The sequence below is a fragment of the Panthera uncia genome, assembly GCF_023721935.1.
Source record: "Panthera uncia isolate 11264 chromosome B3 unlocalized genomic scaffold, Puncia_PCG_1.0 HiC_scaffold_1, whole genome shotgun sequence".
In the NCBI taxonomy this organism is placed as follows: Eukaryota; Metazoa; Chordata; class Mammalia; order Carnivora; family Felidae; genus Panthera; species Panthera uncia.
The window spans coordinates 64,057,414-64,201,592 of NW_026057582.1; the positions used below are offsets into that span (position 1 = coordinate 64,057,414).

At 36.1% G+C, this 144,179-nt stretch overlaps 1 protein-coding gene and 1 pseudogene across 6 annotated transcripts; both read right to left on the minus strand.

The window, feature by feature from the left end:
- Positions 1–24,173: 24,173 nt before the first annotated feature.
- Positions 24,174–24,290, minus strand: LOC125910642 (uncharacterized; annotated as a pseudogene).
- A 10,980-nt stretch (positions 24,291–35,270) lies between these two features.
- ARHGAP5 (Rho GTPase activating protein 5) lies at positions 35,271–113,016 on the minus strand. Of its 6 annotated transcripts, none has more exons than XM_049612922.1 (7): positions 112,997–113,016; positions 95,777–99,664; positions 72,851–72,998; positions 46,621–46,698; positions 43,762–43,893; positions 42,935–43,040; positions 35,271–38,868 (listed from the first exon to the last, which is right to left on the minus strand). In XM_049612922.1, the coding sequence occupies exons 2-7, from the start codon at positions 99,494–99,496 to the stop codon at positions 38,541–38,543; spliced, it is 4,512 nt and encodes a 1,503-aa protein (XP_049468879.1). In that variant the 5' UTR covers positions 99,497–99,664; positions 112,997–113,016; the 3' UTR covers positions 35,271–38,540. The 6 variants fall into 6 exon arrangements, with proteins under 6 accessions (XP_049468879.1, XP_049468876.1, XP_049468880.1 ...); XM_049612919.1 differs by lacking the exon at positions 112,997–113,016 and adding an exon at positions 112,620–112,704; XM_049612923.1 differs by lacking the exon at positions 112,997–113,016 and adding an exon at positions 112,238–112,326 and having other exon boundaries at positions 72,851–72,995.
- Between the last annotated feature and the right edge of the window lie 31,163 nt (positions 113,017–144,179).

Genomic DNA, 144,179 nt, shown 5'->3' on the forward strand with positions numbered 1-144,179 from the left:
TTTCTATAGGTCACATGGTTCTTAACCTGTGAGGCTGTGAGGAATATGCTTCCAGGCAGGCCTATCTGGATTTGAATTTCAGCTATGCCACTTACTAGTGTAATCCTGGGTTAGTTCTTTGAACTTAACCAGTTCCTTGAACTAGGCATAATACCAACCTCTTCATGTTATTTTAAGATTAAAAAATGATATATGGGGGCACCTGGGTGGCTCAGTCGGTTAAGCATCCGACTCTTGATTTTGGCTCAGGTCATGATCTCATCATGGTTTGTGAGTTTGAGCCCCACGTTGGGCTCAGCACTGAAAGCGTGGAGCCTGTTTGGGATTCTCTGTCTCCCTCTCCCTCTGCCTCTCTCTCTCTCTGCCTCTCTCTCAAAAATAAATAAATAAACATTAAAATATATATATATATATATATATATATATATATATATGCCTGGCTAATGAAAGGTACACGATTACTGGTTCATTTGTCTTCTGCTTCTTTCCCTAGACCTTATAACACATGGTTCATATAATCAGTTATCTGTGTATCTCTTATAGTTTACCGTTCCTTAGACTATAACCTCCTTATTAGGGAGGATGGCAGATCATTCATCTTTGTCTCCCTTAGAGCCCACCATACAATGCCTTAAACAGAGTATGCACTTGAAACTATATATTCAATTTTACTTCTTGTAACTCATATATACTCAGCAATTTAATTAAATAAATCCATACTAAAAATGCCCAGTGATGTTTCTTTTCTTGAATAGGCAGGCTGCTTTTATTTTTAGACATGTCTTTCTGTAGCATTCACTTAAACTGATGGCCTCTTCCTTCAGGTGGACAGAGTCTTTGTAGGTTAGATGGGCTATTTGTTTTCACGATTCAGCTGAGGCTTTGCTTTTGTCCTGAATTAGTTTGTGACATATATGGTTAGATGAACTTCCCAGTGAAACAAGAGGAGCCCAAGGAATAAATCTGCCAAACTATTCCAGTTTTTGCCAACTGAACACCCAATAGTTGCAATTTACAGCACAGTTGACCATATACATAGATAATACATACAATATATAATATGTATTACATTTTTAATAACACTAACAAGAATTTTAGTGAGCACTAAATGTGTTCAAAATGCTTTGATCCAAGGAAATTTATTTTTTCAAATTCTCCACAAAGTACATGCCAAGTATATAAAATTTTTTAAAAGGCAAATCCAATTAGTCAGTTGAATCCATGCCTTGTACATTTTACCTTGGAAAAAGTGTACGTAAATTAATAGTCTGGAATATTTATGAATTAAGGGCAACTTTCCTTTATCTTTCTCTTTGGCCCTTTGACTTTAGAGAACATCAGTTTTCTCATCTCAAGTGGCTGTTTTGAGGCTTAAATGAGGTAAGCATACACAATGCGCAGTGTAGTGCCTGCTGTACAGCACGGGCTGAAGTGAGGACAGTTGGGTAGCTGGTATTGACATTCAAGGCACAGCATAACCCTGGGCTTCCCTTTCAGGAAGATGGGACAATCCGGCAAGGAATTTCCCAGTCCCCTTTTCTCTGAATCCACAGGCATTCCAAAGATCTCTGACTCAAATACTGTTTTCACAGTAAATTTCATCAAAAACATTAATTTGAGGGATGGCTCAGTTAGTAAAGCATCCTACTCTTGGTTTTGGCTCATGTCATGATCTCCTGGTTTTGTGAGTTCAAGCCCCACATAGGGCTCTGCGCTGACAGTGCAGAGTCTGCTTGGGATTCTTTGTCTCCCTTTCTCTCTTCCCCTCTCCCACTGTGTTGTCTCTGTCTCTCTCAAAATAAATAAATAAACTTAAAAAATATTACCTTGAAAAAAAAAGCAAGGAAGTGACCACCATATTTGGAAAAGAGAGAGCACTGGGGGGTTTTCTGGGAGCTGGCAGTGTTCTGGATCAAAGTAGTGGCTACCTGGTGTGACTTTAGGATAATTAAGCTACACATCAAGGTTTTATGCACTTTTCTACATGTGTGTCATATTTCAATGGAAAAAAGGTTTAAAATGTGTATGTGTATGTGTCTCAAGAAAACAAACAGAAAATAATACCTGCTTGGATTTTTAGAGTGTTGTTTGTTTTTTTTTCAGATTGCTAACAGGTGACACACTGTGAATCCAAAGGACTCCTTCCATTTGATCCAAACATATTTAAAAGTTTGTCTGAAACTGGTGCAGCTGCTCTGGAAAACAGTGTGGAACTTCCTCAAAAAATTAAAAATAGATCTACCCTATGACCCAGCAATAGCACTGCTAGGAATTTACCCAAGGGATACAGGGGTGCTGATGCACAGGGACACTTGTACCCTAATGTTTATAGCAGCACTTTCAACAATAGCCAAATTATGGAAAGAGCCTAAATTTCCATCAACTGACGAATGGATAAAGAAGATGTGGTTTATATATACAATGGAATACTACTTGGCAATGAGAAAGAATGAAATCTGACCATTCGTAGCAACGTGCATGGAACTGCAGGGTATTACGCTAAGTGAAGTAAGTCAGGCAGAGAAAGACAGATTCCATATGTCTTCACTCATATGTGGATCCTGAGAAACTTAACAGAAGCCCGTGGGGGAGGGGAAGGGGGGAAAAAAGGTTACAGAGAGGGAAGGAGGCAAACCATAAGAGACTCTTAAATACTGAGAACAGAGGGTTGATGAGGGGTGGGGGAGAGGGGAAAGTGGGTGATGGGCAATGAGGAGGGCACCTGTTGGGATGAGCACTGGGTGTTGCATGGAAACCAATCTGACAACAAATTATATTTAAAAAAAAAAAAGTTTGTCTGAGGTTTCATTCCTGTCTTTTTACTTCCCCAAACTTTTTTTCCAAAGCAGGATGTGCAATTTACACCATGTTGATATCAATATGCAAACTAATTAAATCTTAACTTTTAAAATTATAAAATATTTCAAATATATAAGTATTGAGAAGAAGAAAAACCTATATATAGAATCTTAATTTGCCCAATTTGCTTCAAACTTTGCAAAAATAGTAAAAATTACAGATATACCTTAGGCCCATTATGTGCCTTTCTCAGCTGTCATTCTTCTTCCTCTCTTCCCAAATACCAATTTCCATGAATTTTAAAATTAATTCTGTATATACACACACACACATATATACATCCATAATCAATATATAGTGTTCTTTTGTGGGTTTAAAAACTTGGTTTAAACTGAATCATATCGGGGCACCTGGGTGGCTCAGTTGGTTAAGTGTGTTTTGGTCTCAGCTCAGGTCATGATCTCACAGTTCTTGGGTTCAAGCCCCACGTGACGCTCCATGCTGACAGTGCAAGCCTTCTTCAGATTCTCATTCTCTCCCCCTCTCTCTGCCCCTCCCCCACTTGTGCTTCTCTCTCTCTCGAAATAAATAAATAAACTTAAAAAAATGTATCATGTTATGCTTCTGCAACTTTTTATTTTGGCTTAAAATTATATTTTTGATGTTCACTCATGCTAATACATGTAGTTCCTGGCCAGTATTCTTGCCTGAATATACCACTAATTTTTTTATTTATTTACTCTCCCATAAAAAACACTTTGATTTCATCAATTATTTTGCTACTGAAAACATTCTTATGAAAAAGGAATTGGCAAACTACCACCATGGGCTAAAACTAGCATGCATCTCTTTTTCTTTTCTTTTCTTTTCTTCTTCTTCTTCTTCTTCTTCTTCTTCTTCTTTTTTTAACGTAATCTCTATGCCTAACGTGGGGCTTGAACTTACAACTTCAAGATCAAGGGTTGTCTATATACCAACTGAGCCAGCCAGGCATCCCATTACTACCTATTTTTGTATGGCCCATGAGCTAAGAATGCTTTTTACAATTTTTAATAATTGAAAATATCAAAGAATACTAATATTTTGTGACACATGAAAATTACATGAAATTCAAATCACAGTGTCCATAAATAAAGTTTAATTGAAACATAACAATGGCGATTTATTTATGTATTTTCTAAAGCACATACAGCAAAATTGCATAGTTGTGACAGAGACCATCATATACTCCATAAAGCCTAAAATATTTACTATTTGTCCCTTTACCAAAACAATTTGATGACCTATTACAAAGGTCTCTTCATGTACATATGTGAAATTTTCTCTAGGATTTATTTCCAGGAGCTCATATAGTTCATAGAGTGCTAAGTTCTTCAGTCTTACCAGATTTGGACCACGAACTGTGAGATCATGACCTGAGCCGAAGTCGGACGCTTAACCGACTGAGCTACCCAAGTGCCCCTATATTTTCTTATGTTATTATTATCTAAAAACTTTATTATCTTACTTTTCATATTTGGATATAGATTCTATGGAAGACGATTTTTTAATGTAAGGTGGGAGGCAGAAATCAAGACTTGTTTTCCATATAGATACACTAGCAAACCAATGCTATTTATTAAACAAGTCATCCTTCCTACTGACCTTCAACGCTACCTTTGTGTATAGCTTTGACCTTTAAAGCATGGGTCTCTCTTTTGGCTCTTTTGATCTATTGGTCTATCCTTTGTGCCAATACCAAGTGGTCTTAATTAAAAATGTATAGTTTTTAAAGGCAGAGGAGAGCAGGAGAGGTATCCCCAGCAGGAAAGGTGTGTAAGATATGGATATAATTTGTTCATGTACAGAATCCAGAGGCAACAGCAAAATAATTTCTTTTAAATTTCAGCATGTTGAATTCACCTTCCAATGCCCTACCGAGGAGCCATAGTTTCATGTTCACTAGAATAAACACCCTTTATCCTTCATTTCAAAAAATGTTTCTATCCATATAGGAGCTGTGAGACATCTGCTCTAAGATCTTTTTCTCTAGTAAGGCTGAAAGTTTGATGGATCCGTTTACTCCCTCTTGCCTAGGCCCTTGGTTGTCACGAGGTACGTGCATTTACAGGCAATCTGATCAGGGCTAGGATAAGTTAAGAAGCTTCTGTGGCAAAGAATTTATCTTTTTGGTCTCAAAAACAACTTATCCCAATCAATTGATCAAATCAAATCTTGTTAACCATGGAGCAATTTTTTTTTTTGCACCAACCTGGTGTTCTAGGAGTCATCCCATTTTACTGGGTTAGGTGACCTTTCCTGAGCCTTCGCATTCCCTGGGGATATTGTCTTCAAAGCTCTTGTAACACTGAGCTGTAATTGTTTCTTTACTGATCTGTCTTCCCCTGTAGATCATGAAAACCTTGGGGTTAATATCTCAGTTCTTTTTCTTTTCTTTTTTTATCTCTATTCCTAGAAGAGCACCAGGAACAAAACTGACATATAACAAATATAACAGAATTACATATTTAAATGAAAGAATTAATTTCAGGCTCAATCAGTCATACACATTACTGACTTAAATAAGGCTCCATCGTTAAAATTTAGCCATGTCTAGAGGTTAACTATTAACTCATAAATCTGAATTTGTGGTGAGGAGTTTGCTAGTACAATTAAACTGAATATCCTGGAAGCAAAACATCAGAGAGTATTGACTATTAATTGTATAATATGATTTCTGGTAATATGAAAACCAGATACCCTGAAGAATTGTCTCAGTGAATCACACATATTCACACGTACGCATGCACACACGAGGGGAGAAAGAGGGAGGGAGATATGGATAAGTCTTATTTAAAAGTCTCCACAAATGCAGAGCTGGGCTGGCAAGAAAGTTACCTCCAGATAATGAGCACTGGGGCTGAGAGCTGCCTGAAGCATCTGACAGGCCCCAGTGGTATACAGCTTTTGGTTTTAACTGATTGCATGCAAGAGGCAGGAGACAAAACTGAGGGCTTATGTAAAGTGGCAAATCAAAATAAGATAGTGGCATTTAGCTAACACTCTGAGAAGTGTCATTCTAATGGAAGGATGAACTTGGGGCAAAACCCATCTACATAAAGGGAGATAATTAAGAAACATGCCAGTCTCAGCTTTATTTCTGAGCAGAGTGGGGAAAAATGTTCTCTTGAGATTTCCTAATCACAAATCCACCATCCTCTGGGTACAGGCCAGAATTGACATTAGATAAACTATAGTTTTAGTTTCAAGTGATGCCAGATTGTAGTGACTTGTTTAAAAAAGTATCAAGAGTTCTGCCCAAAGAATGAGAGACTATAAAAAATGATCAAGTTGATCTGGTACAAAAAAAAAGAAAAAAAAATCAAAGGCAACATCTAAAGATGAAAAGTGTAGCTGAGATAAGAAATTCAATAACTGGGTTTAAATATCAAATTGTCCATAATTAAAGAGTGAATTACTAACATGGAAGATGGAATTAAAAATCACACAGAATATAGGGGCAACTGAGTGGCTCAGTAGGTTGAGCGTCCAACTCTTGATTTTGGCTCAGGTCATGATCTTGTAGATCGTGGGAATGAGCCCCACGGGAGTGAGTGACAGGGTGAGGTCTGCTTGGGTTTCTTTTTTCACCCCCTCCCATTTCAAAATAAATAAACATTTTTAAAAATTACATAGAATATAATTGTGCTGGTTAATTTTGTGTATCAACCTGACTGGGCTACAGAATGTCCAGATTAAACATTATGTTCAGGTGTGCCTATGAGGGTGTTTGGGATGAGCTTAGCATTTGAATCTATGGACTCAGTAAAGTAGATTGCCCTCCCCATGTGAGTGGCATCATTCAAGCAGGCAAGAACTTGAATAGAACAAAAATCTGAAGAAGGTAGGATTTGTCCCCTTCTTGCCTGCCTCTGCACTGGGACATTGATCTTCTCCTGCCTTTAAACTGGGATTTACACCACTGACTCCCCTGGTTCTTAACCTTTGGACTCAAATTAGAATTACCACCAACTTCTTGGATCTCCAACTTACAGATGGCAGATTGCAGGATTCTCAGTCTCCATAGTCATGTGAGCCAGTTCTTCATAATACATCTCTCCTTTTCTTTCATTGTCTCTCTTGATAAATATAGATATGGACATAAGTATATCTTATTGGTTATATAGTAGGGAAAGATAGATACATCTTATTGATTCTGTTTCTCTGGAGACTACTGATGAATACAGATATTAAAACATGTAAAGTTTTGGAGGCTAGAAGTCCAAGATAAAGGTTTGGTTTCTGGTGGGGTCTATCTTCCTGGCTTGTATATAGCTGTCTTCGTTTTGTGTATCTATAGCAAGAGAGACCATCAGTCCCAGTCTCTTTCTCTTATAAGGACAAGAGTCCTATTGGATTAGAGCCTCACCCTTTTGACCCTATTTAACCTTAATTACATCTATAACAGCCCTATCTCCAAATACAACCATACTGGGGGCTTGGGCTTTAATGTACGAATGTTGGTGGGACACAGTTCAGTCCATAACAGTAGTCCATAAAAGTAGGCAAGACTAGGGATGCCTGGGTGGCTCAGTTGAACATCCACCTCTTGATTTTGGCTCAGTTCATGATCTCATGGTTCATGGGTTCAAGCCACATATCTATGCTGTTAATGCAGAGCCTACTTGGGATTCAGTCTCTCCTCCTCTCTCTACCCCTCCCTCATGCTCGCTCTCTCTCTCTCTCTCTCAAAAATAAATAAACAAACATTTTTTTTAAAAAGTAGGCAAGACTAGATAGAAGGAGGAAGAGACTATTCAAAGACATAATAATTGAGAACTTTTAGAACTGATGCTCAGTAAACTTAAAAAATCCAAAGCAGAGGGGTGCCTGGGTAGCTCAGTGGGTTAAGCATCCGACCTTGGTTCAGGTCATGATCTCATGGTTTGTGGGTTTGTAATTTTGAGCCCCACATCGGGCTCTGTGCTAACAGCTTGGAGCCTGGAGCCTGCTTCAGATTCTGTGTCTCCCTCTTTCTCTGCCCCTCCCCTGTTTGTACTCTGTCTCTCTCCCTCTCAAAAATAAATAAGCATGAAAAAAAATTTTTTTTAATCCAAAACAGTATAAATGACAATACATACATACTCAGACATATCATACTAAAATTTCAGAATACCAAAGACAACAATAATGTTAAAGGCAGATAGAGAAGACAGATTATCTACAAAGGAACCTCTATTATACTGAAAGCTAATTTCTCAGCTTCAATGACAGAAAAAGATAATGGAATGATGTCTTTAAAATCAACTATGGGGGTGCCTGGGTGGTAAGCGTCCGACTTCAGCTCAGGTCATGATCTCACAGTTTGTGAGTTCGAGCCCCACGTCAGGTTCTGTGCTGACAGCTTGGAGCCTGGAGCCTGCTTCAGATTCTGTGTCTCCTTCTCTCTCTGCCCCTCCCCAACTTGTGCTCTGTCTCTCTATGTTTCTCAAAAAATAAATAAATGTAAAAAAAGTTTTTTTAAATCAACTATGAACCTAGAAACATTTATTTAGTGAAACTTTTTTTAAATAATAAATTCAAAATAAAGATGTTTTCTGAAAAATTTAGACTGAGAATTCTCACTAAAAAAATTCATACAGAATGTATTCCAGAAGAAAGAAAACAAACCCAGCAAGATCTAAGATGAAGGAAGGAACCATGAGCAAAGGAAATAGTAATAATGTGGATAAGTAAAACCAAATGTTTACTGTATAAAATAATAATACTGGGAATTAATTTATTGGGCTATAAATTAAATTACTGGAAAACAATAACACATAGGTAGGGTGGTGGATAATCAGAGTTATAAAACAAACATTCAAGCTCCTGTGACAATCTAGAAAAGGATAACTGTATTGGCTAATTTTAGGATTTGTTAAAATGCATGTGAAATTTTTGAGAATAACACTGAAAGAATAGAAATAGACTACAATTTCCAATTAGTAGAGGAGGAGAAATAAAATAAAAAACTCAGTTAAAGCCAAAAAACAGTCAAGAAACAAAGACAAATAGGGAGAGAGGAGGTGGATCAAATGGAACACACAAAATAAGATGGTAAAAAGAAATCCAAAGATCTATATGATTACAAAGGGCCACCCGGGTGGCTCAGTCAGTTAAGCTTCTGACTTTGACTCAGGTCATGATCCCATGGTTTGTTGGTTTGAGTCCCATGTCAGGCCCTGTGCTGATAGCTCAGAGCCTGGAGCCTGCTTTGGATTCTGTGTCTCCCTCTTTCTCTGCTCCTTCCCTGCTTACGCTCTGTCTCTTCTATAAATGTTTGTTTCAATAAACAAACATTGAAAAAAATTAAGAAATATGGTAGAACTTTCCAACTGAAATGCAAAACCTGCTCTCAGATAAAAAGAAATCCATCTCTATGCCATTTACACAAGAAGTATCTATAGTTTGAGATAAAGAGTATGTGAGCCTTGATCTCAGGGTTGTAAATGCAAGCCTCATTTTGAGTGTAGAGATTATTTAAAAATAAAATCTAAAAAAATAAATAAAGGATTAAAAAAGAGAGACATCCAGGAAATGCTAACCAAAAGAAAGCAGCAGACGTGAATTCATGATAAATAAAATAGATGTTAAGGCAAAAAGCATAAACAGAGATGAAAGACATTCTAAGATGATAACATTATCCACCAAGAAAGTTTAATAATTATGAAGTTTTATGTACCTAATAAAAGGACTTTAAATTATGTAAAACTAAAACAGACAGGACTTAAGGAGAAACTGCCAAATTTAACATCATATGGAAGTTTTTTTTTTAATGTTTATTTTTGAGAGAGAGAGAAAGAGAGAGCAAGTGCATGAGTGAGGGAGGGGCAGAGAGAGAGAGGGACAGAGGATTTGCAGTGGGCTCTACCCTGAGAGTAGACAGCCTGATGAGGGGCTGGGATTCACGAACCATGAGATCATGACCTAAGCCAAAGTCAGATGCTTAACCAACTGAACCACCCAGGCTCCCCATATGGAAGATTGTAACACACTTATCTTAGTAACAGAGCAAAAGATCCCTGAAAAATCAGTAAAAGTATTAAAGATTCAGGCACCACAATTTAAAAAGCTTAGTATAATGGACACATACAGAATATGAGTTGTACCCAAGAATTAGAGACTGTGCAGTCTTTCTAAACACCTATGGAAAGAAAACTCATACTGTCCACAAAATAGATCTCAACTAATTTCAAATTAGTGTTATTAGAAAGACTATGATCTCTAATAAATTCAATTAAATTGGAAATAATACAAAAACATAACTATACATATTCTGTATACAAAATATTAAAAATACTTCTAATAACACATAGATTAGAAAATATTTCAAAACAATGATTAAAAACACTGTACATCAGAATGGGCAAATTTCCCCACACAGAGAAACTTATAGCTTTAAATACATATTTAAAAAAGAGGAAAACTAAAAATGAATGATTTAAGCAACCAAGGGGAGAAATTAGAAAAATAACACAACAAACCCAAAGAAAGTAGAAGGATATAAGAGATTAAAAGTAGAAAATGAGGGGCACCTGGGTGGCTCAGTCGATTGAACCTCCAACTCTTGATTTCAGCTCGGGTCATGATTTCACGGTTCATGAGTTCGAGTCCCACATCAGGTGCTATGCTGAGTGTGTAGCCTACTTAAAATTCTCTCTCTCTTTCCTTCTCTACCTCTGCCCTTCTCCCCTGCTCACACACTCTCTCTCTGCAAAATAAAAAAAATAAAAGTAGCAAATGAAACAGAAGACAAACACATAATAAAAGAACCAATAAAGCAAGAAGTTTTCTTTGAAAATACTAGCACAACTGATAAACTTTGGACAAGAATAATCAAGACAAAAAGAGAAGAGGTATAAACAAGCCATGTTTGGAGTGGAGTGGGGGGCACATTACAGATAAAGCAGGAAATAAAATGACAAAAAAATGTGAATAACTGTGTCAAAAGATTTGAAAGTTTAGATGAAAGGAAAAACCCAGGAAAACATTAAATTATATCAGACTGATACTTTCACAGAATGGTATAAATTGGAAATTCACTAAGAATTCTCAGCCTCACATGAAACAGGGATGATATTTTTGATGATCTTTCAAAGATTGTTTGGATATTTCCTGACTAGAAAAAGGAGGACTGCCTGAATTCTCAAATTACATGCTAAATCTGTGATGGTAGAGTAAAAGACAAATTAAGTATTATTTAAGGGTGGGAATGGGGTGCAAAAAGGCTTAAATACCAGAACCCTATAGACCACGGAAAGCAATATCAAGTATCAAGTGTGGAATTAAATGAGTTCCTATTAAAAAAATGCCTCTACAACTCATTTTCTGTTCATTATTTTGTGCAATCTCACAAATTCAAGTTTTAGGCGATAGAGCATTAACTTTGGAGTTGGATGTTTTTCAGTTTGCACCATCTTCGCTCAATTAACTAATCAAATGACTGAGAAACAGATGAGACTGTGCAAAAACATGGGCTCTGAAGTTACAACAACCAGGGTTCAAATCCACCATGGAGTTTGCATGATCTTAAGAAAATTACATTAATATCTGTGCATCTCATTTTCCTCACCTGCCAAATAAATATGAGATTGTTCATAGATGGATTTAGTACAGGAAGTGTTTTTATGCAAAGTGTTTATTGTGGAGTTGATAGGTGCTCTATAATGTAGTTCTCATCCCTGACCCTTTCTCAGTATTGGTGGGCAAAACCTATTTCTAACTAGGTATAACTTATGTACAATGAAAATGCTTCCCCCTAGGATGTGGCTTAGGGAGTTGTATGCATCACGTGTTTAATAATCCTACTTTTTGGACCAAAATGTTCAATTTTGAGAAATTTTGCATTTTGGGTTTTATCATACTTTCTAGGGGGCTGATTAGCGTTTTAAAGTCTGGATTAGCACTATAACAGAGAATGTCCTGCTTTGAAATGGCTGTGGGAGGAGACAAGAGAAGTCATAAGGCTATCCGTGAAGTGGCTGGCTGTCCACACCAATATGCTGCCGTACTAGTGTCTTGTTCGTGTGTGTAAATATATGAAAAGAAACTTTTGTGAACTGGCTTGCTTGGAACTTTTAAAGATATGTTCCCCTGGTGGGAAGTCTATTTTCTGTCCAAACAACTGACTTCCACTAAGTTGTTCATATTTGACAAATTCATCTTTGAGTATATATTGCTATCAAGCTATATTTCAAGTCTAGAATTCCTAGGAAAGTATCTCTCAACATTGATGTTTTGGGTTTCTTTGCTTTTTCAATTTTTTCAATTTTTTAAATGCTTGATTTATTTTTGAGAGAGAGACAGAGAGGCAGAGCTTGAGCAGAGAGGGGCAGAGAGAGGAAGACACAGAATCTGAAGCAGACTCCAGGCTCCGAGCTGTCAGCACAGAGCCCGACGCAGAGTTCAAACCCGCAAATCATGAGATCATGAGCTGAGCCAATGTCAGATGCTTAACTGACTGAGCCACCAAGGCACCTCTGGTTTCTTTTAAAGTTGGGGACCTAACCTATTACTGGATTGTGAAATCACCTGCTCTGAAGGACGGCAGTGATGGTTAGCTGGTTATGATCAATATTGAAAACATATATAGAGGGATATTTAGGAAACTTTCTGTGTTAAATGTTTGAGTGTGGATGTGTGGATGTACATACACACAGTGGGTCATGATGTCAAAAGTATTTCTTACCCTGGGTCATGGTCAAAATGAGAATGAAAGCTGCTGTTCCATGTGAACTGGCAGAAAGGTATGAGGCAGGGGTGGAGGGTAAGATTCTTTCCTGGTTCTAAAATCTGAGACCTCGCAGCTCACCTCATACACATACCCACACACACAACAGACAGTTCCTGGTGTTCAAGTTTGCTTTGGAAGCCAGTTTTTGAGGACTCAGAAGGCATCATGTAAGAGAAAGATTTATCAAACCAGCCTAGAAAATCTTTCACCTGCAATGTACTATACTCAGAGTACTAAATACCCCCAAAATTGAGGGTAGCAATGTTCCATAGGGAAAATGCAATCATTTTCATTTTATGAAGTGAGATACTTACTAACCTGGAGTAAAAGAGACCTAACTTGGTTGCCATAAACCTGATGATGACTTGAGTAAAGTAGTCACATCTCTGGATTCAGCTGCCTCAGGGATAAAACATCGAGGATCTTTAAGGTGTCTTCTTGTTCTGTAATATGAAGTTCCAATATCTTCCTTAGCATCCCACCTTCGTCTGTGCAGCAGAATAGTAGTGGGTCGAGGGAATAGCACAAAATTTACAGTAAGAATAACCTGCCTAGTCTCTGGCTCTATGACATCAAGCATGTCACCAAATCCCTCTTGGCCTCCATTTTTTTATCTATAAAATATAAATAATAGCTTTCACCTATAAAAGATGAAATGTAAAAGCACGTAATAAAATATTCAATGATTTCTTCGTTACTTCTCGAATGCCTCCTCTTTTCCACCTGCTAGCTTGTGGAGGTTGACTTTTGCTCTCCAATATGCCACCTGTACTTAAGCAGTGAATCTGTAGTGAGAGAAGGGGCTTGGTGGATGGGGAAGAGCAAAAAGAAAGGAGGAGGGTGAGGGCGGGGTCCTGTCCCAGCAGAACTGAGGGGAGCTGGGGAATCCTGGTTGTCATGGAATCCCTTCAGGGCCTGGCCCTGCTGCCTCCCCAGGCTCTTTCCTCCTTCAGGACTACCCACCACCCCAACCCCACCCCCTGCCTCTGAAGGGCCTCAACAACCCTGAGTAGGAGAAGGAGGACTTGGTGGAAACAGGAAAGTGAAGGAAGGCTCTAAGCTGCAGTGTTGGGGAGGGTGTCTACAGCAGCCTCTGTTTTTAAAGGACGGAGTATTTATTGTCTCCATCCTACAGTCTCAGACAAAACAAAACAAAACAAAACAGCCTCTCCACCAACACCAGTGAGCAAATGAGATTTTTATCGGTCTCATTGAGGGAGATATGTAAGGAGGCTTACCTCACAGTGTACATATTACTTGGATGACAAAAGTCGCCAGCAGACTTCTAGGTTCTTGTCTGAAAGCTTACGGAGGCCACCAACCACTTAGTCTCCTTCTCCCTCACCCCCCAGCCCCCCACCACCACCCGCATTGTCCATTGAGGCTACTTTTACCTCTCCAGGGTCTCTGTTCACCACTCTCCTTTCCTGAGACAAAGCATTTTAGTTCCTCCCATTTTGTCTTCTCAAACCTATCACTTGACAGCATCCTCAGTGAAAAAGTAAATAAACTGCTCCTGTCGTCCTGAATCATTCTCCTCAGAAATTATAAATAATAAACCAGTTTTTTTCCTTATCACAATTGTATACATGTCTGCAAAAATCATTTGTGGGTGGCATTGTTGTTGATATTGCACATCAAAGATATATGCTGGATGAGAAAAGGGGTATGGTATGAGAAGAAGCTCCAAGTACCTGAAAAGCTGATAACAGGTCCCAGATGGATGCAGTATGGCTGGTGGGCTATTAGTATGGAAATGACGGAGGGCACATCCTTTGTAATGGTCTCAACCTAGATGATCCCCATGCCCAGACTACCACCTAAAGTTATAGTGAAGTTCCATTACCCAATTCATCTTCTTACAACATTTATTTCATCAAGTCTTCATCTGCTAAAAATGAATGGTGAATCTCAATTCCCTTTAAAGGGATGAAGAATCAGGCTTGAGGCTTAATTTCACCTGTTGTCTATTTTATAATAAGGTCTTGAAGGACAGGGGCTATGTGGTACTCATTTAAGAACATATCCCATAGGTTTATCATGGTGCCCTCCAAATAAAAGGCAGCCAAACACTCTGTGTTGAAATGGATAGACTTTGATATCATAAAAATACATAAAAATGCTTTTATAAATAGACTTCTATAAAAACCTAATTTTAATCAAATATTTTCTTTGCCATTTTCTACCAAGCTGTAATTCAGCTTCTAATCTAACTCATTATATGATTAAAGAATGCTGTCATTTAACACTTGTGGGACTAGAGATTAATACAGAGAATGTTGTTTAAAGGGCTTTCTCTTGAAACATGGCCCAGATTAAAAATGAAGCACATTTATATAGCTATCAATGGCATTGACCATGAGCCTCTTCCTATATTCACTCTCACTAGTTAGTACTCTTCCCTCTTTGCTCTTCCACAAAAATCCTGAGTTTTCTTTTTACCAATATAAAATATATTTCTGACTCAAGAGACTATTGCTTAATATGGAGAATAACCAATTTCGCCATATTATAAAAAACTTTTGGAAAGCGATACTTTAAAATTTTCCTTGTATTTGACTAAAGTTACCATTCTGGACCGGGAAAATACAAATTAAACAGTCAGGTATCAAGACTGGAAATGTTCTGTTAGCCAGGAGCTGGGAAGACGAAGATGAGAACAAAGAAGATGAAAGAAAAATTTGCCCACCTTCTAGGCTGGTTGGTGTTTCCTGTTCGAAGATGGTTGTAAAGAGATTACAGACATACCTCCTGGATTTGTTACAAGACAGAGACATCATTCTGATTTGGTCATGGCCTCACTGTCATAGATGACAGACTTGGATTTTTGATATGAACTGTGTTCCTTACAAACTTGAGTCCTGGGCTCCAGACAGGGTCTGGACCTCAGACACTGTGTCACCCTCACTCTCGTGGACTAGGTACACTTAGTGCTGAGGACACTGAAAAAAAAAAAATACTCAGTGTTAGCACTTACCCAAATAAAGCCCTCTAAAGCCTATAGCCAGGGTCATTTAGTTTGCTCCTACAGGTGCAGCTTTGCCCCAGGCTCAAAGATGAATTAAAGAACCCCATCACTAACTTACAGCAACTGTGAGTTAATCAAGTTTTATAGATTTTACTACCCCCAATTCTCCACACCTTGTAGAAATGAGGCCCATACTTGGTTCTCTGTGATTATGCTGTGAATTCGAGTGGTATCTCAACACAGGTGTGTACCGTGTTTTGAAAGTTAGAGTTAGGCCACTTCACTTTTATCAAAGACCCACCTTACCCCCTATTTTTCTAACTGAAAGAAATGCAAAGAGGACTTTTGCTTTTATGAAAAAGTCTGAAAGTAAAAATATTGCATTCTGCATTTGTTTTGCAGTGATCCATTGTACAGGCACCATGCACCCCAGCAGCAAGAGTGGTCCTGCCAAGCTCCTTCCCCTGAAACTACACTCAGCCTGTCAGCATCGGACCACCATAGCTTTGAAGGGTGTCTGTGAGCATGTGTGCTTTGTCTCAATGTATTTTGTGCATCGCTTAGCAAGATGTTTCTTAAGGGATCAGAAAAGCCTAAGAGAGGTGATTTTTGGGGGGTCTGAGAACGCTCCAATAATTTTTCTAATAAATTCATGGTAACTGCTCACTTTACACCATCTATTTTCAGACAGCAGGGGAATCGCTGCATTGTGTCCTTTCCTTCACGTTCTGCTCTCTCCTCCCTGTCTTACCTTCACTAATGCTCTGGGGTACTAGAATCCTGCCCTCAAATCCCAGACCCATGACTGCATCCTTGTTTTAGAAGCCTACGGCCTGCTTGATCAGACCACCATCAACAACCATCCCTGCAATCCCCAAAAGTAATCCCCAAGTAATGTGCTTACTGCTGGCTCCGCACTAAAACACCTGCCCTAACCACCAAATCGGCCCAATACCTTAAGCTTAGCCTTTTCTGCTCTAGATTACCTACTTGTTTACTAGGTAACCAGCCATTTTGGTATGCCTGGGACTGAAATGTTTCCTGAGACATGAGACTCTTCATGCCAAAACCAGGGAAGGCGCTGGGAAACCAGGACAAGTTGATCACCCTATTTTCTACCAAGTACTGATTAGAATTCGTGCCTTGACTCAAGTACTTCTTGTGCTTCGTTTCTATGTACTAGGTTATAGAAATAAATTAAAGATCTATCACTACCTGATAGATCTACACCTTTCAAGTCAGATTCCCTGGAAAGCAGACACAGACACAGATTCATACGTAGGAAATTTAAAAGGGAACGCTCTGATCACACCTGTGGGTAGTGTTGTACTGGTAAATACTAACTTGTTTCCCTGGGGTGGCATTGGTGGGAAGCCCTGATTTGTAGAGTTTGCTGATGTCTATGGTATAAATACTCCCACCATGACTGATTTTAAGCTGACAATCTGACATCAATAATCTTGCAAGATCTCTGCAAATTTATTTATCGGCTCCCATAATCCAGTACAAACTCACTCCAAGACACCACTGCCAATGGTGGACGAGAAGAAAGCAGAATTGAAGAAAGGGAAGTGGTGGGCTAAGATATACTCACAACAAAGACCTCACTGGACTGCACTGTGAGCTCTGAAACTGACATGGCCCTTCAGAGTTATCCCAAATTGAGGTAAAAAGGCTGGGTATTTATACCCGCATATTTACCAATAATTGGATGCTGACTACTCCCAGGAAAGGGATTGCAACATTAGGCAAAGTAGTCCTCTTTAGCCAAGGACAATTCCTGGAGAGGACTGACGGCTGAAGCCTGTCATCCTGCATTACTCTCAGAAGTTGAGTCTTTCGCTGCTATAAGGAGGGGTGGGCAGTGTGGCAGAGCATCCACTGTAGTCTACACTTTTCACAGCTCAGAACCACTCCTTATAAATTCTAGAACCATTTTTCCTTTTCAGTAGATCTCTTTCTCTGGGAAAAACTTACAAGAAGAACATTAGTGGGACAAACTATAGGCCCACTGCTGTAGTTGTTACCGAGGCCACAAGTGATACTCATAGATTCCCTCTTTTACACTCCATTCAGGATTTCCCTTGCCCTGAGCTAGCACGTCTGCTCATTTCGGTACTTACAAATGGCATGACTCAGATCCTTAACTTTGAGCCTCTGGTCACCATGCGCTTCTCATGTCATTGTTGCTGTGCTTGCTTGTTTATTGTCAAATTTAAGCAAGAGTACCAAAACACACCCAAATGGATCACATGAGTGTCCTACCTATTCCTTCCTGGTCCCAGTGTGTAACAGAAGCTCCTCTTCCCTCTGAGGATTAAGGTTAATTACTCTTATCAAAGTAGTGAGATTATTCTTCTGGTCTGCTGGATCCCTTGACATGGAAATATAAAGTAATTGGGTGGTAGCCATAGCTTAAATTTCAATAGTGCCTTTATTGTGTAAGCATCCCCACTTTGAGAAACATAACCTCTAAATCCACAGAACCCAGGACTGTGGGAACACGAAGAATAAATTCCCCAAAGGCCTATTAAGAACAATCCTATGGTTCCTAGACTCATGTATTCTACCTATTGTTGATGGTTCACATACTCTTTAGCATTCATGTAGTGAATCCATATCAGAAAATGTATCTTTTCCAATTAAAATAAGTGACTTCCCCTCCCAGAGTAAAAGGGGCTGCAAAATAGTCAACATGTCACCAAGTCATTGATTGGTCTCCTTGAAAGATGGTACTGGGGACTCACTTTTGATCTGTGTTGCTGGAAATTTGGACAGGTTGGACATTTGGAAGTGGCATAGTTAGTTCAGGCTCAGGATGTGGAAGCTGGCATTGTTAGGTCAGTGCATAGCCTCCAGCCCTGCCATCTTGGTAATTCTGTGCACTCATTGTGCCAGCATTGGGTAGTTGATGATAGAACTTGGCTGATGTTAACCAGTCAAGTCATTCTGGCTAATTGGTTGTTTAGTGTCTTTTCCATGGCATATGCACACTGGTGAGCATTAACATCCAATACAAAGATCTTCACATATTGTGCCCACTCCAATAAGTCCATCCAAATGTCTCTCCCCCAGACATCCTTTTTCCTAAAATTCCAATGTTTATCCTCTCTTCTTTCCCTTCTGATCACTTGCCACTGCCCATGTGTCTGTATATATGCTAACCTGAGTCCATTCTCTCTATGAAGGTGGATGATCAGGTATGCCACTTGAATCTCTCTGCTCACCAGGAGGATTTCTTCTCATTGCTGTCTGTTAAGGCCATGCCTAAGTGAAGCTGAGGTGAAGCTATAGTCAATTTTTGGTTTGTACCCACATTCTAAGACTATCCAGTTATGAAAAAAACCTAGATTTTTTTTTTTCTCTTCCATCATCTGATCATAGCCTGTGTTAGTTTGGGTTCTCAAGGAAGCAGACAGCAAGACAGAGTTGAAAATGCAAGATATTTTTGAAGGTAAACCCTGTAAAAGATAATGAGAAGAGGGAGCAAGAATAAGCAGAGAAAGCCTGTCAGGCCAGTAGCTTCTGGATTGTGTGAAACAAGATAGAACCAGTGTATTCCATGGTCATGGGCCCACTCCTGCACCTCTTTTGCTGTGAAGTAAATCTCTGCATTGGATGCTACATTATGTGGGATTTCATGACTCTCAACCAAGTACTCTGAGTCCCCAGATAGTGAGACGGCTGAGGTTCTGGGGATAGGGAAAGGCAAACCCATACCTGGAATTGCTGTCTGTTCTTGTGAGAATGAACTGTTGGGCCCTTCCAGAGGACCATATATATAATCAATATGCTACCAATTGATTACCAATGTAATCAATATGCTACCAAGTTACTGATTTGTCTCCTCAAGAAACAGTGCCGGGGCGCCTAGGTGGCTCAGTCGGTTGAGCTTCCGACTTCAGCTTAGGTCATGATCTCATGGCTCGTGAGTTCGAGCCCTGTGTCGGGCTCTGTGCTGACAGCTCAGAGCCTGGAGCCTGCTTCACATTCAGGGTCTCCCTCTCTCTCTCTCTGCCCTCTCCCACTCATGCTCTCTCTGTCTCTCAAAAATAAATGAGCATTTTAAAAAAATTAAAAAAAAAAAGAAATAGTGCCATATTGGAGGCTCAGCCTTGCTGTCTCTTGCCAGCAAATTGGATATTCAGACTAGCTTAGTCAGCTGAATCAGTAGCCAGGTGAGCTTTAAGTGGGAGTTATGTTATTGTGCCCACATCTCTCTACAGTGACCACTTTGCTTATGAATTCACTCTGCCACTGGGGTAACTGATGACAAAGGGTGGCTAATGTCAACTGGCCAAGTCATTTCATATATTTAGTTGTTCGGTGCCTCTTCCATGGTTAATGCTTTCTGATGGGCATTATTATGTAATACAAAAAATGTTCATACTTCATATCCACTCCCATATTCCCAGCTCTATGCTTCAACACCAGACCTCCTTATCTCTGATTTTCTAGTCCTTCCTCTTTCAGGCCCCTTGGCAAGATTGCCAGGCTATTCACCACTGTGCGCGTCCACAGATTTTCTCACCTCAGGTTACTTCTACAAAAAGTGAATGATCAGGAGTACCACTCATAGATCCACCCATTTGGAACCAATGTCTTTCAAGATCACTCCAGATGTAGCCACATATATTTTCAATTTGTACCCACTTAGTGAAAGGAAATATCCCATTTATAAACTGTGCATGTGTTCTTTTCTTCCCTTCAGCTGGTCATAGGAGGCCTCTTATAAGGTGGTGGGTGATGCAAGAATCTGAACTACTTGCTTACTTAGCTTACTTGTGCAATCTAGAGTCCTGCTCAGGTATGATCCCACATATACTATTTCTGTCTTACAATGGATTGCTTCTGGGCCTGCCCATCTTTATGAATTGAGGGTTGATAGAACTCATTCATTATGGGCAGCTCCAGATGTATGATCACTTGGTGTCCATGTTCAATTGTTCCTTTAATGGCATGGCCTTACTCCAGAACTCCAGAGACCTGAATTCTAATTGTCCCTTTAAGACTTTCCATAAATTCTACATTATTATATCTTTCCCACTATTTATACCTCCAACACCATAGAGTCTTCCGGATAGCATGGCTCAAGCAGCAGAATTACATATACCAAACCCTGTATCTTCTATGGGATTCTTTGCTATTCTGGACAACCCTGAAATCTGGCAGCCTTCCCTCTCAGTTGTTATGTGGGTTCAAGCGGAATTCCTAGGTATATAATAATGATTCTAAACCAGAAATGATTTTGCTCCCCAGGGGACATTTGGCAGTCTGGAGCCTTTTTTTTTTTTTTAATTTTTATGACTAGAGTAAGAGGAGTACTATTGGCATCAATTTAGGTAGAGGCCAGGAATACTGTTAAACATTCTACAATGCACAAGACAACACCCAAGAATTATCAGTTCCAACATTCCAATATAGTGCCAAAGTTGAGAAAATCTGGTGTAGAATATGTTGCCTTCAGAGCATGATGCCTACCAGGTGATGGGCTTCCTTATCTGTAGGATGGATACAAGATGTTGCAAATTTCTCTTATTTTGGAGGGAATATCCAGCCTGACAACTGGACCCCTAAAAACCCTACTGAAGTGAGAGTACCCTGATCCTTGTATGATTTATCTCTTTCCTCTGGAGTATATTGTCTTATTAGGGACCCCAGAATACTAGCTATCTTCCAGTCACACTGTCTGATCTTTTTTTTTTTTTTTTCAACGTTTTTTATTTATTTTTGGGACAGAGAGAGACAGAGCATGAACGGGGGAGGGGCAGAGAGAGAGGGAGACACAGAATCGGAAACAGGCTCCAGGCTCCGAGCCATCAGCCCAGAGCCTGACGCGGGGCTCGAACTCACAGACCGCGAGATCGTGACCTGGCTGAAGTCGGACGCTTAACCGACTGCGCCACCCAGGCGCCCCCACCCTGTCTGATCAATATGACATCAATGTAATGAATCAAAGTGATATTCCAGACAATCAATTCTCTTCAAAATGTATAACAGATATTAAGAGAACTGGCATAGTTCTGAAGTAAAACTGTAAATGAATATTGTCAGATGTACCTGAATGAAAAATGTTTCTGATTCTCTTCCCTAATTGGAGACATTCTTATTCTTGCCAAATCAATGGCCATGTAACATGTACCTGGGGACTTACTAATCTGCTCTATAAATGGTATCATGTCTAACATAACAGCTGTTATTAGGGCTACTACTTGGTTGAACTTACAGTAAGTCTACATTCTCCAGGATCCACCTGCTTTCTTCAGGGACCAGACTAGTAAATTAGAGATTTGATAGAGACTATCACGCTTTGCTTTTTTAAGGGTGGCACTAATCTCTGCTACTCCCATTTCTGGGATGAGATAATGTATTTTCTTTACTATCTTGTGTAAAGGTTGAAGATACCATCACATCTTGTCTTTTCCACTATAGTAAATCTTATTCCACAGGCCAAGAACCACATGATGGTTAGTCCAACCACCAAGTATGTCTATCCCATCGCGTTAGGACTGGTCAGATAACCACTGTAGGGGTCTGATGAAATAATGGACCCATTATAAGCTGGACTTTCGACAGGGTTCTTCTTGTTACTTGGCCCCTATGTACCCCCTATCCTAACAAAGAGTATAACGATGCTTTGGGATCATTAGATAACAAACATCAACTCAGACCTTGTGTCTAATATTCCTCAAAATGTAAGATCCTCCTTTCCCCCAATGTACAATCAATCATCTACTTAAATAGCCTAGGTCATTTTGGGAAATTACGGGGAAAACCTTATATACTTGCTGGGGTATTGTAGGGCCTTTCCTCCTGGAGATTTGTTCACCTTTTTAGTCAGTTGGTTTGGTTTTGTCACTGGCTCAGGTCAGGGAATCGAACAGGGATTTTAATTTTTATTGTAAGGTTGCCCTTGGCCTCTTCCTTCTCCATATTTGCAAAATTTAAAAAAAAAAAATTTTTTTTAACGTTTATTTATTTTTGAGACAGGGAGAGACAGAGCATGAATGGGGGAGGGTCAGAGAGAGAGGGAGACACAGAATCTGAAACAGGCTCCAGGCTCTGAGCTGTCAGCACAGAGCCTGACGCGGGGCTCGAACTCACGGACCGCGAGATCATGGCCTGAGCTGAAGTCAGACGCTTAACTGACTGAGCCACCCAGGTGCCCCCATATTTGCTCTTTAAGAATATTTTAGATGTTGAGTAGCACCATCATTGAATGTTCACCCCTTTTTCCCAGAGGGTTAAACTTTCACGGCTCTCTCTCCAACTTTGCAGATCATTATGGGAAGTATGGCTCTGTGGCTTCTAGAAGTTTAGTGTACCACCTGCTTTGAGATAGTATTATCCCTATTGCTGTTAATGAGCTCAGTTCTGTGACCACCTTTCCTACCACCAACCCCAGCCTACACATGACAGAAGCCACCAATAAACTCCCTTTGATACTGGTGTCCCTCTCATAAAAACATTCCTGATGGTCTTGTGAAATGCAGGGTCAGGGAGTCTTTCTTGGTGAATACAGAAATGTCCAGTTCCTAATGTCTGTCCACACCCACCCACTAGTTGATCATCGGCTACAGGTGCCCAGGAACAGTGTGTCTTGAGTTTAAATGTTGTAGTGAATTCTGAAAGTGCAGCAACTGAAAACTAACAGCTGATAGGGCAACAGTAGTTGATGAGATAGGGATCAGGAATACTTGCTCATGCAACTTAATGGAGTCCTCTGGCACTAATGCCCAATCACAGACGTACCACTTCCATCTTATGATAGATTGCTGTTGGGTCCATCTGACTTATGACCTGATAGATCTGATGGAACCTACCTTATTGTAGTTCTGGCCACATGGCCACTTGATAGCCATGGTCATGGTGTCTTTTCCAGGGTGTAGAAGCATACCAAGAACTTCTTGAAAGGTATATAATTCTCTGTAGGAATGGTGTGGATTGCTCCAAAACCCTAAGAGTCTATGTTGTAATTCTCCCATTGGGGAATTCCATAAACTCCTTGTTGTCTTTTCCCATCATAGATTCCTCCAATACCATTGAATGTGCTGTCATAAGGGCCTTTCTAAAAATATAGCCAACTACTTATTTGTATTATCAAAGATAGGAGTTATGGTTTTTCTCTGTACATTTTTTTCTACTTCATTAATTTTTACTTTTTTCTCCCTGATGACAATTTAGGCTTCCTAATGGATGATTCAAAGCTATGAAATTCTGTTTATAATATTTGTATGCAAAGCCATAAATCTCCAAGCATGGTTACCTCCCACAATTCAGCATCCCTCAAGATTTATTTTATCTTTTAGTTCAAAATATTTCCATTCTTTACTTTTTTTTTCACCCATGAACTTTTTTACAAGTATACACTTTATTTCCAAACATTTGGAGATTTTCTTATCTTGCTATTAACTTTTATCTTAACTTTTACTATAACCGGAGAACAAATTCTCTGTGATTTTAATCCTTTGGAATTTGAGATTTCCTTTGTGGTTCAGCTTATATTCAATTTTGTAATAGTTTCATTTAATTATCTACAGTTATCAGGTGTGGCTTCTAAAATAGGTTCCTTATGTCATGTTTGCTTATGTTGAAATCTTCAATACTTTTACTGATATTTTTTATTTGCTTGTTCCATGTGTTAATCTCCTACTTGGATAGTGGACTTTTCTATCTCTCCTTGTATTTCCAACATTTGTTTTGGTTTTATTTATTTTAAACTGATAAGAACAGATACTACACTTGATCTTAGCCAAAAGGCCGAGAAGCGGTTTTTTTTTTTAATGCTATGCTACTCGGTGCTTACAAATTTAGAATTGTTCTCTTCTTGCTGAATTAAACCTTTATCATTATTAAATGTTCTCAATCTCCAGTAATGCTTTTTCCCTTACATTTTACTGTCTTATAATAGTATGGCAACATCAGCTCTTAGTATTTGCATTATGTATCTTTTTTATAAAGTGCTTTATACTTATCTATTGATATAGCAGCAATATATTTTTCTTATTCTATAAATGAACATTACAGTGACTAATTTTTGAAAGTTAAACCAAATATGTATGTTCCTTTAAACATTTTGTGAAACGTACTTAAGATATTTAATTTATATTCATGACACAGCCCTATAATTATGTCCTTGTTGAATTTATCAAGATTATGTTAGCCTTCTAAAATCAAGTGTTTTCTCTTTTTCAATCCTACTGAAGACTTTATCAAAAATATGTGCTATTTCTTATTTAGTAAAATTCACCAGCAAAGTCGTATATGGGCCTATGAATGCATGTAAGCTTTGAAGTTATAGATTCGTTTTAATACATATCAAGCTAATGTTAGTATTTTCTACTCTTTTCATATAAGTTTTAATATGTTGTACTTTGGAGGAATTTTTCTATTTCACTCAAAGTTTCAAATATATTGGCATTCAGCTGTTTATAATACCATCTTTATCCTTTTAATCTTTCTGTATCCTTATGACTTTTGATGGCCCTTGTAAATGTGATTTTGTCAGTTTTTGAATCCAGTCGGACTTCCTGTATCATTTACTTAGAACATTAATTTTTTTTTAATTCAATGTACTTGTTAATATGTTTGGATCTAAATGTACTGTAATACATTTTTGTCCTATGTGTCTCTGTTCTTTTTTTCTTTTTAAACATTTATTATTATTCCATTTTTTCCTTTCTTTCTTCAATGTTACACTCTTTTTACTTATCATTAACATTAGATTTACCCACATATTTACCATTGCTATTGCCTTTCATCCTTTCCTACATATCAACATTTCATCTGGAGATAGTTTTATTGTCTGAAAAAGTATTCAGTACTTCATTTTACAATCGTTTTCTACTTTGTCTGAAAATATCTTTGATTTTACCTTTATTTTATAAGACTATTTTTTTTTCTATTGAATGCTAGGGAAATATTTCACTGCTGCTTGGCTTCTAATATTTTGACTGAGAAAGCAGCTTTAAGTGGTACTCTTTTGTAGGGAATCCTTTTTCTATTGTTGCTTTCAATTTTTTGTTTATTTTTCAGTTTTATTATGGTATGTTTCAGTATGTGTTGTTTTTTTTTTTTTCCTTGCTTGTCATTGATTCACAGCTCTTGAAAGAGTTGTTTGTAGTCTTGATAGCTGTGGAAAGATCTCAGCCATTATCTAGTCATGTATTGCTTCTTTCTCTCTCTGCTCTTCCTGGGAAATTCAATTAAATTTATGACAAGACTTTCTCTTCACTACATTTTAATTTTTTCAGTTTTTGTTCTTTTATTGTATTTTCTATTAACCACTTTCAATTCATGAATTCTATTTTCAGCTGTGTCTAATCTGCTATAAGTCAATCCTTTGAGTCCTTAAATTCAGCTAATATATTTTTGGGTTCTTTAACTTCCATTTGGTACCTTTATGTATTTGTGTAGTCATCTGCTGAAATCCTCTATCTTGACTTTTATTTCCTTGGGCTTAGCATATACAGTCTGTGTTGTTTGTTAGTTTTAATTCAGGTTGTCTGCACACATGCCTTGTTATTTTGGGTAGGACATCAAATTTGCAAAACTGTAGAAATACTTTGAGGTCTTCAAATCCAATACCTGTCCACCTACACCTATGGCAGGCCATCAGAAGTATTGTTCAGCCTCTCAGTTACCCCTTAAAGAATTGTGGTCCCAAAGGAGAGTTTATCTATCTGGGCCTTTTTTCTCCCCCTCATGCTGGCTGTAATCCTTCACTATCCTGTTAGCTTTTTTTTTTTTTTCTTTAAAGGTTTGTTTTTTTTGTTTTTTTTTTTTTTGTTTTTTTTTGTTTTTTTTTTTTTGTAATCTCTACACCCAACATGGGGCTTGAACACAAAACTATGAGATCAAGAGTCACACGCTCTACCAACTGAGCCATCCAGGCATCCCAATCTTGTTAGTTTTTTGATAGCCTTCAAACTGATGTTTGGAAGCAATTTTATCCATCTTTTTTCTAGGTTTCCTAAGCTGGAGGATTGGTCCAAATGATGTTACCTGGAAATACTAAAAATGGAAATCCTTTCTTGTTGCTTTAAGCCATCTACATTCTAACTAAATAGGATTCTGACTTCCTATAAACGTAGCATAAGAAAGGTGAAGATATGTGGGAACTGTGGTAAAAAAAAAAAATAACGAAAAAAAAACTCGTATACTAAATTTGGCTCCTTTCAAATTTCATCTTATGTTCATATAAAATTCTTATCTTTCTTTTGTGGAGAGATGGCCCTTGGAGCTATCTACTGTGCCAATTTCACTGAAGTAATTTATAACTCATTTTTGAATGTGAAACTAACTCTGCATCTTTGTTCATAGCATATTATCCTTTTTGTATATTATTATAGTTTCAGTTTCCTAAATTGCTGGTAAGACTTTTTTTAAATCTATATTCAGGAGATATATTAGTCTATAGTTTTCTTCTAATATAGTTTTGGTATCAGGGTAATGCTGGCATTATAGAATTAGATGACACAATGCTCCTCTTCAATTTTCTCGAAGAGACTATAAAGTTAACATCTGGTGAGTTAATGAAATCATGTTTACAGCAGCCTAGGAAATGTTTCCAGATGAAAATTGTTGAAGGCTAATAGCTTTTTGGTGAGAATAATTGCTTAGTTTAGAGCACTAGGTGACATCAATTTAAATACAATGCAAATTATTTCAAGTGGTTTTCCTTGAGTTTTGGGTTTGACAATATTACCAAGACTGCTCAGTTGCTGTCTACTCAGTCAATGCTGAGTTTGAATTGACTGAATAACCTCAATGGATGTATTGTGGAACAACTAAAGAGAGTTGAGAAAATATTCAGTACAACCTTAAATGGAATCTAATCTTACAATTGATGGTGGCAAAATATAGGTGTAGAACAGAAAGAAGCTTTGTACAACAAATTTATCAAGATTTTCAATATTAAGGCTTCAAATATGTGGTTACTCATTGTATTATTTATCAGCAGGTCCTTTATGGAAAGTATTTGAACTATCATGTGTTAGTAGTATCAATGGTAGACTTCATCAATTTTTATAGACTTATCAATTGTAAATTCCATGACTTTATCAGAAGCCAAATGTCCTGATTTGCCCTTCCACACAGCAATTCAATTTCTTAGCAATGATAAAGTTTGCACATTTTTGAGCTCAGGGCCAGGACTGAAACTTTTCTGAATGAGAGGACCCACCCCAACCACCATTATTGAACACTGAATGTTTCTCAAAATTAGCTTATTGTTACTGACTTGATGTTTTGTAATGAATTCAACCTAATATTACAAGGCAAAGTAGATAACATGCAAAGTCTATGCTGCAGGGAATGCATTTCATGATAACATTGTTTGAATCACAAGCAAATGTTCAGTTGCTCTATACATTTTCTGTACTATCAGAAATTAAAACAAAAAAAATAATTTCATTTCCAAATTTGTATTAGATGTACTTTCCAAGCTCATCCTATACTTCCAGCAGCAGTTTTTGTACCTTGATAAACTTACAAAAGGAAATTTCTATATTTCAAAATATATTTTAACCATATGAATGTGAAATTTCCACACAACCTTCAATTGGAAATGATTAATTTGCAATGTAATAACACTTTAAATTTTTGCCAATAAAAATTTTATGGATTTCCCCCCCCCAAGTATCTATAGAATATCCTTGCTTTTGGCCTCTCGGGCTGCAAAGCTTAAAATATTTACCACCTCCTAATGTAACACTGTCAGCTATATTTCAATTAAAAATATAATAAATATTTATCATCTGGCCCTTTATAAAGTTTGCCAGTCCACATCCTAATATTTCAAACTGGCAAGTTTTTCCTGTGAATTACTTAAGATGCCTTTTCCTCAACACATTCTTAGATGTTCTCTTCAGAATTTTTCTCACAAATATATCCATATAATTTCTGAGCTACATAAAATCTATGTGTAATTGCACTGATCCTGTGAGAAGCTTTCTTACTTTGAATAAATAATTTTCTTTCATTTATGAACTCTTGATATATACTGGAAACTACTGCCAAGGTCTCTGCCACAGTAAATAGTGGCTCAGGTACCCTGGTCATATCAAACAATCTGTTGGGGAAAGCTTTACACACACACAAACACATAGTTTTTTCTCCTTTGTCAATCTGCTGATGCTACTGTGGCATTTTCTAGAGAACTTACTACAATATGTTCTCTGACATGTATTTAAAACAAGATTTTTCCATGAAGGCACTCTTATTTAGTAGAAGCATAGTTTTTCCTCCAGTGTGTTTTCTGATACATTTAATCTAGCACTGTTTTCCAACTCACTACATATATGATTTCACTGTGTGCAGTTTCTGATACACTTGGCATTGTGACTTGGAAATTTAGAAACACATAGTAGCCCCCAGTATGAACTGCAATGTGCAACCATATTAGTTATCTTTTGCTGTGTAAATTACCCCCAAACTCAGCAGCTTAAAACATTTACTACATTTACCAGGGACGAGAATTGGGAGAAGTCTAGTTGCACAGGTCTAGTTCTGATTATCTTGTGATGTTTCATTCAAGGTGTCAGCTGGAGGCTTCCAAGCTCATTCCCAATTGCTGGTAGACTTCAGTTCCTCACCATGTGCACCCCACAATATGACAATTTGCCTCCCTCAGAGCAGGAGATCATTTAGAGTGGGTGCCCAAGAGAGGAAATCACAGTCCTTTATAGTCTAGCCTTGGATCTAACATACCATCACTTCTGCTGTTTGCTACTGGTCACACAAGACCAATCTTGGTAGAAGGTACAGGACCATACAAAAACATGAACAGAAGCCAGGGCCATGAGGGCCATTTCGATGGCTGGCTATCACTCAGTAAGCCAGTTTGATTTGTTGATGGACTTTTCAAACTCAGTATGTATTAGTCTGTCTCCAGTATGAAACTCTGATGTACATGGAGTTGTGACTTCTGGGTGAATGCTTTTCCACAGTTACTGCATTCACATGGCTTCTTTGCCAGTGTAAATTTTCTGAAGTGCAACCAAGACTGACTTAACAGGTGAAGGCCTTTTCAAATTTCAATACATTCACAGGTTTCTTGCTAGTGTGAGCATTACAGTATGCAAAGATGTGTGACCTTTTGGTAAATGTCTCTACGTATTTAATGCATGTATAATATTTTTGTTCTGAATGGTTGCAGATATTAAGACTTGAATTTCCCAGTTACCATGTTTCTCTCCAGTATGAATTGTCTGATGTTCAAACAGCTTCTGATTAAAGACCTGCTCCTATTCCATATACATATAATTTTTGTATAAGAATTCTTCAAAAGAACCTGAGTACTGATTGGTGGGCAAGATCTTTCCTACTTTATTTCATCTTGGCCTATATTCTTAACTCTGTTTTCCACAGGAGATGGAAGAAGGTTAGGTTATCTTTAAGTTCCGATCAGAGTTGCTAGAAGAGGGGTTCTAGTCTCCGACTGATCTCTTCAGGCTCAACTTAAGTGCTTTTATCCAAGACACCAAAACCTCCAAAGTTTGTGGGTTTTAGAGGGAACTTGATTCAAAAGTCAGTCTCCCAAGAACAGTTGGAAATCTCAATGACAATACTAAATTGCCTAAGGACCACTTCTGCTTTCCTTGATTTTTATTTATTGCAGTCCTACTGGTGATGAAGTATCTTTGCTTTTGTTTGTATGGATCCATCTTTATTCCACAAGGCCTTTTCCTTGGCAGATACTGTATCTGCCCCATGTCTGCATTTTGAAGATGTCATTCCATTGTCTTCTGTCCTATCATTTCTACTGAGACATCAACTGTCAGTCTTATTGGTGTTATACTGAATATCTTTTCTCAAGCTGCTTAAAAAACATGGCCCATTTTGGATTTTCAATAATTGTATCATGGGTAGCTAGGCATAGTTTCAAACAGTTCTCTTGGACTGGGATTGTCTGAACTTGAGTCTGCTTTTTATCAGTTTTAGAAAACTGCTGACCATAACCTCTACAAGCATTGTTTCTACCCTAATTGTGCTCTCCTTTTGTGACTCCAAAATACAGGCCAGACACTTTGAACATATCCTGAGATTATCCAGTGATAGTCTTCTGGGTCATGGGGAGTTAATTTTTGAGTTCTAGATGTCCTTTCACACAAAACATGAATCATTCCTTGACATATTTCATATATCAATCCTCTCCATTTTCTTCCTCATTAAATCACAATCGTTTAAAATAGCCTTACTCCACAATCTAGATCATTTAGATTCAATTGTACATTTTTTTCCCTCTTGGTTGTCATGATTTTGCTTCACATACCTAGTAATCATTAAACAGTATGCTGGATACTGTATATAAAAGAACTGTAGAATCTCAAAAATTATCTCCAAGACAATTTCTTCCTCTGAAAATGGTTCCCCTTTGCTGTTAGGCAGTTTTGGTAAGATTTAGTCCAAAGTCCAAATTTTATCCATTTCTAGGGTGTGGACCTAGAAAGTTTTCAATTGAGAAACTGGAGGGACCTTTGTATCCTCTTCAGCTTTGCCTTTCAGAAATTTTCAGCTTAGATTTTTAGCCTAAGCTTCAACATTTAACAAATATCTTGACAGAAATAAACTGGCTATTCTTTTAAGGCTTTCAAAACCTCGTTTTGCCACTCCAGCCCTGCGTAATCAGTAAAAGCACAGCTGGTTTCTCTTAATGTGGCCCTCTGCCTAGGCCAAATCCAGACCCCCAGACTGAGCCCAGCTTCTACAAAGGAAACTGGAGGGTAAAAGTTTCTGATCTACTAACCTCTGAACAGTTCTTCCCCTAATGGGAGTCTAGTGTAAGCATTTCCGTATCACACCGGTGCTTTTAAAAATACGGCTTTTGAAAATTATCCTGCTTTAATAGGTTAGATTGTGTGTTGACCTGCTGTGGGCAGTAACATCTCATGTAAAACATTGAACCTGTACAGTGTTTATAATGCAAATATTTACAAGTGGTAGAAAACAAAAATGGTGACTTTGGTAATTTGTGAGATGTATAAATTTAGAATACTAAAAACATTCTTCAATGCAACTCACTCCTCCAATTCTTTTTATTATCAGTTTCTTCTTTGACAGAACCCGTTTGTTCACAAAGTTATGACATAATAAATAGCTGAATTTTTCTAAGAAATAACACTATAACTTTCCTTAGTAAGATGGCTAGATCTTTGCCAATAAATTACTTTTGACTGGTTTATTACAACTTATGATTATAAAATTGCTCAGTAACTATCGAGTCTGTATATTAAGTCTAAATTTGTTTCTTAATTTTTTTAATGTTTAGAGAAACAGAGCACAAGTGGGGGAGGGGCAGAGAGAGAAGCCATGAAGCAGGCTCCAGGCTCTGAGCTGTCACCAAAGAGCTCAACGCAGGGCCTGAACCCACGAACTTCCAAAATCATGACCTGAGCCGAAGTCAGATGCTTAAACCAACTAAGTCACCCAGGTGCCCAAAGTTTAAATTTGAATATCAAGGTTTTTTCTATGTAATGAACCATTCTCATGTGAACTTTTTCTTCCAGAAACTCCCATTCTGTCCTCCCCATATGGAATATATAAGCACATAACTGGGAATAAATATCTCATTTTTGTACCTCAAAGATTTGTATAGTTGGATGCCTTCTGGATAGTTTTGAGTCTTAATTTCCACTAGTGATTCTGAGATTTGGGAACCATGGCTTATAAACAGAAAAATACTCAAAACCCGGCACATTCTTAAAACTTCTAAGATTATTTTTACTTGAAGGACCTTGCTTGAATTTCAGACTGAATTAAGATTTGCTGCCTGTATGCCTCATATGGCACTTACGTAGACTAAAAACAGCCAAAAAAAGGTTTCAGAAGCAGAAACCTACTATTAATAGTGGTCACATACTTTTAGATCCATTATAGACATGATTTTGGTATTTAAGGGTATTTCAAAAATAATCACTTCATTAATGTCACAATTTACTGAAATATTTAACATTTGCTCATTAATGTACAGTGTGTGGAGATGCAATTACCACCCTCAAAAATACTAAGTCATCTTTAAGAATAGAAGGCTGTGAAAGCAAATCAATTCTTACATATATAAACAATTACTATTTTTTCAGGTTTTATTAAGTAACCTCTACACCCAATGTGGGGCTCAAACTCAGGACCCCAAGATCAAGAGTCACATACTCTTTCAAACTGTGCCAGCCAGGTGTTCCTGATATATACAATTGTATCACCAATCCTACCTACTGGATACAATGTTTTAATAATTTACTACGATCTTTTAAAGAACTATTCCACATAGCTCACTTATTAAAACTAAGAAAGATGATTCCTTTTGGGGAAAAAAGGGTGGTAAAACAGGACAATTATCATCACCCTCTGCAAATTATTTCTTTGACCTGTATTATTTGGAATTAATCTATCATAAATTATTCCACCTAGTTGGAAACTTGAACTTTACTAACCATCTTTGCCAGGGATCATCTGGTCTGTGAGCCAATTCTAGTCTGCTGCTTCTTTTTTGTAAACACAGTTTTACTGTAACACAGTCATGTTCATTTATTTCTATACTGGTTATGGCTATTTTTGCACTGCAACAGAATTGTGTCATAGATCATATGGCCTGCTAAGATATCTACCATCTGCCCTTACACAGAAAACGTCTGCTCACCTTAATCTACATGAAAATATTTAAATACATTTTTAAGTAACTTATAACTGCCATTTAAAAAAAAAGATTTTATTAAATAATCTCTACAACCCAATGCGGGGCTCGAACTCACAACTCGGAGATTAAGAGTCACAGGCTCCAAAGACTGAGCCAGCCAGGCAGCCCTCTACCATCATTTTGAAACTAAAGAATTGGATACATTTTAGTTTGTATTTGAAAAATGCATCACTGGTAATGGTTTCTCTCTATAAACCAAAAACATTTGGCAACTAAACGTCTGAACACCAACAAAAATGAAAAATCTGAAAATGAAATTTCTAAGAGATCAATTTAACAGAGGATCGAATGGCTCTGTTCTCATAGCTTCGGTTTTTGTTTTGTTTTTAAAATCTTTTCACCTACACATTTAAAATAACTCAAGTCCTACACAAATAATAACAGAAGGGATAGTGTGGATTGCTTCTAATTTTACTTGTAATTTTAGGGTATTACATATAAAGTGGCTTCACTAACCCCTACAAAGACAATTATTTAGATAAAATGAAATACCAGAATCTGAAGAGAAGGGAAAGAAAATAAGAGCTCCACGTTTAAAATGGTAAGATCTTTTAAGAACTACAAGTACCTAAAACATATTAAATGATTAGGACAAAACACTTAGTTTATTAAGGTCACAAGAAAATGATCTGGTGAGTGGAGACACATAATTACAACTAACTTGTATGAACTAGTGAAGCAATGAGTAAACAGGTCAATTGTTAAAGCCCACATCACTTGTATTGGAATAAAATATAATACAAAATAATTTTGAAAAAATAGGTCACAACACTAAGAGAATCTTAACTAAAAATGAGGCAAACTTTTAGAACAGGAGAGCCATTATTAAAATGTTCATAATTTTTACACGAGGCAAATAAAATTGAATAGAAAATCAGCACTGTGGGAATTAAACAAGTGTTTCTAAACTATAAATTCTGTGACAACTACTCAGTGTGTTTACTGTAGATCTTAGCACTACTTGTAAAATGACAACCAAAATTGCTAGCACTGTATTAATTTTAGGGTTTATAAATTTTATATATTAAACAGTAATGATTGAAATCTTAAAACTTTGACTACCATTAGCCTTCCAAAATCATTTCTATTGCCTGAAAAATTTCTATGAAATACTAATATTAAACACTTTAAGATTTAACTGATATGACATCTGTGGATCCCCCCACCTACCTGCTCCCACACCCACAGAGATAAAACTAATATTGGGGCTGGGGACAGAAATCATGCTTATAGGATGATGACAAGGTTCAACTTAATAGTAAATATCCCCAAAGTTTGTTAATTAGATTTTAACTAATGTAAAGAGATCACAGTACTTGGATATCTAATGATTGGATATTGGGTATGAGATATTAATGCTTGTACAGTTTTCTCAACTACACACCGATGTTACCATAAGAAATCCATTTTGAAGAGTGGTTCCTTCCCCTATTAAATCTTAGAAAATTTTATTTTCAGACATTTGAGAAACTGAAAAGGCTGCTGAGAACGTCAAGAATTCAAATACAATAAAAAAGTAAATAAAACCCATAACTGTTGAAACAAATCAGAAATTGTTCAGCCTAAGAATTAAGGTAATTAATTAAAATTATCAATTTCAAGAAAAACAAAAATTAAAGTCAGACTTCATCAGATCCACAGAATATTAGAACATACATCCATAAAGTTTGGCTTAATATTCATAAACCAATTAAGACAAAACAAAAGTATATTTTTCAATGTTAGCAGCTCTGCTAATAAACTAAAATAGGCTTCAAAATATTTCCAGTGGCTCAAAAGAACGTGTAGCCACAGCTCAACCAGGTCCAGGTAACAGTATTATCAGAAATCTGTGCAATCAATCTTTTCCTGAACATTTAAAAACTAAATTTTCACCAGTATGCGTACATCCAAAATGAATTTTGGATCTCCTCTCATGGTATAGTATAAAAGCTTAGTAATATACCTCCCTACTAAAACTTTCATCATATTGAAAAATTTATTTTTATTTTCCTATTTTACACAAAAAAGAAAATAGCTTTTACCAATGAAATGGTAAAATTAGAGGCAACTATAACTTAAAATTACACAGCTTCTTAATGTTTTATTCAGAGCATTCTTTATACAGAAGAAGCTTCACTGATATTTAATTTACTGCAGCATCCTGTGGGTGAAGCACAAAATTACATTAATTATAAACAAAGAAACAAAGCACTTTTGACTTTTTAAAATTATATATATATTTATATCCAGTTGACAAATAGCATCACAATTATTACCGTATAAAAAACTAAAAATCACCATGGAAGCTAAGGCCTAAATCTTATTCCAATTGTTCCCTTTTGTTTATATCTAAGAGATATTAGAAATTAAATTCCAGTACCTTAAAAAAAAAAAAAAAAAGGGTCTACATTATTTACACACAGTATGGAAAATAAAAGCTGCTTTTTGGCTAAGTTAGATTGTGGTTACCTACACAGTATTTACATCGTCAATGTTGGGGGGAAAAAGCACTAAACAAATACCATTTCAAATGGAAATACATTATGCCTGGAATTTTGTTCTAAAATTAATTGTATATCCTAGTGTCTGTTGAAATAAATTTGACTTCCAATAAATCTATTAAAAATTTGAAAAGGAGTACCACTATGCATCTTTATATTGCTAACCTAACCACTGTTAAGTACAATATTGTAGTAACTACAAGCACTGAAGCTTAAATGAAACAATGGCAACATGTGTGTAGATGGAATTTTATTTAAAATTGTAAAATATAATGCCTTAATGTTTACCCATAATTATGAGACTATCTAATATCCTTTTCATCCTTTAAGTCTCATATATAATATGTCCCTAAACAGTGAGACCTTCCAGTAACTTACCAAAGCAAAGTTTAATTATATTATTCTGTCCTTAGAATTATTTTTCTAATATTTAAAAACATATCTAAACCCTTGGCAAAAACAAACGCAATCAATTCAGTGTAACAGACTGAGCTTTAAACTGTACTTTAATTTTCAATTAACTGAAACCTATAGGTTAATTGAACCAAATGTAGAATTTTAAATGACCCACTATGAAGCTTTTCAAATCAATTATAGAATGCATAGAAAAGTGGAGATAAGTTTTGGGGAAGGTGTAAGGTAGTTAATGTGGAAAATGATAAATGCTAGTTTTAATAACAAAAATGGTACTTAATGTACATGAAAGTTAAATTAACAAAGTATAAAAGAGAATAGCTTAAATAAACTGGGATTCACATATTACAATAGCAAAGTCATGACCAAATGAACTGAAGACAAGAACAGTTCTGAAAATTCTCTTTTCAGCCTACTTCCAAAAGAAATAGTCAGGCTTTTTTCCTGTACATAGTTTTGAGCTTTGTCTATACCATATATAGTAGAAAAATAAATTCTTTAGCAACCTAGAAACAGTTTATAAAACTCTTAAAGTTTAATTTTCTTTGCCAGACATGCCAATGTTAAACTGACAGCTATAAATTAAAGCTATATAGACAATAGGTTATTAAGTAATATAGAACAAGTTAAGAATACTACATTTACCGGATTTTTCTTTTTAAAAATTACTGTACTTTCTTAATTCCTGTGTGCTTTGCAATAGGAATAATAGGGACTTTGTTTTCTTAGAAAAGATAATAACATGTAAGAGTATAACACAAATAAGATAATTTATAATATACATGTACTTCAACAGCAGCCTGGTTGATGTTGACATCTTGATTCTGAAGTTAAAATTAGAAGTACAATACCTAGGACATAACAGTTGGGAAAGACGGTATTTATTTTAGGGAAAAATGGAGCAAATCAAACTCTTAGGAGCCTCCAATCTCAAAATCATCTATTTACTATAATACACATAAGACAACCTTAAAATTGTATTATGAATGAGGATTACAACACGGACCAAAGAATTTCCTCTTTCCTACAGGAAAAGATAACCTAACAAGGAAAAACAAACCATTTTTTTTTCCTTTCCAGAAAAAAATGGCATGGTTTGGTAATAAACAAATTTTGACTAAAGCCTAAAAAAATTTATGCCACCAGTTCTGAAATTTTTATCCGTAATTTAGTGTTCTGGTTGGATCTTTACTAACAAAATGTTTAACCCCCAAAGCAGCAATCATTTACAGCAAATCTGGTACCAACATCAAAAAAAATTGTTTTAAAAAATGGTGCAAAAGCATTTTGGATTTTAGTACAACATATCACAGAAAAGAATATGAATACAAGTTTGCAACTTTATATGTACACACTCCAAAGAGGCTGTCAGTACCCAAAGTATTTTTATTGCTATATTAGCAATGGACTTTTGGATATGTTTTTAAGGGCCACATAAAAATAGATTCAAGGAACAGATTAAATTGAAGTCCTAGATTAAAATGTTTGGTTTAAAGAATTTTCTACAACAAATTTCATGTTTATGTACGAAAAGTTATATAACCTTATATGAAAATGTCATGAAGTATTTTCTACACTATACTAAATGTATTTCCCAAGAGGGAAAAAATTAAAATATCTAAAATATATTAGATTAAGATTACAAGACCATCATAGATCTTTTGAACATGCATCTGTTTACAGAATTAACAGTATACAAGATGTTTATTTCATTATGGACCATAAAGAAATGAGTTGGTGACAACTATCCTTTGCACAATATTATCAACTCACTTTAGCCACAAGTATATCCTTGGTATGCGTGTACAAGAAATATGTTCATTTACCCCTCATCAAATCATCCACAGGTTTATTTAGAAGTAAAGATGAAGGTGCAGAAATATGATAAGTGTATTTTTCTTTCTTTCAAACAACATCCCAAGCATGGCGTAAGTAGCCTGAAATTATAAAATACTTAACTGGGCTTTTAGTTATCTACACAGACTGCTAAAATGTAAATTAAGTTGCCCAAATCAGCACATCAAATAACAAAATCAGCCATAAAGCAGGCTGAAAAGCATTAAATGTTTCATATATGTGAGTTTTTAAATCATTTAATTTCTATAGAAAAATTTTATTCACAATATAATGTGACAGAAAATGCCACAGGAATGATATACTGATTGCAATAAGGTTGCATGCAACAGCAGCTTTGTATTTTATAGCTATTTTTGTTTATAAAAATTAAACCTCTCCAGTCATGCTTATCACATGTTAGATTTGTAATGTAAATGACTAAGGAATTATACCATATAGTTCAAAGAGAAAATGTCTCATCATTTTGACTGTGAATTACCTGTAAGAAAAATCAAGTATACTACTGAACCCTGAAACATGCATGCCTAGATTTGCTTTTTGTCCAAATTCAGGCTGTCTGCAATCAGTTCGTACTTATATAATACCAAGAGGATCTGTCTGTAACTGTGGTTGAATCAGCTGAGGTTGCAAAGGTGGTGGCAACTGAAGCGGTACCATTGGTTCCACCAACTGTCCTGGGTTTGAAGGTGGTGGAGGAGCCACAGTGTTCACAGTTTCCACAATTTCTCCATTATAAAAGAAAAACTGACACTGCTGAATGAATGTTTCAACAACAGACTGATGGATCTTAGTAGTAGACAGAAACTCTCGATTTTCAAAATCGGGTCTCATCAAGGTTGGCCAAAAACAGATGGATAAGTTGTCTGCTGTCATTAGGTTGATTTTGTTTTGCTGACTAACCCTGAAATTATGATAGGAAAAAACAATTAGAAACCAATCAAAATTCATGGCAATTTAAGTATCAGAGATCTCAGATGATTTAGTTTTAAAAATTTTTTATCTTAACTTCACATTTAAACCATCTTTCTTCTTGTGCATTCTAAGATTTTCAACTACATTCTAGTAACAGGAGACAGCAAATCCATTCCTTGTGAAAAATCAAAGATAGTCTTTAAAAAAACGTGGTACCAGGGGTTTTATAATTTATGTATAGAAACCTCCTTAATGTGTGTGGAAAAAAAACCTTTTTCTCAGAGTAAGGAGGACACGTGACAAACTTTAATGAGTTTCTGGCAACAGAGACCGAAAATTCTAACTGCATATCCAAATTCCTTGACTATTATGAGAGATGAAAAGACAAACCGTGGTATTGTCAGCTCGCTGATCCTTGGAAAAATCAAACTTTAGAAAAATTACTCTATCATATCCTCCAACCAACAGACTTTTTCAACTTTCAAAAAACTTAGTTTCTAATATTGCAAAAAAGAATCTTTTCCATCATTAAATATATTGTACCTTGCTACAAATTTAATTTGAAAGACAACAGTTCACAGAAACACATTCCACCTTAACATTCTTAGTTAGAATTTTAATAAGAATTTATCACTTAATTAAGAATTTACTTAAGAATTTATAAATGATTATACATTGTATTAACAGATTTACATATAGCTCTTTAAATATGTGAGCAAGCACTTCTACCATTGTAATAAGAAACCTAAGAGAAAAATCTTAAATTATAAATCAAAATTATTAAATTGGGGAAGAATCTTAGTATTTCTATCTGATGCTCTTCTTCCACACATAAAGAAATAATCCAGGATGGAAGGTAGTGGGAAAATCTCGTAATTAAATTTGCACATCAAAATATTTTAAATATAAACCAAAGAAACCCCTTCCCCCAACCACAGGAATTGTTCATCTGAGGTAAAGTAATATGCCCTAAAAATATGTGTTCTATGGTAAAAGTTATTACTATTTGTTAAGAGAGAAAATTAGAATATTCAGAATAAAGCTGACTAACTATAGTGGGTCCATTCAGTTGTTTCTATGCAGTAGACAAGTGTAGATTCTGAAAAAAGAAAACCAAACAAAAAACGAAAGGCAAAAAAACAAAAACACCTGTAAAGTTGAAAGACATTACAGCATGGGCATCAGGTCTATTTGCTCAGTCAAAAACTACAAAAGAAAGGTACCAAGTAAGAGATGAGGGTGCCTAGGAAAGGCTTCCTTGAAGAGGTAATGTCTGATGTTTGAGTTAAGAGTGATGGGCAATTGGTAAAATGGTAGGAAGGGAAGGTAATTCAGTCAAAACAGTGGTTCTCAACTTCAGTGTGTATCAGAACCTCCTAGAGGGCTTGTTAAAACAGAGACTGATAGTTATGTCTGGGGTGGGATCTGATAATTTGCATTCCTAACAAGTTCTGGGGTGATGCTGCTACTGCTGGTTTGAGGACTACATTTTGAGAACTGAGGCAGTCATATTAAGATGTAATGACAGGCACAAATTGATACCTCTGATTAAATGCTATTAATCCAGCTACTTGCTGTGTTGTGTGCTTAGAGGAAATGGAAAGAAGGTGTTAACTGAGTAAGTCAGAACTAGACCACTTAATGTTGAACATTTTTTTCTTTAGGATATAAGATGTTATTCAATTAAAAAACATCTTTATAGAAAGATCATTCTTAGATCAGGATCACAGGAGGATCAAGAGGAAAACTGGCATGAAGAGAGCTTAATTACAATGAAACTAGAGTTACCTAAATGAGAAATGATAATGGCTAAAGCAGTGGCACAGGAACAAACAGGAAAAATAATTAGAGGAGAAAAAAGTGATTCAACACAGGAACTCACTGAATATGGAGGCTGAAAGAGAATATAACAAAAGAGTAACTCCATGGATTCATTTCTGCAATTTGCCAATGATCTATTATATATTTATTTATCATTCATTTCTTATACTAGAACTTAATGAGTGACTGCTTTGTTCACTTTCTATGTCCCTAGCACTCTTCAGAATACTTGGCACACAGAGTTCCCATTACAAGTCTGGTTGACCAATCCTTTTAAAATTTAAGTCTGATGATATTATTTCTCTGCTTTACTCTCCAGTGGTCCCCCTACCACTCAGAGTGACAGGCATGCCATGCTATTTTCATTAAGAAAGTCTCATTCCTCACCTCCTCACAAATGTCAGTTGGAAGTCAACAGTGTGCTTAGCGACATACACTCATAAGCAATTTCCTTGTCAATAAAACATTTTAAAGATTAAAGTTAGACATATTACACTCTGAGAAGTACTGTCCTATATAATCTCACACTGTCTCTCTTCCCTTTCTGACCTCACCTCTTACTCTGTTCATCCTTCTCTCTACTGGAATCACAAAGTCCTCTGCCATTCCTCAACACATCATGTATGCTTCTGCTGCTGTATGGTTCTATTACTGAAGCCAAACATGGTACTGTCTAAAATAATATTGCTAGTGGACTAGTACTATGCTTCTCTGACCATGCTTTTCCCCTTGGTCTTTTTTCCCTATTCTTTTAAATAAAGTACAATTCTGGGGTGCCTGGGTGTCTCAGTTGGTTAAGCGTCTGACTATGGCTCAGGTCATGGTCTCAGGGTTCATGAGTTCAAGCCCCACATCAGGTTCTGTGCTGACAGCTTGGAGCCTGGAACCTGCTTTGGATTCTGTGTCTTCCTCTCTCTCTGCCCCTCCCCTGCTCACACTCTGTCTCTCAAAAATTTTTTTTAAATAAAGCACCAATTCTTACTTCAGCACTTTAATCTGGCCAAACAATAATATGTTCACAAACCATCTTTACACTCTATATTGGGTAAGGTCTCTAACAGTACCATGTACACATCTGTTATCATTTCAAGAACCATTTGTATGATAATTTTCAAAAGATGATACTCCACTAATTTTATGACAATACTAGTATGCTGGTATTTTCTCAAGGAGGGAGACTTCAGAGAATAGTTACTAGAAACCTTAATATAATTTTATACTACACTGATTGCAACAATAAAACTTTAAACATTTAAGAGATACAAAACTGAAATGTACTTGGGTTTCAACATTGATGTTATAAGTTAAAATAAAAAAAAACTTCATTAGTGTCAATAGAAATTATAAGGAGCAGACTTTTGAAAAACTTAGCACAAATACTAGTAATTCTATTTAGTCCTAAGAACAACTTTGTGAGGTGTTATATTTCTCATTTTTATAGTTGAGAAAATGAAGACTTAAGCAAGGTTAAGTAATATGCCTAAGGTCACATAACTAATAAAAATGTTTCACATCTGAGCCTCTCTGACTCAACAGTCTGAGCTTTAAGCTATGACACAATACTGCCTTTCACTTAATAAATGGTATTGTGAAGAGAGTTATCACTTTACAAAAAAGGATACGCTTGAAGTTTAACATATTTAAGATTTTAGTGCAGGATTAATGTCCTGCATTTCAGGTTAACAGGATGGACGGTAATATGAATTTAAGTTTCTGATAAAATTTCACTTTGTGGGCTATACCCGAACAAAACAAGCAAGATATACAAAAGCAACAGAGTGTGATACAAAAAATTAAGTGAAACCTCTAAGAGACTTGGGGTCTTACTCATAAGATGTGTCACTTATTAATTATGTGACACTGAGTATCTAATTTCCCTCTTTAAACCTCAATTTTTCCAACTTCAAATAGGTTCATTTGGTTAAGAGTCATTTCATACCTAAAATTCTAAGAGTCTATAGAAGAGAACTGTTGAATAATAGCAATATTCTTACTACTTATATAATATACTTACTATACTATTTATATAATCATTACATGTACTAAAAGAGTCACAATCATATACCTTTCTTTAAACAAGTTGTGAAAATCTATTTTAAAAATCCAGAGAAGACCCAAAATTCAACTATATTTAAAATTAGTTTGCCTTCTTTTCTCTATCTTATTATTAACCCAATTTAAAATTGGAAGTTTAAAATTTACAGTGCAACTGCATAAACAAAAAATAAAAATACCTGTTTAGATGTGTTATTACATATCTGAATACATCATAGTTTACAGGATGAAATTTCTTAACAATTTCTTTCAATGCATGAAGACGTTCTGTTTTATCTGGGATTTCTGTAAAATCAAAGTAGGAAGGAATTTGTTGAAACACACATTTAAAAATATCTGATAAAGCTTCCTGCTTTGCTTACTGTAAAAGACAATGAAGAATCTGTTTGAAGCATATGAGAATAAGTAAACAAAAACAAAATGTTCTAAGAAACCTGCTAAATACATTATCATCTATTACAATAGCCTTTTTGCATGTAAAGCTAATCACAAGGTCAAATTGACTCAGAGATAAAATTTGAAATGGTTATACTGAATAAGCACCTACTTTCCTACCTTACTTTTGCAAAAAATGACTTAAGATATGAGGCCAAAGTTAATTTGACTTTAAAAAACTTAAATACACATGTGTACACACCATACACAGGTTAATATTTTACTGAAATATGTTAGAGATACATTCACATGAAGAGTTCATTTAATTTTCTTACACAGCCTCTAAGTCTGAAATAAAAATACAAATCACAAATTTCTAGTACAATGATCTTCAAATTGCTAGAAGCACTGAGTCACCTGAGAGACCAGCTACAACTAAATATTTCTGGGGATCACTCCCCCGGATTCTGATTTTGTTTACTTGCAGGAAAATAACCTTTAAGAAAGAGTCTTATAAGCTGAATTTTTATTAGCTACACATTCTAGTGCATGGATGATTTTAACACAAAGCAATCAGTACATTAAACCCACCATCATCATCTCTCTCCAAAAAAGGAGGCTTACAACTTACTTGCTGCTTCCAATAGCTCTGGATGAAGAGAATATGGAATTAACGGGTCTGGCAGATCTGCAAAGAAAGCTTTAAGAGCTCCAGCTACAGCATTTACTGTTACTTCCATTGATACGAGACTGATATTATGATCTACAAGACAAAAATTTAAATTTGTAATTTATATAATAAAATTTTAATTAATTATAAGAGAGGTAAGCTAAATATAGGTACTTATAGATCCAAATGTATTAGTCTTCTCCTCAGCCGTGTTTCTTTACAGGCTGATTCACCCCTCCCCAAATGTTTTTTTTTTTTTTTAAGTTTATTTATTTTTTAGAGAGAGATAGAGAGAGAGCACATGGGGCAGGGGCAGGGGCAGGGGCAGGGGCAGGGGCAGAGAGAGAGAGAGAGAGAGAGAGAGAGAGAAAGAAGTGGGAAAGAGAATCCCAAACAGGCTCTGCACTACTAGTGCAGAGCCTGATGAGGGCTCCATCTCATGAACTGTGACATGACCTGAACCAAAATCAAGAGTCAGATGTTCAACCAACTGAGATGCTCAGGAGCCCCTCCTACTCTGTTTTAATAAGTTTGCCTACATAAGGGAAGAGAGAACCAAGCAGGAAGCATCTTCTATTACAGCAAATGTAAAAGGCTGTTAGGCTTATTAGTATGTTATAGAGCATTAGCATTCACTAATACCTACCTTTTAAAATATTTTGTTTACATAAGCTATTTTACAGGGGCACCTAGGTGGCTCAGTCAATTGGGTTACCAGATTCCCTTTCTCTCTGCCCCTTCCCCACTCTCTCTCTTTCAAAACAAACTTTAAAAAAGGCCATAAAAAAACAGAAAGACAAAAGATAGGAATTAAGCATATAAATTTTAGTTTAAACCTTCTACTTATACTTGCTGAAATCAAGTGAGTTTACACCTTCTAGCTTACACTTGATTTTTTTGTATGGAATAGTTTCATCTCAACCCTTTTCAGTGAAGTTCTGACTTAAAAAACAAGAATAGAATATACTAAAGGTGTATCACAAGGTTAATCTGCTATTAAAAGAATTATTTTTTCCTTTTATAATTTTGGTATTTATGATATCAAATTTTGGTATTTATGACAGAAAATGTAAAAACACAGATCAACAACAAGAAAAAAATTACCCCCATCACCTAGAAACAATCACTATTTACATTTTATTTATTCGGGCCTGTTTCCTTTCATCCCTTTTTATTCATTAAAAAAAAAACTAGAAAAATCATGAATACATTTTTATACTGGATTTTGTTTTTAAGGCATTATCTAAGATGATTAAAATTTCACAAGCAAACGTTTAAAACATTTTCTGTGTGTACCAAGTAACATTTAATTGTAATATAATTGAAAATTTGCAAGAATAGTACTAAGAATTCACACATCCTTAACCCATTAATAACCTTTTGCCCTAAATGGTTATAATGACCAAAAAATATTCCCCAAGATTTAACAATTTACATAATATTTTATTACTGAACATTTAGATTTTATTTAAAAACATTAAAGATGCTATGATAAACACTATTATATACTAAAGCTTATTTTCTTAGGCTACATTTTCTATAACAAGAGCTATCCAATGAATATTTGATATGGTGTGTGGCACAGAAAACTCTTCATTATCTCATTATTCATCCCAGTTCCTCTTATCACTCCTAGTCTAGATATGAAAAAGTTAGGGTTTAGAAAAATTAATTGCCCTAGGCACAGTAAGTGACAGAACGAGAAAACAAAACCATGAAGTATAATTCAAGAGGCCATAGTATTGACTATAACCTATTCCTTAATTACTGTAAGTGAAATCGCACAAATTTAAAATGAAGTCCTGTATATAGAAAATACTTCCAAAGCTTTCATACCACTCAATAACTGACATTTTACCATTTTAACACACATAAATCTACACTATTTTACACAGGAACCTAGTATTCCACTTATAAAGAACGTGGATAGGTCCCCTCCTCTTTTTAAAAAAATTTGAGACGACACTGCTATAAATGCTCTTTCAAGTATATCTTGGTAAGCTTATACAAAGACTTCTGTAACATAAATATTTATAAGTGGAATTTCTGGAGCAAAGTATCTGAATTTTAATAGTTATACATGAACTACCTCTCAAAAGGTATCCACAACCAACAGTGTACAACATACCTGCTTCTCTACACTCTATCAACAATCTTTTCACTCTGATAATAAATCAAAATCAATTCTTTTTATTTTAGTGTTTGTACTACAAATCATAGAGACAGAGCATATTTTCATATACTCTTTCGTCTCTTTCTTCTGATGTGAACTGCTTATTCCATCCAAGATTATTCCACACCTCCCTCAAGTTTATAGTTTGTCTCCCGGTTTTGTTCACGTTTTATCCACTATCTCACACAGAGATAGCAGTCCAGGTTATCATCCTGTTTAGGATTTCTACATTTCATATCAAGTTTAGGCCTTGCTACTCCAAGATTATAAAATATTCACTCATTTTTCTCCATAGTGCTTATAGTTTTTTTACATTTAAAACTTTGATTTGTTTTTTTTAATTCCTAATGGTTAGCTGGCCCTAAAGCATGGAAAAAAAATTAAACTGCACCTTTAATTAAGTATTATTTCTGACTTAGAAAGATGCTGATTTGTCATAAGTCAATTGATTGCTTTTTTAATTCTGGTAACGGATTTATAGCTCTCCTATTCTTGACTATGGTAAATATTCTATCACACGTTTAAAATCCTGCTTCAAGACTCTTTCCTCCCCAAAATCCCACTTCCTTATAAAAATCAGTCTTCCCACCATGAAATTTCAGTAAGGAAAATAATTTAAAAATGATTGTATTTTGTATATACCTCACCTTGATCAAACTGCTTTTGAATATTGTCTTGATCAGTTTTGTTCCCACTAACACGGTAGAGTCCTTCAGTACATAATCCTATAAGAATAAAGAAATATATAAGGTTTTATACATACATACATATATACATACATACATACATACATACATACATATATACAACAGAATACACTCAACCTTAAACACATCTTAGTAACTTAGAAAAATATGGTGGTAAAATACTATTAAGAATTAAAAATTTTGGGGCATTTGTTTTGAAATTCTTAATGGACCACTTTTTCTCTTAAATCATTTAGGACATCCAGTTCCATGCAAAATGAAAAAACATGTTTCTTCCTATTTCTTCCACTAAGTATAGCTAAAATTCCCGAGCACAATATATAAAAAGCAAACATCAAGATTCTGAATGGTGGAGAGAAGATAGACTGTCTAATGACACTGGAATTTGCAGAACAAAATGATAGTGAGTTCTCTGGGATTTCTTTTTGCCTCATATATACTGGACTGGACAACAGAGAAGCTTCAACCCAGAAATATCACATAGCACAGGCAAAAAAAGAGAAAGAAAAAATAACAGAAAACCAACCACAAGAAAAGCTTGCTCTCTCAAGTGGAAGGACTGTGAAAGGTGTAGCCTTAGAAAGCAAAAACAAAACATTTTTTTTTATTAGAACTGCCTTCCTCCAGCCGAAGACCATGAAACCCACTCCTCACACACAAGTGGTAACCCAGTAGGGAGATCAGAATTCCACTTCTTCTACCCAGCGGTAAAAATGGCATATACCCCCCCTTCCTCTTCCTGGGGTGTCAATAGGGGTGAATAGAGACCAGAATCTAGAGGTAAGAGGGAAATTACCCTCCCCACCATGGTAGTGTCAGTAGAGGCCCATGGAGACCAAATAGGGCATCAGGGCTTTCATCCCCAACTGCTGGTGCAGTCAGAAGAGGTTCACTAAAATAGAAGATCCAAAGTCTCATAGCATAATATCCAAAATGACCCGGATACAATAATAAAGCTAAAATTATTCATCATACCACAAACCAAGAAAATCTCCAACATGAAGGAGAAAAGATAATTAACAGATACCAATACAAAGGTGCCAGCTGTGGAATTATCTGACAAGGATTTTAAAGCAGCTATCATAAAATATTTCAATGAACAATTATAAACACACTTGAAAAAAATTGAAAGTTTCATAAAAAATCAGAAATATAGTAAGACCTAGAAACTTTAGAACTAAGGAAAAGACATAGAATGGAGACGACAGAGCAGTGAACGAGTGACCTTGAAAATAAATCAATAGAAATTACAGAGACTGAACAACATAAAGAAATTTATACTGGAAAAGGAGGGGGGAAAAAAGAATGAAAAAAGAAAGGCCTCAGGGAATTATGGACAATAACAAAAGACCTAACATTTATGTCACTGGCCAAAAGTCTATACCTATTGTCTGTGCTCAACAGGAAGTTTCTTAAAGCACTTCTAAAAGAGACTCAATTTCGTAAGGCATTATACTCTTCTGATCACAGGAGTTACAAAAAAATAAAAACAAACCAAATCAATGAAAAAGTAGACTATCTCAAACTTATTCCTTGACCAATGTCACAGCTTCCATGGGACAATGTATTTTTAATTCCTTCTAATTTCTTACCTAGTTATTAGAATTATTTTAGTCTTTACAAAGAATACATAACAATATGAAAGAAAAATGAAGTATATCTCATGCTAGGAGGAAAATGTTAATATTCAGAAATTCATGAACATATAAAAGGAAACAAAAATCCAATCTGACAAAGTTTCATGGGCTAATATTGCTATATTAAAAAATTTTTTAATGTTTATTATTTATTTTTGATAAAGAGACAGAGGGTGAGCAAGGGAGGGGCAGAGAGAGGGAGACAAAGAATCAGAAGCAGGCTCCAAGCTGTTGGCACAGCGGGTGACATGGAGCTCAAACTCCGGAACTGTTAAATCATGACCTGAGCCAAAGTCAGACACTTAAAACCGACTGTGCCACCCCAGGCGCCCCTAATGTTATTTAAATGTTACAAGGTTTTACTGACATAGCCAACATGAATTCACCTGTGATTAGTGAAAGAAACCAGACACAAAAGAATTTATTTATGTGATTCCATTTATATCAAGTTCTAAAAAAGGCAATACTTATCTATAAGTGGGGGCTGGGGGAAGTTAGACGAGTTACCTTGGGTGGTTTGGAAAAGCAATTGGAAAGAGACATAAAGGGTCGTGAAAATGTTCTGTATCTTGCTTGACAGGTGTGTGCATTAAACAGGGGAATGAATTTGTCACAAGTGAATCTAAGTGTACCCTTAAGTTTGGTGAACTTCACTCTATGTAATTGGCCCTTAAAAAATTTTGAAAAATTGTGATAAATTATTGAACTCTACTTAGCAGGTTTCAAATCTAGAGTAGTATGTGTACTTTTTGCATATTTCAGACTTGAGCAAATGAGTAAATATGTGAAGAATAAAAGGAGCATGGATTCTCACTGTTCAAGAAGGGAATTAATAACAAAAGGGGAACTAGAATTAAATGTACTGTATGGTATTAGATTAAAATTGAAGGTAACAACATAAATTCATGGTTTTTAACAAACTGCTACAGAAATAAGTATAGATACATACATACATACATTTCTTAGCTTTCTTAGCTTTTTTTGCTGAGATAGTCCAGAAGTAGCCCCAATATTGGTTTCTAAATACCATTCTCTACCAAAACAAACCAGAGCAATTTGGAGAAAAGGTGGATTCCAAGGATGAATCAGGGAAAGTATAAGCCATGCCTGGTACATCTTGTGCCAGAAAGTTGAGGAAGTACTTAAAAAATTATAGAGACGTATCTTCAAAGGACATAGAATCCATGAAAGAGTCTAAGCTAGGATGATCTGAGTAACATTAATGCATTATAACTCATTGAATACAAGAACACATGAACTCATACCAATATAAATAAAAAGTTACTAAATTAAAGTTTTAACTTCAATGAAGAAATATGGCAGACACCAACAAATAATCAAAATTATTGGGACAAACTGATACACTGTCTCAACAGGTATGACATACTTAAAAAGATACAACAACCTTGATGGTATTTCTAACAAAAATGCATAATTCAAATCTAATAATGAGGAAACATGATATTCAAATTGAGACGAGTAGTTCATTTATATACTGAAATGTCAACCAATAAACACAGGAGAAATTAGATTTAAAAAAATCAATAAAGTCTAAAACTAGTGGCTAAAAGTCTGAAGATAATCTCAAAAATTCTTTTTAATTAAAGGAGCTGAAAAAGGGTAGCCTGGGTGGCTCAGTCAATTAAGCCTCCAACTTAGGCCCAGGTCATGAACGTACCATTCACGAGTTCAAGCTCCACATTGGACTCTATGCTGACAGCTCAGAGCCTGGAGCTGCTTCAGATTCTGCGTCTTCCTCTCTGTACCTCCCCCACTCGTGCTCATGTGTTCTCTCTCTCAAAAATAAATAAAAACATCTAAAAAATTAAATAAATAAATGGGTTGAAAAAGACATGATCACTAAATGCAATACACCTAAATTAAATTATATCCTGGACTGCTCCTCTCATGAAGGATTAAATAGCTCCAAATGTCATTAACTGAGGTTGACAATTCCTGACAGAGATGAGCATTTAGTATTACTTGTTAAGTGAAAATTTTAAGGTACTTAATCATCTACACTAAAAATCTTGCCTTCCATTTACTAATAAGTAAATGATGTAAAAAAAAAAATGAAAAAACACCCCCAACTCAATTATCAAGACGTGAATTATCAAAGTTTTACTTGGACTTAAAATCACCCAAGGTATCTATCATGGGTCTCCAAGCAATAAATAAAGGCATTAGAAATATATTCCAATATTCTGAAACTAAATATAAAAATTTTAAAATTGAAAATAACTTTAAACCAAATCCTCTTTTTTTTCTTTTATTAGAAAAGTAACCCTTGTGCTGTACAAACTTATTGGTATCTGAAGTTCTAAAATGGTCCAAGCTCTATCTGAGCTGCTAATGAAGAAAATGAAATAAGAGTTTCAAAGCCTGTTTCTGTACCTTCAGGATGAAATAATACTAAGTCACAAAATAGATTACAGTGTGTAAGAGAAAAAGTAAAATGTCTAAATAAACACATAAATTAGACAAATGCATCCATGTGGAAATGGCATCAGTAACGAGATGGAAATGGGAATTTCAGGGCTTGTTTCCCTCAAAAAAGCAACTAATGAGCTGTCAAAAAGTGTATCAATTTTTGCAGAAGAATGAAATCTAGTAAAAAAAAAAAAAAAAAGAAAATCACAACCATTAGAAGGCTCGGTGAAGAAAGCAGCTTTTAATTATCCACCCACCATACCCTTATACTTCAGATTAGCACAACCATGATGATGGCAGCCTGCACTCTGGGCAAAGGTTACAAGTGCCAGAGGAAGCAATACAGATCTTATTCTTAAGGAACTATGGTGACGGGTTTTGACCAGTCTCCTAGATGGAACAACACAAGGGCTTTTTACATGTTTCACTCAACTTGAAGTGTTCCCAGGGCTGAGGTGGCTTCACTGGCATGTAAAGGCAGAAGTACTGGCTGCAGCAATGTGGAGACAGGAACAACAGGATCAGCAATGGGAGGGAAAGCCTATCATGGAAGATGTTGGCGAAAGGAGACAGTGGGGGATTACGGAGTTTAAAAGCGTCTACATATATGGGGGGAATCAAGAAGCCCACATGCATGCTGAAAGCCGGATACATCCTCAGAAAATGCCTGAAAAGATCAGAAACTTTCACCTCTGGCTAACCACAAGCTCTGCTCAAGCTGGAAGTGAAGGCTCAAGCAGAGTTATAAATGGCCCGGGTAAGTGTTAAAAGAGTAAGCGAACACAATGTGCAAAGACTTGGAAAGAATTTTTTTCCCAATGACTTCAGGCATTTAAACAAACTGTCAAAACACTAGCTAACCACTAAGCTAATGGAATACAGACTTCAGTGGCCACAAATGACAAAGAATACAGACTTTAAAATAGTAGTTTAGGAAAGTCTCCAAACAAGCAAACATAGCCAATAAACAGCAACAAAAACCCTGGTAAGGTAGGGGCATCTGATATCCAGAGATAACACAAAATTCAAAACCCCTTATTGTCAACAACATATTAAAAGGCATAGAAAGAAACAAAACTGGTATGCTCAGAAACAATATGGTATGCTCAAGGAACAAAAAGAAATGAACAGAAACTGTCTGTGAGGAAACCCAGTCTTTGTACTACACAAAGACTTTAAATCAACTCTTTAAAAAAAATGCATGAACAAAGAAGTGAAAGGAACCAGAGGGATGACAATAAAGTGAGTATCAATAAATACAAAGAAATTAGAGTAAGAACTAAAGAGATTCTGGAACTGGAAAGTAGAGTAACAAAAATGAAAACTTCACTGGCAAGGTTTAAGAGCAGATTTTAGCAAGCAGAAGAAATAACCAGTGAACTTAAAGACTGGTTAACTGAAATTATCGAGTCTGGGAGCAAAAAGAGAAAAGAATGAAGAAAAATGAACAGAGCCTAAGACATTTCTGGACACCATCAAATTTACCAACACATGTGCAAGGGCTTTCCTAAAAGGAAAGGAAAATATTTAAAGCAATAATGGCTAAAACTAAATATGGGAAAAAAAAAAAAAAAACCAACAACCCACAAATGTATACATCCAAGAATGTCAACAAATTGCAAGCAGGATGAACTCAAAAAGAGGTACACTAAAAAAACAAGAGAAACTTAACCATATCCTAGGAATCCACATTAAGATTAACGCTTATTTCTCTTCAGAAACCAGAGGCCAGAAGGCAATAAGATGATATAAAGTCCTGAAAGTAACTATCAACCAAGAATTCTGGCAAAACAAAAATGAAGAAAAAAATTAAGACATTTTTAGGTAAACAGAAGTTGACAAAGTTTATCAAGAAATGCTAGAGTCCTCCAAGCTGAAATAATCCATCAGACACTAACCTGAAGTCACACCAAAAAAAAAAAAAACTAAAATAAAAGTAGTTACAGATAATTTTTTTATAAACCAGTAGTATTGCAATTTTGATTTGTAGCATCTTTTTCTCTAGGATTAAAAAAAAATGCATGAAACAAGAATTATATAAATCTATGTTAATGGGCAGACATGTATCTTAAAATACAATAGGAACAAAATAAAAATAAATTTTATGAAAATTTACAACTTCATCAGAAACACTTACCAAATTCACAACTTGCGTCAAAAACATTATGAAAGACAACCTATAAAGTGGGATAACATATTTGCAAATCATTTGCATGATAAGGGCCTAATACCCAGAATATACAGAGAACTCTCATAACCAAACAACAGAAAGACAACCCAATGTAAAAATTGGCAAAAGATACATCTTCAAAGATATACAAATGGCCAACAAGCACATGAAAAGATTCTCAACATTATTAGCCATTAGGGATATGTAAACCAAAATCACAAAGAGGTGTAACTTCATACACAGGAATGAAGGAATTACGGCTATACTAAAAAAGAAAAAAGGAAAACAAGAGTTGGTAAGGATGTGGAGAAATGGAAACTCTCATACACTGGTGGCAGAAATATAAAATGGTACGGCCTATTCCTCAAAAAGTTAGACATACTCCTAGGCATATACTTTAAAAGAACTCAAAACAGGTATTCAAAGAAATACTTGTACACACATCTTCATAAAAATACTATTCACAAGAGACACAAAACAGAAGTAACCCAAAGAGCCATGAATGGATGAACAAAAGGTGGAATATGAGGAATAACTGCATACTTAATGGGTACAGGATTTCCTTTAGAGTGATGAAATATTTTAGAACTAATTAGAGGTGAATGGTTACACAACACTGTGGATGTACTAAATGCTACTGAATTGTACTCTTCTCAAATGGTTAAGTTACAGGTTATATGATTTTTACCTAAAAAAAAAAAAAAAACAACCCACCCTAAAAAGCTCCTGTGGGGAAAAAAATGAAGAATTGGTAGGATATAAGCTTATTCAAGCTAGATGCTACACAATAAAAAATGTATTCTTATTGCTTGATAGAAATGTAAAAACCACAGAGGGAGGTAGATGGGTCAAAAGTAGTATTAAGGCAAACTCATATTTCAAGAAAACTGCACAATGCAATATACATTTAGACAAAACAACACATATTCTACATTAATCAGTTATTTTATTTATTTATTTTTGAAGACGAGAGAGACAGAGTGTGAGTGGGGGAGGGGCCGAGAGAGAGGGAGACAGAACCTGAAGCAGGCTCCAGGCTCTGAGCTGTCAGCACAGAGCCCAATGCAGGGCTCGAACTCACAAACTGTGAGATAGTGACCTGAGCTGAAGTTGGACGCTTAACCGACTGAGCCACCCAGGTGCCCCTGGTTATTTTAAAAAATTAAATAATTTGATTATCTGGTAATGCTAAACCAACAAACTAGTCAATATAATATGCTATGTTGTACTCATAAGATTCTCTCTTCTGAGAATTTCGAATTGGAGACTCAAAGATATCTGGTTAGGTTTAAGATGTAATTAAAATTAAAACAAAAAATATAGGATGTGTAAATAGACAAGGTAAGTCTAAGAGAGAGAAAAGGACACAGAAAAACAGATGATACTATTACCTGAATTCTAGTCCACTGGGGTGGACTCTTGGCTTCCACAGATGAGTATGCTTTCAATTAAGCGTATTTTTTGCATTTAGTTTCTTGCAAGCAAAATAATTTAAGATTTTAAAAGCAATTCTTAGGCTATGGAATTCAGCTGTTTTGATTTCTCCTAAGGGCTCAATATTTTTAAGTAGAAGAGACATCTGGGGGTAGGGATTGGAAGCAATAACAGTATACATGTGATTTTTTAAAAAAGATCTTTATATGGTAGTGACACTAGAGAACAGATGTAAGAAAAATACTAAGGGCAATGCTTAGCAATTAATGGCATATGAGTGGGCACAAAGGGTGAAAGAGGACTCAGATTAGTGAAATGCCTTCGCCCATAAAACTGGGAAAAACAAACTGGCACTATCAGAAAAAAGGAAATTAAGAGAAGGAAGTGGCTTGGGGGAAAAATAACTAAATTTTAATAAAACCCAAGATATTACATCCAAATAGAAATGTTTAGTAGGCAGTCAGGAATACAGGAAAACACTGGGATGTGAGAAAAAGATCTGGGAGTTATTTTCTTAGACATGATGTCCCAAGCCTAAAACAAAATGTCTAACAGAGTATGCATAAATGAGATGAACACTAAATGGGACAGCTATATCTTCCTCAAATTAATGGTGTACTTCATAAATGCAGAAAAAAATATGAACATGTGGACACCTACTATGATATGTTTTGATTTGAAACAGAATTTAATACCCCTTAATACAATGCCTACTATGTGCTATGTATTAGAATATGCATGTAACAGAAAAAATAAAATAAGACACAGTATATAATTCAACACGTCAGTTGAGTCTTAAAACAAATGCTGAGGTAATATGTCCATTAATCTCAAGCTGATTTTTTACATGCTAAAAAACTTATAAATCCAAAGTATTTTAAGAAAATAAAACTGCAGACCAGTATCTCTCATGAAAATAGATGCAAAAATCCTCAACAAAGTATTAGCAAACTTAATCAAAAAATGTGTAAGAATTATACACTATGACCAAGTGGGATTTATCCCACATATGCAAGGCAGGTTCAATATTAAAAAAATCAATGAATCAATCCATTAAATCATTAGACTAAAAAAGAAAAATCACACAATCATACCAATATGCAGAAAAAGCATTTGATAAAAATCTAACATTCATTTATGATAAAAACTCTCAGTAAACCAAGAATAGACAACTTCCTTAATATGATAAAGACTGTAAAAAACCTACAGCTGAAATCATACTTAACAGTAAGAAACTAGAAACTTTGCCATTAAGATCAGGTACATGGCAAGGATGTCTACTCTCACCATGCCCTTCAACATTATCCTAGAAATACTTGCCAAAGCAATAAAACAAGAAAAGGAAATCAAAAGCATAAAGATTGGGAAGAAATGACATGATCATCTATGTAGTAGAAAACCAACAGGCAAAAAATCTGGAATTAATAGTGATTACAGCAAGATTGCAGGATACAAGTTTAAATAAAAGTCAATTGTTCTCTTTATATATCAATGAACAAATGGAATTTGAAATTAAAAACATTATACCATTTACATTAGCACTCCCCAAAATTATATAATAAATCAACAAACATCAGTAAGATTTATATAAGGAAAACCACAAAACTCTGATGAATTAAACTCCAAGAACTAGGTTAAGTGGACAGATATCCTACGTTCATAGATAGGAAGCCACAATACTGTCAACATGTCAGTTCTTCTCAACTTGACCTACAGATTCAATGCAATCCCAAATTCCCAGCAAATTATTTTATAAATACCAACAAACTGATTCTAAATTTTATATAAAGATTAAGTCAAAACTTAAAGCAAACACAATATTCAAGAGAAGAACAGAGTTGGAAGACTCACACTACCTGATTTTAAGACTTACTATAAAGCTACTTTAGTAAACAAGACAATGTATTATTGAGGAAAGCACATGCAAAAAGATCAAGGGAACAGAATAGAGAGCCTAGGAACAGAAATCTATTAAAAGTCAACTGATCTTCAACCAAGGAGCAAAGGCAATAAATACAACACAGCAAAGATAGTCTCTTCAACCAATGGTGCTACAAAAGTTACACATCTACATTAAAAAAACAAAAACCAAGCATCTAGACATAGACCTTACAACCTTGACAAAAATGAACTCAAAATGGATTACAAATGTAAAAAATTAAATGACTTAAATGTAAAACACAGAACTATAAAATGCCTAGAGGATAGCAGCAGAAAACCTAGATGACCTTGGTTATGGTGATGCTTTTAAAATACAATCCCTGAGGAAAATACTGATAAACTAGACTTTAATTTCTGTGCTGTGAAAGACAGTATATCTTGAGAATTAGAAGACAAGCCACAAAGTGGGAAAAAATATTTACAAAACATACATCTGATAAAGGAGTATTATCCTAAATATACAGAGAACTCTCCAAACTCAGTAATAAGAAAACTCCATTACAAAACAAACCAAAGACCTTAAGAGACACCATGAAGAAAGATATGATGATGGCAAACAATGTATGAAGATAAGTTCCACAGAGTACATTACTAGAAAACTGCAAATTAAAATGAGATACCATTACATACCTATTAGAATAACACCACTGACAACCCCAATTGCTGGCAAGGATACAGAACAACAGGAAGTCTTATTCATTGTTGGTCAGAATGCAAAATCGCAGGCACTTTGGAAGAGTTTGGCATTTCTTACAAAACATGTATCATACCATCCAACAATCACACTCCTTGTTATCTAACCCAAAGGAGTTAAAAACTTAGATCTACATGAAAATTTGCAGACAATGTTCACAGCATTTTTATTCATAACTGCTGGAAGTTGGAAGCAACTCAGATGTCCTTCAGTAGGTGTATGATAAACAAACTAGCACATTATTAAGTACCAAAAGAAATGTTATCAAGCCATGAAAAGACATGGAAGAATCTTAAAATGCATATTATTAAGTCAAAGAGGCCAATATGGAAAGCCTACTTACTGTATGATTCCAACTATATGATAGTGTAGAAAGGCAAAATGATGGAAGGCAATAAAAAGATCAGTTGTTGCGTACGGTAGAGTTAGGGATAGTGGGAGAGAGATGAAGAAGAGCACAGAGAATTTTTTTCCAAACCCATAGGATATACAAAACCAAGAGTGAACTCTAATGTACACCATGAACTTTAGGTGATTTTGATGTGTTAATGTAGATTTATCCTTGGTAAAAAAAAATGTGCTCTTCTGGTGAGTAAAGGTGGTAATGTGCGGTGGGGGTGGGGTTCACATGTGGGAGCAGGAAATATATGGGAAATTTCTGTTGTAAACCTCAAACTCCTCTTTAAAAAAAAAATCTATGCATCAAGCTTATAAAGAAGAAGTAACATCAATGGAGTAAGAATCTTCTAGCAATGGTAAGTAACATTTTAGGCACAGGCTACTACAGGAATAATAAGGCTAAAGGCAGTATTTATTATTATTTTATTATTTACTATTTAATTATTATAATTTCAATCTACTGAATTAAAACGTCACTAGATTTCCTAGCCACTAAATCTTTAATATAGGAGAAAAAAACAACAGTAGTTTCCTAATCTTTCATTTTGTTACTTTCTTTACTATAATGATTAAATGTAGGAGTGCCTGGCTGGCTGAGTCGGTAGAGCATGCAACTCTAGATCTCAGGGCCGTGAGTTTGAACCCCATGTTGGGTGTAGAGATTACTTAAATCAAAAAAAATTTTAGTTCAGGCATCATTTTCATTCCATGTTCAACATAACTGACTAGAGGCCTTAATGTCAAAGGAAACAAGCTTTGAAGAGCGAAATGACTTTCTCAAGGTCACACATTAGACAAGTTACAGTAATTAGTTTGTCACATTCAATATATTATCTCCCCATTTATTTTATGTTACATACTTTCTACCATTAGGGGTTGCACATAGAAAAATTGGGTCTTAACATTTTTTTCTGAAAAAACAACAACAACAACAGCCCAGAAATGCAAGCATATAAACATGTATATATAAAAGAATAACTGCCAATAGTGAATGTTTGTGGAGACTTAATTCAGAAATATAGGATAACTGAACAAACTATGATTATCAAGATGTTAGAATATGACAGGTCATAAAAAGTTAATTCCAGAGACAACTATCTTATTGCATGGAATGATGCTGCTTGTGTACTAAAAACATTACAGGGGTGCTTGGGGTGGCTCAGTTGGTTAAGGATCTGACTTCGGCTCAGGTCACGATCTCACGGTTTATGAGTTCCAGCCCCACGCTGGGCTCTGTGCTGACAGTTCAGAGCCTGGAGCCTGCTTCAGATTCTGTGTCTCCCTCTCCCCCTTTGCCCCTTCCCCACTCGTGCACTGTCTCTCTCTTTCTCTCAAAAATAAACATTAAAAAAATATTACAAAACCTTGTTTAATTATCCCCTTTTGAAAAAGCTACAGTATGTTTAAAAGTGTATTATATATTGTAAAAATATGTACAAAAATAAAACTTATCTCATGATCATAAAATTACAAGTGTTTTTTTCAGGTTTTTTTGGACTTATTTGTACTTTTTTTCTGGCTATAATGAAAAGAGATAATTCCTTTCCTTAACAATAAAAAAACCACTCTGATTATCAAAAGTCACTTGTAAGCAGTAATTTTAAGTGGAGCTAGAATCCAATTGTGTGACCTCATATGCATTAATTTCTCTGAGCCTGTTTCCACCTCTGTAAAACCTGTTTCCACCTCTAGATACAGTAACTATACACACAATTCATAGAGGTATGAAAATTAAATGAACAAGTTATTTTATAGAATACTAAAAATTTACTATACATATAAAGCATTTGAAATAGCTTTCACCTAAGAATAGTCTCCACAGAAAAACCAGAGAACATCTTGCACACTGTGTATCATCTTGATGTTATTATTACAATGCAAAACTCGTGTTTTCAGGATATTATAACTTAGTGGGGGGGTTCAGCATAATGCAAATTATTCAGGTGATACATATTTAAATTAAGAAATCTCACTGTAGCACAAATGCCTCCATTTTCTCATCTTTTGCACTTATCATGCATTCTTTGTATGGAAAAACAACAAACACTAATTGTAGCTTAGAAAATAAAGACTAAAATATTTTTCATGTGTAACTAATGTCACAAGGACAAATACTCAGTTATTATGAAAAAACTGTTTAAACATTAAGTAAGGACTTAATTATATGTACCACAGCCATGGGTTTTACGAGCTCAGGGTCCTTACTCACATCAAGATTATTATCTAATGGCTACGGTATAAAAACCAACAACAACAAAGCATTACTCTAAGGCCCAATGACTAGCTACTTCAAGAAGACAAAGTTCCAGCTAACAGATAAAAATATATTCCAGAGCCATAAACCATAAAAAGTAGTATTAATATACCAGAAAATCTCAAGGATAAATGCCAATATTGAATGTTTGGAGACTCAAGGAGTTTCTGCTAGATACAACATACTAAAACTAAAGAAACTCTTTAAGGGACTACTAACTTATAATTCCTCCTCGCTAGATCAAAAATAAACAGGTCACACTTGAATCATTAAATTCAGATGTCAATGATACCAACTTTTAGCATTTCTTCAACACTATTGAGGTTAATAAAAGCCTAGACTTCCATTTTTAAAAAGTTTATTTATTTTTGAGAACATGAATGCACAAATGGGGGAGGGGAAAGAATCCCAAGCAGGCTCTTTGCTGTCAGTGTGGAGCCCAACGCAGGGCTCCGTCTTCATTTCACCAACAGAATGAGCCACCCAGGTGCCCTGAAAGCCTAGAATTTCTAAAGCAACATAAAAAGTCCTTTAGGAACTGACATCATGGGTCTCCTAGAATGATGTGTTAGGAAGGATACATCAGCCCTATGTAGCCAAAAAATGTTTTAAATTAAATCTGAACAGGCATTAAAATTTAGGAACAATCTATAAAAATGGGCTTAACATCTTCAAAAAAGGTGTCATGCATGAAAACACACACACAAGTCTAGGGAACTTCCTGACTTGATCTGAACTGAAAGAACAAAAAGCTCTTAGGAGGTAATATCCTATTATACACACACACACACACACACATATATATATATACATATATATACACATATATATACATGTATATGTATATATAAATGTATATATATGTATATATATAATATATGCACACACACACACGATCAAATATAATGGGATATATATATGTATATATAATATATGGGACAACAGAGGAAATTTTATCAATGTTAAATTTCCTGAAGGTGACACTTGTGGTTATGTGGGGAAAATGTCCTAGCTCTTGGGAGATACGCACTAAAAGATTCATTAAGAGTGAAGTGTGATAATCTCTCATAACTTACTGAAATGATTTGACAAAAAAAAAAGAAAGAAAGAAATGTGACAAAAATAAGTGTGAAAGGTATATGAATGTTTAGCCATACTATCCTTGTAACATTTGTGAAGATCTGAATATGTTCCAAAGTATGAGGAAAAAAATGAAGACAAAATAGTTATTGAAGAAGAAATAATCCTTTAGGAGAACAAACTAAGGAATTGTAGGATTTCTTCAGATGTGCATTTATATACTTAAAGTGAAACACATGGTTTATGTTTATCCATAGCCATAACCCACTTGCTGGTCCAAGACAGAGTAAGCAGGGGGTTAGTTTAACCAAAGTTGAGGTTTTGACAAGTGAGTAACATGGTGGGGGGCTGAGGAAGTATGCAAGCAAATGAACTTAAAAATGGACTCAGAAATGTAGGCAAGTCAAAACAGGAGAGAAGACACAGGGTAACAATGTTTGTGAAAAAATGTTCAAGTGATGAAAAAATGGGAGTTCTTCCAAACAGCAAGTAGGAATGCTGAAGTTTAAATAAAAAGGCTTTTAGTTAATACAGTTATATTCACCTCAGCAATAAAACAAAGACTCATACACTTCAATTATTTCACACATCACTGATGTGTGCAAAACACAATTTTCAGACCAATATTTAGAGAATCTCATTGGCTAACCAAAAGCACAACTAAGGCTAAGTCTGCCATGTTTTCCTGACTCACAGCAGATTTCTAAGCATTTCCTCCTCCCCCCCACCTTTTTTTCTTTTTCATCTCCTCCTTTAAAATGGTATTTTAATGAAAATTTTCTCTGGTTTTGAAAGTGTGCTACCTTCAGAATCTGTTGAGGCATTCCTATTAGAGACTTTGTGGATTTTTCCTACATTTTATAGTTTTTGAATTTCCTGCTTTATCAGTGCACCCCCTCCTGCTGATAACCTTATTTTGCCTTTCCCATTTGCCAAGGATGTGGACAAATTTGAACTCTTGTGCATTGCTTGTGGAAATGTAAAATGGTGAATCCACTGTAGAAAATAATTTGACAGCTATGCAGAAAGATAAAGAATTACCACAGGACTCAACATTCCACTCCTTGGTATGTACCCAACATAAGTGAAACCAGGCACTCAAACAAATGTTTGTATATGGATATTTACAGCAGCGGTATTTACAAATGCTAACTGGTGGAACAAACTAAATGTCGACCAACTTATCAATGGATAAACAAAATGTGGTATATCCATACAATGAGAAATGCTACAACATAAATGAACACTATGCAAAGTAACAGAAGACAGACAAAAAGTCACATATTGGATCCCATTTGTATGAAATATTCAGAGTAAGTCAATCCAAAGAGACAGAAAACAGGTAGGTGGGATGCCAGCCTGGGCCCAATTAAGAATAGGGAAAGGAGTAACTACTTAATGGGTATAGTTTCCTTTAGGGTGATAAAAATCTTTGAAACTAGATAAGGAGGTGGTTGCACAACACTGTACATGCACTACATGTCACTGAACTGTATATTTTTACATGGTTAATTTTGTGTCATATGAATTTTACCTCAACAAAAATGTTTTAAAAAGTATCATTCTAAGTCGCCTGACTTTATATTCAATGTCAATAACGATGCTTCTTTATTAAAATTTTTCTTCTCTCTGGGGTTTTAGAGCTCCATTCTTTTGTACAGCTTATTTGTGCTGAACTTTTCTTCTTACTCTGTATGTTCACCCTGAATTTCATAGCTTACACATAACTTACATTAATATCTATACAATGACAATTGCCAAAATCTTAAGATTAAACCATTTCCAAAGATCCATAGCCACACAGCCAATGGAGTCTTGGGGCTTTTAAATGGATTATCCAGAGGCACCTGAAGATTTAACATGTACATAATATGAATCCATTATCAAAATATCATTTCTACTCTTCATCCTACAATTTCTGTTTTCATTAATGATACACCTACAGTTGCCCTACCTGCAATATGAGGGGCACTTTTGAGTTATCTTTCAACCTCATTATCTATCAGGTTATCATACTAATCCCTGAGAGAAGTCTATCATTCCCTTTCTTTTTAATCTCTCTCCTCCACATACTTTTGTCTACTTTCAACTTACACTCAAACTTCAAGGGTCATTCTCAACTAGACCTTAACACAACTTATACAGTACTATCAAAAAACTGTTATAGAAACATCTGATTCCACCATGAAGGTCTTAACTACTATGCAAACTGCTCTACTTCAGCAAAGAACTAAACTGGAAAAATTACATAAAACAAGTTTTCATACACTGAGACACAGGCAGTTCAAAACAGTGATCTGTGGGGGGAAAAAACAGCTAATAAGTTAAACTGTCTGAATAATCCAACTTAGTGCCTGCAAAAAGCTTTTAGATAACATACAGAAAGGTAGAATCACAACAGAGCACAATGGTCTACCAGAGTTGAGAAGACAGGAGACAGGAGTTCAAAAAGGATGAGAAGGCCAAAATTTAAGGGGTAGAGTACCAAAAAAGAAGCTGAGATACACAGAGAAAGACCCTCAGATACGTGCAGAAAATCTTTGGTTGAATACTCCAAATGTAGGAAAGGAAATTTCCTGGGGATGGGGCAGAGAATAGTTCAAGTTCCATTCTCAGAAGACCTTTAATATACAGGATATAGGGTCAAGTTCTCACCTTATTGTAGATCTAAATAAACAATAGAATAAAAGCTGTTCTGGATTCACCAAAACAAACTTACATATATGAGCCTAGAAATTGTCAAACTGATTCACAAATACTTAACACGTGACAAAACAATTTAAACACTCTTTAAAAAGAACATTTAGAAAACTCACCACCCAATAATGTAAGATTCAAAATATCTGTTATCAAACCAAAACTACCAAGAATAGTTACTCATAATCAAGAAAAAAACCAACAGAAAAAAAAAAAAAATAGATCCAGAAATGAAATACGGAAGAGTAGTAAAACAAGGACCTTAAAACAATTATTATAAATTAAAAACAAAAAACAAAACTTCTTTTAATGTTTATTTGAGAGACAGAGAGACAGAGTGCTAGCAGGGGAGGGGCAGAGAGAGATAAGGAAACACAGAACCCGAAGCAGGCTCCAGGCTCTGAGCTGTAAACACAGAACCTGACACAGGGCTCGAACTCACAAACTGTGAGATCATGACCTAAGCTGAAGTTGGGCACTTAACCCATTGAGACATCCAGGCATCCCTAATTTTTTTAAGTATACTCAAAGCTGTAAAAAAAACAAAAACAAAAAACAAAAAAAACCCCACCAACATGATGGGTAGAAAAATGACACACAGTAAAAACAGACTTAAATGGAACTTCTAGATTTGACTATACAGAAAAAAAATCAATAAACTAGAAGACAAAACAATAGATATACAGTCTAAATGAAACACAGAAAGAAAAAAAGGCTTAACAAACAGCTTTTAGTTAGCTGTGGGAAAATTTTAAAAGGTTTAACATACATGTAGTTGAGAGTCCAGAGCAGAAGTAGGGGGAGTAAGACAACAAAAAAAAGATATCTCAATAAACATTGGCCTAAAATTTTACAAATTCAAAATTTCAAACCAAGAGGATCCAAGGAGGTCCAGAAACCTCAAGTAGAAGTATTTTCTTTTTTAAAAAAAGCACATGTTAAGGAACATTTTAAATAAAATTGTTTTTTAAAAAAAGAGAATAACCTTAAAAGCATCTATGAGTTTTAGGAGAAAGGAGAACACATCACACACAGAGGAACACAGAAAAGAATAATAGCAAACTGTTAGAGATCATGAAAAAGACAATGAACAGTCTTTAGAAAGCTGAATGAAAAGAAAAAAAAATCCATTAGCCTATAACTGTATACTTAGAAGAACAAAGTGGGAGGACTCAATATTTCTTGATTTCAATACTTGCCTACAAAGCTACAGCAATGAAAATAGAGAGATACCAGCATATATGGATAACCATATAGATGAGTGAACTATAAGGAGAAGCCCAGAAATATTCACGTTTATGGTCAACTGATTTTCAAAAAGAATGACAAGAAAATCCAATAAATGGTGCTTGGATAATGGAGATCCGAGTGCAAAAGAATCAAGCTGGACCTTTTCTTTTACCAGACAAAAATAAACTCAAAATGAATCACAGACCTAAATGTAAGAGCACTAGCAAATAAAATTCTTAGAATATACAGGAATAAAAATCTCTGTAATCTTGGACTGAGGAAAACCTTCTTAGACATCATACCATTAACAGTGACAAAATCATAAAAAATTGGGTTTCATCATGGGGCACCTGGGTGGCTCCGTCAGTTGAACATCTGACTTCAGTTTAGGCCATGATCTTGTGGTTTGAGTTCAAGTCCCTCCTAGGGCTCACACTGTCAGCGCAGAGTCTGCTTTGGATCTTCTGTCCCTCTCTCTGCCCCTCCCCCACCTGTGCTCTATCAAAAATAAACACTTTGTTTTTATTTTTAAATTTTATTTATTTGAGAGAAGAGAGGAGCGCAAGCAGGGGAAGTACAGAGAGAGAGAGACAGAGACAGAGACAGAGACAGAGACAGAGAGAGAGAGAGAGAGAGAGAGAGAGAGAGAGGTGGACAGAGGATCCGACGCAGGCTCTGCGCTCACAGGAGAGAGCCCAATGAGGGGCTCAAACTCACAAACCACGAGATAATGGCCTCAGCTGAAGTTGGATGCTCAACCAACAGAGCCACTGCAGGAGCCCTTAAACAAACATTAAAAAAAAAAAAAAAAATTGGGCCTCATCAAAATTTTTGACTTTTGTGCTTCAAAAGATACCATCAAGGAATGTGTTTTTGGGAAAATATTTTTTGCAACTCATACTTCAATGCAACTTGTATCCAGAATATATAAAGAGCCCTTAACAGTAAGATAAACAATTCTATTTAAAAAGGGGCAAAAGATCTAAATAGATATTTCTCCAAAGAAGATATGCAAAGATATGAAAATAAACACTTGAAAATATGCATAACATCATTTGTCACCAGGGAAATGCAAATGAAAACCATATGAGATATCACTTCATATTCACTAGGGTGGTTATAATCAAAAAAGAGGAAAATAAGTATTAGCAAAGATGTGGAGAAATTGGAACTCATATATTATTGGTGTGAATGTGAAATGATACAGCTAGTTTGTATGACAGTGGTAGTTTCTCAAAAAGTTAAACACAGACTTACCATATTATCTAGCAAATCCATGTCTAGATATATACTCACGTGAAAAACATGTCCACACAAAAACTTATAGAGGAATGTTCATAGCAGCAATATTCAGAAAGAATAAACAACCCAAATGCTCACCAATGGAAAATTATTGAGCAATAAAATTTAAGTATTACTGGATGTTATGATATGGATGAGCCTTGAAAATATTATATTAAAAGAAGCCAGTCACAAAAAGACCAGTACAGTTAAATCAATAAAAGATAGAAAGTTAAGGGTGGGTGGGTATGGACAAAAGGAAGTGATGGCTAAATAGGTATGTGGCTCTTTTTTAGGGTAATGAAAATGCTCTAAAATGGGTTGCACTGATAGTTGCATAATTCTGTGTACTAAAACACCAATGAATTGTACATTTTATTTATGTAGGTATGTATGTATGTATTTAAAACGGTAAATGGCTGCATTGAAACATTGCAGATCACTTTTTTTATTAATTCTTTAAATACTTACTTTTGAGAGAGAGAGCGCAAGCACGCGTGCACTTGTGTGAGTGGGAGAGGGGCAGAAATAGGGGAGACACAGAATCTGAAGCAGGCTCCAGGCTCTGAGCTGTCAGCACAGAGCCCAATGTGGGGCTGGAACTCATGAACCGTGAGATCATGACCTGAGCAGAAGTCGGATGCTTAACCACCTGAGCCACTCAGGCACCCCTGGACTGTACGTTTTAAATGGGTGAACTATAGAATATATGAATATTTCAGTAAAGCTGTTAAATAAAAAGATTTATACTGTAATATTTTCTTTCTTTTGAAAGAAAATATCTTTTAAAAATAACAATTATTATCTCTTCAAAACAAAAATTATAAATATATATTGTGATGTTTAAAACATACTGTAGAATTATAGAGCAATGGAACAGAACAGAAAATCCAGAAATAAACCAATCATATGGTCAATTAATCTTCAACAAAGGAGGAAAGAATATCCAATAGGAAAAATAGTCTCTTCAACCAATGGAGCTGGGAAAACTGATCAGCTATATGCAGAAGAATGAAATTGGACCACTTTCTCATACCATGCACAAAAATAAACTTAAAAGGGATTAAACATCTAAATGTGAGACCTGAAGCCATAAAAATTCTGGAAGAGAGCACAGGCAATAATAACATCTCTGACATCAGCTACAGCAACACTTTTTTAGATATGTCTCCTGCGGCAAGAAAAATAAGAGCAAAAATTGGGATTTCATCAAAATAAAAAGCTTCTAGACAGCAAAGGAAACAGTCAATAAAACTAAAAGGCAACCTACAGAATGGGAGCAGAAATTTGCAAATGACATATCCAATAAAGGCTTAGTATCTAAAATATATGAAGAACTTATACAACTCAACACCCCAAAATACCAAATAATCCATTTAAAAAATGGGCAGAAGAAATGAACAGACATTTATTTCTCCAAAGACATACAGATGGCCAACACACACATGAAAAGAAGTTCATCATCGCTTACCATCAGGGAAATGCAAATCAAAACTATAATGAGGTATCACTTCACACCTGTGAGAATGGCTAAAATCAGTAACACAAGAAACAACAAGTGTTGGGGAGTATGCAGAGAAAAAGGAACCCTTTGTGCATTGTTGGTGGGAATGCAAAGTGATCCAGCCACTCTAGAAAACGGTATGGAGGCTCCTTGAAAAGTTAAAAATATAACTACCCTATAATCTAGCAATCGCACTACCAAGTACTTAACCCAAGAAATACAAAAACACAAATTCAAAGGGATATATATACTCCTATGTTTATTGCAGCATTATCTACAACAGCAAAATTATGGAAGCAGTGCAAGTCTCCAGTGACAGATGAATGGACAAAGAAGTGGTATATATATATACAATTGAATATTAAGTCATAATGAAACCTTGCCATTTGTAATGCATGAATGGAGCTAGAGTAAAATCCTAGGCAAAATAAGTCAGAGAAAGACAAATTCCATGATTTCACTCATAGGTGGAACTTAAGAAAGAAAACAAACAAGCAAAGGAAAAAAAGAAAGAGAGATAAACCAAGAAACACACTCTCTCTTTGAAGCTTGCTCATTCATTCATTCATTCATTCATTTAAAGAGAGAGAGAGAGAGCAGAAGCAGGGGAAGAGCAGAGAGAGGGAGAATCCCAAGCAGGCCCTGCACCATCAGCAGAGCCTGACCTGGGGCTCAAACTCACAAAAACTGGGAGATCAAGACCTGAGCCAAAATCAAGAGTTGGACACAACCAACAAAGCCACCCAAATGCCCCAAAACAAGCTCTTCACTATTGAAAACAAATTGATGGTTACCAGAGGGGAAGTAGGTAGGGGGATGGGTGAAATAAGTGATGGGGATTAAGTAGTGCACTTGTCATGAAGAGCATGGGGTGATTTCTGGAATGGCTCAATCACTATATTGTACACCTGAAACTAATATAACACTGTATGTTAACTACTGGAATTTAAAAAAAAAGAAGAAAAGAAAAAATATATAATTAAAATGTGTAACAAAAGAAAAAGGGATCAGAAGGTTAAATATACTGTTACAAGGTTCTTAAATTATAAATGATAGTGGTGTAATATTTGATAATGAACTGTGTTTAAAGATACATATTTCAAATACTAGTACATCACTAATATAAAGATACAAATAGGCTAAAAGGATGGAAAAGATACACTACACAAACATTACTCAAGGAAAATACCATTGGCTATATTAATATTACACAAAGTAGACTTCACAAGGAGTATTATGAAGCATAAAGAGAGTGCTTTATAATAGTAACAGCTCAGTTCATAAAGAGACATAACCCTAACTAAAAGAATTTCAAAACACATGAAGCAAAACCTAAGAGAACTGAAAGGAGAAAGACCTATATAATCACAACTACAGATTTCATTAGTATTCTTTAAGTAATTAAAAAAAACAAGTCAACAACAACAAAAACATCACTAAGGATATATAAGACTTGACCGGTACTCTCAAAGAATGTGACTTGCATCTTAACTTGCATTTACAGAACCCTTCACCTGAAATCTTAATGAACATTCTACTCAAGGTCCCACCATACACAGATTATATTCTGGGTCATAAAGCAATCTCAGTAAATTTACAGTGAAATCAAACTGCTGTTTTCCAACTGCAAGAGAATTAAACTAAAAATGAGTAACAGAAAAATACCTGGAAAATATTTAGAAATAAAATACTTATAAGATAACCAATGAGTTAAATTTAAAAAAAAAATCAAAAGGAAAACTACAAAGTATTTGAAACTGAATGCAAATGTGAACACCAAAATTTGTGGCATGCAGTTAAAACAAGCTTAGAGGAAAATGTTTAACAAAAAATATTATAGTAAATAAGATTGGTCAAAATCATTAATCTAGGCTTCTACTTCAAGACACTAAAAAGAAGTCAAATGAAAGCTGAAAAAGGGAATTAAAAGCAGAATTCACTCAATTAAAAAATAGACAAAAGGAAAAAAAAATCAATAAAACCAAAAGCTGGCTCTTTGAAAAGATCAGTAATATTGACAAATCTCTAATACGAGGGGGGAAAAAAACGCAAATTAGTAATACAAAATCAAAAGAGAAGCCATCACTACAGATGCTACAGGCATTAAAACACTGATAAGGAATGTTATAAACAATCTTCTGTCACCCTGGATGAAATGGACAAACTCCTTGAAAACCAATGCTTGCTCAAGAAGAAATAAAAAATCTGTACATCCCTGTATCTATTTAAAAAATTTAATCCAGGGGTGCCTGGGTGGCTCAGTTGATTAAGTATTCCACTTTTGATTCTAGCTCAGGTCTTGGATCTCATCGTGACCTGATTATGAGTCAAGCCCCATGTGGGCTCTGCACTGAGAGTGTAGGGCCGGCTTGAGATTCTCTCTCTCTTTGCCCCTCCCCCAACTTGCACACATGTGTGACCTCTGTCAAAATAAACATTAAAAAAAATTTTAATCCACAGTCAAAAACCTCTTCAGAAATAAAAATCCAGGTCCAAACAGTTTCACTGGTGAATTATATCAAATTTAAGAAAGAAATATTACCAATTTTGTACAAACTTTTTAGAAAATAGATTCAAGTCTGTGGTGTCCATTTTATTACTCTGATACCAAAACCAGACAAAGACACTTCAAGAAAACCATAGACCAATATCCCTCAGGAAGCAGAAATCCTTAACAACATTTTAGCAAACTAACTCCAGTGACATATAAAAAAGACAAAACATTATAACCAAGTTGCGTTTATCTCAGGGACGCAAGTTTTTAACATTTGGAGATCAATTAATATAATTTACCATTAAACAGACTTTTAAAAGAACCATATGATCACCTCAACAAATGAAGAAAAATCACAACAAAATCAACATCGATTTTGGACACAAGAAAAGGGAACTTCTGAACCTGATAAAGAGCATCTATGAAAAACCCAACAGCTAACACCATACTTAATGATAATACACTGGATGATTTTTGGGGTGATGAGAATGTTCTGTATCTTGATTGTGGTGGTGCTTAAATGACTACAGAGTTATCAAAACTCACCATTCTATTAAAATTGATGAATTTTACTGTACATAAATTATATCAATAAAATTGAATTTTAAAACTACTGTAATAGCTTCTTCAAGATTGTTTAAAAAGTTTAGTTCTTTAAACAAGACTTAATTATAACAATAAAAGTACTGCTCATTTATATTACTATGCCTAAAGATCTATAATCAAGTTCAACTTTTAAACAGTAAGTATCTGATATATATTTACATTAAGTTGAACCTTCAACAGAAGATGGTTGCGCCACAGTGCATATTGAGAATTTGATACTGAATTCAAACAACTGAGAATTTCTAAAACTGATCAGCATTAATCAGTAAAATCAATTAGAACTACCACCACCAACAACACAAAAGAAGTGGACTTGAAACTTCTATATAACTATTCTCGTGATCTTACAGTACCTCAGTATACTTTTTATTTTTTTATTGTTTGTTTACTGATTTAGGGAGAGAAAGAGCAGTGTGCAAGTGGGGGAGAGACAGAAGGAGAGGGGGAGAGAGGGGGAGAGAGGGGGGGAGAGAGGGAGAGAGGGAGAGAGAAAGAGAGAATCCTAAGCAGGCTCCACACTGTCAGCGCAGAGCCCTATGTGGGGCTTGAGCTCACAAACCTGTGAGATCGTGACCTGAGTCGAAACCAAGAGTCATATGCTCAACCAAGTGAGCCACCGAGGAGCTCCACCTCAGTATACTTCTAACAAAGCACTTAAATATATAAATTATCTGTCAGTTAAATGAAATAATTCAAATTATGCTAAAATATGGGATAGAGTTTCATTTTATCTTACACTTGGAACTCGTTCATTTTCCTCAAACCAAATCACTCAATTACCATGAAGATATTCAAGAAATGAGAATTTTTAATTATAAAAATAAATGTACAAAAGATTATTACTTTATTATTTTCTAATTACTAAAGAAAAATATTTCCTAATTTCTCAGTTATTTCCATAAAGCCTAACTATATTATTAGAGCAAATAAGAATTCTTTAAGTTCAGAGCAGAAAGCTAATATTCTAAGAATCTTTACATTTCTATTATACTAAAGATGGATACAAATATAGATAAGAAATATGGCTAAAGCTACACTTTGTTGAAGGAAAACACAAATGATTAAGAGTATATCCAAATGTATGCTCTATAAATTAACACTTATTAAAAGAAGGGAGAAGATTACAGGCTATTTCAACTCTAACACTAGTGGATAACAGTTAATGCCCCATATTCCACTTCTTTTTTACAACAGGAAGTGAGCATTTCTCACCAGACAACCCAATTAGTATAGAACTTAGCTAATAATCAGACTAAAAAGGCTAAAATATACACTGAAGTAAAAATGAGCCTGACATTTTAGATAGGTCAGACATCCTAGTTTTGTCTTTAAACAATGCTTATTAACCAAAGAAGATCATTAAGAACAAATAAAGCTAAGATGGGATTAGTTCATGTTTTCAAACCATCCAATTTTATACTCCAGTCAATTACTGAGGTTTCATGATTAACTTATGTTCACTTTAAATACAAATAAACATGGTAATATTCTACCTTTATTCCTCAACTTTAGACTACTCCAACCCTCAGCTAATAGTTTACATTGGGCAAAGTAAACGTAACACAGGCTTGTTTTTAAAATAGTGAGGATATAAAAAAAATTAAAAACAAAAACAAAAAAATAAAATAGCGAGGATATCTGCACACACCTGACTTCAGCTCAGGTCTTGATCTCTACAGTCCCTCCTGAGTTCAAGCCCTGCATCTGGCTTGCTGGGGTCAGCGCAGAACCCGCTTCAGATCTTCTGTCCCCCTCTCTCCCTGACCCTCCCCAGTCCCATTCTCTCTCTCTCTGTGTCTCTCAAAAAATATTTAAAAATACAGCATATAAACCACATAGAGCTAGTGCTGCTAACAAATAAATGGTAACATCTCAAATCAGCAGTCTTTCATACGTTTATAAATATTGCTATGAAATTTAAAATATTCATATGTAAAATGGGTGATAAAAATAGTACTAGACTTAAAAAATATTCAAAACTTTCAACTTATCTGTTTAAATTGTAACTATCATTAAATAGTAGCATAATTTAATCATCAACTTATTCTAAATTCCAGATAAGCGAAGTTTAACATTTTAGAGAGAAGTTTAACATTTATTAGAGAGAAATCCAACAAAAGCATTAATGGCTAAGAACAAAGTTTTCTGAAAATATCAGATAGTTATGTCTAGAGTGAACACTCAACACAATCAATCCTAATGAGAACTACACATCTGTTTCAAAACTTAGCTTTTATAAATCATGAACATTTGACAAACTGTTGGTATAGCAAAAGTGAAATTTTAAATTAAATCTCTGCAGTGATACTTCTATCCTACCTGTATCTTCAATAAATTCCACACATTTTTCAACAAATAGTGGTATGGGCTTCTCAGCTGTCACCAGATCCTGGAGGGGCATCCCAAAGTAATTACTCTCCCAATTTCTACGTGTTGGTGGATTGAAGTTCTTAGTTTTCTTTTTCTGCTATAAGAAAACATATTCAAGTTAAAACTGTTAAAATTAATTTCCTTCAAAATAGCATGAGTATTAAGCAATGTAAATACACATTTGATATCAAAAGATTTATTTAAAAGCCACATCCAACTTAAATGACCATCAATATGGGACTCAGTTAAATTCTGCCAGAAGCATCAACCTGAGCAATGGAAAGAGACAAAAAGTGAACAGAGGAAATATGACTAGAAAAAAATGTTCCCTCTGGAAAATAATAGGAAACTGGATAGGTAGGGAAATTAGAAAAGGTCATTTTTCAATACCAACTCAAAGGAAAAGCTCAAAGTGAGCAATGCTCAATTCAGTTTAGGTGTGGTTTACTAACTCTATTTGGTCTTTAGGGCAGGTCCAAGTCAGTTTTTTGCATATAGGTATATTTATAAAAACATAATATAACTTTAATTATTGATTATACAATGAAGCTATGTAACTTCATGACTTTTAGTCCCATCATTTATCTTTCCTCATTTTCCCATTTTCTTCCCATGTACTGACTATATCTTAAATGTTAAAATGTTTTCTTAAGTAACTGATAAAACATTTTCACAATAGTAAAAACAAAATGAAATACTGATTTTTAGAGTTTAACTTCAATACAGCACTGGGAGAAAATGGGTTCTTAACCAAGAAGTGAACATCTGAAAAACCTATCGAGGTTTAGAATTGCTGAGGAGATTCTGAGTCAGTTTTTCTGGAGTAGGATACTATAGGCATCTCCAAAGATAATTCTATTATGTATCCCCCATTGAGAATCTCTAAAATATACGAAGATAAGTAAATTTTCAGAAATTCAAAGATGTCAGAGCACTTCTATTGACAGCCCTTGTTCCCTTTTTAGTTTACCTACGAACTTTTATTTTCTGTTATAAATCATAGATCTATTCAAATTTGTCATAAGTATCATTACTGACTTATAAATAGGATAAAAACATAACATTTCTTATCAGAAAAGGGGAGAGAGAGCTTTCTATCCCTAAAGCAATACTCCTCATCTTAATTTCCCATTCCTCCTGCAGGAGTCTCTCCTTTGGATGGATCCCCCAATGTATTCTTCCAAGTCTCTGGCTATCTTAAATAATTAACTAAGTCCTTTCTTCATTTCAATTTTAGGCTGTTCCACCTAGCAAACTTCCAGAGCTCACGAAACCCAATGTCTAAATCCACATGTACTATATCACAATGGTGATAGGGATTATATACAAACCTGGTGTGTACAAATCATATACAATATAACTAGGTATCTAGGATATTGCCAAGAAAGCACTGGAGTGTTTGATCTGGGTCAAGACCTAAACCCACCAGTAGTGTAGATCCTTACTCCTTAAATAATCCTTCCACTCCCACCACCACCAAAGCAGAACATTATGCAAGGAAGTGGAAATGAAGACACTCTAATTTCAAAACTGAGATAGGATAGTGGCAGAGTCCTCTTTCTCAGGAGCATTAGGCACTTTCTAGCCTGCAAACTATCAGCTGCAAAATTTGATTAGAAAACTGAAAACTGAGGCAAAGATGAATGTATTTTCTTTAAAGAGTTAATACAACAATGAAAAAGATTATACTTAGGTAGATTAATGAAAACAGCAATGCCTAGCCTATGGTATGAGCAACAGGAATGAAGTGATACAAAGATCTTAATACATCTTTGCCACTTAAAGAACACAGTTGTAGAAAAGTAAGTTGGTTGGTCCTAAATGTTCCAGTCAATTCTTAAGAAATCCTCTTTTTAATACTGCCCTTTAGGAATCAATCTAAACTTTCAGATGACTCTAAAAATATTCCACCCCTTATCCTTGGAATCATAACAAAGGAGGAAAAAATGAAGTGTAAACTTCATCTAGTAAGCACTGAATACTTGACTGAAATTGGGAGGGTGAAGACAGGAAGCAAAGTAAGGTAGATTGATTCTGTGGCTTACGCTCAGGGAATATCCCCAAGGTCTGTAAAATTTCAAGGGCAAATTATTTAATTCTGTAGTTATACCAAGATTCAGGGATAGTACTCTAAGGTAATGAAAGGCTAAATGTCTTACAGCATGGAATTGCTGGCAAACTCTAAAGGGATAATTGACTAACACAGAACTGCCCTGACAGCTCAAGTTTTAATTCATATACATTAGGAGGAAAAAAGAGTAAAAAGTTCTGTGATTTTACTAATTTTCCTACTAACTGACATGGATATAAAAGAAAATTCTATGCAGAAAACGTTTTGGATTAGACATTCCTGTGTTAGCTTTTATGATAAATAAAAATATACACGATTCCTTTTTTCTAATAGAGATAGTTCTTAATCGTCAGAATTCAAGGATTTCTTTTAAAACGTGAATTTTGAAAAACTTTACATAATTCTGATATACACCCCTTGGTTAAGAGTTGCTGATCTATAGCGATAAATTTATACCAATTCAAAAACGAATGTTTTAAGTTAAACTAAGGTTAGATGATTACAATTGCTATAAAAAAATGCCATCAAGATTCTCTGAAATGCAAGGAAAAAAAAGAGGAGCATGGTTATTTGCTAATTTATTTCCACAGTTATTAAAGAAGCATTGTCAGAAATGGCAGCCCTAATTAAATAATTACGCCAGCAGGAAAACATCTAATTTACGATAACCCAATTTTTAATTCATACTACAGTCACACATATCCTCATTTCTGCTTAAATGCAAATGCCCACCATCTTTTTTTTCTGGCCACTTAGGCAAATCTCATGTCATGTCTGCTACAAATGAATGTCTGCAATAAAATAAATATCCCATTCACAAATAATGTAAACAATGTTATCAATTAAATGTCCAGCAGATATTAAAAACTATCATTAGTATAAGAAAACAGGACCAGGAAACGGTATATAAATAGCTTCTTCCAGGAGCTGTGCTCCCGCTTCACGAAGATCAGCAACACAACAAAGAAGGGCATCTAATAAGCAACACTGTCAAATAACTACTGTAATTAATAACACTTAAAAAACATAATGCCTCAACTGCTTCATTTGTAAACAACCAACCAAAGAAAAAAAAATAGCAAAAAGCAGTTAACTTGGCTTTCAAAGAATGAACCCAGGAAACAAGAATATCTGGTCTTCTCTACTCTCTTAAGATGGGATTCTTGGGAGGAAAACAAACAAAAAAACAAAAAAACACATCAAGAAAATGAGACAAGAGGAAGCAAAATGTAAAGAAACTGAAGAAAAAAAACCAATTAAAGAAATGAAAACCTCTTTAGTGAAGATTCAATTGAAAATATCAGAATAAAGTGAAAAACATCATCAGAGATCCCTCATCTACTGTATCTATCACTCCTACGACACACTCCAAAAACTACTCTTGCTTCCACTGTATTTTATTTTTTTTTTAATGTTTATTTATTTTTGAGAGAAAGAGAGAGGGCAGGGGAGGGACAGAGAGAAAGTCACAGAATTCAAAACAAGCTCCAGGCTCTGAGCTGTCAGCACAGAGCCCCATGCGAGGCTTGAACCCATGAACTATGACATAATGACCTGAGCTAAGTTGATGCCCAACTGAAGGAGCTACCAAGGCACCCCTTCTTTCACATTAAAAAGTCTCAATCATCTTCTCCTATTTGCCCCATAATGCCATTTTCTCTTACAAACTCTGCAGAAGTCATATAGACTAGAGGTCTCCAATTCCTCTTTCATTCCCTCTTTTATGTACTCAAATTAGTCTATCACCCTCATTACTCCATAAACCTGTTCTTATCAAGGTTTTGTTTTGCAACAGTTAGTTCCCAACTCTCACCTTCTTTGACCTTTCAGCAGTCACTCTCTTCACTGGACTTTCAGAACACCACCTGTATGACCTCACTCACTCTCCCCTTAATTGTCTCCTCTGCTGATCCCTCTTAGCCAGCCTTGTAATGCTGTGAATATCCCAGGCCTCAGTCCCTGACCATCTTTTTTTTCTCAACATCTGTCCCAGCCCTCTTCATACTGTCATCCAATTGCTGATAACCCAAATACTTCCAGCTCAGCCCTTTCTCCTGAACTCTGGACTCATCTGAAACATTCTACTGGACATCTTCACTTGAATTTCAAAGAGACAGATCATTCTTCATATGTGCACAACTAGAAGCACCAGGGTGGCTCAGTCAGTTAAACATCTGACTTCGGCTCAGGTGACCATCTCATGGTTTGTGAGTTTGAGCTCCAATTTGGAGTTCTGCTGTCAGCATGGAGCCTGCTTTGGATCCTCTGCACCCTGTTCTCTCTGCCCCTCTCCCATGTGCGCATGCTCACTCTCTCAAAAATAAACAAACATTAAAAAAATGTACAAAACTAAACTTCTGATTTCTTTAAAATGTTCCCCAAATGCAGCCTTATCCCTCAGATACTGACAATTCCAACCTTTCAGTAGCTCAGGCTATAAAAATCTTGGTCTTAGCCTTGATCCCTCTTTTTCTCTCATACTCTACTTCCAACTGTCAAGCACACGTATTAGATACAGAATCTAACTATTTCTTAGAGCTGTCACTTCGCACATCTAGATCAACTGCTTCAATCCATTCCCCCTGGTCCTATCACCATCCTCTCAGACCATTCTCAACAAAGCAGCCAGAATGATAGTGGCTACACAAACAGCAGCCTATAAAGCCATATACAAATCTGCATGCCTTGAACTTGGTCTCTTATAATCTGACTTCATTTCCCTCTACTTTCTTCATCACTTACTCCCTTCCTCCATCCACATGGCTAACTTGGTGTTTTAATAAATCAGGCATGCTCCTGACCTAGGACTCTTATACTGGCTGTTCCCTTTACCATCTCAATGAGGCCTACCTCTACCTACACTGTATTAAAAACTGTAATTTTAATGCCTGTCTTCTAGCTCCTGCCCAGTATTCCCAATACCTTATACTGCTGTTTCTACTCACAACACTACATATTTTACTCATGTATTTTTATTATATTATTATTATATCTTTTGGTGCCCCCCTGCTACAATTTCAGCTCCAAACAAGGGCAGGGGTTTTTATCTGCTCTGTTCATCAACATACTCCAAAGATCTAGTATAGTGCCTGTAAAAAAGAAAGTACAAAGGGATTTGAGATCTCTTCTGAAATAATGAACACCAATGTAGATTAAATTAAATGATCTCATCATGTAATAACAACGATAAAAAAATAGGAATGAACCATCAAGTTACAGATATATCATATTCAACTCAGTAAGCTTCAAAGAATCTTAACATCCAGACAGAAGAAATCAAGAACCAACAGTACAGGGAAAACATCAGGCTAGCTTTAAAGTTCTCAGGAAAACTAGAAGTCAGAAGATTCACCTATAGGAATGTTAACAGGAAAAAGATTGTCAAGAATTCTTTACTTAGCTAGTATGCCAAATCAGATGTGCGTAACAACCAACAATAACCTTTTTTAAAGTTCTCAAGTATGTAATAATTAGTATTTAAATTACAGCACAAACTCCTGAAAAATCTTAAAACACATGATGAATAGCACTGATAATAAAGAACTTATATGTGAAGAATTTGTGTTATGGAAAAAAGAATGAACACTGTATATAGTTAAACACACAGAACTAATTCTAAGTTACAGTGGTGTGGCTATATAATAACCAAACATTACCTACAATTCTGTGGCTAAAGCTACAAAATGTAAAAATAACTAGATAATAGGCCAGAACCAAAAGCCTCAACATACTCTAAAAGATAAGGGGAAAAGATAAGAGATCATGTAATTGTGCTAATGCATGACAAAATATTATGATAGACTATTAGGAAAGGTAAAAAAAGATAATAAAGTAAAATAGAGGTTCAATATATATTTAATGACAAAAATAAGTGGCACGCTAACAGTTCCTTCATTTTTCTTTCTTACCCTTTTTTTCCCTACTAATGTAGAATAAAAATAGGAAACAAGAAAAAAAGCAAACTGAAACTTACAAAAATAAATATAAATGGAGTAAGATTAACTATATATAACATATATATATTATGTATATATATATATATATAATATAACATATTAAGTTATGTAATTTCAGTTACTCAAACTCAGTTCTGAGCTCCCCATTCTTCTCTGACTATACTGTACCCATAGGTGAATTCATCTAATCCCTAGCTGTAAATCTCTTTACATCCTGACAATGACAACTTTTCTTCTAAGTACCAGATTCATACATGTAACCTTTATAATTTCACTGGGATCTCGACCTAGATATTTTAACATAAAACATAAAAAGCACAAAACAGACATCTTGATTCCCTTTGGTCTGAAACCTTTCACCCTAGTCTTCACTATCTCAGTAAATCTATCCACTGGTTTAGACCATAAATCTTGGAGTCAATCTTGATTTTTCCCTTTTCCCTTACTCTCCATAGCAATTGCACAAGAAGCCCTGTTGGTATTACTTCCAAAATACTATGGAGAAACTGTCCATTTTTCCCTTTTTTGGTACCTGTACTGACAAAATACAGTGATACTACATGATAAATAGATGCTCAGTAAACACTGACAGAAGCACACAAAATTACAACAGGAACCAGAGAAAGCTTTTACCATATAAGATTTGTTAATACACAAAGTACTGTTTGTTGGTGTACTTACCAGTTTATGCAAAGTTTCATTATACCTAATTCTGCAGATCTATTTATAAAAGTCACTATATGCATGTACATAAGCTATAAAATCAGGATTTGCACAGAATAATTATTACACATCATAAAATTACAAGAAGAATTAAATAGCCAACTCTGTAGGAATTCATTTGGATGTAAGGTGATGTACTTTCAATAGTGTATAAGAACTGAGCACCATGTGCATAGCATCATGCTAGGTATTGTGCAAAACAAAAATTGTTGCAAGTAAGGTTAATGCTCTCAAGAAATATGCTATAAAGAAAACAAATCTCACTACCTATCATTTAATTAACAGCACATCAAAAATAGTATGTGACTAAGTGTCAAAATAATTGGATGCAAGGCTTAAATTCAGACTTCAAAAGGCAGAACTTAAAAAGTAAGAGATGAAGTTCAGGGATATTTCAGGAATGTAGAAGTGAATCTGGTCTGTAGGTCACTTACTTTCTCATCTGAACATTTGGGTGCCTACCATATGTCAGCATAAGAAATCAGAAATCACTAGAAACTGCCAATTATTTACTGCTAACTATACACTATGTACTTGGTAATATTACATGTATAATCTTAACTGTCACAATAACTCTAAGACAGCTACTGTTTTGCATCTATTTAACACCTATTTCAGTACACCTGGAATGTGCCGGCACAAATAATGTAGATAGAAAGGAAGGTAAGGACCACACTGCAAAGGGGTTCAGGTATGTCCCTAAGAAATATGAACTTTACACAGAGGCCACAAAACATATTTTGCAGAGAGACAGATTAGGCACTTCTATTGCAGTATTATTCCTCAGAAAGCAACATAAAACAACAGTGTGAAGCAAAGGTAAACAGGAGACATAGAAACGTAAGTTACTGTACCACCTATGCTAATGAAGCTGTGGAAAAACTGGATCCATCACACACTGCTAGTGGGAATCTAAAATGGTACACCCACTCTGGCAAATAGGCTGGCAGTTTCTCCTAACACTAAATATGAAAATACCAAATGACCCAGTGTAAACTCTTGGGCATTATCCCAGAGAAATGAAAACTTGTATTTATATAAAAATTTGTACAAAATTTGTATAAAATTTTACAGTTTACAGCTACTTTGTTCATAATAGCCCAAAACTAGAAAGAACATATATCCATCAACAGGTTAAGTAACTGTGGTATATCCACACCGTGGAAATATTACTCAGGAAAATTTTTAAAAAAGGAAAAAAAAAGGAGAAACTGTAGATTTATGGCAACAACTTGACTGAATCTCAAGGGAATCATGCTAAAAAAAAAAAAAAAAGGTCAATCCCATAAAGTTGCATATGGTATGATCCTATTTATATATAATATTCTGGAACTGGCAAAATTAAGAAATGAGAAAGTGTAAAAAAAATTAGTGGTTGCCAGGGGTTATGGATGGGATTGAGGAGAGGGGAGGGCATAGCTATAAAAAGACAACAGAAGAGATCTGTTGGTGATAGACTGTTTTGCACCTTGCAGTAGTCAATATACAAACCTACCCCATGTGAATAACTGCACAGAACTAAACACACACACACACACACACACACACACACACACACACACACACAGTACAAGTAAACTCGGGGAAAACTAAGATTTGTGAATCATATTAATGTCAATACCCTGGTTGTGATATTGTATTACAATTTTTGCAAGATGTTACATTTGTGGGAAACTGGGCAAAGGGTGTATGAGATCTTTTGGCATTATTTTATAGGAGCATGTCAACCTATAATTATCTCATATTAAAATTGCTATTTTGAAAAAGATCATTAGTGGCTCATTTGGTTCAGCAACCGACTCGATTTCAGCTCAGGTCATGATCCCAGGGTCATGGGATCAAGCCCCACATTGGGATCTGTGCTAAACATGGAGCCTTTTGGGATTCTCGCTCTCTCTGCCCCTCTCCCAAGCTCATGCTCTCTTGGAAGAAAAAAAGAAAAAGAAAGAAAGAAAAGAAAAGAAGAAAGAAAAGATCACTGCAATAACCCAAGTAAGAAATTATGACAAATTTAAGACTGGGACAATGGGGGCACCTGGGTAGCTCAGTCAGTTCAGGGCCCAACTTCAGCTCAGGTCATGATCTCACGGTTTGTGGATTGGAGCCCTGTGTTGGGCTCTGTGCTGACAGCTCAGAGCCTGGGGCCTGCTTTGGATTCTGTGTCTTCCTCTCTCTCTGCCCCTCCATCTCTCTCAAAAATATATTAACATTAAAAAATTTTTTTAAAGACTAGGACAATGAAATGTAAGCAATGTATTTTATAGCAGAATAAAGATCAGCTAAGTAGGATAAATAGCAATTGCATGTAGCTTTGGCCCACAGTAGCTTCTTGCTGAAAATATATTCTCATCCAATCATGTTAAGGAGAGGGAAGTAAAATCTATGACCTATGAGGAAATTTTGCCTTTCATAAAGAGCAGGTACAAACATGCCTTGTATGACTGACTTCTAGAATCTCACAGGAATTTCCTTAAAGACCACATTCTGCTACACAGGATTTCTCAACTTCCGTATTATTGACATTTTGGGCTGTATAACTCTTTGTTGTGGGAGAGTGCCACAAACATTAAGATGTTTAGCAGAATCCCTGGCTTCAACCCAATAGCTACCAGTAGCAACTCCCTACCCCAGTTGTGACAGCCAAAAATGTTTCCAGACACTGCCAGATGTACCCTGGAGGGCAAAACTGACCCTGGTTGAGAACAATCGTGCTAGGCTAATAAAAACAAGGATGAAGGACTCAAGTTTGGGAGATAGCTACAGACAGATTTCTGGGAAGTGTGAGAATTTTAACTTTAAAAAAGCTCAATAGGTAACTCAAGATTGAGAAATAGTACTGTAAGGTACACAAAGATGAATGATAATCAGAACTTTCCTCAAAAAGTTTACAGTGTAGTAAGAAAAAAACTACAAAGTGATAAAACTACTTCAAAGTGATTACTTTAGGTGAGAGGAGTATTATATCACACACTTACGTCAGTATAAGAAAGAAGCCTTAGGGCAGCTCAGTCAGTTAAGTGTCCGCTCTTGATCTCAAGGTCATGAGTTCAAGCCCCACATTGGGCATGGAAAAGGAAAAGGGAAAGGGAAAAGGGAAAAAGAAAAAGAGAAGAAAAGCCTTAAATGGAAGCCAGGATTCCCCGAAGGCTTCTTCAATCCTTTTTCAAAAAGTCTATAAAAGCTGTAGGTGCTAGCTGAGAGTATAAACACACTTTGGAAATCAGGGATATTGTGAAGGCTCTTTCACACCCTTTAAGCTACCACTCAGCAAAAAGAAGGAAGAGACAGTAACTGAGGATAAATAAATGTGCTCTGGGTTCTTGTTACATACTAACAGACAAACTGGTTTCTAGCAATGATTCATCTCTAAGATGCCATCTTCCTATAAAGCATTTCAATATAAATTATCTACCTGGTAGTTATTTTATTAATGCCATTAACAACTTCAGCAACCAAAAAATAAACATGGAATCATCTGGGGAGGGTCCTAGCAAAACATCTAGCTATTTAAAAGAATAATGGATGGCTTTCCTCCCAGTTTCCTCAAATACATATTATTAACTGTATTCACATAAAAATATGTTTTCTATTACATCCACCACTCCATTATTTTTAAATTTTTATTTATTTTGAGAGAGAAAGCACAAGAGCAAGCGGGGAAGAGGCAGAGAGACAGGGAGAGAGAATCCCAAGCAGGCTCCACAAGATCATGAACAGAGCCGAAATCAAGAGTTGGACACTTACTGACTGAGCCCCCCAGAAGCCCCCCAGCACTTCCTTTTAAAACCAATAATTTTTCTTTTGCTTCACAACTAATCTGTTAGGTACTTTGTTACTCTAACGATTGTCAATCAGACATCAATATTTGTCAATCAGACATCAATCATTGTCAATCTATCATCAATAGATAAAATTTTCAGTGTGTCTTCTTCCTTCCTCATTATCAACAGAGGTTCTTAAGCTAGAGTCCACAGCTTTAGAAAATATATGAAACCCTTAAAATTTTGTGCATGTGCATTTTTCCAGGGCAAATACCCAAACTTTTCCTCAAATTTTCAAAGGTTAAGAACAATTCCCCTGAAGCTCAAAACAATTACTTTATAAAAAATGTTTGAAGTTTACCTTCCACATGGATAAAGTTAGATACACTCACATCACTTTTGTTACTTATATTTTGTCCTTAAAAATTGGAAACATCAAAAATTACTATTTTTAAAAAGCAGTCTTTTGGGGTTTTTCTTTTCACACTCATAAATTAAGTCATTTTTACTCGAGGACTCCTTTACAACATCAGCTGAGATGACAAAACATTACAGTTAGAAATCATAAAACTATACCTATTACAGAAATAACTCTTCTAGGATTAAAGTGGGACAATTTGTAGTATACCAAATTTTGGAGTACATAAAAGTGACAGCCCTGTAAAATTACCCGTAAGTCTTAGAACAGTAACAACTGACCACTGATAGAAAATTATAAGCTTTAATTTTCTATGTTAACAGAGTTAAGTGACTCCTTGATATATTAACATGTTCTAACAATTACAATCAGTGTGCTGTAGAATTAAGAATAATTTCAATACTGGGCTGCCTGGGCGGCTCAGTCAGACAAGTGTCTGTCTGACTTCAGCTCAGGTCATGATCTCGCAGTTTGCTGGTGTGAACCACGCATTGGGCTCTGTGCTGATGGCTCAGAGCCTGGAGCCTGTTTCAGATTCTGCGTCCCCCCTCTTTCTCTATCCCTCCTTTGCTCACACTCTCTCTCTCAAAAATAAACATTAAAAAAAATTAAAAAACAAAATTTCAGAATTTGTGGTATGCCAGTTTTTGCTAAACATTCAAAATATGCTGTTATGAAAGCGAAGAAAAAAAGTTTGAAAAGAATGCCACACTGGAGAAATTTATGTTTTAATTTTCTTAAATTTATTTATTTATTTTTTGAGAGAAAAAGTAAGCATATGTGAGGGACAGAGGGAAAGAGAGAGACAAAATCACAAGCAAGATCCACGCTGACAGCACAAAGTCTGACGTGGAGCTTGGGGACTCAATCTCACAAACTGGGAGATCATGACCTGAACCAAAATCAAGAGTTCGACACTTAACCAAATGAGCAATCCAGGTGCCGCTCCATTTGCTTCTAAGTTAGTAAAAAAAAAAAAAAACACACCAATGATACAAGTATTTAAATTAAGCCTTATTAGAACACATGAGTAAAATAAATATACTTTAAAAACTGACCCATATAGGGGCTGACCCTGGATGGCTCAATCAGTTAAGCATCCCAACTTCAGCTCGGGTTATGATCACACAATTTGTGGGTTCAAGCCCTGCAATAGGCTCTGTACGGACAGCTCAGACCCTGGAGCCTACTTCAGATTTTGTGTCTCCCTCTGTCTCTCTGCCCCTCCCTCACTTATGCGGTCTCTCAAAAATAAACATTAAAAAAAAAACAAAAAAAACCTCACACATGTACTTATTTTTCAATATGAATTTGAAAAGTTAAAAATCATGGTCAAATGGACAGCACAGAACAAATAAATAGCAAATTGTAAAACACAAACAGAAATACTCACATAATATATCCACACCTATGTAATGTCATAAATTGATGTATCTGGCACCAGAAACGTCACCCACTTTATGAGAAATTTTAGGAACTTCATGTAAATAATCAGGCATAGACCAATTTAGCCAACAGCCAGTAAGAAAGCAATTGAAATGGTTACTAAAGAACACCTCACCAAATGCTTTCCAAATGAGAATGGAAATATTAAAGAACCATAAGTTCTGCTAAATCTCAATTAAGTATAAAATGTTTAATTTTCAACAACAAATTTTACTAGACTGAATTCCTTGACAGCAGAGCCCACACACCAATTCATTCCTGTACCCTTAACCTCAAACAGCGCTCAAGCATAGTGGGCATTCAATAAGATGCTCATTGAATAAATTGACAGTTTCCTTAAGTCAAAACTAAATGGTAATTACTTAAAAAAAAAAAAAAGCACACACACATAAAGGGTTCTTTTTCACCACTACAAAAACAAAGCCACATACTCATACTGACTTCAACTGACAACAGTCAACATACTGTATCAGGCCATAAAAATTTATTATAAACAAGATATAAATCTTCCTTGTAACAGATATTATGGTTTTCATCCCTTAACAAATTACCCAATTTGGGGGAAAGGCAACTCCACCCAAAGTTCTAGGGATAAAGGCTCAGGCCTATATTTAGTACCATAAACTCTATTCTCCTGGCCAGAGTTCCCTGGCTACAAATGGGTACAGTCCCAAATCAAGATACATAGTCTAGAAAAGATGCTGACTGAGGAGAGTCTGGGAAAGCAGCTTTCCCTTTCTTCTGAATATATCACCTTTACAAGAGTGACCCACACTCTCTCTCCCCTAAGGAATATCTGCAAGATAATAATCAATATAATGGGTACTCTGCCAACAAGAAAACTAAGGTACTCTCCCAAAATATAAAATAGAAAACCTGAAACTTCCAAGCAGTTCAAGGCTCCGTTAAATGACCTTGCTCATTAAACAAAGTCTAAGCCTACTCTATCTGTATCTGATCTAAAAGTATTGCTCTTTCTACAGTAAGCTTTTTAGCATCCAATTTTTATTTAGCCTTGATTAAAATTCTTTAAAGAATTTCAGTTTTTCCCAGATGTGAACACTGATAGTCCATCAAATTAACTTTCAACAAGTTAAGGGATACACACTAGAAGTGAAAGGCAAACTTACCCTGTAACTTATGCATTTTGATACAGACAAAACAGTTCAATGCAGATATATATCTCATTCTTATATCTGGAATGAACAATTTATAAATCAAAAAAAAAAAAAATTCTGGCCACCACTGTTTGATTAACAGTATATTTAAAAGTACTTTATTTAACAAAGACAGATTCTACAAGTCAGAAGTAAAAACTAAACCTAAGATTCATTACATTCAAAAGAATCTAAAGTATTAATAGCAGGTATCAATTCACTATTTATTAATATTAAATTAACATTTTGTGACTCATTACATACATAGGCATCTACCCCTTTCATTTTTTTTTAAAGGTAACATGCCTATTTTGGTATCCTTCCTCAAACCGTATTACAAGGGCTAAAGCAGCAGAATCTTCTAAGGCATTATCTCAGAATCAGGTTTAGTAAGAAAGAAGCAGTAAAATACATCGAGAAGAATATAGACTAGAAGCAACATCTGAGAATAAAAGAGGAATTGGTAGTCACTGATATAAATAAGAGGATGAAAAGACTCAGGACCTGGAAACAAGACAGAAAAACAGTATTAAAAGAAGCTGAAATACCAACTCACTCTAATGCACCATAAAATTCAACAAATAATTTACTATTTCCGATCTGAGTCAAGCTAGCGTAACAGAAATAGATACTGAAGAAAAACCAAACTGGCTTGATCACAGGTATACCTCATTTCATTGAATAAGTGTATTAAAAACTGGCAATTTTACCAATGCAACTCAAATTTCTCATTCAGTTCATGGTCTTAAAGCACTTTTTCAAACACCTGTAAGTTATGAAATCAATTCAGTAGGTCACAACCAGCACCTCTTTATTTCACTGTAATGGACTAGAAAATCAAAATAATGTATACAGTATTGTTTTTTGAGATTTCATCTATGTAGAAATATTTATGTGTATGATATAAACAAAGTAATTCTGATGGCTGCAATCAAGAAATGTCTTAAAAGGTTTTGATTTCATAACTAACACTAAACTCATTTTGGAGTAGAGAATAAAGGACGATCAAACATAAAGCCTTCTTTGACTGGCAGGAATGACAAGCCCACTTTAAGAGAAACAGATCTTCCTTAGATGCCACTAATACCCAAAAGTCGTAACTTTTTAGGTATTAAGGAATCTGAAAAAAGGTTTTTAAGACTACAGCTCCCATCTTGGAATCAAAGAACAAAGGTAAACAGAATGACCTCTCCTCTTAGAGGGAAAAAAAACACAAAGAAATGTATAAACTTGGGTTCAGAATTCATAAGAGTATTTAATTTAAAAATGAATATAGAAACTAATCCACCATAATGGAACAAAAGACTAGTCATTCAACACTGGCAGTTACTCAAGGCTCTGGCAGGCACTCCTCTGTACTCCCCAAGGTTAATTTCATCTGCCATCTCTACTTCAATGTGTCCTAAATATGTATCTCCAACTCAGACCTCTCCTGTGAGAACATCTAACTGCCAAATTAACATCTCCACTTGAACTCTAAAACCAAAGTTATAATTTCCACTCCCCAACTCTAAACCTGGTAAATCTCTAATGTTCTACATCATAAACAGCATCAACACTGTTAAAGCTGCATAAGCCAGAAACCAAGAAGGTATCTTTCCTATCTCATTTACCATTCTCACTCTTTCTCCCCAAACAATACACCATCAAATCTTAGAGATTTTAGGTACTCTTAAATCCATCTCATTCCCTCCACTGCCATCATTCTCCCTTCCCACTACAACTACTCAAAAGCTTTCATCATGATTTATTTAGACTACTGTAATATGCTAATTGGTCTTCCGTGGCTCAACCCATTCACCACATGGAAATCAAGTGATTTCAAATCCATCCACTGTCTAATGTATCACTCCAAAGCTAAATAACAGAAATGTCTAACAATGCTAAATAGGTCCAAGTCTAGCCCCAACTCGCGAGTCTCTCCTTGTACTACCCTTTCCCACAGAAATAAGGGTCAGCAATTCAGCCTGCTGCCTGTGTTTATACTTCAACAGCAGATCTGAACAGTTATAACAGAGGCTACATTACCTGCAAAGCCTAAAATACTACCTGACTCTATGGAAAGTATGCCAGTACCTTCCTTAGATTAATGACCACTTACAGTGACCTCTTTAAAGAACATACCACATTCCCTCTCACAACATGAACACTCTATTCATTCAGCATTAAATAGTCTTCCAACCATCCAACCATTCCACTAGTTAAGTCCTATTAACCCATCATATCTGACTTAAAATGACACTTCTCAGGGAGGCCTTTCCTCACCCTCTATACTAGCACATCTCAATTCAGATAAGCCACATTTCAATAGCCCCATTGGCTACCATACTGGAATAACAGTTCCAAGACAGAAGACTAGATGTTTTGAGGTGCACTTTTCTATTCTACTGGTCAATATGCCTATCTCTGTGCCAATACCAGTCTTACATGCTAAACTTTTACATTATCTGATAAAATAAGCACATACACCCATCACCACCACTCCACCTCTGCCTTTCTTCTTAAGTGGCCTATTCTAGGAGCACCTGGGTGGCTCAGTTAAGCATCTGACTCTTCATTTCGGCTCAGGTAATGATATCGCAATTCTGCTTAAAGCAGAACCTGCTTGGGTTTCTCACTCTCTCTCTCTCCCTCCCTCCTTCCGCCCCTCTCTTGCTATCTCTCAAAAATAAATAAACTTTTTTTAAAAAAAGTGTCCTATTCTAGGCTCTTTACTCTTCCATACATGGGTTAAAAACACTGTGTGAAGTAACCTGAAAAACCCTGACACTCTGAATGAAACACTGAATCCAGAGATTAGTCTGAAAAGCAATGACTTCTTCATAATATGCTATATTCATGGATAGGAAAGCACTAGAGTTCCCCATTTATTTAGATCTTTTTCACTGTTTTTCAATACCTTTCCACATAGTGGTGTGCACATGTTATAATTACTCCCAGGCACTGGATAATCTACCATGCTTCTGTAACTAGTATCTTCTCCAATTATCTTTACTATTTATTGCCAATATATAGAGAAGCAATTGACTTTTGGTAACTGATATTACTCAAACTATTTCTGTTAACTCCTCTACTACCATTAATTTATTTGTAGATCCTTTATGGCTTTTACATAGACAATCACATCAGCCAATAATGACAATTTTGCTTCCTCCATTCTAATATTCATGCATTTAATTTTTTTTATTTTATTGCTTTGACTAGCACCTCCACATAATACTGAATAAAGTGGTGACAGTGTGCACATTATCTTGTTCCTGGTTGAAAAGAGAGTCCATTTCCCCATTTAGGGCATTTGTTGCAGGATATTTATTGCAGATTTCAATTGTTTATTTGTAGAAACCTTTTTTCCAAGTTAAGGTTCTTATCTATTCATAATATAGTTTTCTATGAATTTATTAAATTTAATAAAATGCCTTCCATACACTGTTGCTGCATGTTTTTTGCTATTATATGTCCAAAATCCCTTATCTAAAACCCTTGAGGAAAATATGTTTTAGCATTTGGAAGTTTTTAGTCATTAGCCATAATGTACAGTACAAAAACTGTCAATTATGTAACCCCATTAAAGTGTGGGTCGGTTCTGCAGTGAACTGTATGGATATTTACTCTAAATAAGATAAGCAATGATTAAAAATAGCCTCAAATAAGATTCTGCAACCAAGAGCAGGTCAAATCAGATTGTGTCGCAAAGTTTGAAAAAAAATAACAAAAACAAAAAACTTGGTTTTCAGAAGTTGTTGCATTTCAAAACTGCAGTCAAGGGCCTGCGGACCTGTATTTCATTTAGGATTTTTGCATGTACACTCCCCTAAGCAAAACAGGACTATAATTTTCCTTTCTTATACCATCCTTGCCTGATTCTGAAATTAAGACTAGATGACTTCAAGAAAATGAATTAAAGAACGTATTCTCCTGCTTTCTGTTTTCTGGAATAGTTTGAAGAACACTGAAATCATCCATTCCTTGAAAAGTCTCCTATAAAATGATCTGAGCCTGGTATTTTTGTGCAAGATAAAACTATTACTCCACAACTTATGGGACTGGGGTGCCTGGGTGGCTCAGTTGGTTATGTGTCTGACTCTTGACTTTGGCTCAGGTCATGATCTCAGAGTCGTGAGATTGAGCCCTACATCATGTTTGCACTGGATGTGGTGCCTGCTTAAGATTCTCTCCCCCCCCCCCCCCCCATTGCGTTCACTCTCCTTCTCTTAAAAACAACAACAACAAAAATAGTTATGGGATTATTCAAAGCTTTCTTGTCTGTATTTTTCTGAGTTTGTGTTAATTTTGTTTAAACTTTCAAATATGCTGACATAAAACTGTTGATAGTATTCTATTTTTTTTTTTAAGTATTTTTTTTAATGTTTACTTTTGAAAGAGACAGAGAAACAGAGCATGAGCAGTAAAGGGGCAGAGAGAAGGAGCCACAGAATCTGAAGCAGGTTCCAGGCTCTGAGCTGTTCGCACAGAGCGTGACGCAGGGCTCAAACTCATGAACTGTGAGATGATGACCTGAGCTGAAGTCAGACACTTAATCAACTGAGCTACCCAGGTGCCCCAATGTTCTATTATTTTTTAATCTATCTGTGATTATGTTCCCTTTTTCATTGTCAGTATTTAATTATGCCTTCTCTTTTTTTCTGATTAATCTTGAAGGACATTTGTCTACTTTTCTAGTCTTCTTAAAGAGTCAACTTTTAGCTTTATTGACTTCTCATTTGGTTTCTGTAGCTCTCTAACTTAAAAAATGAATATGTAAGGAAGCTCAGTCGGTAGATGATGTGACTCCTGATCCTGGGGTTCTAAGTTCGAGCTCCACTTTGGGTATACAGATTACTTAAAAAAATAAGTAAAAATAAACGGAGTATATACATCAGCTTCCCACCTAGACTATGTGAGGCCAATCACTTCCCTACCTGCAACCTGAAATCCAACACAACTTTCCTTACTCCTCAGGCCTTGCTTAACTAACTGCTTTTGGATTTAAACTAGCTCTTCAACTTAGCAGATTTTTATAAATGCAGTGCTATTTCACAATATCCCCAAAATAAGGGCAGTTTCCTATCATCTCTCACCTTACTTAGTAACAATTTTATGCCTCTGTAAACATGATTTTCCCCACCTAAAATCTTTTCTCCTTCTTTAAAGCCAACCAAAATACCCCAAACTGGTGACGTACCTTTTTCTTCATGAAGCTTTGTGAAATTAACTATAAACTCTAGGGTAATAGCTCGGCCTGTATTCCTTTAATATTTATATTTAAGTGATACTATCAAAAAATAGTGTACATACTTTATTTAACAAATTTACTAATGCGTCAGGCACTGCTATAAATAAATATGAACTGATTTTTCATAGTAGTCCCAAGAAGTATGTTTATCTCCATTTTCCTAGTTGGAAGTGGAGAATGATTATACACTTACACAGCTAGTAAATGACAGAGCCTGGATTCAAATCCCAGAAGTCTGGCTCCAACAAACCATGTGCCCTTAACTACGCTTCCTTAAATTGTTCTAGTAGTACTTTCTTAACACTGCCCCAAGCACAAGGTATGGTCTCTCTAACTACCATTTAAACTCTTTAAGGGGATGTGTGTTCTTTTTTTTATATCCTTCAACAACTTTCTGTACAGAATTTAAGTGTTTAGCAGGTTATTAGCTAATGCTTACTGAACTGAAACATGAGACGACAATTACTCAAGTCCAGCTTACACAATGAAAATAATTTTTAGGAAAATTAAGTTGCACTAAAGTGCTCCAGCCTTGCTTGGGAAAAAAAAAAATATTATGGATAACTTATATAAAGTTAGCTTTGGAGTGAGCTAAGACATATACTGTGCATATATACACACAAATCCATAAAATATAGCTGTGGTCCAACACTGTCTCTGTAAAATTTCACTGTAAACTATGTTTATCTTTTTAAGATCACAGGTATAGAAACTAAACATTTAAGTGATAAATTAAAAAATTAAAAATTATTTACAGACCTAAAAACTTCTAAAATAGAATTTCTTCAATTTTCTTAGAGTTCAAATACCCTAATACATGAATCTAAAAACTAAAGCAATGTTATATGAAAGTACAAGGAAATTCTAAAATAGCTCTAAAGATTAAAATAGCGCAAACTACCGTGAGTTAAGTCAACTGAAAGCAGATTATAAATACGACCCAAAGCCAATGCACCACTTCAATAGAAGTGAGGACAAGAATGACACCAAATGAAAAGAGGTACATTATACAAAAGGCTGAGTAGAAGCAAATTTATGAACCATTGCAAGTGAAGAAGAAGAGAACCTAGGCCCATGTTTCTCTGTGGAATAATAACAAAAATTAAAGACAAATTACTGTATTTAGTGATTTTAAGATGTGGTGAATGTAAATACCACCATTACTTTATGTATCTTTAAAAAAGAAACAATAAAATCCTATATTAATTATAATATCAATTAACATTGGATATTAGATTCAGTAAAATTCTTATCTTCCTGAACTTCCTGAACTTAGGATGGGGTTATATCCTGCTCAACCCATTGTAAGTTGAAAATACATATCATTAAATCAAAAAACCACTTAATATACTTCACACGTCGAACATCATAGCTTAGCCTATCCTACCTCAAATGCTCTCAAAACACATTAGTCTACAGTTGGGCAAAATCACATAACACAAAGACTATGCTATTAGTAAGTGATGAATATTCTGAAATGTACTGAATACTGCACTGAAAGTGAAAAACAGAATGATTTTGTGGGCAAAGAATGGTTGTTTACCCCTCATGACTGCATGGCTGAATGGAGCTGCAGCTTGCTACCATTGCCCAGCATCACAAGAATATCGTACTACATCTCACCAGCCCAGGAAAAGACCAAAATTCAAAATTCTAAGTATGGTTTCTATTGAATGTGCTACTGCTTTTGCACTATCATAAAGCTGAAAAATCTTAGTTGGAACCATCCTAAGTCAAGGACCATGTGTATAATTAAGTGACTACGTAAGACAAATCATGTATGAGAAACATTTAATTCAAGGAATATTATTACTAAACTAACTGAAATCAGGTAATGTGCTAAAATTTCAGAACATAAATACAATTTTGGTATATTCCTTCCTCACAATGCTCATAGTTAAGAAATTAACACTAAAATAACTATAGTAATAATAAATATCGAGTCATTTAAGTCTTTGGAATTCAATTGTTGAACATTTTTACCCTAAAGAAATGACCTAGGGGTGCCTGGGTGGCTCAGTAGGTTAAATGTCTAACTTCAGCTCAGGTTATGATCTCACAGTTCGTGGGCTTGGGCCCCACATCAGGCTCTGTGCTGACAGCTCAGAACCTGGAGCCTGCTTCAGATTCTAGGTCTCCTTCTCTCTCTGCCCCTCCCCATGCTCACTTGCATGCTCTCTCTCTCAAAAATAAAACATTTAAAAAAGAAAATAATCGAAAAAGAACAATCTTTCATGCAAATTGGCCCCTGCAATAAAAAATGATAGCAAAATTAAAAACCTAGAAGCCTAGCCACCCAGTTTTAAAACAATTTGTTAAATGGAAAACAATGTAATAAGTAAAGGTATTAACTGAAATACTATGGAGCAATATGGAAAAATACAACTAAGTGAAAAAAATAAAAAAGCACATATACACTACTACTGCAACTAAATAAAAATTAGGAATAATGGGGAAATATAAAGAAAACTATTGAGATAGATGTTGAAAACCTAAGTGTTTGCTCATAGATTGTATGTTAAATAATAGTACTGCACCATCATCAAATTTCCTCATTTTGGTATCTGTACTGTTACTATTTAAGAGAATGTTCTTGTTCTCACAAAATGAAGTATTTAATGGTAGAAAGAGTCCAACATCTCCAATTTAATCTCAAAGGGCTCAAAACAATAAACCTCAATACACACACACACCAAATAGATCAAGGAAGCAGGACAAAATGCTTCCTGAGGGTAAATCTCAGTAAAGAATATACAAAAGCTTTTATCCTTCCTGCAACTATTCTCCAAGTTGAAATTATAATAAAAAGTTACCGGGGCACCTGGGTGGCTCGGTCGGTTGAGCGTCCGACTTCAGCTCGGGTCATGATCTCAGTCTGTGAGTTCGAGCCCCGTGTCAGGCTCTGTGCTTACAGCTCAGAGCCCCAGGGCCTGTACAGATTCTGTGTCTCCCTCTCTCTCTAACCCTCCCCCGTTCACGCTCTGTCTCTCTCTGTCTTAAAAATAAACATTAAAAAAAAAAAATTAAAAAAAAAGTTACCAAAACAACTAAGTAAACTTATGATCAAAAATAGAAAAATAACACACATATACACAAAAGCAATTTAAAATGGAAAGGCTGTAAATGCTTTATTTTTGTTAATATGCATTAAGTAGTTTTAATAACATAAGAAAAAATGCTGAAGTCTTTTGGTGGTGATAAAATGTATAGTAAAAACTAGTGATTAATAGCTGAGTATGAAAGATCGTTAGCTAGTAGCATGTGTTGTGAGTACCTGCAGTAAATATGTACTAAGATGATGGACATACATAACTGATGAAAAAATTATCAACATGGACAATGAAAGCCTGCTGAAAGACTACCTTAAAACCATAAAAAATCTGAAGAAAGTTTATGCACACTCAAGAGTCAAAGAGTACTGGAAGTAAAGGTGCTAAGGTACCACTGTGATAAAGATCTAATTAAAATTATTAATTATAACTTTAATAGCATACATATTTAAGCTTTTAATGCTTAATACCATCAGGTAAATTAATATCTACTGAAAATGGATACGGTATTGCTATTTGGTCAGAACGTTACAATTCAAACTTCAGAAACCTTTCTGCATGTCTTTAGGCAGGACACCACCATCCACAAAGAAGCTTCCTGGAACTGTAAATTCCAAAATTGCGAATAATTTCCAATATTACAAATTATTAATTATATTTTAGTATCTTTGATACTGGTAGGTCAAATTAATTTTGCAAAACTGCTAGGTCAAGAAGGCAAAAAGATAAGTGGGATACGTAAAAACAAAAAAAAGAGCAAAATCACTTTATATCTCCGTTTCTAAAAGGAAAATAAGCATATTCACCTAGAATAATAACACTGAAGAATTCAAACTTCTAAAGACACAAGTAAAAAATGCAATTTAAAAAGTAATGAAAATAATTCACCCTCACAAAATACTAAAAACATTAAAAAGAGCTAATTATTTACCGAACGACCTAATGCAGCCTAAGTTCTCAATAATATTCGTTACCTTAAAAAATACGTATTTTAAAAGGCAAAACAAACATCTTCATAAACATTATTACTGTTCAGTAAAGTTTTATAAGTTAAACTTACCTTTTTATCTTCTTTTACTTTGTGGGTTTTCTTCTTCATTTTCTTATCATCTAATTCCTGGTCTGAAGTGATTGCAGGATTATCAATACCACCTTTCCAAGTTTCAACAGGAGAAAGAAGTGGATCTTCTTCACTTCCACGATGTCTTCCTTTTCTTTTTGTTTTAGAAGTGGTGAAAGCCTCATCATCACTTGCATCTGAATGTGTTCTTCTATAGTACGACTTGGCTTTACTAAACAGGGTTTTAGATTTATATTTGTATTTTGAAGGCCTCCTTTCCCCATGACTTTTTGAGGTTCTATCAGAAAATCCATTTTCTTCATCTCCTTGGGTGTTATTTACAAATGAGTTTCGAATTTTAATAATGCGAGTCTGACTATCATCTGGGACAACATATATCTCATCAGAATAGCCCTTCTGTTTGAAAATTGTGTCAATGGGTTCCGCATAGTTATCTGAAGGATCCATATCTTCAGGATGTGCCAAAGGTACCCGGGAAGTCTGTTTTCTTGGATTTTTACCAATACCAGCTTCAATTGTTTTTAAGAGGTTTGGATCCAGTTTTTTCACATTTGTCTTAGGTACAACTGGTTTAGGTTTAATAGGTGGAGGCACTTTATGGTTGCGTTCATGGTCATGACAGTTTGGGGTGCTATGAATAGGATATTCATTTCCTTCTAAATCTAATCTGTATCTGGAACGGTCACTAGGTGTTGGAAGCAACTGTACATCATCCCCAATCGGACTATAAGGAGGTGGTGCTTCTGTATCATCATCTGAATCAGGGTAGTTGTTATAGGGGAAACAGTCTCTGGGAGATGGTAGAAAAACATCCTCACTTTGATGGGTTGATTCCCTTGTATTATCAGATAAATAGGAATTTTCTATCATATTTTTTTTCTCTAGAACATCACTGAAAAACAGTGTAAAGACCTCAGTTTGTCGATGATATTGAGATAAAGAATACAGTGCTGTAAACTTAGCAGTGATCTCGGTTGCAATGTGTTCTCCTTCAGTCATTAACTCCTTGATAGCCTCATTTTCAAAAAAATCTGCTTGGCTGTCAGTAACTGCCACCAGCTGTACAGGAATGGTGTCTTGAACTTCTGATAGAAATGCTCGAAGCATTCCCATTGATGCTTTCCGTTTGGCAGAATAAACTAATATATACCCATGAACTAGTTCATCTTTCCTTACCCCAATTGAAGAATGGTATGATAATATTGTGATCTGTATTCGCCTCCTTTTTTCACCAATGATTTTATCAAGCATTAGGGAATTATTCTGTCCAGCTTGAGCAGCACTACAAGAATGAGAATCAAGGAAGGGTGAAAGAATAAGATCCACACTAAAGGGATCACCACACATGGCACACATGACAATTCTCAAGTCAGCTTCTGATACATCCTTACTGGTGGGAACTGGGCTCACCACATCTAAATTATGCTTAACTGATTCTAATACTCCTCTTAGAGCTTGCTTTATTTGGGTTTCATTAAATTTACGAGGATATGTACCAGGAGGTACATCTACAAAAGGACATTGTAACTTGTTTGCCAACTGTTGCCCTTGGTGCCTGAGAATTGGTAGATTCTTACTCATGGAATCTCTCTGATTAGCCAGAATTAATGTAAATGGAAGATTTGCCATGTATTTATCTTTTCTGATCTGAGAAGCTTCAGTTCTTATTTTTCCAATAAATTCCCCAATAAAATTCAGTGACTCAATGGAATTAAATACACAGAAGCACCCATGTGGTTTAAAGGCAGCAGTCCACAATTGACTTAAGAAGTAAGGCGACTTGGCATCAACTGGCCGAAGATCAAGTTCATAAATTTTTCCATCTAAGGCATACTCATCATCAGTGGATTGTGTTCTTATCTCATTTGTTAGTTCTTGGGCAAGGCCATCCTTCCCTAAAATGAAAAGGTTAACTTTATCTATATTGGTACTATCATGATACAACCGTAAGCGGCCATGATCCAACTGCAAAAGACTACTGGCAAGTAATTGCTCTACTTTAATGTCTGTACAATTTTGGCCACTAAGACAGGTTTCTTTAGTGGGGTGATAAACAAACCCTATGTGCTTAAGTAGAAGAGATTCCCTATCAGGTGCAAGTTTCTGTAAAGCTTTATATCTAGGTTCTTCACTCAAAACTGTATGAATTTCACTCATTTTATCTGAACTAGGTGTCGCATTAAGATCTAAATCATAAAAAAGTTCAGAGTGCTCAAAAAGCATTTCCTGAAACTCTTCTTTGGCTTTTTCAACTATTTCTCGCTGATGCCTACCATACACCTCTTTGCTATCAGCCTCTGTGATGTACTTGAAGGCTTCATCCTCCATAACAAAGCACATAACTTCTTCCCATGGCTGCCCAGGTGAAATGAACTGAATTTTTTCCAAAGTCTTTTTGAATTTTTCCTTCATTTCTACCCTTCTTTTCTCTGATATTAGATGTTGTACATGGTTCTGATAGACTTTCTCAGCTTCTAAAGTGCTCAGGAGGTCAAATGGGATTCGTCTATCATTAATTTTGTCTATATGGTCAGTTTCATCCCAAGGTGTTTTTTCTAGCACCACAAAACATAACTGAAAGTCTGCTCTCTTTTCCAATAACTTCAAAGCTTCTGACCAATTCAAATGTTCAATCTCTTCTAAGTTTGGCAAAAGAGTATTAAAAGCTCTTGGTAAAGTATTTATATATTCTTCTCTCCTTTTTCTTATGTGTTCTTGTTTAAGTTGTTCTATATGTTTTGAGAATGTATTTCTGGCCTTTCTTGTTCCCTCTAAGTTGATGTATTCTTCATAATCAGGATGATTTTTTAATTTATTACTAACAGTTTTCCAAGTTGCATGATAATCTCTCACAGTCTGCACAAGTTTTTCAAACTTATCTGTTGCTGTGACAACAAGTTGTCGCTGTGTTTTGTAAGCATCCAGATAGGGAATAATTTTAGGTTTGCCACGAGTTTTATCCAACATTTGTACCAGTGCAGTGAAACATGTCTCGATGTTGACATTAAATCGTGCTGATGTTTCCACTACAAGAAGGTTCTTTTTGTTTGAAGCAAATGCCTGAACTTCTCTAAGATAATGATCCACGCACTCATCACATTTAGTTGCTGCTATTATTACAGGCTTTTTTGATTTTGATAGTTGGACAAAAAGATTATTCACAAATTTAAGTTGATCATCAAACTTCCTATTGCATCCCTGACTCACATCAATGCACAGTAAAAACCCATCTACATTGAGCTTCCCTTCAGGCATTTGCTTCTGTTCAAAGTCTTGTTCCAAGCCCAGCTGATCAGTGCAAATGTACATTAGTTTTTCTGCTGACTGCAATTTAGAGGCAGCTGCACGTTTTATATATGGTTGCAAATTCGTACTCCGATGAGGCAAGAAAGTCTGGTCATCAATGAACTCTGTTTGTTCAATGACATGAATTTTGCATTCTACTCCATCTTCACCATTTTGTGTTATGTCACCCCAGTACAAAAAGTGATCATTGTTTACTACTCGTCCTCCAAAGTCAATGGTGCTAAGCACAGAAGTATGCTCTGGGTAATATTCATCTGCTTTTGAGCGTACAAATCTATTGCACAAACAAGACTTTCCAACTCCACAGTTACCTTTGTCTTTTTCAGTCCCAGAGAGTCCAACTACACTGATCGTATAGGATGGGGGGCGAGGCTCTTTGTTTTTTGCCATCATAACTCTCTTCTCATGTCTCTACATTCATAAAGATAACCAGATATACTTCTCATTCTGAAAATAAAATCATCTCAAAATACAGATCTGAAAGTTCAGAACTATATTTGGTTCTTTGTACTTCCCTCATTTCTATGCAGAAAGGTCTTCAAGATCATAATGATCATCTTCCTAGAAAGAAGAGAAAAAGGACAAAACTTAATCAGGAATTACATATTAAATTATATACATACTACAGATGTTCGTAACAAAGCACTATGGATATTAATGTTACATGTATTTTAGGTTTGAAACCACCATTAAACACTGCTTATGATTTACCATTATAAATGCAACCAGACTTCAAAATTTAAGAGAAATCTAATAATTAAAATAATTACATACAAAATTTAACGTTTCACAAGCTTTAAACTAAGCCCCTACTGACCAAATGTGCGTTTTGTCTCTATTCCTTCCTAGAAGTTTAAAGAAACAACTAGTCCTTTCCCCTCCCTCAATTTTCCTGCCTTCTGTGACTGGAGGTACGTTTGCTGATAACTAAAGCAACTAGTTGCCTTAACAACTCCCTCACAACTTTCAAAACAACCTGCTTTCTATTACATTATTCCCCAAAACTTGTTCCCTAAAATGGAATTTCATACAAATTAAGCAAGATGTTAGAATTAAATAAAATTTTTCATAAAGTTTCAACACGCTCCTGCGAAATCTATAAAATTTTATGCCCAAAAACAAATTTAAAATATTCACACACTTCAATAGGTAAGTAGAAATGGACAGTTAATACAAATACTGAGAGTATTTAACCAGACCAAAGTTTCTCAAACTATCAAAGCAAAGGATCAATTTTTATTTCATTATCTGCACGTTCAATTTTGCAAAATGCAATAAATGCAGTTTTTTTAAAAATCCAAGCCCCAATTATTAGATTGAAGAGACATAACATCACTGTCAAATTATTTCTAAATGTTCTTGATTTCTGTATTTATTTCCTCTAAGAGTAGCTACAAAAAGCTCATGGACCACATTTTAAGTAGCACTAAGCTAAAGAATTTGGAGATTATATATTTGAGATAATCTTTTACAAGTATTTGATACACTAGCAACATTAAATAACCTGAAAGAACTACGTGCAATTTAATTTAGGTTATTTATGTGGAAGCAATGAATCAGTCTTTTAGAATAATCTTATTTATAGATTCCTCATTCTTTTGAGGTTGAATTAAAAGCAATATATCATTTGGACATCAACATATGTGAAAATTATCTTCAGTTCAAACAAAATAAAGAACATAGAGAAAAAATACAGAGGTATGAAAAGAACCACCACTTGCCCCAAATACCTGGCTTCTACACTGACCTCAAATGCAAGTAAACACTTATTCAAAATATACTGTACATTTATTTACTATACTAACAACTAATGCGTAACAGAAATTATAATTCAGAATTATGACTAACATTTCTGGTAAAATAATATTAAAAAGTAAAATTTCAGATTTTTGTATTCGTGTACTTTATTCTATTAGCCTCAACTATAAATACTAGCATCTGCCATATGATATTCAAACAAAGCATTTACTAGATTCACTTTCCTAATAAAATAATCCTATGTAGAAAAAGCAACACAAATAGTTAAAGTTATTTCAAATCTATTTGAGTTTATGACAACAGTAAAACCAAAACTGCTTTGATACATGTTTTCCCCATCTATAAAATGGGGCTGTGTATCTATACAAATTTAAGAAGTAAATCATTTTTTTAAATGTTAAGCACCTAGCCAACAAAGGGTTTAATAAGCACTAGTTCTGTTTATTAATTTGATTCTTAGAACCAGTGAAACTGTCAAGGATTTTTTCAAAAAAATGATCTGGTCAGACTTGTGACTTAAAAAAATTTATCTGGCAGCAATGTATATGATAACTAGAAGTAAGAGAAATTGGGGCAGCCCCTCCAATCCTATTAACGCTTTTTCATTAATAAACCTTTTAAAAAATCTTAATCTGGTCAAATTGGGTATTTACACCTAGCACAAGTTTAACTTTCTTTACCTAAACTATGTAAAAGAATATTTGTATTTACTGGTAAGAAAACACAGTGAATGAACTGGATAACAACATTATATACAGTGATAAAAAGCAAAAGGAAATTAGTTTGGGAAAACAACACAATGATCCCATAACTAACAATTAAGAAAAAAAATCGAAAACAAGGAATAGAATCCTTTCGTCTTACTAGAAAAGCAGAAAACTGCAGACAATACTATTTAAAATGTACATCAAAAGAAAACCTACCTAGTGATTACTTTGGGGAATTTTCATGTTCAACAGCATAAACACTAGCACTACATATGGCTCTTTATTAAACAAACATCTATTCTGAAAACTAAGCAATTCAAAGCATGTTAAGACTGTCCCCTGCATTCCAGTTTAAGAGACACAAAGTTAACAGAAAAGTAACAGTACATTGTCATATGAACCTAAGCATTATAGAAAATTCTCAACTACAAACCTAATCCCTTGCCTTAACAGTCACTATTCATTCCTCATATATGCTTACCCAAACATTAAAAGACAGACACGTTTCTGCTCTCCTACAGCATGTACCTCAAAACACTGAGGTAGCTTTCTGTCTTAAGCTATAGAGTGTAAGCAGAAATGAAAACACTCTTATCGTAGAATGTATTTTAAAACTTTCACAGGGACATCTGGGTGGCTCAGTTGGCTGAGCATCCAACTTCAGCTCAGGTCATGATCTCGCAATTAACAAGTTCGAGCCTTGTATGAGGCTCACTGCTATCAGCATAGAACCAATTTGGATCCTCTGTCCCCTTCTCTCTGCCCCCCTACCTGAGCTCTCCCTCTCAAAAATAAAGAAACATTAAAAATAAAAACTTCAGAAAGAAAAGGGTCTTAAAATTAAAAGAAGATGAGTGAAGGCATGAAGTTACCACCCTTTCACAGGTCAGTGAAAAATGGAAAGCTTCCTATCTAATGAGAAATAAAACTATTATATCAAATTTTATAATGAGGCTTCTACACATCCTAATAAATTTGATAGTGGCAGGCTTTGAATCATGAATATTAAAGTTTAAATTAGAAATAAGGTAGCTCTACATGACATTTATGGTTTTCACACCAAATTCACAGTAAACTATCAATTAGACACTTAAGTAACATCCATGTTCTTCTTTCAAGAAGGCTACCTGGTGGTATTATGAAGTCAGCTGCAGAGCTTATGTCATGAGTCACCATAGTGATTTTCAAACAATGATGGAAAATTCTTTCACCTACAGGTAGGAAAGAAGAATACCGGGCAAATAGTTGCTCTCTCCCTCCAAATCTCTCATCAAAGCAGTGCACTCTTTATCTAATTTAGAAGTTTACTTAACCCAAAATATTTTTTTTTTAATTTTTTTTTCAAAAGCCCTAATTTAATAAAAATGTTTTCAGGGGCGCCTGGGTGGTTCAGTCTGTTAAGCTTCTGACTTCAGCTCAGGTCATGATCTCATGGTTCGTGGTTCGTGCTGACAGCTCAGAGTCTGGAGACTGCTTTGGATTCTGTGTCTCCCTGGCTCTCTGCACCACCCACCCCACTCACTCACATTCTCCCCCCCCTCTCTCCCTCTCTCAAAAAAAATGAATAAATGTTAAAAAATAAAATAAAATATAGTAATAAAAAATGTTTTCAGATTTTAAAAAAGTTTGAGAAACCATAGACTAGGGAAAAAAAAAAAAAAAACTGTCACCTGTCATCCAAAACATTTTGCTATTTGTTTAGGTGAGTATGGTATTACCACCTCATGGGAGAAAGATAGCTTTCATGAGGTTGACTGTAATAGGTGATAAGGGCATTTAATTTCAGACACCTGGATAGTATATACTTACATGAATTACCTTCTGGCCCTCAACATCCAGGTCAAAATTCCTGTCCATTAACCAACTGAGGCAGTTTTTCTTCTGTGCTTAAAAAAAAAAAAAAAAAAAAAAAAAAAAATCCTTTCTTTTTTTGTGTGCTCCCAGTAATAAACTAATGGCTAATATATATATGCAGATTACTCAATTTAATTTGAAAATTCCTTTCAAATATGTGTAATGGTAATATCTGATAATGTTGATTCCTACATCTTTCTGATTTTTGGTGTGACTTTCTTTCATATAACTTGTTCTCATTTTCTCATATTTTTACCCATGAAGGAACCAAGACAAAAGTAGCAATGACCTACTCAAAGCAATCCAGTTAAAATGAGTCTCTGGATGACCCATCTTTATTTTCTTAAGCAGGACTACTGCTTTTTATGTTTGCAATGCAGTTTCTTTCTCATTCTGCCTTTAAGTTTACCTTATAACCATTTCAAGGAAATGTTTAGATTAAGTATCTTCACAGAAATTAACGAAAAATGTTTAACTTCAGTGGAGCTACAGGTGATGAGAGAGTTGGAGGGAGAGAGCAACTATTTGCCTAATATTCTTCTTGAGTGGTCCCTACAATTGTTTCAGAAATGAAGCGATCTATACAACTAAGTTTTCAAAGATATTTTACTAAGTCATTCAAACACAACTTGTTCCTCTTTATCGAGTTTTAATAACATGAAGTGGCTTTCCATGAAAAACAAAAACAAAAGCTTTTTAAGTTCTACAAGGAATCTAGGAAACTGAAAAAAATAAATTCTTAGTAATTCTGGATTTAAACTAAAACTTTGTTTTCTATCTTCTCACAGAACTTCTGCATTCATAGATAAAAGGTGTGATATCTTAATTATTTTATACTTTTAAGTTATTACACCATATCAGGAAATTCCTGTTGGTCCTATCTTCATAATATATCTAGAATTTATCACTTTTCATTACATTTAGTGCTCTAATCTGACCCATCCACCATCATATCTGGCCCTAGATTATTCCAAGGCTTCCCAATTAATCTTCGTGCTTCCACTCCTGCTCCCCTTCCCCTATCACTATCAGAGCAGCCAGAGTTTCTTTTAAAACGTAAGTCAGAGCTTCCCATTCTTAGGTCCGAAAACCTCCAGTGGCTCCTAAAAGTCAAATCCTTTCTATGGCATAAGATCTGCCTTCTCCAAACCTATCTTATTCTTTGACCTACTCTCATATATTCTCCCACACTCATTCTGCTCTAGACACACTGAGGAACACTAACACGGTTTCTTAACATGCTAAGCATGCCTCTGCCTTTACACTTACTTTTCCTAATAACTTCCAAAGTCCACCTTGCCTCCTAATTTACTTGCAACTTATTTACTTGTCATTAGACTCTATCCCTCTCTCCACACCTACTCCAGATTTAACAAAGATCCACAAAGGCATAAATCTTTATTTCATCAATATATTCCACAAGGCTCCAACAGTGCCTCCTACTTAGTACTCAATAAATGCATGAATGCTAATAAATATTAAAATCAAAATGTTCTCAATTCTTTGGTCAAAAAAAGAGGAAAGCACATTTGTTTACTGAATAAGCACTGTAATATATTAATCTAAAGTTATTAATGGAAGAAATGCACATATATTTCAAGATTCCAACAACAGTCAAAACTTAAGCCACCAGAATAAAGACTATGATCTATAATACATTTAGCCCTAATTTTTGAAACTTTTAGAATCAGAAATACTATAAGAAAGTACATTTTCCAGAACTAAACAGAAGGATCTTTGTAATTACGTGCTCCAGCTTCTTTAAGTCAAACAAAGTTATCTCTTACATAATCAAATATTTGAGAAAAGACAGATCGGAGCCCGAAGACTGTCATATATTTCACAGTCTCAGGTGATGTAACCTAGCTTAATAAAAGTTATCAACTGATTTACTAAAGATGAATATGGTACAATATTGATACAGTATTACTTAATTTTTATTCTCAGTAACAAATTTATTAATTAACAAATTTATTATTAGCGAAAAACTAGAAGAGGAAATGAAAAAGCCTTTTTAACATATACGATAGTTAAGTCATTAAACAATGTAATACTTGTAGAAGAGTCAATTATATTCCACAACATTTTCTTTGACCAAGTATTCTACCACATAAGCACATAATCTTAAGGTTGAAAGGAACACTAAAGACATCATTCCAATGAATTGGTCTTTACACAAGATTATAATCAAGTGAATGAAAAGAGAATCTATTAAAAATTTCAACAATTTATGTAGTGACTAAATAACCTGGAAGCATATCCTGGTTAGGATTTAGGATTAAACTACGTTAGAATGGAGATTTTGTTGCTGTTGTTTTCACCACATTCCCAACACCCTAAACAGTGCCTGACACAAACTGGCTGTTCAAATATTTGATGAGTAATTGGGCCAGTCTCCAAACTCAGATCCTAAACCACTGAAGTTGTATTTGTAGTCAAAATTAACAAAAATTGCACAATGCTATGGGCCCTAAGTCTATTAGTATAGCGTAACATTCTAATATAAAAAGTCCAGATTTGTCCAAGACCAACAGTTTGCTGGTTAACACAAATTAGGCAAGCCTGAAGGCTCAATGGAAGTATTTCCAGGAGGGTCCAAGTAGGCAGTACTCTGGAGCTCCCGCCCCAAGCCCTACTCAGTAAAGATAATTCTGTTTTCATTCATTTTTATCTTTTGATATTTCAAATATTTATTCTTTGAAAAAAGTTTCACTGCATAAAATATTTGAAAACCAATGACCTAAAATATTTCCAAACAGAATTACTGCCTACCCTATTATTTAATCGACACTTTCCTCTAACAACATGCTATGTCCCACGCCTTGGTATGAAAGTTATTCTAAACTCTTTCTAGACCATTTCCTCACTCCAGTGAAAACAGAAGAACCAAAGGTCGCCTGATTTATATCAACCTATGTAAACAATCCATTAAGAATTTACTGTGGTTACCACTATCTGCTCAGCTTTATGTCAGAAGTTTTGAGGGTACAAAGGTATATGCAGGAAAGTCCACTAAGCTGGCACTATGAAAATGTTCACCTCCCTTCCAGAGTCTGAGTCTTCTCGCTTTGGAGAAAACAGAGAAGTGAAGGGAAGGGCATGATTTCACATTCAAAATTATAATGCTATACCAGAGGGAAATCATTATTTTCATGATACAAACTACATTAAATAAGGCTTAACAATTGTCTCCGTGATGGGAACATTAAGAGGCTGAATAAGAATCTCAGAAAGATGTATAGACTAAAAAGAAGGTATATACTGGGGGGGGGGGGGGGGGGGGAGGCTTAAAAGTACCTCCTCCACTATTTTTAAAGAAACTTTACAGCACCATAACTGAGAAGACAAAGACAATGTGCTACACCATGGAATTGGTAAGTGCAATAGGAATTCAAAAAAATGAAAGATCAGTGCAAGTTGGAATAGATCAGGGTTTGGAAAACTTTTTCTGCACAAGGCCAAACAGTAAATATTTTAGGCTTTGCGTCCATACGGTGTCTGTTAAAACAATCCAATTCTGTGGTCACAGCGCAAAAACAGCCATTGACCATACTTCAATGAATGACCATGGTTGTGTCTGAGAACTAAAATTTGAATTTCATGTAACTTTAACATATCACACATATTATTCTTTTAACTGTTTTCTTAACCATTTCAAAATGTAAAAAGGCATTATACAGAAGCAAAAGACCAGATCTGGTCCAAGGGTCATAACTTGGAAACTCCTGGTATAGATTAAGTTTCAGAGTAGAGAAAGGACTGGAGGCAACTCTGAAAAATAGACTGGATTTGAATTTTAAAAAGAAGTAATTCTAGGTGTGTGATTAGGGTGGAGTGGTTGAGCATAGCTGTCATGATGAAAAGTAGACTTATTTCTTATTTCACTTATTTCTAAAGATAAAAGGTACAACAATAAGAAGGTCTTCAAGGGCAAGCAGGAGTTAAACCTTGTAATAAGCAATAAGAAGCCATTATAAACTAGCAGTGGAATACAAAATTAGATTTGCTGAGGCACAAAGCCCAAGAGATGGACAAATACTGGAGACTTGAAACACCTGAACTATCACAGAAATGAAAAGAGCAATCCAAGAAAAAAGAATTTGGTGACTGGCTGCTAATGATAATAAAGACAAATGAGTCAATGTTTCTTAATGAAAAACCCAGTTTCAGCAACAGACGGTAGTATCACTTGAGTTTCAGGTGACAGTATTTCTGAAGAAAAATGAAAATAAAGAAATGAAATAAGGCAACATCAAGATTAGCAACATAAATTTGAAGATCATAACCTTAAGAAAATTATGTAAGAGATCATTTAATTTACTACTCTTATAAAAAACATCTAAGTAATTAGTCAACAAAGAAGAGTAGCAAATCTGGATTTTTCAAAGCTCAGATCATATAGGAATGTTAATTTTCCACTAGTTCTATAAACTGTCAACCAAAATAAAAATAAGTAAATAAAAAGAGCTATTATTTGGCTTTGAAAAGTTAAGTATGGAAAGAAACAAAATTTTGGATCAGGAAGAACACATGATAAACGGGAAGAAAACTAACAAACTATCAGAACCAACGTACAACTTCTTTCAAGGCTGCTGGTAATGCCAAATACAGCAAAGAGGATAAACAGTAACACAAAAATTGTTTCTTTCCCCCATCACTCCTTCTATTAAAGGAGTGATCTATCTAACCTATTAACTTTTCCCCACATCTTTCAGTTTTTCTCAAAAGGTACAAACTGATGCTCTTACATTTTTACCTTGTATTTTCCTCTCACCTGCCAACCTATCCTCACTTCCCTGTGCTTTTGGTCTACAAGGTCATTAACTTATCTAATTGTTTTTTCCTTACTTATTCCAATCCTCTTCAATTTCCAAATCTTATCTTTTTAATCTAATTCCTTTACACTGATTTTTAAATCAGTATGTCCTGCCTTCTATATGGTTCCTTCTACTCTATGTTGAGCTGGCATCTAACCATTGCTAAATTGTCCAGCTCTCTTTCCACCAAAGCTATAAGCTCTTTTAAGGGAGTAATATTTTATATTTCCTTGTATCACTTACAGTGCTATAGCTGCTCAATAAAATATTGTTCAGGAATAAAATATGCTAAATCTAATATGAAGCTAGAAAAATGAAAACTCACTTTTACCATTAACTCTTCATGATGAAAGCTGTAGAATCTAACCAAGAGACACATACGGGTCATATTTTAACCTTAAATTATAAATTTATTCATAACTCTTATTCCCAAGTAATAGTTCTAAGTAAGGAGTCCAACACAAAGACATGACCAAACATTAATAATCTATTTTTACTGCAAATCTAAGTATTGTGGACAGGCAACCTCCAAAATACAGGGAAAAAAAAAAAAAAAAATCAACCTTGCTTACCATCTCAAACTTCTATTTGCAGTTAATATATCCCAATTCAAATGATTAATTCTTCTGTAAACGATTCCCAAAGAGACCCTGATAGAAATAGTTGTTCTCTTTTCTGCATCTCTTAGTACTTGTACGTATTTACTCCTTTATAGTTACTACCTTGTCAACTAAAGCTCAAGCTACACAATCTCTAATTCATCTTGGTATCCTCAAGGCCAGGCGCATAGCAAATGCTAAATAAAGATAATATGAATTAATGAATAACAAATCAAAGGCCTTCTTTTACACATAGATTTCTTTTTTCAAAGGAATTTTCATATTTAAGTACAATAGATTTACCAAAAATAGAAGTGACTGTGGTTTGGGAGGGTGGGTTGTCAAAGGAGGTCTCATGCCATCCAGGAAAAATCCGTAAGGGGTTCAAGTACCAGAGTTTTAAAACCAATTGAGTTAAAGTTCATACTTAATATTTTTAGCACTGAACTTTTAAAATTTCTAATATGGTTTTTCCTGGTTTGATAAAATGATTAACTACAACCTGCATTTAAACAAATAGAAGCTTGCTTACTCAAGTCACCATAAGATGAATGACTTTATCAAGGTTTCTTCACCATTCTTAGAAAACCAAATTTTCTTAGTGTACTTTAAATGTATTTTACAAACATTTTTTAGAAACATCAATACTACTAAAGCAGAACACGTGAGTCAATTATATTCTCTGCATACCTTCTTGTGTGCGAAGAAAAAAATCATGGGTCTTACAGCTCTAATACTTTTTAAAATTTCTAAGGAACCTGAAGTTGCAACAAATGAAACTTACTCTGTAGCTATCAAGAAAATTTGTACTATGCCATTTCATACTTAAGTGAGGAATACTAAAGGCAACACTTACCTGAAGTCCTGCTAATGTTGAAAAAGCTTAGTAGTCTTCCTGAGACATAACTTTTCCTTCAGTATTAAAAAAATGAGTTAAAAACTATTATTCTAAGCTGTACCACAACTTCCAAAAAAGGAATGCAAACACAGTATTTTACTCCTTAAAAAAAATATATTAATTTTCAAGGTCAAAATAATTTATTTTCTCCAAAAGGGTTAAGTGTACTAACTCTGCTTTACAACAGAAAAAAAAAAAAAAATGTGGGGCTTAAAACATTTTACAGATGTGACAGAATTAAGATATTAATTTTGGAATACATTTTTTAAATTGCTAAAGTGGGGCACCTGGGTGGCTCAGTCGGCTGAGCATCCGACTCCTGATTTCGGCTCAGGTCACGACCCAGGGTCGTGGCATGGAGTCCCAAGTCTGGCTTTGAGTTTAGTGTGAAGCCTGCTTATGACTTTCTGTCTCTCCCTCTGCCCCTCTCCTCCGCTTGCACACTCTCCTTAAAAACAAAACAAAACAAAAAACCCTAAAGTAATTTAAATGGGAGTGGGGTACTAAAAAATGACAAACATATCAGAATTCTGCAACAATTCTTTCTTATAGCAAAGTATAACTGATCCATTCCCCAATGCTCTTACAACTAACATATACAAAGAATGGCAAAATAATATATGCTAAGGTGGATTAAAAAAATGCAGCCTACACATGACAACCAAATCAATTGTCATCTAGTCATCTGTGTCCTTCTGACTAAAGACTGCTTTAAGTCAGTCAGATCAATAGTGCTATTTCTTGAAAGTTACATACATAGGTATACACAGATTTTCAATCATGTACGTTTAGTCTCATAAAGTGCTCCAAGGCCTGTGCAAGTTTTTTGGTGATCCACACTTAACACTCTCTTCCTCTGCTCTACTACACATATGGGAAATGTGGGTCAATTTGAAAGAGCCAAAAATGAGAAAGCAATTTAAAATGGAAATAAAACCTTAATTTGGCAACTGTCTAGTAGTAGGTTACCTATATGGTACATATATCTAAAAATACTCATTAAGAATACAGTTTTATCATAGTGAAGTCAAGTGAAATTGACAGTAAAACATCTCCAAAACACATTTTACTAATATATCTTAACCAAATATTTTTCCAAATGTTGCATCTGGATCAAATTTTTGGGAAAAGAACCATTTTAAACGAAGATTTTGGGAAATATTTCCAGAAGTGAATACAAATGAATTCAATGCAAATAACTCCTCTGCCCCCCCGCCCCCGCCATATACTTTGAAACTGAGTACTGATTTTGGGTGTTTTAGGTGAAGCCGGCAAACCCCCTCACACACACACACACACACACACACACACACACACCTGTAGAAGGCAGCATAAGCAAATACCAGTAAATACAACGACGTATTCCACCGTTTTACAACTGAGTATTTTTAAAAAATGACATCGTTTCCTATCACAAAGAAAAAGGCAAATTATATTTAGGAATTTAAACTTAAAAACGGGCGTACGTAGGTCTATTTTGGTCGAGACTTAAAACACTTAAAATTCCCATTTATTAAGCATGAGCCAAAACTGGATTTCTATCGTATGGCAAAAGTATAAGCGTCTCCCTACAACTTTGTCGGAATTTTACCAAACGTCCCAATAGTTTGCCTTTACTTCCGAGCACCTTTCGGCGTCAGCTACACCCACAGCCTCCACCTCACTTGCATTTCTAATAACGCTGAAGAGGGAGGGTGTGAGGGAGTGAGTATTTATGTGTGGATAAGTGCGCGCGCGCTCCCGCGCGGTTCCCCACCCCCACCCCGATACTTTTCTTTAGTGGAAACAGAGGAAGAATCTAAAGGTTATTCTAGCAAACACTCAGTATCAAAGCCTCAAGCCGGACGCAGTCAACCCAGAAGACTCCCGCGTTTTGGTTGCGCAGTGCAACTTCTCACACCCTTGCCCGAGCTTTCGCAGCAGATGGGAAATTGGTGAACAGAACCCAGGGAGGAGTGGGGGAGATCGGGGAAAAGTGAAAGGGCCGATCCCCCTGAAAAGCGCTTAAGTTTGCAATGAAGATTGTGTCTCCGTGAATATGCGCCCACCCCCCCCCCCCCGCTCCCCCTTCCAGGTGGAACTCGTTAACAGCAGCAACCCAGCCAAGAGACACCGCCACCTTCCCTCCCCACGTACCATCGGAGAGCAGGGCAAGTGAGGGCGGCGGGCGAGAGCGGACGCCTGGCGGGGCCGGCGCGATCCCCGGCCACAACCAGGCCTCCGGCGACCCCGGCCGCGTCACCTGTGGAGAAAGCGCCCCCTCCCCCGGCCTCTCTGCCCTTCACGCCGACCGTATCCCCCCCCCGCGGCAACCGCTCCCCGCTCGGCCTGCGAGGACCGAGCGCGGCGCCAGGCTCCCCTCCGTGGCTGCGGGGCCCCAGCGCCTTGAACTGGTTACAACCGGCGGCGGCGACCGAGCGGGGCAGCCGGTGGCGGGAGGGTCCCGGTCGGGGAGGGGGCGAGCGGGCAGGCCCGGAGGGGCTGAGATGGCAAGGTCCTACCTAACACCGTGGGTCTCCTCCGTCTCCTCCTCAACGGCAGCGGCCCCGGCGGTGGCGGCGGCAGCGACATTCCTGGGGAGCGCTCCCGCCGCCGCCGCCTCCTCCTCCACTCTCTGCTCGCCTCTCTTCCCCGGCGCGCTCACCCAGCGCCGCGTCCCCTCAGCCACCTCCCCCCGCCCTCCCCAACACACACGCCCCGAAACCTTAAGCCCTACAGCTCCCGCTGCCGGGTAACCCACCCTCCCTCCCTCCCTCCCGCCACCAGCGGCGGCCCCGTCCCTCCCCCCTTCCCCAGTGCCCGCCGCCGCGCCGGGCTCAGTAATGGCGGCCACTCGGGCTCCCTCGCGCTGACGGATCTCTCTCCCTCTCTCCCGAACTTTACCTCAGCATCTCTCCCGGCGCGCACCGCCGGAACGCACGCGCGCGCGCGCAGCCACACACCCGGCCGGGGGCGGAGCGGCGGCGCAGCCTCGACGGGGCGCGCGCGCGCGCGTACCCGCACCGCCCTCCCCACAATTCCCCGCCCCCGCCGCCCTCACCTCGCGGCGCCTCCCGCGCCGCGCGCCCGGCTGGGCCCCGCCCCTGCCCTCGTCTCCGGGGAGCCTGGGAAGGCGCGAGCGCTTGGGCCCGAGGGAGGGGAGCAAGCGCGGGGCCGCGTCCTCGCTCGCGTCCGGGCTCCTCGATTGGCTTCTGCCCCTCCCCCTTCTTCCTCCGCCTCTCCCACCCATTGGTTCCCTCTCCTACTCCATTCCTTCTCACCTTTTCCCTTTTACCCATTGGCGTGGGTATTTTTCCTCCGCTTTCCCCTTTCTCCGTATTCTCCTCCTCCGTCCCATCCTCCACGCTTTAGAAGCTGCAGACCATGCAGCCCTGAGCGCGGTAGTCTCCGAACCTTCCCTGCGTTCTCCCTTTCCTTCTGTTCCGGTTTCTGGCTGAAACTGAGAGCAAACCACAGTACTGCAAAAGAACCTGATACCGTGTTAGCCGTTGCAAAATATCGCACGGGCACTGAAAGATTTTCGGTAAATTCCCCTATGGTCTCCGAGCATTAAAGAACTGAAGAGAGGAAAATATGCGCCCTAACACGTTGGCGGGGACCTGCTCGCATGGATACTTCTGCATGTGCAGCCAGTTTCCTGTCTGGGGATCGCTCGCTTACTACAGACATCACCCGCCCGGGACCTGGTGCCATACTCACCCAGAAGGCAAAACTCCATGGGAGCAAGAATCCCATTCTCCATCGACATGGCAGAGACTCACAGGCCCGTGGTTTATTCCATTCTTAATGGAAGTTGAGCGAGATACACCAAGATTTAGGGGTTTAAGGTGGCCCCAAAGACGCCGGCTCCACACCACTACCAGCCCAATCTTAGGAAACATCGGCCACCAGGCTTCTATTATACAGCCTTAAGTATATTCAATATTTTTTTAAGCTTACAGAAATTTTACAAGTTTGGGGGTGCCCTGGGCTTTCGATGTATTTCTCTTCCGGGCATTGGTACTGAAAGGTGGAGAAAGGACGGACAGTAGAAAAATGCCTTTCCTTTTACCATTGAAGAAACTGAAGTCCTGCGACTTTCCCAAGGTCATCAGAATCTTAGAGATCTGAAAATAGTTGCCAGCAGATAAAAAATGAGCAAAAACATGAATCTACCCCAATTTGTTAAGTCTAAAAGAAGTAATTTGGGGAAGAATTTCTCTTGGGGGAAGATTTGTTTTCTACGCTGAAAACAGTTAATCATCAGTAAAGTTAACATTTAAAAAGTCTTTTAAATTCAAGTTACTCTTTATTTCTTACATAAGGTACTGGAGGTAGCCAAGGTTGCTTTTTTGTGTTATAATGATGCAGCTGCTGCCAACCAGAAGTACATTTATGGTCTGTTACTAAGCTAGAAAAACAAAAGTGCCTTTTCGTAAAAATTACAAAATTTGTCAGTAAATCTATTCCAGTATTCCAGCACAGGTTTGTTCACACCCCTGCCCCTCTACTCTGCATTATTTCTCAAAGGTAAACTTAATAGACAAAGCAGAAGAGAGGTGTTTAATTCCTCTCTTACTCCCTAACTGTAAAAAGGCATCACTAAAATTCCTTACTGTAGCCACTTTCTTGCATTTGAATGCTGCCAAAGATGTTAAGTAGTTAAGGACTGTAGGTACTTATTTTCTATCAAACCATACACAGGGAAGGATGCAAAAGAAAACTTACAATTAAAGTAAATATAGAGGGGAGGAAAGGAGAAAAAGAAAAGAGGAATAAATTGGGGAAAGGGAGTGGAACCATCAAAGTGAGGTACTAATGCCCTAAAGTACCCATACCACTTGTACAGGTAGGAAAGTTCATGCATTTAAATGCATTTCATGACCTTTGTACTAAGAGTCCTTAAAAATACAGTAAGCTGATTCAGAGTCACAACTTTGACTCTGAAATGTTAAGTGTTATAAGGTGTCCACCCGAAAGATACTTAAAAAATTACTCCCTAAATAATCAGAAATGTCCTAACTGTGGACATGTATCAACATAAACCAAAGTCAAATAAATCAGGGCCTTTAAAGGAAACATCATCATATAAAGAAGGTGAAAATTATACCTTCTTTATATGATGATGTTTCCTTTAAAACAGGACATGATACTAAAGAATCAAGACCTGATTCTGGAGGGAAAAAAAGACTTGAAATCTCATTATCTCATAATGAAGACCCAGAAAATGTAGCAAACAAACAAACATAGCCATGGTTTTCAAAGGATAATTTTCAGAGCTGACATTACTATTAGTCCATCCATCTTGATTTAAGGGGTATAGAAATTTAGAACTTTGCTCCTTATTAATACATAGTCTAAAACTGCTTACTATTATGAAAAAGTTAACAGATTTTTATTGTTTTCATATTACTTACTCTTCTCAAAAAATGAAGCATATAGTTTTCTGTACAAATAAAAATCTGAACATGAGGATTGGGGGCCAAGGTCCTATGGCTGAAAATGCTCAGATATCTACAAATAAAAGGCAATAAAGAGGAAAAAATAAAAGACAAAGAATAAGATGGCATCTCCTAAAGTTTATCAGGAGCCAGGCCTTCAGATAAATAGCTTTAAACACCCACCCTCCCCACCCAAAGGAGAAATTTTGAGAAAATAAGTGATTTATTCTTTACACATGCACACGAGAGAGAGAGTGAGAGATGAGTAAATATTACCAAGTTCTTTCAGACCATCTACTCTTCTTATCTAACATAAAAAATTTAACCACTTATTCCACTCTACTGGATAATTAAAATTACCCGAAGCTTTGTTTGTCATTTACTTTGAAAAAATTAGCAGAATAAGATTTCAGTCAGGCATTTTAGGTTGTTAATCTAAATATTCTCCACAAATTTCTAGTTCTTTAACATATCCTAACAAAATATTAATATGCATGGTTTTTCTAGGATCAAAAGAGAAGACAGCCATAAATGTTATCAAAATTCCAACTCTACCATCTGCAATATTCAGATGTTTGATGTGATTTGGCTTCAAAAGAACTTACCCTATAGAAGCGGCTGCACCCCCTGCTGGAAATCTCCGATCATAACCACTTTCGCTTTTGTAGCCTCCACCAAGAACATACAAAAAGCCAAATAAAGGGCCTTTGCATTCATGGCAAAATTGACCAATACCTTTTGCCCTTCTGATACAAGACAGGCAAAGTAGTTTGAAGAACAAACTACTTCCCAATGTCGCCTGATTACACACAAAATACACAAGGAAGTTGGAGTATAAGGAAGGCAAATTAACCAAATAATTAAAGCACTGAATGATTGTTTATTGTGTAATTTCCTGTTGAATTTCATAACTCATTTCCACCTCCCACCAACCCCCACCTTTGAAAGAGAAAGTTCTCTCTTTCTCCCTGTCTCATACAGGTAGAACTTCCAGACAAACAGAAGCCAGAGTAAGATGGGGTGCTATTCCCACTAGTAGGCAAATCGTGATATACCCAATAACCCCTGTAACCACTTGCTGAGTTGGGTGCTGAAAGGCTTTCTCCAAATTTATTTATGTTTTATGGCTACCAATGATATTTTCAGCGTGAAGAAAAGGTGCTAATTATGTCTTGGCTGTTACTGTAGAAAATATTTTGACAAGAGTCAAGGTAATTGTGAGCATGGGACTGGAACAGTAGGAATGTAATGCATTGACCTTCCTGGCATTTTGTTCCACAGAGCCTTGTTCTGTTGATTTTCCAGAATTGTATTCTCAGACTGAAATCCCAAAGATGGTATCAGAGTCTAGTTTCAAAATGTCATGTTCTTGCCACTCTGGTCCTAGAACATAACTGAAATAGTGAAAGCAGAATTCTGTTTTTTAATAATTAGTATTTTATAAAAATTATTTGTAATGCAGACTCCTTTTAAAGGGATAACAATTCATTCAGGTCCCACCAGCACAAATACCTTAGACAAAAATCTTCAAGTTATTTTCTCTCACAAAAGGAGGTATTATTGGGCCATCTGGACCCTCCATTGAGTTTTTATGAAATATCACAGCTTAAATTTAATCAACCCCAATAAGGTTAACCCCACAAAGCTAAAAAATAATTGCAGAGGTTGCTAACGGAATTGTCTCTTTGAGATTGTTACCACTGTCATTCATAAATCATTATTACAGTGAGAAACAGGAAATTGTATTCATTGACTAACCACAAGAACATAATTTTTTGTAAATATCCCTTATTCCTGCTCTCTTTAGGCCAAATTTGGACTGTGAGCCCCTCTAGGTAAGAATCGCAAATGAACATTTGGCCCTATACAATACCTGGAACATAGTCAGAAAGCTCAATGAATGTTTGATAATAATAATAACATGAAACACTTTAGGTTTTATGGATTTATGTGGATTTATTACTAACAGAAGGATTTAGATTATATTTTGAAATACCAGCTGAGATAATCACTTTGGAAAATACAAATCACTTAAAGCAGTCGCTGAATTAGCCAGTGAAAGTCAAGTTAGATGCCCTTCCCTGAGTACAACCCACATTTCTCTAAATCACATCTCTCTAGAAGGTAAATGTGAGTTACTAGCAACAAATAACTGCGGATCTGAAATATCAGGGAACATTGTAAAGACCTGGTGCAGCATAAGAGTTTCTGAAATCAATGAAAAGCTGTATAATCACTTCATAATTAAGGCTTTGTTATTTTTCCCTATTATTATAAGTTGCAAGTAGATGATAAATGTTTGCTTTGCCAATCCATGCTTCTGCATTTTCTTCAAAAAGCTTCTCAAATAATAATGTGGTTTTTCTGATGGACACACAACTTATTTCAAACACATCTATTACATAGTAAGGAATAATAATATTCCTCTTTCCCCAAATAGGCTTCCAATCTCTCTTCAGCACAGTCTAGTACAGGACTTCAGCATATAATTCATTTGTTTCTAGCCTTAGTACCCACAAATAATTCTTTTCTTCCCTCAAAAAGTATTTACATTAGAAATTCTGAGATTTTACAAACATGGTAACAAAGTAAAAGTAAAGTAGCAAAAATTCATAACGTGTCCTGTAGATCAAATTCTTATGAAATTACATTATGATGCAGGCAAATATTTCAAATATTTTAGGAGCACCTGGGTGGCTCAGTTGGGTAAGCATCTGACTTTCTATTTCAGCTCAGGTCATGATCTCACCAGTTCATGAGATTGAGCCCCACTTCGGGCTCCACACATAGGGCTTCACGCTTTCAACACTATCAGAGTGGAGCCTGCTTGGGATTCGCACTCTCCCTCTCTCTCTCTGCCCCTCCCTCTCTTGCACGGATAAGTGTGCACACACAGGCACTCTCTCTCAAAATAAATAAACTTTAAAAAAGTAATAATAAAATATTTTAAAAGTATATATTTTTGAGGTAGAAAAATATCTATAATGATTTCTGTGAAAAAAATCAGGCTACAAAGAAATAAAGGTAGTATGATTCCATTTTTGTAAAAAGAAAATGTTTTGAAAATAAGATGACAATGTTATTGACTGACATGTTGACAGTGATTTAATCTAGATGGTGGAATTATAGCTAATGTTAATTTTCTTTTTGCTTTTCTATATTTTCTAATTTTTTACAACAAACTATTTCTTCTGCAATAAAATGTTGGATTATGGTGGTGTTGAAAATGGAGAGAGAATATATAAAGCAGGATGAGATAAATTCTCTTGAAGCAATGAACTGCCTACCACATATATCTCTATTCGTTTCTCTTTTTTATTTCCTTTACTTCTCTCTTTTTTCCCTCTTACTCCTATTTTAGATTGTTTCCTCTTTCTTCCTTCCTTCCTTTTTGATTCTCCATCTGCTTTTCCTACTCTCTTAATTATCTCTTGGGCCTTTTACAGGCCACCTTGGGCATTGACTGGTTACATCTGCAGCAACCTCTGATGTAATGGAATTAAATGGCCTGGATAAACATATTGCCACCACTGGACTGTAGCCTGTCTTTGATGAATTTTTTTTAAAGGTCCTACAGACCAAAATATATCAAAGAATGTACATTTTGTTATATTTAATGACTTTATTTTTAATTATATAAATCTGCCCATATTATTGCCTATATTGCTGATGATTTCATGGCACAGATTCTATTTTTAAACTGTTTCTACACTAAGACTGTTCAAAAGCTTTCTGACATAGACAATAGATAGAATTTCTACTGCTGATAAAGCCAAACTGATCTTTCCACATGCTCTGGTATTCCCCTTTGGACCACAAGGATTATGATAAAAATGTGTTCCATTTGGATGGTTTCCCATGTGGATTTCCTGATACTTGGAAGTTACCTTTGGCTTCCATCACCCCAGGGAACTGAGGGTTGCTGTTTTAAGTCAGAGCATTTATCTTGTAGTACTCCTCCTTCACTGCATCCTCCTCAGCACAGGATAATCAATTACCAGTTTAAAGAACAGGCAAAAATGGTCTTACTACACTGCAAAGAAATGCTGGGGCACAAATTCATTTGTAGTAGAAAGACCCAAACTGGGGGTCAGGAGACCTGAATTAGTATCTCAGGTTCTGCTTATGGTGTGACCTTCAGAAGTCATTGAAGCTCTCTGAGCTGAAATTTCTGTATCCACAAAATGGTGCCTTTACCACTCTAACATTATTAAGTTTGAAATTATTTTGCAGGGTTAGCCCAGGGACCACTTTATTCTGGTTTGCACTTAAACACCTACCCATACCCACCACCACACCCAGACAAGGCTGTTACTCTTAGTCTCCCTATTGGTTTTGTCTAGGGCCCTTACATCAACTCTCCCTAATAAAGAGAAAAAAACAAAACAAAAAAGCCTTTATCCTAATGAAAGAAAGTTAATACTAATACTCTAATACTCTAATATTCATCCCTAAAATCTATTTCATTAGGTTTGAACCTCTGGATTTCCCAGAGAAAGACTGCCCCATCCTTGTTATAAGGTCAAGTGCTCTGAATCTTCCTTGACAAAAGGTTGCCTTGTGGTTTCTAAGTCCACAACTCTCCCACAATGTATTCATCACTTTGCATACTCTTCAAACAGTATAATCCAAATCATCCAAGTAGTCAATACTGGGTCCCAACAGTCCATGTCTTTTCTCCCTGAGTCCATATAGACAATCCTGTTTCCATCTTCAGCCCCAGACAACTGCTAATCTTGTTTGTTTCTTTCAGGATTTGCCTATTCTGGACATTTAATGTAAATGTAATCATACAATATGTGTCTTGTGCATCTGGCTTCTTTTACTTGCTATAACATTTTTGAGGTTCATCCATATATTGGCATGCACCAATAATCCATTATTTTTCATTGCTGTCTAGTACTCTATTATATGCATATACCACATTTTATTTATCCATTTACTAGTTGGTTGACATTTAGATTGTTTTCACTTTTTCACTATTATGGGTAATGCTGCTCTGAACACACAAATATTTGTGTGGATATATGTTTCCATTTCTCTTAGATACCTATGGATGAAATTAATGGGTCATATAGTAAATTTATATATATTTTTTAAATTGTTTAATGTTTTATTTATATTTGAAAGAGAGAGCATGAGCGGGGAAGGGGCAGAGAGAGATGGAGACAGAATTGGAAGCAGGCTCCATCCAGGCTCCAAGCTGTCAGCACAGAGCCAGGCACGGGGCTTGAACTCACAAACCATGAGATTATGACCTGAGCTGAAGTCGGACACTTAACCGACTGAGCCACCCAGGTGCCCCTATAGTAAATTTATATTTAATATTATAAGAAAATTCCAAACATTCTCCAAAGTTGCTGTACCATTTTTATAGTCTTATTAGCAATGTATGAGAGTTCTAGTTTCTCCACAACCTGGCCAATTCTTGTTATTGTCTGCTTTTTTTATTAAAGTTATTCTAATGGGTATGAAGTAATGTCTTACTGTAGTTTGACTTCACATTTCCCTAATGACAAGTGATGTTGAGCATTTCTTATGTGTTTAACACTTACATGTTTATCACATAGTTGCAGGTGTCCTGCAACTATGACTTTATTTTAATATTTCCCAATACTTCCCAAGAATCACTTCCTTGCAAGTTTGTAATACTTCTTTTTCCCAACTTGAAAAAAGTTGGAAAAGATAAAACGTCATTGAGTGAAATACTTACCCTTCTAGGGCATTCTTATAGCCAGTTTATTTATTTGGCAATACATTGTTTATCAAGCTTTCTTTCCCAATTCCTCCTTATTCAAACAGTATAGCATCAAGCCAATTATCCCATTTGATCTTATTGTTGGAAACAGTATATTCATTCTATCAGAAAAACTGGTGTAGGATTATTAAACAGTGAGCTCCCTGATCCACACCAATTAGGATCTCAATAACATGAGCCTTGAGCAAGACTTTTGAGTCTTTTCAATCAAAAGTGAGTAACTGCAACTAATCTTCTTCTCCATGGTGCCTAATTCGTTTTCAGTTGTAAGTATTTTTGAAAGTGAGTTAACTCTTTTCAGCCAAAGGAGTATAATTTTAGAGCACTTCAAAGTGATCTTTTCATTTGATGCCTCAAAATACTGCCATGCCTTTTAATATTTTGCAGTGCAAGGCAACTTCTTGGCCCCAAAGAAATCATGTGCCACAGTGATTTAGGGATTAGAAAGAAAAGAGACTACTGCAGTTTCAGTCCTCCCTTCTGATTTACTATGTGTACATCCACGGTGTGGCCTGTGGGTTCATGTTACTGTGGTATGTATCCCAAGTGTCATCCTAATCCTAATAAAAGAGCTCTGGCTTTGACAGTGTTCTGTATGTTCACTTTGTATTGGAACAGGCTGCTGACAATTCTTTGATTTTACCTTAGGGTAAAACTCTTCACCTTCCCCAGTCATCTCATCAGTTAACTCGGCTGTAATCAGCTGCCACAGCCCATGCCATTCAGATGAGTATTTTTAGCTAAATCATCACAATAATAGATATTTGTGAGGGTATTTTTAGATCAGATGTTACCATGTACACATACAACTTAGAGGAAAGACTTGCCCATCAAACTCTTTTAAGTCATAGAGAATAAATACACAAAGTTACTAAAATGAAATGTCCTTTAAAAAATAGAGGAATCTTCATACAGGTGGAAACACTTCAGGAATGCAGACCATCTAGAGATCCAAGAATCTCCTGAGTCTCACTAGTCCTGTTTCAATGATCCAAACCCTACTTGCTTTAAGTTTTTAGATTAATTTTGTTGAGAACTCTTATTGTTTGAAAGTGATATATATTAAGTGCACGCAGGTTATAGGGTAGTTATTTTCAGTTTACTCTGGATTATTTTATATATGAAACATATTTGGAGTTTGATATATTCTGGAAATTTTATATTATCCCAAATTTGTTCTAATATAAAAAATATGAATACTTAAGTAGCCTGGGGAAAAATATGTGAAAACATTAACAGTAGCTATCTCTGGGTAATTTTCTGAGAAATATATTGTCATATATTCTTTCTTACATGTGCATCCTATATACTTTCTCATATATACTTTCTCATGTATCTACATTCTTTCTTAGAATTTAAAGTAGAGAATTTTTTGTAATGCTGCACATAATTATACCTTCTCATTCACAACATTCCTTAAAATTACATTGACTGGCAGAATATATTTAACAGGAGTTTTGAAACTTAGGTAGACTATCTCTTTGAAATACCATTTTTTTAATGTTTATTTATTTATTTTTTTTTTTGAGAGAGAGAGAGAGAGAGAGACTGTGAGCTGGGGAAGGGGCAGAGAGAGGGAGACACAGAATCCAAAGTAGGCTCCAGGCTCCAAGCTGTCAGCACAGAGCCTGATGAAGGGCTGGAACCCACAAGCCTCAAAATCATGACCTGGGCCGGAGTCAGACGCCCGACCAACTGGGCCACCCAGGCGTCCCTGGAATACCATTTTGATATGCCCTCTAATTCAATAACCATCAATATGTACCCACTATGTGCCAAAGACTGTGCTCAAATCAGAAATATAAACATGAAAGGCATGGTTCCTATTTGTAATGAGCTCATTTTCAAGTCAGGATGGGATCATGTCCTAGAAGTAGGCCCAAAGATTGCATCTTCTAATGAAGAGCAAATAAGTATTTCAATCTCTATTATCTGATAATAGCTTAATCACTTATAATTTCTTATTATAAACATGACAAGCATAGACAGGTAGGTAGGTCATAGATAGATAGATGATAGATAGATAAACTACTGAAGAATGACAAATTTGAATGGACAATAATTTCTTCTTAATCAAATTAAACAACTAGCTTGCTCAAATTACTTTTGTGATCAGGATATTTTCAGACTTACATGCTGAATGTTAGAGGCACTTTGAATCAACTCATGTTTCTCTTCCATTGTCAATGTTGTAGTCTTGTGGCTTTGTTTTGCAGTCTTTAGGTTAGTGCCATACCACCAAATGACACAGAGGCTGTTCCAAGTCTGAGTGAAGTCTTGTTTTAACTGGCATATAACTGTTTTTATTTGGGTTTCTATGGAATTTGGAAGTCTGCAACTCATCCAAAATAAGGGCATTCCACAAATTCCATTTCATAAAAGCCATCCCTCCTTCATATACTGTTTCCATTTCCTTCAATGTAACTAAACTTTTGGCAGGACATTCCAAAAAAAAATGAGAAAGGGAGATGTTTAAGACAAGCAAAACAGATTTCTTATTCAGCAAGTCCTTTTGGTAGTATGTTAACGGTAGTAACAGCAAGACCAGTAGTAAGAGTAGTATAGAAAAATAATTCTAAGATAGTTAAGCACATAAAATGTCAACCGTTTTAAACAAATCTAAGAAATCCAAGAGTTAAAAATGTCATTTTGTACATGTATTAGTTGATTCAATACAAATAATAGTCGCAATTCTTTAGCAATTTGTGCTATTTCTCAAATTGTTGAAATGAAAACTAGGTTTTTCTGGGTTGCCAAATTTGTAGCCTAAAAATCTTAGTTTCTCTTTTAAATGCAAAAGTTTATTTGGATTCCAAGCACTTTAAATACAAAGAGAAACAGGAACAGATTCTGTTATGGAGAGGAGACCTTAAGGAAGACCGCTACTATCATACCATGTAAGATTACCCCTGTGGCATCTTGTTTCCTGAGAAATAAAGCCTATGGTAGTTCTCCACATACAGTGGGTCAGTCTCTTTTGATGTGCGGGTAAAACTCATTAAAGTTAATGGGAATGAGGCGCACTCATCAAGGCGAGCATGGAACCCACAGAATATAATAGCAGAGGAGACTCTGAGAACATTCTGACTGTGAATGAGCAATTGGTTTGTTGAATTGTAATAAGGGTTGTGTTCCGGGTCCTCATTTCATCTGGGAAAGGCTTGGCATATTTTCTCAAACCCTGCCTTTGTGCAGACTCATGGCAGAGTGTTTTGTTCTAGGGATGTTCACGGTCTACTCACAGAGCAAAATTTTATACAGATACTTTTGAGTGTGCTAATTTGTGGGAAAGATGCTTTATAAGAGCTGAAGTAACTTGGGTTCTTTTGCTTGAGAAAAGGAATACTACTTTTAAGCATATAAAGAATGCAATGAAGAATGAATGAACAAAAGGAAATAAGCTTACCCTGCCATAAGGTTAAAAAGAAGGAAGACCTGCCAGTGCTGATTTTAAAAATTAGATACCCATAGGGTTTTGCTGGTTTCTCTAGAGATGTTTAAAAATGAGAGAGAATCAGGGGTGCTGCTGTTAAGTCAGGATAAAGGATTAGGCAGATATTCCTATGATGCTACTCTTAAGTGGAAAATGCCATTAAAATCAAATGTTCCATGCATCTTAACAAGTGTGTAAAGATTATCTTTCACTTGATATGAGCACATGGTAATAATGCTCCAGTGGCCTGGGGTACATACCAATATCAGAATTACTATTATCTTCTACTGTTTCATTAGTTTCAGACTTATCTTTTGATCAGTACTACTGGTCCTCCATTCCTTCAGTTCATCATCATCATCATCACAATAGTAATAATAATAACAATCGGTAACAAATAAATCATTATCCCTTTCCCATTTTTGTGACATTTTGAATCATTATGAGTTTCAATAAATAGGTAAGGAAAAGGAATATTGGGTTGTGGTTGCCCGACTTCATATTCACTTCAAAATTTTTCAATGGTTTCCATGTGATATTTTGTATTTTGAGAATCTACTGATGAAACTAATACAAAATGACAACAAAAAACTACCACCAATTTTTAAAACCGTTTTAAGATGACTATATTTTGTTGGGGTGCCTGGGTGGCTCAAGTGGTTTAACTGCCTGACTTCAGCTCAGGTCATGATCTCACAGTTTGTGGGTTCAGGCCCTGCATCAGGCTCTGTGCTGACAGCTTGGAGCCTGGAGCCTGCTTCAGATTCTGTGTCTCCATCTCTCTCTGCCCCTCTTCTGCTCGCACACACGCTCTCTCTCTCAAAAATAAATAAACATTTTTTAAAAAGAGTGTATTTTGTTAATCCCAGTGGCATATATACATTGGAAAAGTTGCACCTGTGGAAAGTTATGTGTTAATATTCCAGACAATGTTTGGCATACGTATTCAAAGTTCCCAACAAAAGTCAGCCCTCTAAGGGAATAACTACCCCACCTAGCCAAGGACACCTAGATCTGCAGTAACTCCTTGGACATATGAGTGAATATCTTCGCTTTTTTGAACCATAATTTTTTTATCCATAAAATAAGGAGGTTGGACTAGCTGCTCTCAAGAATCCTTTGAGCTCTAAAACTTCTTTGATTGTACCAGGTCCTTTATTTAGCAACCATATGTAACTGGATTTAAATGTCATATGTGGATGTAAATGTCAATGTGTGGCACTATTAATATGCTTTTCATGCTAGGGAAGTTGTTCTTATAAAAAATTTGTCAATATTCCTATGTATTCATGTTTAGTGAACCCATTATAAATATCCAGTATACCTATACTTAAATACTGCTTTATTTTTTATATTTCATTTAGTCAATAGATCTTAAAAATTAGGTTTCAACATGTTTATCCTTATTGATGAAAACAATGAAGGCTGTCCAAAGGATCACATAAGTCAGTGACATGTTTTAGAGTGGAGCTGTCATTTGATTATTTCTGCAAAGAACACTAAAAGAACGGTAAAAGAATCTGTTTATGCTCTCTTCACAGTAATGAGTAAGTTATTGAAATAATCATGGCAGATGATTTTCTTATCCAAAATTGTCACTGTCCTAATTACTGATGACTAATAACTCAGTATTTTTCTAGTTTATGCTATTTGATTGTAACTGATTAAAAGATTATAATGCTGCTATCTCAGGATTTGTGTGTTTCTTAAATGTTGAAGTTAAACTCTACCTTAAATATTTAATATTAATATTATTGCATGTAAATAGTATTTTCAGGAAAATTTTGAGAGTGAATGAGTTACTGGAATCCTATTAAGTGCTGTTCTTAGTAAATTTCGATATACTATAGTTAGTTTGTTATTTTTAAGTGCTTATTTTGAGAAAGAGAGAGAGAGCAGGGGAGGGGCAGAGAGACAGGGAGAGAGAGAATCTCAAGGAGACTCCATGCTGTCAGTGCAGAGCCTGACTTGGGGCTCCATTCCACGAACCTGTGAGATCACGACCTGAGCCAAAATCAAGTCAGATGTGCAACCAACTGAATGTTGCCCCAATAAGTGTACTTTAAAAATTTTAAATATCAAGTCACATTTTAATGTTTTTATATCTGTTTGATATGTTTACTTTTCTTCAGCAAATTCTAGTGTTATTTTTAGCATTTATTTTACTCTTCTGATTATGTTTTTCCTGAAGTGAGCTTATGTACAAAACTAGTATGACCTTATACACCAGTATGCATATGTAATATTTAAATGCCAAGCACACATCTGCTCCTCTTCTTGATCACTTTGAACTCTCAGTGGATATTTCAGGTAGCCATAGGAATAACTTTTATTTGTAATTGCACCATTATTTTAAAACCTAACTACAGGAAAATATCTTGTTCTAGGATACTAGAAGTTAAGAAATAAAGATATTTCTCCTTCAAGAAACTTAGGGTAGCCAATGTTTTAAGCTCAACTGAGCACCTAATGTACTTGGAAGAAGAGTAGCTTTCAATTTGGAGCAAGAGAACTCTGTCCAGAATAAACTAGTACCAGTTTAACAAGGGTTTAGTATGTTTACACTTCACACAGGCATAAAACATTTTATTAAGAATCTAAGGAATCATATCAAGATAGGCATGATAAAGAGGCAGGGGTTTAGCTGGCAGTGGAAAGGAGAAAAAAATAGAGCCTAAATCATAAGGAACTAAAACCCAGAAAACTTCTGTAGAGCCAGGAAGTATAGCACCTGAGACTTCTGTCAACTCAACTCTTTCTTCTTTTTATCTCTCTTCTTCCTCAGTGAAGTAGGATGATGGGTCCACATTGCAGGTCCCTGTAAGGGGTTGGCCCCCTGCACAGTCACTCTGCTGTGTGGATTTGGATGCATTCAGGACACTGACTCTGCAAGCTGGAGCAAGTTTGTGCTCTGATTAAGCACTTGCGAATTCAAGGCTGCTGAGCAGTCTCTTCATAAAATTTTCCCAGGATTGCTTAGCAGGGTAAAGATCTTCCTCAAAAATATACTGATTAAGGAATGGTTCAGATACAACCTGGAAAGTGCCACATGAGATAAATAGGGGCAGAAGCAACTGCTCAGAAACTCATGAGGGTAAAAATAAACTCTTGATTGGCCACTGCATGAGGGGAGGACACAAGATGGGAATCTAGACACAAACACAAGTAGAAAGTGGAGAGACACTACTATTATTTCAAGCCTTAAAAAAGTTCAGAAATTAATTTCAGCTTTACATAATCACACAGGAAGCTATTAAATGAAACAAGACAACCTGCTTGTTCAGAAATTAATTTCTATGCTAATCTTGAACCCTAAATTTTTGCTAATCCTGTTTCAGTTTAATCACTTTCACAAAAGCACACACCATGTTTCCCAAATGCCACTGTTTAGCAGTTTTCATGACATATTTTGTCTTGTCAATCTTGCCCTCAACTTACAAATTAAAAAAAAGGGGGAGGGGTGTGGGCAATCAAACTTGGACTTAATCACACACAAATTTTAGAATATTTCTTGGTACAAATGCCCCCTAAAGATTCAAATTTGTATAAATTAGTTTGGCCCAATCCAAACGATCAAAAGTCTCTACGACAAACCTCTGGAATCACTTCCATTGCCTAAGAATCCAGGAAATTACCAAATGATGGATGGACAAATGTTGTCATGATGCCTTTTGGCACATTAACAAACACCAAATCATGCGGTAGTCATTGTCCAAAGTGAGTGGTTATCATCTTCACACAAAGACTTTAAAGAGTCTAAATAAGAGGATTATTGCTTTAACATGGACTCAGAAAATAGAGAGGGACCTCTAACCCATCTTTCTTCCTCTAGATTGAAATACATTTACGATATATAAGGATGGAGTATTTGTCCATTGGTTTTTTCAGTCAATTGTTCATTCACTCACTCATTTAAACATTTATTGAGAGCTGGATATTGTGCTTGGTACTAGACATATGAAGAAAGAGACACATTCCCTCTCCTCACTGTTTAATTGGAGAGACAAACAGGAGAACCATCTCGAATCATAGTGATAAACATGATGCAAGAAAAGTCTCCTCTGGGGTGAGGATGTAGCAAGGGATGCTTCCAACCAGAGCTTGAAAGAGGAGGAAGAGGAAGAACTGCAATGGTGAAGGAAGTCAGAAAGAATCAAGGAACGGGCACATGTGCAGAGGGCAAGGAGAGGGAGGAGTCTGATTTGATCACTCCATTCTCATCAGCCATCAAGTTTTCTTAATTACAAAAAAGCTGAAAGAAATTCAGTAGGAATCATTTGGAAAGACAGATAACTTGTGTTTACACTAGAGTTTTATTGCTTCAGGGCAAGAGAAAGGAATCAATGGCCAAGGACTCTTTATCCACTTTAAAATCTTCTGATTTTTAAAGCAGTGACACAAATGTAACAATAAAGTGATTTAAAAAAAGAAAAAGATCAACTTTCATTTGTGACTACAGCAGTCAGGATAGGTGGGGAAAGGAACTGGGAGAATACAGGAGGGAATCCGAGAGGCATCATCAAACAGCCCATAAAAACCATCAGCCAATATGACCCTAACTCCTCAACCCTCTTTGAACATTATTCATAATTTCCCATTTGAGAGGCTGCGATATATCCCCATTCTTAGAAATATCTCCATTACCTTTTTGAAAGTTAGCTCAAAATATGGCCCTTTTTGAAAGTTAGCTCAAAATATGGCCCATATAATGATAACCTACATTCCTCATTTTTAACACTTAGAAGTTCAGAATTCTAGGTGCTTCCCCTTATTCAATACAAAGGAAATAATGGAAGTATTTGTTTCAACACAAAAACAGAAAGAAAACAAAACAGAAAATGTACATTAAATTTAGCAGAAATCATTTTGTAGCACTTCAACAGAACTGGATTGCAATAGTCTTATATGCTGAAAAGCACTTCATCCCATATTTGCCTGAAACACCCTTCCCTTCAAATCCATGATGTAGGATAAGTTTTTTAAGATAAGACTACCCATTCAAATAGTTAAAATCTCCTTAGATGTGGCATAACATAAAATAAATACAAAACTTAAGCTGAATTCAACTTTAAAATGAGTTTTGTTATGGTGAAAATCCAAATATCACATCATTAAAACTTACTGATTAAATTAACATTAGTGGCACAATCTTTCCTTTTCCCCGTTCCGTTTAAGAAGCTAAGTTCTCTTTATGCTGACATCTCAATATAGTATTTGAAGAATCAGTTAAACCAGAGTAAAATTCCAACCTCATGTAAAATGGGAAAGAATGACAAAATGCAATGGTTACTAAATATTGCAAAAGACTGCTCTAAGTGGTACTCCAAAAACGGTGTGATCTTTAACAGGCCAATTCTACTTCTAGGACTCTGTCCTATGGGGATGTAAATAGACAAGAATGTCCATTGTTGTATTATTTATATCATGAAAACAGGAAAACAAACTATTCTGATTAAAAGAGGAATGGGTACATCAATTGTTAGAACAATGGTATGGAATACTGTACAACCATTAGAAAGAATGAAATGTAGGGGCACCTGGGTGGCTCAGTCAGTTGAGGGTCTGACTTTTGATTTTGGTTCAGGTCATGATCCCAGGGTTGGGGGATTGAGCCTCGCCTCAGGCTCCTCACTGAGCATGGAGCGTTCTTAAGATACTTTCTCTGCCTTGCTCCAGCTCATGTGCACATGTGCACTCTCTCTTTTTTTTTTTTCATATTTTTTTAATGTTTATTTTTGACAGAGAGAAAGAGAGAAAGAGAGAGAGAGAGAGAGAACATGAGCAGGGGAGGGGCAGAGAGAGAGGGAGATACAGAATCAGAAACAGGCTCCAGGCTCTGAGCTGTCAGCACAGAGCCCGACTCGGAGCTCGAGCTCATAAACTGAGAGATCATGACCTGAGCCAAAGTCGGATGCTCAACTGACCGAGCCACCCAGGCGCCCATGCACTCTCTCTCTTAAAAAAAAAAAAAAAAAAAAAAAGAGAGATCTACTTATGTGTACTAACATGAAAAAATCTCCAAGGCATATTAAGTGAGAAAATAATTTTACTTAATAATGCATATGTATATAGCTGGATCCCATTTATATTCAAAAATGTATGTGCATGTACATGTACATATGTCTATACATCTGATATATAGGCAAGGTTGGGAAGGATGCCCAGCTGTGGAAGAAAGTGGATAGAATGCATGAAAATGGGGTAAGTAGATATCAAAGGGGAATTTGTTACTTCTCAAGCTTTTATGTTGCTGTCATTTATATGATTAAAACTGTTTTAAAAATTAAAAAGTAAACAGTATTCACTAACTGTTAACCAAGAGAAAAGAACAGCAATGCAACAAAAAGCCTAAAGCGAAGAAAGTCAGGAGCCACAGTACACATCAGAAAAAGGGTACTGGAAGTCTATTTGAGAAGACTAAAAACTATCTTGGTAGCAACTTCTTGATCTTTTCTTGATATCAGATAAGGTATTTTCAAACAGTGCATTGTGTAACCCCAAAGCATAACAACTCTGATTGGTATGCACTGCAACTTTATGCCATACAGATTGTATCATTTTGTAATACGTGTCAAGCATGTCACTAAAAAAGCATGAAACATATGCTTTTTACCTGTGATAAATCACCTTGGCTAGGTCACAGAATGAGTAGATTGCACACGGCAGGGTTTTCTAACTGCCACATAAGAGCCCTGAAACATGATGACACTCTTCATTTTGCTGGCATAAATGACACATGCCATCAAAATCACAGCCCCATCTCCCATTTGTTACATTTGTGACAAGCAATTTTCATTCAGTAATGTTTGTTCATATGAAATTGCATAAAACAAAAGAAGACATATATCAGTCTCTTTCATTTCAAAGGTATGAAAGAGTATTCGACTATATTTTTATAATGATGGCAATTTAGAATTTTTAGAATTAATATGAGAAAACATAAATATTCAAAACAATAACTTGAATAATCATACAAGCATTTTTGTCCCATGGTACTCATGGTATTTAGTTCCTTTCTTTTCCCTTTCTTCTTCCTCTTCTTCCTACCATCTTTTCTTTTTTTTTAAATAGTTTTTGTTTTTTTTGTTAATGTTTATTTATTTATTTTGAGAGTGAGAGAGGAGGTGCACAAGTGGGGGAGGGGCAGAGAGAGAGAGAATCCCAGGCAGGTTCCACGCTGTCAGTGCAGAACCTGATGCAGGGCTCAAACTCACAAATCACGAGATCATGACCTGAGCTGAAATCAAGAGTCAGAAGCTTTGACCAAATGAGCCACCCAGGCACCCCTCCTCTAATCCTTTCTTCCTGCCTTTCATAACTATGTATTCAACACCTGTAATGTGTCAGTGTGCTGGGTGCTCAGGATCCAAAGATAAGTATGACATAATTCCTGTCTTGGGTGAATTTATAGCAGAGTAAGGGACACGCATATGTAAACAGGTTGATCTTAATAAAACATGGTGTTGTAAGCAAAATCCTGATGAGAAAGAACATAATACTTATTAGGTGTCTGCTACATGCAAAGCATAATATTAGATGTTTTATATATATTATTCATCTAACCTTCACGTCTAATCTTCATACCCTCACATAAGTATTTGTACCTTCTTTTGCAAATAAGGAACATGAACTGTAGAAAAAATTGTGTTAAAAATTTTCAAAGCATCTGAGAGATAATCAGCAGTGCTATGAATATGGTAAATTATAAACCTGGCTGGATTAATCAATTTGTCAATAACTGCTCCTGCACTAGAACTCAAAAATCTTACTGCACACTGTCAATGATGCTCAACTTTTAAACAAACAGGAGCACCTGGGTGGCTCAGTCGGTTAAGTGTCTGACTCTTGGTTTCGACTCATGTCATGAGCTCACATTTCGTGAGTTTGAGCCCCACATGAGACTCCATGCTGATGGTGTGGTGCCTGCTTGGGACTCTCTCTCTCCCCCTCCCCCTCCCTCTCTCTCTGCCTCTCCCCCACTCATTCTCTCTGTCTCTCTCTCAAAAAATAAATAAACGTAAACCAACAGAAATAAATGAGATGAAATAGACCATTACAGTGAAACATTGTGTTCATTTTTAATAATTGGGTCTTGAATTTTAAGTAGAAGACAACAATATTATTTGATTAACAATTAAAAAAATTTTTTTTACATTTATTTTATTTTTGAGAGGCAAAGAGAGTCAGAGCACAAATGGGGAAGGGGCAGAGAGAGAAGGAGACACAGAATCCAAAGCAGGCTCCAGGCTCTGAGCTGTCATCACAGAGCCCAACGGGGGGGGCTCGAACTCAAACCGTGAGATCATGACCTGGGCGGAAGTCGGATGCTCAACCGACTGAGCCACCCAGGTGCCCCTAATTAACAATTAATTAGAAAAGAATTGATAATTGGGCAAGTGAATTTTCCTGAAGACAAAAATGTTGACACTATATACAACAACAGAAGATTCTAGAAATGCTTTTGAATGGCTTATCTGACCTCCATTTTACCAAGTTTGATTAATTCACTTTTTATATGTATTCTTAAAATAGGAGATAATTTTCCTTCTCTTTTTTGGGACAGTATTGGCTCAGTTTATATAGCTAAGAAATATCTACAGGACTTAAGGCAGTGTCATTTTTATATATTATATCTTGTAAACTTTTTGGGGAGAGGGGAGAGAGCATGCATTTTATAGCTGGTGAAACTTAAGATCCAAGAAAATTAACTAAAATATGAAAGAAAAGACAGTTAACCCTTCCTCATAAATATGGTTTAACATTTTCTGTTTCTTTATGGATGAATGGTAGCTTGTTTGCTTCCTTCTTTTCTTCCAACAAACATATATTAAATACCTACTATGTTCCAGGCTTTGTGCTAGGTAGTAGGGATACAAAAATGAAGAAGCTTACAGTCTAACATAAAGTCTAAGATAAAGACCATGTTCTAGGCACTGTATTTTGTGCTTTACATGGATTATCTAATTTAATATTTGAAATAACTCTGTCAGTTAGGCACTAATATTGCCTCAATTTTGCAAATTAAGACAACAAGGCTAATAGAGGTTAAGTACTTGCCCAAGGTCACACATCCAGAAAGTGGCATTGCTAGGCATGTTTGAGTTTAATTACTACATGACGTTGCTATAATAAAGATATAAGCAAAGAACTATGGGAGCTAGGAAGGCATAAAGGGAAGTCGGCTTCAGGCTAGGAAGGCTTCAGGCAGTCGAGATGATTTATAGAGGAGATATCATTTGAGCTTTGAGCTTTGTCTTGAAAGAAAGAATAGTGGATATTCCCTGGGTGGAGAAGAGCAGAAGGGCATTCTAAGCTGTTACACACACACAGACACACACACACACACACACACAACAACAACAACAACAACAACAACATATGCAAAGGCACAGAGGTATAAAAGGGCATAGCAAGGTTGAAGAAACACATCAGGATCAGCAAGAAACGAGTCAACAGACCTAGAGCTAGAGAGGAAGGCTTATATGCTTCAACAAGGAGCTTAGGCTTTATCCTGTAGGCAGCAGAAAGCTAACACGGGTATGGAATATAAAAGTGTGTGTGTGTGTGTGTGTGTGTGTGTGTGCATGTGTGTTGAAGATAATGCTTGTGTCAATGTAGAGAGTGGGCTGGAGTACAATGTCTAGCTCTAACTGCAACAGTATAGGAGAGAAAGAATGGTCTTCCCTGAGGCTCTTACTTGATAATGTGGTTTATAATAAGAAATATATATTTTCTCTGTGTCCCCAGGTCCTGACACAGCACTCCTAAAACCATTGTGAATTCCTAAGTGACAAGAGCACTAAGAGTATCTTTTGTTCTAATGAGGTGACACTGGGTGGGTGCCTAGATGGCCCCTGTTTGGGGGATGATCATGAGAAAGACTAAGCGATGGGGTACCTGGATGGCTCAGTCAGTTGAACATCCCACTCAGTTTCAGCTCAGTAATGATCTCACAGTTCGTGAGTTCGGGTCCCACATTGGGCTCTGAGCTGACAGCGTGGAGGCTGCTTGGGATTCTCTCTCTCTCTCTCTCTCTCTCTGCCCCTTCCCCACTCATGCTGTCTCTGTCTCTCTCAAAATAAATAAATAAAACTTAAGAAAAAACTTAAAAAAAAAAAAGACTAAGCCATGATTAGAAGCTTGGAAGTTTCAGCTCTCCTCCACTCTCACTTCTTTAATGAGGGGACAGGGGCTAGAAATGGAGTTAATATTTGATCATGCCTATATGAGGAAGCCTCCATAAAATCCCGATAGTATGGGGTTCAGATAGCTTCCAGGATGGTGAACATATCCACATCGGGAAAGTGATGCACTCCATGTCCACAGTGACAGAAATTCCTGTACTCAGGACCTTCCCAGACTTAAGTATCTCTTCCTCTGGCTGTTCATCTGTACTCTTTACCATATCCTTTAAGAAAGTGGTAAATGTGCGAGTTTCCCTGAGTTCTGTGAGCTGCTCCAGCAAACTAATCAAACCTGAGGAGGGGGTAGTGGGAACCTCTGACTTGAAACTGAGTCAGACAAAAGTTTGGGATAACCTGGGGATGTACTACTTATGACTGGCATCTGAAGTGAGATGGGAGCTGTTTTGTGACAGTGAGCACTTAACCTGTGGGATCTACACACTGTCTCCAAATAGATAGGGTCACAATTGAGCTAAATTGTGGGACACCCAGCGGATGTCACAGAGAATTGCTTGTTGTGGGTGAAAAAAACACAAACATTTGGTGACCAGAAGTATCAGAAGTGAAGTGTTCTGTGTGAAAGTAAAGCAGAAGACACAGAAGAAACAATTAATTTTTTCCTTAATTTCCTCTAGTTCTGGGATGTGCAGGTATTTAAGCAGTCTCTCCTGTGCAGGATGCTGAGGGGGTTAATAAGACCAGGTAATAAGGGAAATAATTAGGTACACACCTTGTATTTGCCATGTTATTGTGCTATGCATTTTTGCATATATTAACCACTTGATCCTTACAACAACCCTTAGAAGTTATTACTATTTTGTGGAGAATTCTGTTTACTAAGAAAATTATCAAAGGTCATGCAAGTGACCACTGGCAGAGCTGGAATTCACACCAGTCAGGTTTGTCTTCCTCCAAAACCCATGGCCCTTCACAGAGGACACACTCAAGGACACTACAATTTATTTAATGGTTCCATTCATTCCAGTTTGCCTTCATTGAATTTAAATAAAGTGCCTTTAAAAGCCAAAGTGTTAAAGCAGCACAGAGGACAAAATAAGGGTCACACAGCAGATCTATAAAATACAGGCCTAGTTGGGGATCTTTTTAAAAAGTATGCTCTATACTTCACCCTTGTTGGCATACTGCCATTCTCCTAAAAGGGAATTTTCTGGAGATACATGTGTCATTTGCATTTGTGGTTTGGGAAACTTCCCAGAAAACTATGATCTGAATAAAAGGATGTTGTATTAAGGTAAAAATGACACTTAGCCTTACCTAGCAACCCAACTTCCAGAATCGAGGTTATTACTAAAATGATTTTGAGGAGGCTTTAGGCATTTAGATGTATACCCACACATACACACAGTATCTTTTTAGAGAAACCAGGCTTGCCTTCTGCCTTTAGGACCTGTTTATAACATCACACTCCAGTGACTAAACGGCCTTGCTACCATGTATTATCAAAATGGGATATAGTATTCACACTGCTGTGGCAAAGTGCCATTAAACTTGTATTATCATTCATCAAGTTTTACAAACAGATTGGAAAAGATAATGCACATGGTGTAAATGCTATATAAATGTTAGTTGCTGCTGCTGCTGTTATCCTCATTTTTGTTATTTTTCCAATCCAACCAGTCACCAGCATTAATACCATCAGGAGTAGACACTAAAACTATTTGGAGGGCCTAACAGTAGCAGGAATCTCATATGCCTTTGACCAAAGAAGTATCTTCTTTTATCTGAAAAAGGCAGTCTTCACATAATCAGATTGACTCAAGCAAGCCATCATCATCTCACCATTTTCCTCTCCCATCTCCCCCCCCCCACTTTTTCTTTCTCTGCTTCAACAAGCATTTATTAACTCTCATAATTAATTCATCCATTTGTTCAACAAATAAATATATATTGAGTGACTGCTCTATGCCAGACCTGGTTTCAGGTGTAGGATTAGAGCAGTGGATAAGCAGACAAAAATACCTGGCCTCCAGAAGATGCCATTCTAGTGGCTCAGTCATGCCACATGTCTCAACCAGATCAACAGTCAGTCAACATTCAAGATCAAACATCCTGTCAGGGCACAAGCCTGACAATAGGTAAAGAATGGGGAGGCGACAAGACCAGGCTTCTGGACAGCTGCCACTCCCCACCCCTACCTTGCACCCCTGATCTCCTGCCAGAGTCTGACTATGTACCAGCATGGTTAAGAAAAATTTTCCCTCTTGCTACACTCACTTTCGTGTGGGGCTTTGGGTTGTCACAGGCTCTGGAGTCTCGGTGGCTGCAGCTGAGTTCGTGGCTCTTCTTTCCAACCAGTGGATACCTAACACCAAGCACCTGGGAGACAGGGCCTTTCATGAGGCAAAACCCAAACATGTGAAAAAACTGAGGACATTTTACATGAAAATCAAGACTCCTGACCACACGCCCTGCAGAGTCACCTTACCATTAGGTGTCAGCCTGGACGGAGGAGCTCTGCAATCTAGGAATCCATCCACACACAGTCCGCTTCTGTCAAGCTAGAAACTCATGTCAGCAATGCCTGTAGGGCATGACCAGGAAGATAGAATCTGACCTACTTCATACTCTGGCTCCTTCTCCGTAGGATCTTAATGAGTTTTGTTAAACCAAATCTTCTCAGTTTCCTTAAAAACCAAATCAAAATGATTCATTTAGAAATGTCCATTTATCATGCAATGTTGATTAAAATCACTGTTTTCAAATGAGGGTATGTTAAGTTATCCATTATAAGAGTAGGAATAGAAATGATCTAAAAAATAGGTCAATTAAACTCTCAGAAAACAAAAAAATAGTACTTTGGCCAGTGATTCAGCCTCTTTCCCTCAAACCAAACCTTTTAGTAAAAGTAATAACATATAAGGAAAATGGATGCCTTGAGTCGAATGTCTTATTTTCCCTTTCTTTCTGGTGGAGATGACTAATGAACAGTGAAGTAGCCAAAAGGTAGGCAGAAGGCCACAGAGGGGAGGAGGAGGAACAAAGGACAGAAATCATCCACAAACGGTAGCTAGGTCCGAAACAATGTAGAATCCAGTGTACTGCACCTTACAAAGTAAGGGAAGAGGCCTGGAAAATAATAGTTATATTAGCTTAGGTAATGACAGTAATTAATAGGTACAGGCCTCTTCTACACTAGGCCCAGTGCCTGACAGGTATTTTATATCCATTATCTCTCAGTAATCCTGTAAAGGTTGCATTATTCTTATTTAAAGAGGAAAAATTGGAGGCTCAGAGACTTAAGTAACTTGCCCAGCCCCACATGGCAAGGTGGTAGAGCCTGTATTGGAACCTACACTCAATGTTCTTCCCTTTCACCACAGGCCTCCTCTGCACCATTCCTTAGAATCCACTGCAAAACAGGGGCAACTGGGTGGCTCAGTCAGCTAAGTGTCCAACTTTGGCTCAGCTCATGATCGCACCATCTAGAGTTCGAGCCCTGCATCAGGCTCTCAGCACAGAGTCTGCTTCAGATCCCCTCTCCCCATTTCTCTTGGCCTCTCCCTTACTGGCCCTCCCTCAAAATAAATAAACTTAGAAAAAAAAAAAAAGAATCCACTGCAAAACATTACACTTTTCTCAAATGGGAATATATCACATTATAGTGACAATTTAAAACTTATTTAAAAAGTTTCTAATGAAACATGTAAGATATCATTGGTCTATGAATGCAAACTGTAAGAAAAATGACCTAGAGACCTTGTTAAAACTGCATATTCTTGGGTCCCATCCCTGGAAGATTGAGATTCAATAGGTCTGTGTAGGGTCCAGGAATCAACATTTTTAAAAAAATTTTTAATGTTCATTTATTTTTGAGAGAGAGACAGAACATGAGCAGAGGAATGGCAGAGAGAGGGAGACACAGAATCCAAGGCAGTTCCAGGCTCTGAGCTGTCAGCACAGAGCTCGACGTGGGGTTCAAACCCATGAACCATGAGATTGTGACCTGAGCCAAAGTCAGACACTTAACCGACTGAGCCACCCAAGCATCCCCCAGGAATCAATATTTTTAACAGCATCTAGGTAATTAATGTAAGTGGTCCTCAGATCACACTTTAAGAAACAATGTCACAGACCTTACCCCGAATTGCCAAGTCTCAGGTAACTATTGCCTTGCTTTGTCACTTGCTTTATTCTAAATCAGATGGAGCCATGCCATAGTAGTAGAGGTATGAGTAAAGGCAGTAGTCTGTTGTAGTGGGGAAAAAATACAATACTGGTGGGAGTGGCCTTGGTAGAACTCTGTTGCCAACCAGTTGGGTAAACTCAAACAGTTCCTTTCACTGTTGTGGGACTTTGCCCCCTCATTTGTAAAATGAAGAGTTTCTAAAATCACACATCTCTGATTTTATTTGGCTGCAGAAAGCCAATATTTTAAGTGATAATGACTTAAATGGTCTAAACATTTCAATGATGAAACGAAAGAAGCAGACTCTGCTTTCTTTATAAATTTTATATCAACACAGTGCCTCCAAATATCATGGGTTTGGGGGAAGGGGATGGAATCCAAAAATGAAAGCAGGTATAACTTCAGTTATATTTTTAAGACAGTTCAGTTGTTTGCTTAGCAACCAATTTCTTCAATCAGGTAGTTGCCTATAGACTAAGACTTCTTCAGGTACATAGTATTTCCAATCTTAGAAAGCAAGTTGTTACACAATCATTCATTCTCATTTTCAGTTGCACCTTGAAGTCCAGAGCTATTTTGAGCTTGTTTTTAAAGAACTAAAGATACCCCTTGATTTACATCAATACATCCTTGGATACCGAAAACACAGGTTGAGAATTGTTGATTTACATCTCGTTTTAAAATGCCAAGTGTGACTTATTGGGCAGTTAGTGTGCATGGAGACAAGCTTAACAAGTGAAATGAGTCATATAAATGAAGACACAAGTTACAAAAGAGAAAAAAAGAGCACCGGTGAAATGGCTATGGTTCTAACTCACTGAGGAAAATCATGAAGCAAACTTGCTGTACTTATCAGAAAACTGTGTAGACATTTACCTCCTCGGAAATGCTCCTCTTTGCCCTGTAATTTATTAACACCTTCCTTGGAGGCATTAATTTGCTAGTTCGGACAGCCTAGTTGAGTGGCAGAACTTGGTTACAGAGAAATGAGAAAAAGGTATTTTGTTATACAGGAAATCTGAATCATCAGAAACAACAACAAAAAAACACATTCATCCAATTATGAACTAAGTTGAGATGCACTACTTATAGCAATGTTGAGGGAGACATTAATTTCACATTTAGATAGTGTGTAATATTTTCTCCAGCATTTTGCAGTATAATTTAACAGCTCTTATTTAAAAAGGAACTTTTCAACTCAATTGATGCTAGTTTTATCTCCAAAGCTTTCAATTATACCACATTCCCAAAAGCATCATATTAAGTAAACTCACTGCATTCATAATCTTACATAGCCTGTGTAGCATAGTAGAGTCACTTAGGGAAGTGTTCTGAGATTATTTCGTATGTATCATAAGGATAAATATTCTTTTTCTATGTATTTTTCTAGCTATTTCCTTAGCAAGATCTTGGAGAGTTCATAAATTGACTTTGACTTCTCCAGTTTATGATTTTGCAGCATCCAAGAAAGATAAAATGTTTTCTGCTGCAGCTAAGGAGTGTAATATTGCTACAGTCTATTTACTTGTATTGCAAGGTAAGCTCAGAAGTTAAAATGAAAAGGTTACTTTTTTAGGTCAAGAATTCTAAGGAAAACAATTTTTTTTATATTCCATACTAATCTTTAATAACATTCATAAATGTTATGACCTAAAAAAACCAAAGTAAATTTTTTTTGGCCTGGCTTTAAAAAAAAATGCCAGCCAATAACCTCTAATCCACATATAACTCAAAATATGAACTCCAGAACCAAACCACTGATAACCCATCAAAGGCCAAGGGGGGGCACTAGGCTATGTAGGCGCTCAAGTACCTTCTCCCTTCACATTTTAGTATATCTTGTAAGATGAAAAAAAAAAAACCAGTTCTGTGAGTCTGAAAGGGGTCAGTGGAACTACAAAGCTCTCTCTACCAAGACAAATGAGAAGAGTATGTATGTCCCTAGTGGGCCAGGGACATCTGTAATCATGACTTTCAGAAATCGTCAGAGTTCTACTTGGCCTGAAAAATTTGCATTTACCTCATTTCTTAGAAGCATTGGGCCCACTTAAATAACTTTGAATATAATTATGGTGTAAGAATATCCTATCAATGCTGAGAGAAACACAGAAAGGCTTTTAGTGGAAATGTGTCTATTCTGTACCTAAATAGTAAAGAGCTTTTTCTAGAATTGTTTAGGTATTCAGAATTTGGGTAGGCTAAATGATTCTCAATAATAATTCCAACTAATAATAATTCTGAATAATCTCGGGGTCTGGAAGGCTAGAAGAAGGAATATCAAAGTAGATGAAATGAATTAATAATACTGGCAGCTAAAATTTATCAAGTATTTGACACAAAAGATCTTGGTTAATCTCCATAGTAATCCTTTGAGGTGGGTATAATTATATATTTCATTTTACACATGAGAAAACACAAGTCCAAAATGTTAAGCAACTTAAAGATTCATAGCTGGTAACGGCAGGATAAGAATTTAACTGAGGCCACAGGGTTCCAGATCTGACATGTTTAAGCAATATGATATACCACCTCCCAGAAGGCCTCTTTTGTTTCCTCAAAGTCCAGCTCTACAATGGTTAGCTTGTTTCTGCCTACCTGCGATTAGTTGCCAAGGAAATGAGACAATCTCTAAGGTAAGCAACGTAAAATGTTCAAATGAGATTTAAATGAGGAACTTACATTTTTATTTATGCTACATTGTGCAGTACTAAAGGCAATTTATTTCATTCAGTACTTCAGAATCCATACTATTAATTTGGGAATGTGATATCAGTATGGAAAATTTGCCCTATACAATATTATTCTTTCAATAGGAATTTCTCTTGCATTGAGCCTACAACATTTAGAGACATGGACTTAGGGCCTCTTTCAACACACTCCAAGTGACAAGTCTCCTTGCAAGGTGTTGGAGAAGATGGGGCAACCCTTTCCTAGAATTTGTGGAAAGTAGCCATAAGACAGATTGAATTCTCACTTCTGTCACTTTAACTTGGAAAACCTCACAGCCTAGAGGCTCTCAGGAGGAACTTGTCACCAACTCTGGGCCTAGGATGTCCCAGCAGTACCTCAGCAGTGGATCCTTACAGCTCCCTACTCACTTGTAGGGGCCAGTGGTTTCCTCAGCCCCAGCAGAGATGCCAAGGAATTCCAAGAACCCTGTGCAATTTCCAACATGTTCGGGTGCACAGCTAAATAGTGCATACTGTTTTCTTCCCTACCTTTCTATTTCGAATTGTGGCATTCTGTGTTATCTACACTCACACATATCTCCAGGCCTTTGGAAAATGACAACGACCAGATTCTCTTATCACCAATTTATTCAAAGCTTGTGGTCAAAACAGCCAAAGAAATTAGTGGAAAAAGTTGGAAAGGCTAAAAAGGTATTAGTAAATTATGTAATATGTAGTTGTCTAAAAGTACAAGTGCCTTTTCAAAAGTGCAAAGTTGTAACTGCACTCTTATTGTGCCTTTTCAAAAGTGCAAAGTTGTAACTGCACTCTTATTGTGTAAACACAAGTTTCTCCTATATTTTACAAAACATTTTTATTATTACCTTATCTGACAGTGGTTATTCTTGACCCTTGGTCAGATAAGAAGGTTTGGCAGATGGTACTTTTAATTTAAATGGATTTTTATGCCATTAAAAGGAATGTTTGCTCTGTCTAAGAAGAGTATTGACTATAAAAGTCACAGGCTCCAGACTATTTCCTGTGGGATTTTTCCACTATCCTTCCAATTAGTCAGTCAATGTGATGTTTCTCTAAACACAATCATTTATTTTTCTCTCGAGGGCTTCCTTCTATCCTGTTCAAGCAAGATGGTCCTGGAAAATAAAGAAAGCTTTCTACACCCCCCAGTGCAATATTTATGATTAATTGCAGCCCATCGTAATGAATGACAAAAGAAGAAAAGCATTCAGTTTCCTTGCTCTTCTCATATAAAAAAGCATTTGTTGCAATTTGAGTCCCAGCCAACTTCTATTGTTTAGTCAATAATTAGTCAAATTATACCAATCACCAATAATCATAACAGAAATCATATAATTGTAATTGTAGACCAATGACCTTATACTTGTGAAAATAGAATGTGGGGTATTTAATTGCATAATGTGGCATTACAATTCTATACCTATAAATTCAAGGTTTTCATACTAGTTAATTAATTTACAATAGCCTGTACCTAAACATTTCTGAAAGTGACAAAATTATGTAAGTTTTACAAAAATATCCAAGTAGCATCTTATTTCAAACAAAGTGATCCATATTAAAAATAAAATAAGACGTCCATTCTCATATAAACAATGACTTCATATATTTTAAAAATTTGGACAGATTTTGCAGCAACACATGTTTAAATTAAATTGTTTTGGGGAATTGATCTAGTATAAATTATTGAACGATTAAAACAAATCAACATGTTTTGTAATCAGAGAAATCCTGAATCTGTTCAATACTTACTGTCAGTAGAGTTCACCTTAAGAAACAGAACGGGTTATGCATACAAAAACAAACCCGAACTTGGATGCTGTGCATCAACAGAACGATGAATAAAAGACTCTTCCAGCACAGTAGGCAAATTTCCCCTTTAATAAGCAGCCAGGAAAAAGCAATATTTCAATGTTTGCTTTCCTTCCTCTGAGGGAGAAGTTTTCACTATGACTTATTTTACTTCCTTTTCATTCTGTCCTATTTTCTTGGCTCTCACAGACAGCTCCAGTAGCAACATGACAATACCACTTTGCACTTGCCCAAAGCGCCTTTTCTCTAAAAGTCTCAGCTGTGGTCTATGCGAGGAGAGTGTAAAACAGGGGAAACGATGCAAACATTGAAGTTCATCCTCTCATGCAAACATTTTGAGAGACCCAGACCCATCTTAACCTGGACTGGGAATGAGAGACACCAAGAAAAAAAGAAACAAAACCCCAAAAAACTCCTCCCAAAGTTCATGCTTAGTGTCCTTAAGACCTTTGGTGAGATTTACCATGATCTGGAACTCTGTCTCACATGTAAAATGAAGCAATGCCATTTTCTTTATGAGGATGTGAAGAGTAACTAGATTGTAGTTTCTAAAATAAATCTGGCAAAAAAACTAGATTTTTGGAATTCTAAAAATAGGCCTAAAGTGGGTGCCTGGAGTATATTAGTATTGAAAGCGTTTTTCTGGAGTAGAAAACTTTCATATTTCTATTTTTTTTTAAAAATCAAAAAACCTTACTTGTCCAGGGAAGAAATACCTCAAAAAAAGAAAGCTTCAGAATAAAATTCATCAAAAAGTTGTCGATGCTCTCTTTAAGCTTATGTATGTGCATATGTATATCTCTATCTATCTACATAAGTGGTTATTAAATTTTATTTATTTATTTTGAGATAGAAAAAGAGCATGCACAAGGGAGGGGAAGAGAGAGAGGGACAGAGAGAAAATCCCAAGCAGGCTTTGCACTGTCAGCATGGAGCTCCATGCAGGCTCAAACCCACCAACTGTGAAATAATACCCTGAGCCAA

Coding starts and splice junctions, on each gene's coding strand:
- ARHGAP5 (XM_049612922.1), bottom strand. CDS start 99,496: ATGATGGCAAAAAACAAAGAGCCTCGCCCCCCATCCTATACGATCAGT. Junction 72,999..95,776: donor AAGTAAAAGAAGATAAAAAG/GTAAGTTTAACT, acceptor GTTTTCTTATAG/CAGAAAAAGAAAACTAAGAA. Junction 46,699..72,850: donor GGAATTTATTGAAGATACAG/GTAGGATAGAAG, acceptor TTATTCTTATAG/GATTATGTACTGAAGGACTC.